This window comes from Camelina sativa, chromosome 11 (assembly GCF_030686135.1).
Source record: "Camelina sativa cultivar CO46 ecotype springtype chromosome 11, ASM3068613v1".
In the NCBI taxonomy this organism is placed as follows: Eukaryota; Viridiplantae; Streptophyta; class Magnoliopsida; order Brassicales; family Brassicaceae; genus Camelina; species Camelina sativa.
The window spans coordinates 36,504,112-36,624,196 of NC_141890.1; the positions used below are offsets into that span (position 1 = coordinate 36,504,112).

General features: G+C 37.8%; 11 protein-coding genes, 1 long non-coding RNA gene, 2 other non-coding genes and 4 pseudogenes across 28 annotated transcripts; 14 read left to right on the plus strand and 4 right to left on the minus strand.

Annotated features, from left to right (window-relative positions):
* Positions 1-14,223: 14,223 nt before the first annotated feature.
* LOC147934890 (U6 spliceosomal RNA) lies at positions 14,224-14,326 on the plus strand. The gene has a single exon (XR_015573241.1). It is a non-coding gene; the product is annotated as a U6 spliceosomal RNA (small nuclear RNA).
* Positions 14,327-14,502: 176 nt separating this feature from the next.
* On the plus strand, positions 14,503-16,000 carry LOC104725135 (putative WRKY transcription factor 49; annotated as a pseudogene). The gene is made up of 3 exons (XR_015572848.1): positions 14,503-14,841; positions 14,935-15,078; positions 15,205-16,000. The product of XR_015572848.1 is annotated as a putative WRKY transcription factor 49 (transcript).
* A 19,693-nt stretch (positions 16,001-35,693) lies between these two features.
* Positions 35,694-35,800, plus strand: LOC147934891 (small nucleolar RNA R71). The gene has a single exon (XR_015573467.1). It is a non-coding gene; the product is annotated as a small nucleolar RNA R71 (small nucleolar RNA).
* Positions 35,801-46,396: 10,596 nt separating this feature from the next.
* On the plus strand, positions 46,397-46,856 carry LOC104728631 (defensin-like protein 222). The gene is made up of 2 exons (XM_087472054.1): positions 46,397-46,445; positions 46,545-46,856. The coding sequence occupies exons 1-2, from the start codon at positions 46,397-46,399 to the stop codon at positions 46,796-46,798; spliced, it is 303 nt and encodes a 100-aa protein (XP_087328180.1). The 3' UTR covers positions 46,799-46,856.
* A 2,732-nt stretch (positions 46,857-49,588) lies between these two features.
* On the plus strand, positions 49,589-50,032 carry LOC104728636 (defensin-like protein 222). The gene is made up of 2 exons (XM_087472252.1): positions 49,589-49,637; positions 49,737-50,032. Exons 1-2 carry the CDS (start codon positions 49,589-49,591, stop codon positions 49,988-49,990), a joined length of 303 nt encoding a protein of 100 aa, XP_087328378.1. The 3' UTR covers positions 49,991-50,032.
* Positions 50,033-52,817: 2,785 nt separating this feature from the next.
* LOC104725137 (defensin-like protein 222) lies at positions 52,818-53,221 on the plus strand (annotated as a pseudogene).
* Positions 53,222-56,550: 3,329 nt separating this feature from the next.
* LOC147934892 (putative ubiquitin-like-specific protease 1B) lies at positions 56,551-59,685 on the minus strand. Of its 6 annotated transcripts, none has more exons than XR_015573033.1 (9): positions 59,028-59,685; positions 58,777-58,844; positions 58,583-58,687; positions 58,354-58,452; positions 57,998-58,087; positions 57,786-57,905; positions 57,599-57,702; positions 57,143-57,215; positions 56,551-56,935 (listed from the first exon to the last, which is right to left on the minus strand). XR_015573033.1 is itself a non-coding variant. In XM_087476313.1 (9 exons), the coding sequence occupies exons 1-9, from the start codon at positions 59,445-59,447 to the stop codon at positions 56,873-56,875; spliced, it is 1,131 nt and encodes a 376-aa protein (XP_087332439.1). In that variant the 5' UTR covers positions 59,448-59,636; the 3' UTR covers positions 56,551-56,872. The 6 variants fall into 6 exon arrangements, 4 of the variants coding, with proteins under 4 accessions (XP_087332439.1, XP_087332440.1, XP_087332441.1 ...); XM_087476313.1 differs by having other exon boundaries at positions 58,594-58,687; positions 59,028-59,636; XR_015573034.1 differs by lacking the exon at positions 57,143-57,215 and having other exon boundaries at positions 59,028-59,636.
* A 298-nt stretch (positions 59,686-59,983) lies between these two features.
* On the minus strand, positions 59,984-61,838 carry LOC147934893 (delta(3,5)-Delta(2,4)-dienoyl-CoA isomerase, peroxisomal-like). The gene is made up of 2 exons (XM_087476317.1): positions 60,800-61,838; positions 59,984-60,447 (listed from the first exon to the last, which is right to left on the minus strand). Exons 1-2 carry the CDS (start codon positions 61,422-61,424, stop codon positions 60,257-60,259), a joined length of 816 nt encoding a protein of 271 aa, XP_087332443.1. The 5' UTR covers positions 61,425-61,838; the 3' UTR covers positions 59,984-60,256.
* Positions 61,839-72,806: 10,968 nt separating this feature from the next.
* LOC147934894 (uncharacterized) lies at positions 72,807-73,896 on the plus strand. Its single transcript, XR_015570510.1, has 3 exons — positions 72,807-73,314; positions 73,434-73,537; positions 73,702-73,896. It is a non-coding gene; the product is annotated as an uncharacterized LOC147934894 (long non-coding RNA).
* Positions 73,897-74,988: 1,092 nt separating this feature from the next.
* On the plus strand, positions 74,989-80,032 carry LOC147934895 (uncharacterized; annotated as a pseudogene).
* A 1,300-nt stretch (positions 80,033-81,332) lies between these two features.
* LOC104725141 (squamosa promoter-binding-like protein 2) lies at positions 81,333-84,897 on the plus strand. Of its 8 annotated transcripts, none has more exons than XM_087476121.1 (6): positions 81,381-81,571; positions 81,667-81,722; positions 83,129-83,818; positions 83,898-84,034; positions 84,130-84,351; positions 84,438-84,897. In XM_087476121.1, exons 3-6 carry the CDS (start codon positions 83,148-83,150, stop codon positions 84,725-84,727), a joined length of 1,320 nt encoding a protein of 439 aa, XP_087332247.1. In that variant the 5' UTR covers positions 81,381-81,571; positions 81,667-81,722; positions 83,129-83,147; the 3' UTR covers positions 84,728-84,897. The 8 variants fall into 8 exon arrangements, with proteins under 8 accessions (XP_010442047.1, XP_087332247.1, XP_087332246.1 ...); XM_087476120.1 differs by lacking the exon at positions 81,667-81,722 and adding an exon at positions 82,224-82,305; XM_087476119.1 differs by lacking the exon at positions 81,667-81,722 and adding an exon at positions 82,224-82,465 and having other exon boundaries at positions 81,382-81,571.
* Positions 84,898-92,238: 7,341 nt separating this feature from the next.
* Positions 92,239-93,708, plus strand: LOC147934896 (peptidyl-prolyl cis-trans isomerase CYP59-like). 2 transcript variants are annotated; one of them, XM_087476125.1, is made up of 6 exons: positions 92,239-92,534; positions 92,614-92,707; positions 92,925-93,026; positions 93,178-93,233; positions 93,308-93,348; positions 93,464-93,708. In XM_087476125.1, the coding sequence occupies exons 2-6, from the start codon at positions 92,628-92,630 to the stop codon at positions 93,557-93,559; spliced, it is 375 nt and encodes a 124-aa protein (XP_087332251.1). In that variant the 5' UTR covers positions 92,239-92,534; positions 92,614-92,627; the 3' UTR covers positions 93,560-93,708. The 2 variants fall into 2 exon arrangements, with proteins under 2 accessions (XP_087332251.1, XP_087332250.1); XM_087476124.1 differs by having other exon boundaries at positions 92,614-92,703.
* Positions 93,709-94,989: 1,281 nt separating this feature from the next.
* On the plus strand, positions 94,990-95,578 carry LOC147934897 (uncharacterized). The gene has a single exon (XM_087473892.1). It carries the CDS (start codon positions 95,160-95,162, stop codon positions 95,460-95,462), a length of 303 nt encoding a protein of 100 aa, XP_087330018.1. The 5' UTR covers positions 94,990-95,159; the 3' UTR covers positions 95,463-95,578.
* A 1,537-nt stretch (positions 95,579-97,115) lies between these two features.
* Positions 97,116-97,843, plus strand: LOC147934898 (NCT transcriptional regulatory complex subunit A-like). Its single transcript, XM_087473893.1, has one exon. It carries the CDS (start codon positions 97,204-97,206, stop codon positions 97,603-97,605), a length of 402 nt encoding a protein of 133 aa, XP_087330019.1. The 5' UTR covers positions 97,116-97,203; the 3' UTR covers positions 97,606-97,843.
* A 1,102-nt stretch (positions 97,844-98,945) lies between these two features.
* LOC104725145 (uncharacterized) lies at positions 98,946-100,827 on the plus strand. Its single transcript, XM_010443750.3, has 3 exons — positions 98,946-99,607; positions 99,677-100,435; positions 100,511-100,827. Exons 1-3 carry the CDS (start codon positions 98,975-98,977, stop codon positions 100,715-100,717), a joined length of 1,599 nt encoding a protein of 532 aa, XP_010442052.2. The 5' UTR covers positions 98,946-98,974; the 3' UTR covers positions 100,718-100,827.
* On the minus strand, positions 100,794-104,233 carry LOC104725146 (uncharacterized). Its single transcript, XM_019232033.2, has 8 exons — positions 103,503-104,233; positions 102,680-103,353; positions 102,394-102,580; positions 102,107-102,310; positions 101,824-101,997; positions 101,540-101,737; positions 101,348-101,461; positions 100,794-101,264 (listed from the first exon to the last, which is right to left on the minus strand). Exons 1-8 carry the CDS (start codon positions 104,148-104,150, stop codon positions 100,938-100,940), a joined length of 2,526 nt encoding a protein of 841 aa, XP_019087578.2. The 5' UTR covers positions 104,151-104,233; the 3' UTR covers positions 100,794-100,937.
* A 2,032-nt stretch (positions 104,234-106,265) lies between these two features.
* LOC147934899 (uncharacterized) lies at positions 106,266-107,265 on the minus strand. The gene is made up of 2 exons (XM_087473894.1): positions 107,106-107,265; positions 106,266-106,786 (listed from the first exon to the last, which is right to left on the minus strand). Exons 1-2 carry the CDS (start codon positions 107,263-107,265, stop codon positions 106,371-106,373), a joined length of 576 nt encoding a protein of 191 aa, XP_087330020.1. The 3' UTR covers positions 106,266-106,370.
* Positions 107,266-108,734: 1,469 nt separating this feature from the next.
* Positions 108,735-110,426, plus strand: LOC147934900 (uncharacterized; annotated as a pseudogene).
* The last annotated feature ends 9,659 nt before the right edge of the window (positions 110,427-120,085 follow it).

Here is a 120,085-nt window from a genome sequence, read left to right on the forward strand (position 1 = left end):
TCCACCAAACATAGGAAATTCGGATTCAGCAAACTGACAATCCGCGTATCTGGCCTTAAATAAATCACCCGTAGTTGGCTCAAGATACTTAATAATGGTGGGAGAATCATATCCAACATATATTCCCATCTTCTTTTGAGGTCCAATCTTAATTCTCTGTGATGGTGCAATCGGTACATAAACGACACACCCGAATGTCTTTAGATGGGATATGTCTGGCTCATGACCCGTTAATAATTGGGATGGTGAATATTTATGCTCACTAGATGGTCTGATGCGTATAAGTTCTGATGCATGCAATACTGCATGTCCCCAAGCCGACACAGGAAGCTTCGGCCTTAGGAGTAATGGTCGAGCAATTAATTGAATACGTTTAATAAAGGATTCAGCTAATCCATTTTGTGTATGTACATGTGCCACGAGATGTTCCACACTTACCCCCATGGACATATAATATTCATTAAACGCTTGGGATGTAAATTCACCAGCATTGTCTAGACGTATAGTCTTAAGTGGAAAATCTCTTTAATTACGTTGACTGGTGATGGCCTTATAATGAGTTTTCCTTGTGCGCATACTACACACGTGAGATTCTTAGGAATAACTCTTCTCTCTTTTAGAGTGTGCCCATTTGAATTTATTATTAGCTTACGCATCATGTTCGAACCCGGATGGCCAAGCCGGTCATGCCATAAAGTGAATTGTTCATTGAACATTTTATTCATTGCCAAATTAGCCTCTATCATATTAATCTTAGCATGGTAAAGACCAGTGGCTAATGCGGGTATAGTCTCTAGGACCTTCTTATGGACTTGGGTGATTTCAGTAATATATAGGAACTCTTGGTTTCCTTCACCCTTAGTTTCAACATGTAGACCAGTCAAATGAATGTCTTTAAAACTCAATAAGCTTCTCTTTGAGCTGGGTGAATATAAGGCATCACTTAGTTCAAGATGTGTGCCATTTGGTATTAAAATATGTGTCTGGCCGTAGCCTTCAATTAAACTTGCTATATCCGCTATTGTGCTAATATTGGCATTTTTCAAAATGAGATTATGCAAAATATCTCTTATGTTTCAAAATTGTGTGCCTTGATCCACTATCCACCACAATTATATTCTTGTCCTCAGCCATTTCTCAGATGGACAAGAATTTTATGTTTTAAACATAAACAAATAATTTTATATTGAAGGAAATAAAATAATTGAATTTAAACCAAAATAATAATTCAATAAAATTCAAAGTCATAAAACATAGATAATTAAAATAAATCAATACAACCAATGTAAAATTTAATTATCCTCTTTTAGGCAATCAGAAGTTTCATAATCCAATTGGTCATCATTCTCATGGTCGAAATCTCCCTCACCATCAAGATGAACCAAGTTAGCTTCTGGATTCTTTTTCAAACTCTCTTGATAGAGATCAATAAGATGCTTAGATGTTCTGCATGTCTTAGCCCAATGATTTGCCATACCACATCGGTGACAAACCGATTTAGTCTTATGTTGCGGTTTGAAAATTCCGCGGCCTCTACCACGATCACGACCGAAGTCAGATCGGTTCCCATGGCCATAACCTTCATACTGGTTTCCTTGGTACTGACCACGACCACCATGTCCTCTACCACGGCCACGGCCGTGATACTTATCTCTATGGACGTAGTTGGTCTCTTTAATTTCCTTGGGCTTTTTAGGCTCTTTCTTAGTAATATCAACCTTGTGAGCCTCTGGTAAGAAGGTATATCCAGGAGGCCTCACAGCACTGTTCATAAACAATAGCTCATTGTTTTGCTAAACAAGTAGCGAACAAGAAATGAGGCTTGCATATGTCTTAAAACCCTTTTCACGATACTGTTGCTGAAGCAGTATGTTATTAGTGTGAAAGGTTGAGAATGTCTTTTCTAGCAAGTCCTCCTCAGTAACCTTCTTACCACATAACTTCAAAATCGAGACTATCTTAAATAGCTCTGAATTATACTCATCCATGGATTTAAAATCCTGGATCCTTAGGTTTTTTCAATCAAATTGAGCCTTTGGTAGGAACTCTGTCCAAAGGTCAAGAGGATCTACAATGGAAAGGTACTGGTTCAAGATGATGGCGTATATGTAATATTGTCTTATATTTACTCTTTTCAATGCAATCATTCTCATCCTCAATGCATTCACATAGGTCTTTTGATTTCAGGTTGATCTTAGTGTCCAATGCCTATTGTAAGTAATTGTCTCCAGAGACATTAAGGGCAGCATATTGGAGATTGTTTAGCTTTGCCATCTACACAATACAAGACATGCATTTGATCATTAGCATGCGGTATTTGAGACCGAACCATGCATTTATTTTAGTCTTAGGCCATGCGGTATTTGAGACCGAACCATGCCATCAATTTAAATTTTAGGTCATGCGGTATTAGAGACCGAAACATGCCTTGCCTTTATTCTTAATTTCGTAGCTTTAACATGTATGAAAATAATCCTAGACAAATTCTAGTATGGACAGGAAATATGCACATAATTTCAGGTTTTAGCAATTTTCCCTTTTCTTAGATAAAATTTCTTTTTTCTTAAAATTTCCTTTTTCTTAAAAAAGGATAATGACAAAATTTTAGGAAAATATTCTCTAGGCTTTTAGGATAATATCCAGAATTAATTTGGGAGTTCTCCTAATTTTGTTTTGATATTTCATGCAAAACATAAGACAATTCCGATTTTAAGATCTTAGATTTTAGGGTTTTGATTTTAGACAAACAATCAAAAACAATCGGATTTACAACTTAGAATAAACATCTTAATATTTCCTCTATTCGATTTTAGGATTTAAGATCTAAGGTTTTCATGCAACAAGCAAACAGACAATAACAACCAGATTTTAATCATATCATGATCAGTTCAATTGCAATCAATCTAAGCAATATTAAACCTCAAGCAACCGAATTTTAAAGTTTTAGGATTTTAGGGTTTTAGGATTTCAAAGCTTAGGGTTTTTGTTTGTTGATTGTCTACTTGTAGATTTAGGGTTCTTATAGGATTTAAGTCCAGATTTGATACATGTGTTCTTATGGGTTCGAATTTGTTTACCTTCCACCGTTTGGAGGTTGACTGGAATTGATCCGGGAGCTAAAGACCTCGGATTTAACTTTGAACTTGATCACGAACTAGCGACGAACCTCGAACTGGTCACAAACAAGCAACAATCACGAACAGTCCACGAACTTCTCCTCCGTTTTTGATCTTGAGCGTACAAGAGATTTGAGGCGGCGACTTTAGGGTTTTAGGAATTTTCTCAGTTGGAGTTTAGAACAAGTCGTGCTGATAACGTGTTATGAAAGTTAGAAAAATCGAAGGAGGTTTCTCTCTTATCTTATTATTGAATCAATCGAATGTTACACATATATAGGGCACAGACAACCCCTTAGTACACAACCGACTTAGAATAGGAAATGGGTAAAAGGCCTTCGGCCATGGGCCTTACACAATAGGACATGTAACGGGCCGGTTATGGAAGTCCACTAAATGTTTTACAACAGTAGTGTTTTGAAAGTTAGCCATTAACAAGATTTTGACATGTGTAAAAGTTAATATTTAATAGGAGAGATTTGAATTTTCAACAAAATACAAAATATTTATATTATTAATGTAAAAAGATAATTATCAAAAAATTACAAAATTACGAAAAAGTTGTTTTTAAAACAACTATAAGAAGATTATATATATATATATATATATATATATATACTAGATAAGGACCCGCCCGATGTGCGGGTTTAAAGTTTTGTAAATAAAATTAAATTTAATAAAATATATTAAAATTTATTGTACATTATTTATAAATTTGTTTTTGCTATAATACACTGATTTATACCCATATACAAATCTTTTATGTATGTTACCATTAAAAGTGTATTTTTTATGCCTAGAGATACTGTATGTTACAAATATATTATTTACCACCACCTAGAAAATGTCGTTATAAACAAATTAAGTCAACTATTATATGTCTCTTTACATTCACTTTTGCATAGTTTCTTTGATCATTAAAATTGTTGGCTCAAAACATATTTTTAATAAAAAATAATTTATATCACAATACACTTATTGGAGAACCTTGGTTCTGCCCTCCTCTTTTATGAAGAGAACTTTGCGTCCAACCTCATTCACCATGGAAAGACCCTCCGCTCCGCCTTCCTTCCTTGGGGACATAACCTTGCGTCCAACCTCTCCTACCTTCCTCCCTTAGGGAGATAACTTTGCGCCCAACCTCCTCCACCATAGAGAGAACCTCGGCTCTGCCCACATCCTGTGTGGAGAGAACATGTTCACCTCTTTTAGTTATCTCAAATTGGTTTGCTCCAACAACCAATGAAACTAAAGACTCTTTTCCAACGTCACAAAATCTTATGATAGTAACTAAGGTTAAATTTCTCAATGTATTCATGGAAGTTTCTTTGACATACCATGATGTAGCCTCTGTCTCCAAGCTCCCATGGATTTATCAACAACGATTTATGTTTTTCCAATCTGTCTATGTTTGTGGTAGGCTTGTGTTTGATTAGCCTATTTTATCCAACCATTAGGTTGATGATCATCTCCTTTTATCTCATTTTGAGATTGAATGAATTGTAACAATTATGTTTGCACAAAAAAAAAAGGTCTATGACCAACCAATTAAGGTTGAGAAATTAGAAGAAAATTAATTTGACATAATTAATGAAATAATAGAAAATTATAAGCATAGTAATATATGAATCTCAAATAATTCAAAGATGAAAATATAAATTAACTAAAACAATCTAAAACTACTAGGATAAATTTTAAAATACAGTATTAGAAAAAGAAGATGCATATATTAATTTTCCTTTTTTTTGGGTCAACATATTACTCTTACATATTCCAAACTGAAAAGGTAGAAAGTATGAGTATATTTTTGTTTAAAAAATAAGGAAAATAATGTCTTCCCATTAAAAAAGTTTGACTAATAGAACAAAGTTGAAAACAATATTTTTGAATAAATTATTTTGTTAGATTAATAATATGAGACAATCTATATTTATATTGAAGTGAGTATTTACATTTTTTAGAATTAATAATTTTCTGTATATTTTCCTTAATCCCTTTTCTATTTTATGAGAAAATTTATTCCAATGAGCTCATTGTTTTTTTTTAAAATAGCTTGTTTCCCACTCTTTTGTAAGACGTACTATCGTTCGATGATAAGAACGCTTTCTGTTTAGTTGATCTAGTGTTACATAATCTCTGTTGTTATCTTGCATATGTGTATTCATTTTTTTTTTCTGCTACATGTCCTACAAATTAATATAAATAATAATAACAACATGAGAAATTTGTTAATCCCAAAAACCTTAGTTATTATGTATAAAAAACTTTGTTAACATTTCAAAGTCAAAGAGTGCATCGTATGCATTATGAAATTGAGTAAGGAAACAAAATTCAAAGAAACGACGACAAAAACACGTGATAATATCTAGAAATCTTTTTTATATAGTTGTTTAGATTAGACAACAAACAAATTGCCTCCGAGACTTGTTCAAGAACAATGATGTGTCAAACAAAAGGTTAATAAAAAACAAAGAAATTTTTTTTACCAAGAAAAACAAAGCTAGTCAAAATTATTTTGTTTGGTGAAAAATATGTCATCATCTATTTGCTTATATAGAGGAGTGTATTTACAATTCTTTTCTTTTGGGATTAACAAAGTTTTTTTAATATAATAAGATTATAATTATCTTATGCATCGTTTTACCAAACTTGAAAACTGTGATTTCTGATCGTGAAAATTGACACGTGCACGATCTGATGAGTTACTAACTTTGATATGTGATTTCTGATCGTTAAAATTGACACGTGTTAGGATCTGATGAGTTACTAATTTGGATATATAATCATTAAAACTGACACTTGTCACGATCTAGTGAGTTACTAAGTTTAAGAACCAAGCTTTATATATAGGATATATATATGTTTCATAAAATTTGATATTATAACATTATTTACTTATTTTTAATTTTAAGTTATTAATTCTACAAAAATAATAAAAAAGAGATTACGGAAAATATTGAGTTAACTATTAATTCTAAATTTTGGAAATACTTAAAAATTCTCTCTTCTTTTTCTAATATTGTATTTTAAAATTTATTATAGTATTTAAAAAAAATATTTTATTTATATTTTCATCTTTGAATTACTTGGAATTCATATATTACCGTTGAAACAACCCGACCCATTTTTTTAATAATAATAATAATAATATATAATTAAGCATCTCATAGTATTTAATTAATCCAACCAAACCACAATATCTCATTAAACCATCAACAACCAATATACATAGCGGAAACATACCAACAATACAGAACAAACATATCATCATTACAATAATATTCCTAACCATTATATCCAACAACCTAACATAACTCTAACCAAGGTTCCAATAACATAACCAACATCACACAAACGAGACCCTAGATCATCCTCCTCCTCATCGCTGTGATTCCACGTCACATACCTGCACACCACAAACAATAATTGAGATGCGTAAGTATTATTACAAATACTTAGTGAGGCAATCCTCCCATCTACTGGGCTATACACACAAGCAACTGAGATTCCAATGTTTAACAAACAACAAACAAACACAACAAACCAGGAAACCACGCAACAACATGGTGTCGACTGACACGAGAGTGGTGTCGATCGACATTGGCTCCAACTTGGTGTCGATTGACACCCACCTGGTATCGATCGACACCGACTCCGTAGACACATTCTGCTCAAAGCCGATCATCAAACCTCCGTTTCTAATCATCTCCAATTCGTTCCAAACTCACCCAAAAGCTTCAGAAATCTATGAGAACCATAACACAACCACCACAAGCAAGAAAAACACCACAAACAACATAGAACAAGCAAAACATAAGAGATCTTAGGCTTAGATTAGCCATGGTCCTGCACTCACCTCTTTTGCAAAAAGTTCTGACCCAACAACGACGAATCCAACATCCTAGAAAGCTTCTCCTTCTTCTCTAGCACCAGATTTCTCCTCCACATGAACAGATCTCCAAAGCAAGCCAAGAATCTCCCCCAAATCTCACCAACCTCACCAACCTTCTCTTTTCTCTCTTTTCCTCTCAAACGGTGACAAAAAACTTATTTCCCAAAACCCTAAGTCGACCTCCTCCTTAAATATGTCGGTTCGGGCTTCAATTGAACCAAACCAACCCAAAATCGACAATTTAAATCAATTTGATTGAACCCAAAAAGCTGGTGTCGATCGACACTCCCCTGGTGTCGATCGACACCCATCCCCAAATCTCAAAATTTTGTTCACGGATGTTACAACCGTGCATATAATTTTCTATTATTTCTAGAGTTATATCAAATTAATGTTCTTCTTCTAATTTCCCAACCTTTATTGGTTGGTCATAGAACCTTTGTTTTAGTGCTTACATAATTATTACCATTCATTCAAATCCCAAAGGGAGATAACGAGCTGAAGCTTATCAACCTAATGGTGGATAAAATAGGTTAATCAAATACAAGCTTATAACAAACATAGACAGATAGATTGAAAATACATAAATGGTTGTTGAAAGATCCATAGGAGCTCGGAGACTATGACACTCTGCTTTGCGGAAAGGTTTAAAAGAATTGATTTGGTCACCTATGTCACCAAAGAGCACTTATCTTTTCAGTCAAGGGTCCTGAGAGAACTTCAGAGTTAAGCGTGCTTGAGTTGGAGTAGTTTCGGATTGGTGACCTTATAGCTAAAAAACGTGAGCATGTTCTCTCCACATAGGAAGAGTGCATAGCCGAAGTTCTCTCTGAAACGACCCGACCCATTTTATTTATTTATATATATCATAATTAAGCATCCTATAATACTTAATTAAACCCATCAAACCACAAACCATCAATAAATCAACAACAACCAATATGCACAGCGGAAACATACCAACAACAGGAACATTCCTAACATGCTACTAAACCAACAACCTAACATGCTACTAAACCAGGTTCCAACATTAATAAACATAACCAAGACCAACAACACATAACCGAGACCCTAGATCATCCTCCTCCTCATCGCCATGATTCCACGATCACACTTTGTCTTTACCTGTACCACAACACATATGAGATGCGTGAGTATTTTATAAACACTCAGTGATGCAATTCTCCCATCTATTGGGCTATACACACAAGCAATTGAGATATCTCTAAAAATCAAACAACAATCAATAACCAAACAACAAACCAGGACAACTGCATCGATCGACACCAACCCATGCATCGACCGACACCAACTATGGTTGCAGTGACAGACTCAAGCTTGCATCGACCGATGCAAGGTTCACCTGGATCAACCGACACAACCACTGCATCGACCGGCGCATGCTCGACATTGCAAGAAATCCCTAATTGCAACGATCAATGCCTCCATATGGCATCAACTGATGCTCCTATGTCAAACCGCGCCGTCCTCGCATTGCATCGACCGACACGCAAAGTGCATCGATCGACGCACATGCCGAGCATCTTCTTTCCTGAAGCTCCTCGTCGGATCTTTGTTCCTAAACCACCATAACATGACCCAAAGCCATAAAGAACCTTCCCAAAGCCTCAAGTGACACATAAACATTTCTAACAAGCCAAGGAATCAACCACATAACACATAAACAAGAAAGATCAGAGAATCTCAAGCTTAGATAATCCATGGTCATGGACTGACCTTTGCCAAGAAGATTCTGACCCTCAAACAAGCAGATCTACACTCCTAGCAAGCTCATACAACGACCCCATCTACAGATCTCCACAGGAACAGCCACAAAACTCACAAAACTCTCCACAACGCTTAAGAACTTCTTTCTCTCTTTCTTTTTCTCCACCAACGGCCAAACTTGGCCAAACCCTCGAGTTCCTGCTTTGATACTCAATTCCAAGGTTTTCCTAACCACAAAACGCAACGTTTAACTTACTCGTTTCTCGACCAAACCGACCTTGCATCGATCGACACAACACTTGCATCGATCAATGCACATCCCAAACCGGAATTCCGGTTCGCGGATGTTACACTCTCTATGGTGGAGGAGTTTTGTCGCAAGGTTATCTCCCTAAAAGAAGAATGTTGAGGAGGTTGGACACATGGTTATCTTTCCAAGGGAGGAAGGCGAAGCCAAGGTTCTCTCCATGGTAGATTAGGTTGGACACAAGGTTCTCTCCACAAGGGGGAAGGAGGGTGGAGCCGAAATTCTCTCCATAGTTGGTTATACACTATTATGATGATACATAATTGATTAGTATACTATATAATATATTTTTAATTGAAATTTTTTTTGACCCAACAATTTTTGTAATTAAAAATACTATGAAAAAGTGAAAATAAAAATATATATAATAGTTGGCTTAATGTGTTCATCTAGATATTTTTTTAGGTGGTGGTAAAGAATATATTTGTAACATACAATATATTTAGGTGTAAAAAATACACTTTTAATGGTAACATATATAAAAAATATGAAAATGGATGTAAAATAGTGTATTAAAGCAAAAAAAGAAAAATAACATAAAACAAATTTTAATATATTTTTATTAAATTTAATTTTATTTACAAAATTTTAAATTCGAACATCGGGCGGGTTCTTATCTAGTTAAATATAATCTAAAAATTTGTTTATATTCTGCATCATTGGAGATGTCTACGTGTTTAGTATTTTACCCCTATACCCCACCATAAAAAGAGTTATATACTAACTAAAAACTGTCACATAATCATTTTTTTCTTATTGAATTCAACCTTACTTGCTACTATTACCCTTTTTCTATGTTAATTTTTATTAATCAGATAAAAATGTCCATAAATAAAAAAAATACAATGCAAGAACTTGACATGGCCTAAGATAGGGTATGTTTGGTTATCTTCAAATTTTTGAATGATGACATGTGGATTAGGTTTGATACATATATTCTACAACCACTGCATATGAGCACCTCTAGCAGCAATCAGTTCCTAATAATAACTAATTGGTGGTCGCATCATCTACAACTCGATTTGAAGCACCAACAACGCAAATAAAAGTGCCACAAACAGCGTAAAAAAGCCTATAAAGACAAGATGAATAGGAGACTGGCGCCGATGTCACACAAACATCACAAGGATATGACGCCACTAAGACACAATGTGGCAGGGAACTTGAGAAAGAAGTCATGGTCACCCATATGATGTTATTTACTTAGTAGCCAAATTTATAATCTATCATATGGAGTCACTAAATAGCACTAAGTGACTGTCAAGAGTAATTTTTTGGGTAATTAAAATAATAGCCACATCTAACGAAAAAAATATAGGTAGTAATTGGTAATCATTTTACAAAGTGGTTTGAAATCTGCGAACAAAAAATAAAAAACTTTGTTAAGGGTGTCGACTGACATTATGACCGATACAATGAGTGGTGTTGCTCGACACCATTCGCGACCAGATGTTTGGTTCAATTTTAGGTCTCTCAATTTGATCGGTTTGGTTTGGGGAACTTAGGGTTCGTATTTAAGGAGGAAGTTCGACGTTTGGGTGGATTTTGAACCTATTTTTGCCTCCAGAGAAAGAACGTTCCCTAAAAACTACAAAGAAATCCTGGAATATGTTTCTTGAAGCTTTTGTTCCTGTTTTTTTGTGTGATTTGTTTGTGGGAGTAAAAATTCAGGGCAAGAGGCTTGTTAGAAGGTTACTGGGTGTTGTATTCGTCATTGGTTGGTTGGAATTCTAATGTTTTAGAAGTGAGTACATGACCATGAGATTTCTCTGTTACTCTGTTCTATGTGTGATTTGGTTGATTGCTTGCTTGTTTGTGGTTGATTTGTGGTTTCTATGGCCTATTGTGACTCCTAAGAGAGTGTAGGTCACAATGGAGGTGGTGGAAGGCGGAGAACAGACTCAAAGCTTCAAGAAGAACATGTTTACGGGGTCGGTGTCGATCGACACCAGGTGGGTGTCGGTCGACACCAAAGAGTTGACGGTGCAAGGACTTTGGCAGGTGTCGATCGACACTGCTAAGATTTTTGGGTAATGGTGGGGTTTCAGTCGACACCAGGAGGGCGTCAGTCAACAATAGGTGTCCATTGTCAGTCGACACTAAGAGGGTGTTGATCGACACCAACCCTTCAGCAGGTGGCTGATACTTGTTTTTCCTTGTTTGACTGTGTTGTTAGTTGATTGTTGAACATTGGATTCTCAGTTTCTTGTGTGTATAGTCCAGCAGATGGGAGGATTGCCTCAGTAAGTATTTGTTATAATACTCATGTGTCTCAATTGTTGTTTGTGATGCAAGTAATTGCAAAGTATGATCGTGGAATCAAGGTAATGAAGAGGAGGATGTTCTAGTGGCTCGTTGATGTGTTGTCTAGCTTCTGTTAGGTTGCTAGACTTGAGTCATTATACTGTTGCTAGGTTACTGATTCTATGTTTAATGATTTTTTTGGATGGTTTATTACGGTTTTATGTTGGAATGATGGTTGGTTTATGAGTTATTGGAGTATTTCTGGTTATTGTTGTTATTGTAATTCTGCTTTTGAGTTTATTGGGGTTAGAATGTTAATGAGTATAAGACCACTAGTTTTATATTATATTGTATTAAAAACAAAATACATAGCTTTAAAGTTTACTAATCACTAAAATTTTACTAAAACTTTTACTCTTACTTTTTTGTACACCTTTAATGTACCGCTTTTTTTAAAGTCAGCTTTTTTATACACCTTTCATGTACTATTTTTTTTACAGCTTTGCAATATTACATAACAGATTTTCGTTCTAGTTTACAATTTTCCTATACAGATATGTATATGTTACTAATCATTATTTTATATTCATCAGCATTCTTTGACTAAAAAAGAATATATTCATCAGCATTTTGTTTTTTCTTAGACCTTTGTAATAAGAAGATAACGTGAATATTACTATTTTCATTATATTCATTAACATGTTCTCTAGATATGTTATTTTTATCGAACAACATTAATATTATTATTTTGTTAACTTTTCAAACATCTTTTTAGTATTTATTTTGTTTAATGACTTATTTATTATCTGAGTTTGAGTTTTTAGTATTTACTTACTTTAGTCGTCGAAATAGTAATTTATCTAGCTAAATTTTCTTTATATCCTAAATTTGTTCTTGAATGAATCAAAAACATATAGTTTGATGTACGTTAAAGTAGTAAAAAATAACGTTTCATAGTAACCAATATCAAGACAAAGAAATCAAGAAACCCTCTTTAGGTATCATCTCCAAGAGATACTTTATAAAATAAAATAAAATAAAATAAATAAAAAAAAACTTTATATATAGATATGCAAATTTCAATAATTACTACTAGGGTTGTTTTCTCCAAGAATATACTTCATATATGAAGTTTTTAAAATAAGTATTTTACATTATAGTCTTTATATTATTCATAATTATTTTAAAATCATAAAACTTTTATAAATAACTTTAAAATATACATTAAAATATTACACAAAATATTAATTTATAAAATATTACATTTTTATCTAAAATTACATTAAACCACAAATTACAATTCAACTAAATTATTTCGTAATGTTCCCATACATCTCTCAAATCATACTCCAAAGACTCGTGGGAATAATGCTAAAATAACATTTCGAAAACGTTATTTGGTTTTGTTAATTTGTTACATAGTACATGTTAGTAAGTTCAATAATCTTTTTATGTCATGAGATCTCATTACTTTTGTTAAAGAAAACTCATGGCTATCAAAATACACAAAACTAAATCATGCGATCGTATAGAATGAAATTTTCTTTAAGATGAGCCTAGGCTTCCTTATACGTTAACATTAACTAATAAAGCACTAAACGTTTGACTTTGTTAATGATTTGAGGAAAGAAAAGTCCATTTCTAGCGTGGGTAAGATCCAAAACCAATTCCTCAATGAATGAATACTGTATATAAATAAAAATAAGGTATCGTGGACCACTCTACATCTGAAATTATTTTTATTTTTATTTTATTTAAATTTTACATAAATATGTTTGTATAACTGATTTCATTAAATATATATATATATATGGGTTTGATTGCAAAATTGAACATCAAATTATTTATTTATGCATTGCACAAAAGCAAATAGAAAATAAATCTTATTTCAATGTTTCATTAATAATTTAATTTGTATGTAAAATATATATATATAACCACGCACAGCGTGACTACAAACTAAAGGACCTAGTGAGACAACAAAACCTAAACCCACTAAGTCAACCCAAACTTCCTTTGTCCACTAGCTAGTCACATTATGTTTTTGTCTTTATGTTACAAAGTCAAAGCTAGATAGCAACCAAAACAAACTCGATATTATCAATGTTATGGGGCCTAAGATATAAGCTTACAAAGTTATCCACGACGGTTGATTCATGAAACATGTGGACATACTACAAAACCCCTTTAAAGACAAAAGACAATTAAGATAAGATGACCCTAAATTTAATGGTAATGTTATAGGCTGTCGCATGCTCAATACATACAAAATATCCATTATTGCCTTATCATTTTAGGAAGAAAAAATCATATGATAATAAGAACAATAGTGGTTAGTGCTAGTATTATCGATGTATCGCGGAAAAAAATGTAGACAAGTTCGGAGAATGTTCCTCTTTAAACTAAAATCCTGATAGATGGCCGATCACAATGCATCCAGATGTATGTCAAACAAGGTATAACAATTAACCAGTTTCGAAAATATATTTTCATCGTGTTTTTTTTAAACAAAACAAAAAAAACTCCAAATTAAAATAAAATTTTGATTCCTATATGACAAGATGGATATTCAAATTACCAAAAACCAATTATAATAGTGTTTTATGTTAGTTTATTCTCGGTCTTTTGGACGTGCTCCTACGGAACCACTATTTTAATAGTGTTTTCCGACACAACAACCTCGTGATAAAAAGATAAATAACTACAAAATATATGTAAAAGCTCCTTCTTTGAAAGTCTCTCCCTAACATAATAAAATGTTATGAGATTTTCTGAATGAAAGTAAAATCTCAAACACCTTATGAATAAATTATATATATAAGATTTTAATAATAAGAATCAGCAAAATCAGGTTATTAAAACACATTGTTTTTATTGCGCAGAAATTAATCTAGCGTATACATAAACACAGAAATGAGAGAATGAACATAGCTTACGTCCCTTTGGGGACATCCGATAAAATTGGAACGATACAAAGAAGATTAGCATGGCTCCTGCCCAAAAATGACACGCACAAATCGAGAAATGCTTTAACAAAAAAAACATAGCTTACAATTAATGCATCTATTCTGTTGAACAAAATCAATTAAGAATTTCATACCACTTAACCTAAATATACATAATTTATAAGAAAAAATAATGACATATTACTCAAATATAACTCCTCAGAAGAAAAAGTAGTATAAATTCAACACACGCTATTTATTTATAATTAAAACACCAAAGAAACTATATTTCTCTCTCTATCTCCCTCTCCACCGGCTCGTATAAGTTTTCTTGTTCCCATATATAGTCACTCATATGGCAGAAGAAGAACTTTCTGAGTGGACAAGAACGTATGATAACAACGCTGTTGAAGACCTTTTCGTTAATGACCCACCTCTCTTCTTTCTGCCTCAAGAACAACAGCACAGACTCATGCCAAATGAAGATTCCATCACCAACACGTTCGTTTCATTACCAGTTAACTCCGGTCCACGAATCCAAGATATGGCAAACGCTCTGGCTGTGGTTGAACCCCACACCCATCCAGTCCAAGAAATCTCAATATCAACGTAAACAATAGATAACTTTACTATTACAAGAACACGTATATGTTTGCTTTAATATTATGTACTCATTAGTCCCTTGTTTATATTCATGTATAGGGTTCAACTATTGGAAAGAAGTACTTTGAACAAAGTGGATAGGTACACTTTAAAGGTCAAGAACTATACTAATGGAATGTGTGATGATGGATACAAATGGAGAAAGTATGGCCAGAAAGCCATCAAAAATAGCCCTAACCCAAGGTACACTTTATATACATGCATGTTATAAATTCGTATATGCATATTGAAAGGCCAGACGGACAAATCGAACTTGTACTAGTTTTTTGTCACAAGCATAATGTTACTATATTTTTGATGTATGTCTAGGAGTTATTACAAGTGCACAAACCCAATATGCAATGCAAAGAAGCAAGTGGAGAGATCAATTGATGAGCCTAACACATATATTATCACCTACGAAGGTTTCCACTTCCACTACGCATACCCTTTCTTCTTCCCACCTGTTAAGACACATAGGCCTAATAAAAAAGCGAAAACACTTAAACATGATGCTCAAGATAAACTAATTAACAAAACATCTCAAACCCAAGAAGAAAGTAAAAAAGCCCATTTAATTGAGCATGCCTACAAAAATCATTCAGCCTATATAGCCCAAGAATACACACCGTTAAATTTCGAAGATGAGTTATTTTTACCGGTTGATCACTGTCGGCGGCAACAAGGGCTTTTAGAAGATGTGGTGGCTCCGGCAAAAATAACTACCCCGGCCAGGGACAGTGTTTTGGCAGCTTCTTGGTCTTCATTGTTGACGTATACTTCCTCCTCGGGCTCTTCGTCTCGAACTTGTTCCCCACCTCTTTCTCCATCGTCCTTATGCTGGTCTCCCAATGTTAACATCGGATTTAGTGATGAAATCTTGATTTAATCGGATCTTATAAGTTTTAAGCATTTATGCTTTATGGTATTATATTAAAATTGTTATAAATAAGTCTTTAATTTATGGTGGATAAAAATATAAGTAACCAAGAAAAAATTATATCCGTTGAAAGATCAGCATACTAGATTATAAAGAGAGACGAGAGTGAGATTGTTATTACTTTTTGTAATTAAAGTTGTGTTTTACTTCTTTATATAAACTTAAAAGGTAATTATGCAATTATGGTGAGCTTCACGCAAAATATTATTTATACTAGTGGTTTTATCTATGTACTTGTTGTTTTGGTTTTTTTTATTGACCTTTAAATACTACTAAACCTTGGAGACCAGTGTCATTATTTTCTTTGGCGTAATATCTTAGGTAGCTCCATTAAAGCAAAAATATAAAAACCCTAGTAGAAAAGCCCATAGTAAGATGATTTCGGCATGATTCAAAAAAGTAGGAACAAGTGTTTGCTTCTAAGAACGTCATAATATATATATATCTAGACATATATGCCTCCAATCGTAAATTGTTTGAAATTGAGTTATGTGTATAAAGAAACCGTGTATCCTGTTCCAGAAAGCATTTAACAGTCCTTCTTAGGGTATGAAAACATCGCTGTTCCGACACACATATATATACATTAACTACTAGAAATAAATTTATATTTCTAAATATAATTGATTTGTCATGCGGTTCATCATAATGAATAGTAACAGAGGTGCATACCGTCTATAACTGCCTTTGTTTTATGTTGTGGCCATTGACGAGCCAAATAGAAATGTATTGGTCAATCGTAAGCAACAAAAGGATTGAATTTGATCAAATATCACATTAGAAGATGGAGAAAACTTTGTTTTTTTTTTTTTTTTGAACAAACTGATGGAGAAAACTTTGTAAGAATCATTATAATAAAGAGATTTGTACCTTTTTAAATGAGACTAATATTTGTCTTATCCCAAAAGTTGAAAAGCCTCAACGTATAGCTCAGTTTCGACCGATTAATCTATGGAATATAAGCTATAATACTACAAGAAAACATGCATTTTGGGTCTACATTTTGTGACTACTTATTCAGTCGCAAAATATAGCAACGCTTTTTAAACTAATTTGCGACGACTAAACGACTACACAAAAATTGGAGAGAAAAACGTCGCTTATTAACGACAAAACATAAAAATCACAAAATTGTCTTAAATTACCAACTACATTAGGACTAATTTGCATCGAAACTAAATTCGTCTCATAATGGTCACAATTTTGCGACTACTCTGTGACAAACTATATAGTCGATAAAGAGAATCGCAAAAACATCGCGGATTGAGGACTTATTTGTGTCCACATTTTATACCCCTATTTAGTAACAAAGACGTCACAAATTGCAATGATATTGTGACTGATATCTGAAGAGTTTGCGACTAACACCTGATTTAGCTACTCTTTTAAGAATGTTTAGCCACTCTAAATATTTTTTATTTTGAAATTTCACATTTAAGATTCATTTAAATGTTTAGGTTGAAGTTTATGCTTTGTTTTGCTCACCTTATCAATAATAACTTTCTCAAAGTATTAAATTTCCATGACTATAAACTAAACATCCATAAGTTCAAAATTTATCTTAAGTGTTACATGTTCTTTTTATATGAGAATGTGTTGCAACGAAGAAAAATTCAAAACTAAGTGAAGTAAACATTGTTTTACTAAATATTACTATTACATGTACTTTATACTACTAATATGAGTTCTCTTTAGTGTTTTATATCAACAGTTTTGTTCATAATGTGTAGAATTCAAGATCTTTATTGTGTGACGTATATATGATAGTCTTAAAATGGTCACATATTGCGACTGATTTGCCACTATGTTACGACTATCTTTATTTGTCACTCTTTTGCTACCAATTAGAGACCTGCTTTGCAACGATATTGTGACTGATATCTGAAGACTTTGCGACTAACACCTGATTTAGCTACTCTTTTAAGACTGTTTAGCCACTCTTATTTTTTATTTTGAAATTTCACATTTGAGATTCATTTACATGTTTAGGTTGAAGTTTATGCTTTGTTTTGCTCACTTTATCAATAATAACTTTCTCAAAGTATTAAATTTCCATGACTATAAACTAAACATCCATAAGTTCAAAATTTATCTTAAGTGTTACATGTTCTATTATATGAGAATGTGTTGCAATGAAGAAAAATTCAAAACTAAGTGAAGTAAACATTGTTTTACTAAATCTTACTATTACATGTACTTTATACTACTAATATGAGTTCTCTTTAGTGTTTTATATCAACAGTTTTGTTCATAATGTGTAGAATTCAAGATTTTTATTGTGTGACGTATATATGGTAGTCTTAAAATGGTCACATATTGCGATTGATTTGCCACTATGTTACGACTATCTCTATTTGTCACTCTTTTGCTGATACTTAGAGACTGCTTTGTTACTACTTTTGCGACAGTTTTGCTACCGTGTTTTGGCGGTTTATCTTCCCACCACTTAATTAGTGGAATTTCTCTAAATTGTTTTGGCGTTTTTCCCCCTCAATTATTTTGTATGTGACTGATTTGCGACTAAAGTGCGATGGAGTTTCCTTATTAACTAGGCAAACCCATTAAACGACTTAACACTTCTTCATTTCTTTTCCGATTCGATCTAGGGTCTCTCAAAAAACCTTTCAACTCTACTTCCTCAATCCCACAAACCTTTCTTTTCTGATTTGATCTAATCTCTCCCTCTCCTTCCTCAATCCAATCTCTCAACTCTTCTTCCTCTCCTTCCTCTCCTTCCTCTCCTTCCTCTCCTTCCTCTTTTCTAAATCGATCTCTCCTCTGTTCTCGATCTAATGCCTCCTAAGGGTAAGGGTTCTTCCAGAGGTCGCGGTGCCAGAACCGCCACAGGTGTCCGAATCTTCAATGGTAATAACAGATCGTGTTCTCATTCGTTGAACCCCTCTGAACGGACACAGTCTGCGATACATTCGACAACCCATTCACACCAAAGTCGTCCTTCTCAGTTTCCGCCGAGGACAATTCCAACGAGTCCATCGCCGAGTACCCATCCACCGTCGAGGGAAGATCCTGAACCGAGTACACATCCTCCGTGGAGGACAAATCCTACACATCCACCGCGGAGGACACTTACACCGCCTTTGAATCCTCACCAACTGCCTCCTCATCAACCGGTGCAAGTTCCGAATGATCAGTTTGGTTTGCCGCAACAAAACCCTAATCATGAAGAGGAAGATAATGGTGAAGAAGGAAACCAAGAGCAACAAAACCCTGATCCAAATGTCGATTACTACCAGAGCTGTTGGATGGTTTGCTAGCTCTTCCAGGCCGAGAACGTCTACCACTCCTGTCTGAGCATCCTATCCCTGGAGTCGAAACTCTATGGTATAAAACTCTCCCCTTTGCTTTGCTTTAAGTTTCTTGAAGTGTAGAAGTGTAGTTGTTACTCGGTTGTTTTGGTGTTATGTCTATAAGTGTTCACTAGGTTGCTTACTCGGTGTCCTGTCTATAAGTGTTAACTAGGTTGCTTACCGAAAATGTCCTGTCTATAAGTGTTCACTAGGTTGCTTGCTCGGTTGCTGTGGTTGTTACTCGGTTGCTACTTGGTTGCTACTTGGTTGCTTTAATGTCTTCACTACTCATTTGTTGTTTGATATTCACTAGTGTTCACTAGGTTGCTTACTAGTTTGCGGTAATAGGTTCACTACTCATTTGTTGTTTGATATTCGTTAGTTTGTTTCAACAGTTTCAAGTCCATATTTAGTAGTAGACTTACTCAGTTTATGTAAAAGGTTTAACAGGCAGAAAGGCCAGCTGTATCGAGCGATTTCTAGAATCTTGAGGAGAAAGTTTGATGGGCCTTACTACAGTTGGAAGGTTACTCCACTGCCCATTCAAGAGCGATATTTCAGGACATTTGCGGTAAGGTTTACTCCTTATTTCTGTACTCAATATATGAATTGGTATTGTTTCTAACTAAACTTTGTGTTATTGTAGCGGAAGTACAATTGGGATATCGGCATTACTGAGCTCGTTAAAGCAGGTTTCTTGAAGATAGCCAAGAAAAGGATGAAAGGCATTGTCAGTCAAGCTAAGAGGAGTGGTGTACAACCACCATGGATTGGTGAAAAATTATGGCCTCTTATGTGCGAATATTGGAACACCCCTAATGCCATTGAGAAGAGTGAGAATGCTTCACAATGCAGAAACTCTGATCGTGGAGGTCTTGGAGTGCACAAACACTTAGCTGGTCAGAAATCATTTTAGCAAATTCATCAAGAGATGGTAAGACTTCTCTTTTGTCGAATTCAGCTCAAAGTTTTTCTGATATTTTTATGATTTAATCTGTTTCACTATCATTGTAGGAGGAAGAGTTGGGGTGTCCTATGTCACTGGTGGAAATGTTTCTTAAAACACACACTCGTCCGGATGGAACATTTGTGGATCAAAAAGCCAAACAAGTTGCTGAGACGTATGAGAGGACCATAGAAGAGAGACACGCTCAAACGGAGGAAGATGGTCCAGAGAGTTCAACACATCATAATCTTTCCCTTGATGAAAGAAATGACATCCTCCTTCAGGTAAATTCGTTTCTGTCTGTTTTTTTTAAATCTGGTTCCATTTAGTCTGTGATGATTACTGAATGTTTATCTCTTGGTTTAGTGTACTCATACAGACCACAAAGGCAACCCATTTGGACTTGGATCACTTGTGGAGACACTAAAGAAAAGGAAAAGGACAGAGAGTTATGCAGGCGCTTCTCCATCAACTCTTGAGGAGCTTCAAGATCAACTTCGGCGCAAGATTTCTGAACACGAGGCTGAGAATGCACGACGTGATCAGGAACACCGAGAGTCTCAAGCTGAGCTGAAGAGGTTTTTCCTCTTCATGAAAGAAAAAAATCCTGAGTTCGAAGCTTTTATGGTTTCTCCTCCTGAATCATCCACACCTGCAACCACCCATCCAGCTACCGCACCTGCAACCAATGCACAACCCACTGACGGAGGCACCACACCAGCCTCCAGTCCAGCTGGCAAATCCTCTTCTTCTAATACTGCTTCCAACTGAATGTGTTGCAATTCCCTGTTTTTTTTTAATGAACTTGTTTTGCTTTTGAATACTTTTTGGAGGATCTTTTTGTTTAGGATGATAAGTTTGCATGATTAGTACCTTAAATCATCATTCCTTTTGGTTAATATCATTTCAAAATCCGAAATTAATCAGATTTAGGATTGCTAAACCGTGACTAATTTGTGACCAAACCAATTCAAAAATGTAACTACTTTGTGACCAAACTAATTCAAAAAATGTGACCACTTCGTGACCAATCCAAATTACAAAAATAGTCGCTAAACACAGACTCTTACATTAGTCCCAAAACCGTCCTAATTCTATACAATCACAAAAATGTTAGGACTGTTCTATACAGTCATAAAAATGTCCCCAAATAGACTTGGTTGCAGTTTAGTCGGAAACTGCAACTACCATATACGGTCACACAAACATCGCTAATATACGACTATATTACAGAGTCCTAAATCCGTTGCAAATAAGCGACCATGTTGCGACCAACAAATTTTGCGACCGTTTTTTTAATGTCCATCGCAAATAGTTGCTAAGGAGTCGCAAAACCCTTTTTTGCGACTATTCAGCGACGATTACTGGAGTCGCAAATGGCCTGTATTATTTTGAAGATTTTTTATTTTTGGCTTGTTTCGGAGACTCACTCGGCTTTTGTTTTGGAAAAAATTAATTATGAATAAAATTATGATCACTCAGGAAATATTTCATGGTTTAAAAACTAAGACGGAGATGCGCATAACATATGATCGACTAGAATAGAATTTTCTAGAAGCATTTATTAGTCGTATGGGTTTTGATAATAAACGGATTTCATGGATTATGTATGTGTAAGCTCAATTTCTTACTAGGTCCTACTAAAAGATCAGCCTCGTGGTTTGATTCTCCCGCAACGGGGATTGCGATAAGGAGATCTCTTATCACCGTATTTGTTTATCTTTGTCTACAAAAGTATTGATTGCTTTAATATTTAAAAAAAAACAGAACGGGAGGAAAAACTACCGCGAATTAAGTTAGCTTGAGATTGCCCAATTATTTCCCATTTGTTATTTGCCGTTGATAGCCTTATTTTTTTTTTGCAAGGCACATGAGGAGGAGTGTAAGATAGTGATGGATATTATTGGTAATTACGAAAAAACCTGGAACATGAGGTAAATCTTTATAAATCTTCTATAATGTTTGGGAAGAAAGTTCCAATCCAAACTAGAAATCAGTTAAAAAATGTAATTGGCATTTCTAAAGACCGGGGGGGGGGGGGGGGGGGGGGGGGGGGAGGCCCGGATAAGTCTAGGGGTTCCTCAGGATTTGACGTTTAAATTAACGAGCGCCATCTCCAATTTTTGGTGGAGCTCTAATGAGAAGGAGCGTAAATTACATTGGGTGGCTTGGCATAAGTTGTGTAAGGAAAAAAGAGATGGAGGATTGGGCTTTCGCGATCTGGGTACTTTTAATGATGCAGTGCTAGCTAAGCAATATTGGCGTTTAATTCAGTTCCAAAATTCTTTATTAGCACGTGTGTTGAGGGTTCGGTATATTATGAATACACATCCTTTGTTGGCAAAAAAACCGCATTCCCCTTCCTTTGGTTGGAGAAGCATTTTCTCAAGCAAGAGCTTAGTGGAACAAGGTGCACGGTTGACGGTGGGTTTGGGGTGTAATATTTCAGTTTGGCGAGATCTTTGGTTACCTGATCACCATCCCCGACCAGCAAATGGGAGGGGCAGTTTTTTGCACCCAAATTTAATGGTTAACCATCTAATCACCCCCAACTACTGAGGAGTGGGATTTGCCTATTATTCAGGAGTTTATGGTTCCCAAAGATATTCAGATTATCAGGAGTCTGGCTGTAAGTATGGCACTAAACCAAATCGGTTATTATGGCACTAAACCAAATCCAGTATATACTCCGTTTAATCCAGCGATAGGCTTGAACAGGAACTTGTGGATGATGTAGAGTTTGGACCATCCTATACAGCACAACGAGTTAATGCATGGAAACTTCGTGTCGCACCAAAAATTAAGCACTTTTTTTGGGAAATTGCTTTTGGCTCTCTTCCGGTGACAGATCGTTTAGCTCATCGTGGCATACAATGTGATACTCAGTGTAAAAGGTGTGATTCTGCGATAGAGACAACAAGCCATGCTTTATTTGAGTGCCCATGTTCGCGTCAAATTTGGAATTTTTATCCGGTTCAAGTATTATCTGGGGGTTTTCCCTATGATTCAATATTTTAATTTGGACTTCATTTTTTGGAGGGGGCTCCCTCAAGCGGAGATCGAGATAAGTATCTCCATTTACCCTGGATCTTGTGGTCGCTATTGAAAGATAGGAATAAAAAAATTTTCCAACGAACGCAAGTTATGGGAGTTGAGATCATTAATCAGGCTATGTGTGACAAAGTATTGTGGGGGGTGGCACAGTCCTTCAAAAAAGTTTTCCCGGCTCAATCAGACACCATGGGGCCGTCAGATTTGTTGGTAGTCCATGGTCTGTCAGCTAGCTGTCAGATTGATGGCTTGTGGAAGGCAACAAACGATAATACAGGTTTGGACTGATGGTGTTATAACAACGACGAGGAGACTGTTCTTTTGGGAGAAAAGTGTCTTCGGAAGCTTTGCTTTGGGCCATGAAAAGTATCCTATCAAGTGGTCTGGATTGTTAGAGCTTTGAAACAGATTCTGCAAAATTAGTCGTGATGGTGCAGATCCCTGAAGATTGGGTATTGTTTTCCAACCTTCTCGAGGAATTTTACTTGCTCTGGGATTCATTCCTACTTTTTTATCTTTCGAAGATCCCTCGTTCGTCTAATTTGAAGGCAGTCTGTCTTGCTCGTTCTTCACGAACGCTTTTTCTGAAATTTCCTTTATAAACACCTTTCCTTCAGTTTGGACTATCAATCTTGGAGTTTTATTCTAATTAATGTTCAGTTGTCAAAAAAACAAAAAAAATTACCAGTAATGTCTTTCACCAGTTTTCTCGTAATGTACATGAACTAAACACCGTCATGGTCACTTATAGGATTAACACAATGCAATTTGCAATGTAGAAACTAGTCATAAATGATTTTTCTTACTGACCGACATGTTTGTAGTAACTTGGAAGCATTCTTAGAAATGCCAAAATAAAGAAGACAAACTTTAACCTCTGATGTCCTTAGCGAATCACATTGGGAAGAGTTTGTGAGAAATTGATGTAAACGCACAAAAAGTAACCAATTAAACTTAAGTTTATCTATTGCCAATCAATCAGTTTTACATCTTTCAATCTTTCATTTTGACATATATTTAGCATGTAAGCAATTACACCCAAGACCTCTTATAGATATTTTACTATTCATTATGAGGTCCTCTACCATCAAAATTTCCCAAAAAACACATTACAGTTTGTTAGATTCTCTCGAGCTTGATGGGATAGAAACAGAATTGTGAAAATATCTTCATTCAAGTGTAAATTGTGATACAAGATTAAGGTTTAATACTAAGAGAGAACCAAAACTATACACAATATAGATAACCGAAACTAAACAAATTCTATATACACTAATACTCCCCCTTAAGATGGAAGTATTCTGTTGGGGGTTGGTTTGTACCCCCTCCCAGATGGAGCCCGTCCCATGGTCTATTTCAAGGCCCAAGTAGAAATCTGAAGGGAAGGGTTACACTTCGGTTATTTCAGTGGACAAACCGCCATAGTACCCTATAGGGAAAGGGAAAGGGCCATTTCATACCCGTACACCCCGCCCTCCCCCCCCCCCCCAAAAGTGTGAATTCCTTCCTGTACAAACAAGGAGTGCTAATTTAGACCTTTACCCCAATAAATTTCAAATTCTATACATGTACTTATAAAATTGAGCCAATTTCAAAGTCAACGTTAACGGATTTAAGTCAACCGTTAGAGATGCTGACTCAGAATCCACATGTGTATTGACGTGCCATCGAAATCACAAAACAGTGTTATTTTGTTTTCTTTTCTTTTAAAAAATTTGTCGAAAATCCACACTCTCGAACCTGCGATCTCACACTCGTTTAGCATATGACGTAACCAGTTGATCCCACAACAAAAATCAATAGTATCATACACATTTATTGTTATAAACCTAAAAATATCTAAGTCCCAATTAAATGAAACGTCGTCGTTTTGAATTAGGGGGAAAATTAAAAATCCTAGGGTTCTTCTCAAATCGCGATTTGTGTTTCTTCCTTCTACTTCTCTGGATTCGGTGATGATATAACCGACAAAGATGGATGAAGAAGGTGATCAATTCGTTCGGAGAGAGGAAAGAGTGGGACGAAACGAATTGATAAGGTAAATCAAAGTAGATATCAATGTCTGATTTCAATTGAGGTTTTATTTTCAGGTTTTTTCATGATGTCGTAGTGATACCAAAGTAAAATTCAATATCTACAATGGTGGATACTGGGCAAAGGATTATAAAGGTGACGTTGTTTATCTCAGAGGTGCAGAATCGATATCTATAACATGTAATCCGAAGAGTTCTTTGTTAAGGTGTCGAATGAGTTTAGAGGGGAAGGAATTTCCGGGCAGATGTTATGGTATAAGTTTCCATTTGAGGAACATAAGAAGCGGAAAAGGCTGTGTACTTCAGCTATGAATTTTACAAGGATGTGTGATGCGGCCAGATAGGTTGGAGTCGTTGATGTATTTATGGTTAAGTCATCAGAGCATCCTCATGATGTGGAGATTACTGAGCCCTGTGATGAAGAGATCTGAGTTGAGAGGAATGTTGCCTCTTTGTTGATGAAGACCCGAATTATGACTACCATGACATACCTCCAAACTCTGATTATTAAGGTGGTGGAGAGAAGTTTGTAAGATTCAAAAAAGGTAGTGGTCAGCTGCAGTCCAAACAAGTGTTTGACACTCTAGAAGATTTCAAAGAGTGTTTGTTAGATTATGCCCTGAAGGGAGGATACAACATTAAGCTTGATAGATGGGGGGGAAAAGAAAAAAGTGGAGTTGTTTGTTCAATGGATTGTTGTCATTGGAGGTGTTACTGTTCGTTTCATAACCCTATTGGGAAGTGGGTTGTGAAGACATATGAAGATGATCACAATTGCACTTCTGATGGGTATTGTAGGGTACTAAAGTCGGTTGTGGTTGCAAAGATGTTTATGGATGAGATAAGGACTAATCATGATTATATATTCACCGAAGGCTATACAATATGAGGTCCAAAAGAGGTTCAATATTATGCTCACCCTTGATGTATGCAAGAAGGCAAAGAAAAAAGTAATAGAGATGATTCATCGTGACCATTTAGAGCAGTTCTCTAGGCTTAGAGATTACAAAGATGCAATCCTTGCGTAAGTAACTTTTTTTAATGATTGTTTCCACATTCTAACACATTTTTATGATTGTTTCCATTTTCTAACACATTTTTATTTTTTTTAGGACTAATCCTAACTCCACTGTGGAGTTAGACACTATCATTGGTGATGATGGATCAAAACTATTCCGAAGGTTCTATGTATGTTTTGATGTTATTTGCAGGTTATGGTCAATGCGGTGTCGAGCCATATTTGGTATAGATGGCTATTTTCTCAAGTGTACATTTAAAGGGCAACTGTTAGCTGTTGTTTGAAGGGACGCCAATAATGGCTTGTACCCCATTGCTTGGGCTGTCGTTGATATTGAGGATGAGGAGAACTGGACATGGTTCATAAATAAGCTAAAAGATGATTTTCATCTGCAAGAGGGTCAAGGATTCACAGTTATTAGTATGTTATTGTTCTAATTTCCTTTACATTTTATTGTCTTTTGATATTTGAATCTGATCTAATCTGTTACTTTTCATTTGTAGGGATTGTCAAATGCAGTAGACAAGGTGTTGCCTCATATTGAACATAGGATGTGTGCTAGGCACATCTATGGTAACTTGAAGAAGGTTTTTCCTAATCAAAATGAAGTGAAGACTCTGTTTTGGCAAGTGGCAGAAAGCTACATAGTGGCTGAATATGAAGAAAATTGGGTAAATGCACGGAACTATGATATCTGATTATATGATGCCATTATGCAGAGAAATCCGAAGAATTGCCGAGCTGAATGCCAGAATGATGGGAGTAAACTGGGAAGGTCCACACCAGGTGTCAAAGGTTGTCGACCCCGGCATGTAAGCGTTCACACACACCCGGATAGGCAAAATGAATTCTCCTATATGCATCATACGACCTCGCCCTCAAGAGATTTGAAATCAAGTTTTTAATCCTGGATAACAACTTGACTCAACTCGACTTTGAGTTCGGACATCGTAGTATCTACCCTCTCCACGACCTTGTCGACCAAGAAAGCAATTTGACTATCATTGACAAGTGTTTGGAACAGCTGGACATTTCCCACGGCTTGGTTATACTCGAGAAACTTCTACCGAGAGGCTGCCACTGCATCAAAATGGTCCTTGTGCTTCGACAAGACCTTCTGCGCACACTTAGCCATCCTCTGGAAGGCCTTGATCCTTTAGAAGTAGCCGAACTTGTCTCAACTATCCCTTAGCTTTCTGGTCTCAGAATTACATGTGAGTTTCTGCCAGTTGCTTGAAGTTTCCGGCTGCATAAGTTTGTTAAGAAGTCCTCTCAGCAATTAGACCAATGTGATGGTAGTCGAGTTTGGTTGGTGAGACGCCTCCAGGTGTGGAGTGGGACGCCTCCAAGTCTTGAATACGACGTTTGTTGCGCAGAGTCAAGTGGTTGGTGAGTGCACTTTTTACCTTGGTAACGGCCTCCCCTTCTTTCATTCGGTTGACCCCAGAAAGACGACCTGACCCATAATGGATTTTGCAAAAGAATTTCGTGCAAGAAACTCGGTCGTCGGGAAGAGAAAGAGCGGTGGTAGATGATGTCTCTTTATTTTACACATTTTTAGGGATATTTTTAGTCATGTTTTGCATTGTGAATTGTCTAACCTTAGCATTTTTAGGTATTTAACCTTAAATATTTTCATTTAGGTTGTTTAGGGTCTTGCATTATTGCATTGTTGCAATTTGGATGAAAACATGTGTTTTGGGGCTTAAAAAGAGCAAGAATGAGGAGTCACCCGAGCATGTACCTGAAGGTGTGATCGTGCAAGAAGAACAACTCGAGGCTTTAACCAAAACAAGTGAATCGGATCTAAGCTCAAAAGGAACCAAAGCCCAACTCAAGGAGGTGCTCGACCCTAGCCTTGTGTAGGACTTCAGATGATGGTTGTGCGGCTAGGTAAAAAGGTTTCCATATATAAGCCATTTCCTATTTTCTCGAAACAGTTAACGCCACACACAACATAGAGAAAACTGATTTTTACATTCTCTTTGAGCGATTTTTAGAACTTAGCATTTTCTTTTTAGCTTTTGTTATTTTTTCAACTTGAATTATGTTTACATTTTGTCATTGCTTCTTTCTAATAAAACGTTTTTTTTTCATATTTTTGATTATGCAATTCTTATTTATATATGGGTTTATGTTCTATGCCATGAGATCTGAGTAGTTAACTAAAGTTTCTAGGGATGGGATAGGCTAGTAAGTGTTCTTAATCGATTAGGATGTTTTAGATTGATAGTTTTTATGAAATTTCCCTTCTGGATTGGTGTCATTAATGCTAGTTTCAGACCGAGAGGATGAGATTAGATTCTAGGCATTTCTGCACCGAGAGGTGTTGGATGAAATGCCTGAATCAACTAATGCTAGAGATTTATTCACTTAGCCTAAAAGATTAGATAAGTAAGGAGTTTATTGACAAAAGTGAATTGGATTTTAATGTATGCTTAGTCATGTTTCTCCAACGAGAGTTTATTAGGAATACTTATGAACTGATTATCCCACCTTTAGGAGCTTTCATATATTAACTGTTTAAGCTTTAATCATTAACTCGACCACCAACCCGACCTGGTAATCGATCATTAGCATCGTGTGGTGCCTCAAGTTGTTCATGATTTTGTTCTCATTTTTTGTCACCCGACCACCTACTCGATATGGTACTCGATCATCAGGATTGTGTACCTCGGTCGAGTAGTTCTTTGTTTTATTGTTTTTACTTATGCTCATTGTAGGTTGTTAGATAAAACTACTTTTGTGATTCGCTTGACTTGCATTGCTTTGAGTACATTCTATCTGTTAAGAACAACCATTTTGGATTGATAACTCTTTGTACTACAATTGCATAGGGAATTAATAGCCTAGGTGAAAATCCTGTTATCAGTTTGGCGTTGTTTCAAGTACAACCGGATAAGTCACCCGATCACCTGGATCGAGTTGACCATCTAGTACCTGCTCGGATACTTGTTTGTGCATGCAAACACGATTTAAGGGTATCCAGCACCTTAGTCCATTCATTGAAAACATTGATAGACCTCGGCTACTTGAGACATCAGCAAGTACAGGAACCAGTTCAACCACAACCTGAGGTGGAAATGAATCAGCAAAACGGTCCAGCTGCCCCTCAAGAGAGGACCAACATTGGAGCTGGAGATGCTCCGTCAACTCATATTCAGAGGCATGGTATTGTGCCTCCCTATGTTTAGAATAGCAATTTTGAGATCAAGAGTAGTCTCATCCAGATGATCCAGAGCAACAAGTTTTATGGATTGCCAATGGAGGACCTATTGAATCATCTCAATGAGTTTGATAAGCTCTGCAGCGTAACAAAAATCAATGGATTCAGTGATGATGGATTCAAGGAGTCTATCACCAGATGGTCAGGGGATGAAGATGGGAAGTATAAAAGGGATATGAAGGCCCTTAACGACAAGTTGGACAAGATACTCCTCAGCCAGCAGCACAACATCAGCTTTGTTTCTGAATAAAAGTCGCTTCAGCAACAGAATGGGGAGAATGTTTAGATTGAGGATGTAAACTACATCTACAAGCAGGGAGGATACAATAAGGGCTACAACCAATTCAAGCCAAACCCAAATCTCTCTTACCGAAACCCCAATGTTGCTAATCCTCAAAATCAGGTCTACCCTTCAGCAGCTCATAGCAACCAGGCCCCCCATAAGCTTTTTGTCTAGTACAATCAAAGCTATGCTCCCAAGCAGCAGTACTCTGGAGGATATCACCAGCCAATGGCTCCAGATTGTTTTGAGTAACATAAGGCATCACAATTTCCACCTCTAGAGGCTGACTTATGTGGAGATATTCAGCAACTCATTCATGGCCAAGCAAACACGGCCAAGGACACCGCCAAACGGTTTGGAGAGATGAGCAACAAAATCGACTCTGGGTACAATGACCTCAATGCTAAGTACGTTTTATTGAACAACAAGTTGCGGTAACTAGAAGGACAAGCTATGGCACCACCTGCTGCTAAGTCAGGCAAGGTCCCGGGCAAATCCGTTTAGAACCCAAAGGATTATGCATCCGCTTATGCAATTTGGGACCAGAAAGTTAGTCCACTCTTCATTGAGGAAAGTGACGTTCAGGATGGAGAGGATGTGGATTAGAAGCATATCCTAGAGCAACACAACAACCTACCCGAGCATCAACCTGATCAGTCACCCGATCACTTGGATTATGTTGACCATCGAGTACAGGCTCGGGTAACAAGCTAGTAACAGGAGATGTTCATGATCGTTACACCACCCAATGAAAAACCCAAAGCTTCACTCGATCAGCTGGATCGAGTAGACCATCGAGTGGATGCTCGAATGGCAGAGCAACGTCAGCCTCTTGCAACCGAGGAAGGGGAATTGGATGAGAGATTTAGGACTGCCCTTGATCTTCAATTAGAAGTACTTCTAGAATGTATCTCAACCCGAAAAGCTCTTACTCCTAAACTCTTACCCCTGAATGCCCTCAGGGGAGAAATAAGCCGACAAACCGCTCAATGGGAGGAAGCAGCGAAGACAGCTGTTAGAGAAATTACGAATGCGATTCTACTGAGTGGTGTATGTTTAGAGGCATAACTAAGAATCCAAGAGAAATTGGAGGACCCTGGTTCCTTCACGCTTCCATGCTCAGTGGGTGTTTGAGTTTTTACCAACTGTTTGTGTGATTTAGGAGCTTCGGTCAGCATCATGCGTCTCTCTATTGCTATTAAGCTAGGATTCAGTGATTCCAAGCCTTCTAGCCTCTACTTGATCCTAGATGACAGGACTACTAGGAATCCCCATGGTGTTCTAGAGAATTTGCCTCTTAGAGTTGGAAAAGTGGATGAGGAGCCTGGGAAGACTATTCCTAGCAACGGGGTGTGTTGTGATTGATGTGAAGAAGGGACAAATCAATATTGAGCATGGAGAGCATTTCTATATGAGATTCGACATGAATAAAGGAATCAAGAGGCAAACTATCAATGGTCAGATCTTCTCCAAGGACCACCAAACTATGCCAGGAGGGTATGAGAGCAAGCTCAATGGATCCTATGAAGAAGGAAGAGAAGTATGATGCCTTTGCTGAAGAACAAGAAGCATGGAAAGTCTCTGAAAAAGTCCAGTGCACTAGAAAAGGGTCTCAAAACCTCTCTATAACCAACACAATGCTTGACAAACATGAACAGTCAAGCTTAGTAAGTTTAAACAAGCTCACTTGAGAGGAAGTCCAAAGGTATCTTTTGATTTTTATTCAAATTTAAAACCTTTCTATATTTTAATCTTTTTTTAAGACGCTTTTGGATTTTTAGGAATTTATTCATCTCTAAAAAAAATTCAAAGCAACCTGAGGTGAGATTTGATGGCGTACTCAACGCGTCAGATCGGGTACATCCTCGGGTGGCGAGTGAAATCCGGTTTTTCCAAACCCTTATCTCACTCTCACTTGAAATCCTAGCCCCTACCTTCCCTATTTAAAGAGCAACCCGAGTTCCTCTTCTCCACCATCAAAATTAGCCAAGTTTCTTCTCTTTTCCATTAAACTTTTATATTTTCTAAAGCTTTTCTTGCAAGCTCGAGTTCTTTTTGAAATATCTGGGTACCATACTAATATCGAGTTTTAGTTCTTATATCTCAGTCTCAAGGTTTTTCCATGGCTCCCAAAATCAAGACATACAAGAAGAAGGACTCCAATTCTGCCTCCACCGCGCCTCAAACCAGAGGAGGAGGAAGCCATGTTTGAGAAATCAAGGAAAAAGGAGTCCCCTTGCATCTCCCACCATCAAGTGGATGTTTCCAATCCCCAACCCGGAGCACTACCTGATCAGCAAGACAAGACCCTGCTCTAGTACCCCATTAGGTGTAAGTTTGAGAACAAGAAGAAGAAGATCAAGTATGTGTTAGCGAGAGAGAGAGTGTAAGCAAGTGTATTAGTTCCTAGTTACAATCTAAATATAGACACATGTGACACAAGGAATATCCTATAAAAGATTCTATAGACAATTAAGACTATGAAAGCGACATGTCTTCTCTTAACACAACATGTGACTTTGCCTTGAGCTCCCACTTGCTTTCTCATTTCTAACGGCTACTTGGGAAGGTTCTAGAGAACTTTGTGACTGATGGAGATGCTTCATACACGAGCTGGGATTTGTTATACATGAGGCTGTACGGACGACCCATTCATATGTTGTACGGACGGTGTGGTACGGACGATGTGCGAAGTGAGGTTTCATATTAGGTAGCTGATTGGGTACGCTCACTGAGCCTAGATGCGGATGCTGTTCGTCAATATCCAAGGCATAGGGACCCCATGGAGATCGACTTAGATGCAGGAGGAGGCCAAACCAAAGAGGACTAATCCGCCTATTCAAGAAATAGGGCATCGGTCGCAAAGGGGAAGAGACCAGCTTCTGAAAAAGTCGACGAAGTGGCTGAGGGAGTGGTGGAAGAGGAGGAGGAGCACACCGATGGTGCGAGCCCCGAAAAAGAGGAAGAGCAGCTTGAGAGGACCATGAAAGCTTCAAGGAGGCTGAAGAGAAAGGAAGAAGAGTCTTCGGCAAAGCTGCTCAAGATTCTCCGAAGGATGAGCTTTGAGGGAATTCGTTATCCCCACCGCGAGACGATGAAAAAGCTGGGAATCGCAAGAGATGTTGAGTTCCTCTTTCACATGTGCCACCTGGGCCAGTTAATGAGGACCAACTTGGAGGTGTACGAAGAGGAGACAGATCATTTCCTCGCCAAGCTAAGGCTGTACTACTATAAGTACCACTCGAGGCTCAAACCCGATGGGGGGATCAGGTTCATAACTTTTTCAGTACGCAACAAGGAATATCGGCTCACCTTCAAGGAGATGGAGACATTGTTCGGCTTCAGAACTGGTCCCAGCAAAGCTATGGAAGTTGACAAGGAGAATATGAAGTCCCTATAGCAGAAAATAGGAGACAAACTTCCATAACAATCCACCAGCTCTAAATCTGCTCAAATCCTTGGATGTTAGCACTACTAAGAATCACTCAAACACAAGATTAAACGCAACATTATAGATAGAAGTTCATAATTCAATACAAATTCAAATTGACTCAATTTAAGTGGAAACCTATGAGTGGCAGGCAACCTATGAGTGGATTGCCTCCCACTAAGCGCTTGTTTTCAGTCATTAGCTTGACTGTGTCGGATCTCAGGCATCCGGTGGATCGTAACATGGCAATGAATGCTTCTGAGAGAATGTCCTTTGCATCCAAGGGGGTGTGTAGGCAGTAGGTACATGAGATCTGCCAAGGATGGGAGGAACCGGACCAGGGCGGGACTGAGGTATGGGTGGCTTTCTTTTATGTCCTGCAAAATCATCAACAGAAGAAACAAGCGCTCTACGATAATCTCGTGGTTTTGTTAACTGCAAAACAGTTTTTGTACCTTTGAAATTCTTATTGATGATAGGAGAAGGTTTGGTTGAAGAAGATGCATACCTTGTCTTTACCTGTGGATTCTGGACTTTGGAATGGTGAGATTTCAGCGTTACAACTGGTCTAGGACTTGCAACTAAGGAATCAACTCGAGAATCTTTGGTTTTGGACAAGCCCGGAAGTTCTCGTGGAGGTGTGTCGATCGATGCAACAGCTGAATCGATCAATGATGTGCCTGCAACTCGTGTCTCGTCAACGATTCTGCAACTTTCCTCAGCAATCCGTGTTTCCATTACAAAAACATCATCTACCAGCAACTTGTCATGGATCAGAACCTCATCATCTACCAGCAAGCTTAATAGCTTGCTTACTCACTTTCTCAACAGGTTCCAACTCCTTGACATACTCAGCAGTAATGTCTCCATGAAGTTCTATGATTAGATCATCATCAGAAACAACCTCCACAGAAAATGTCTCACCATCAATAGTGGGAACCCTTCTCAGCTTGTCCATCTCAATGTTCATAACCAAATCTTCTACATTCAAGGCTATGTGTCCCTTCTTAACATCAATGATGGCACCAGCTGTAGCCAAGAAAGAGTGTCCTAAGATGAGAGGATCACTAGGCTCTTTTTCATATTTCAGCACCACAAAGTCGATGGGAATCATGCAATCTCCAATCTTGATTGGAATATCCTCTAAGACACCTTCAGAAATCCTTCTGGATCGATCAGCTAAGATAAGAGAGATCTTGGTTGGCTTGAAATCTATCATCCCAAGTCTCACAGCAACAGAATGTGGCATCAAATTGATACTAGAACCGAGATCACAAAGAGAGTGAGGAAACCTTCCTGTGGAGATGGAGCAATCTAACACAAAACTTCCAGGATTTGGTAACTTCTCTGCAATCCTACTGTGAATCACTGCACTTACTTCCTCTAAGACAACCAACTCCTGCTTCTTATCCTTCTTCCTCTGTGGAGGTTGCTTCAACAGAATTGAGCTGACATCCTTTTTAGTGCTCCTTCCTCAGGACTCAAACCATTGGTGACCATCCTCTTCACATACCGCTTAATACCAGGAGAAAACCTGACTGCATGAATCAAAGGCATTTCTATCATCACCTTATCCATCATAGCTTTGCATCTAGCTTCTTCAATCTCCTACTTGGACCTCCTAGGTTTAGGAAAAGGGACCTTAGGCTTGTAAGCTTTTTCAGAATCGATAGGTGGAACTGGATGAGAAACCCGAGCTGTGCGTGGGGGGAGTCGATCGATGTTGATGTTGTGTCGATCTACGCTTGATTGAGTTTGCATCGATCGATGCTCTTGTGTAGTGTCGATCGATGTTGGCTCAACAAACGGATCTTCCTCTCCTTCCTTCACCAAAATCGCATTACAGGCATGTTTGGGGTTCAACTCTGTTCTTCTAGAAAGAAGTTCCTCTTGTCTTTTAACAGACCCAGCAGACTGAATCACTTGATTCTCCAGCTTCTTGACAAGAGTTTTTAATGCATCAAACTTCCCAGTCAGCTCACTGTATACAGAATCTATCTTCCCATTGAAGTCGACAGTTAACTTCTGTTGACCTTCCAAAATCTGTCCAATCATTGATTCCATCTTGCTCTTTGAATTGGGTGGAGGGAGGGGTTGGTAAGAAGAAGAACCATAAGTCCTTGTAAAGCCTATGTTCTTTTGTTGCTCCTGGTAATCCGACTTTGGAGTGTAGCCTGAAAAGTTCCCACTATAAGGCCTGCTGCCTTGCTGATTGCTAAATTTCTATGTCTGATACCCAGCTCCATACACATAGTTGACATCTTCTTCTATAGTCTCTGGCTTTGGCTCAAAAGTCTCAACATCTTCAGCAAAATGAACAGACTTCTTTCCCACAAGAAGATTGTGGACTGTATCCAACTTAGCATTCACCGCAGCAAACTGATTTGAACCATTGCCTTCATGTGCTCTTTTCCGCTCTAAGTCTGCAATCTTGGTACTGTTGCTTGAGGCTAGCCTTTCAATCAATTGTTCCGCTTCATCTGGGTACCTTGTCTTGAAGTTCCCATCACTAGCAGCATCCAAAGCCATCTAATACCTCCAATCAATACCACTGAAGAAGATACTGATCAACTGCACCTCTGAGAACCCATGATGCGGACAGTCTCTCTGGTATGCTTTGAACCTCACCCAAGCAGCTTTGTAAGATTCAGCTGGGCCTTGTCTAAAGGTGGAAAGCTTAATCCTCAGCTCATCTGACATCGCATCATCATAGAAGTAGTTCAAAAATGCCACCTTGATGTCATGCCAGGTCTTTAGAGATCCTGGTTTTAGTTGCCTTAGCCAATGAGAAGCTTCCCCAGCAAGAGAGTAGGTAAAAAGCTTTCAGTAGAGATAGTCCTCTGTGACTCCATTAGCCTTGATGCTGGTGATGATATCCTCAAAATGCTCAATGTGGTCTAGAGGCTTCTCATGCGGCAAGTTCTGGAATGGCCTTTGTCCAACAAGAGCAAAGTAGGCAGGCTTCAACTCAAAATCATTCCTTGGGAATGGAGGAGGGACAATTGCAGAGCGGTACTCATAGAATAAGTCTGGTCTGTTGAAGTCCGCAAGATTCTTGACAAGCTCTCCATTGTTGTCCCGTCTAGCCTGAAGGTTCTGCTGGTAGTGACCTTCCACGACTCTGGCATTGTGTCGATCGATGCCAATGTTGCGTCGGTTGATGCCGTCTTGGTTGTGTCGATCGATGCCATCGTTGCGTCGCTCGACGCCACGTGCATTATCCTCAACCACGACGAGTTCTTCTTGAATAACTCGTCCTTCAGCATCAAGTTTCTGGCCTTGTTCGTTGCGCAGATTGCCCTCTTGATCACTCAGAACTCCAGCCTCATCAGGTCTCAATATGAGTATTTTGACCATCTTCACTAGCTTGGCTGCTTTTGTGTTTTCACGCTCTAGTTGTCCTAACTCTTGGTTTGTAAGCTTCACAACTGGACCAGTAGGATTTTTCCGGGTGCTAGGCTTAGGCATGTACCTGAAATACACAAGGAGAAAAGAAACAAAAGCGTGTGAGTAATATAAGAAAACAAAAATTTAGATAAAACTAAAGACTTTAATTTAATGGTGAATCAAAAGAGTCCCCGACAACGGCGCCAAAATTTGATATGCTCAAATTTACCCTAGAGCTACTCTCTCAAATTAAGAGATCAATTGTAGTACTTAGAGATCGAATCCACAAAGACTCTAGATTCACACAATAGATTTAACAATATTTTAATTATGCTAAACCAAAATTATAATTTAAATAGCAATGCAAAAACAGAAAATAAAAGAGATGTAAAATTCAGAAGGATTAAACGCTAGGCCTAGGGAAATTCTCAGGAAATCATGAAAAAACAGATCAATTAATTAAGCAAGCAGGATTCAACAATTAAGCACCGTTTTTGAACTCTAAACAAAATTGTAAAATAAATCAGTTCTCACTGCAAATATTATCTAAGTTTTAAAACCCGAAAATCCAAATCTCTTTGCAAAATTCAAGTTAAAAACCAGCAATAAAATCAAGTTTAGAGAAGTTCACAAAATCACTAATTCAAATCTCTTTGCAAAAAGTAATTTTCCTCACCAAAGGTTTTTGTCAGGAAAATCAATTATATTCTCATATCTATCAATAATCCTAAGATCTAAATCCAGATGACTAATCAAAGATCTAGCATTAAGAACAAACTATGGTGAAGAACAAGAAAGATAATGAATCCAAACAATTAATCAATCTAACAATCTATGAAATCCCTAATGAGAAACCCTAAACCAAACAAACAGATATACTCAGACATAATTGTAAGAACACAAATCATATTCTGAATAAATTGCATTAAGAAATTAATAGAAGTAGAAAAGGAGTTCTGAATCTTCTCTGGAAAGAGTCTTGATTCTTCTCTCCCAAAAACTCTCTAAAATATCTCAGGATTTTCTCTCTCAAAAGTTGCAGGGAAAAAATAAAGCTTAGGTCTAAACAATGACCATAAAAGCACGTCCAGGGACTAATGATGCAAATATGGAAAACTTTGGGGGCAGCTTTGTAAATCTTCAAAACTTGTGAGTAAACCTCCGATTTCGTATTTGGCTCTGTGTCGATCGATGCCATCAGTTGCATCGATCGATGCTTACTTCTGAATTCGTCTCTCAACTTCGTAGCTCAGCCTCAATGCTTGATTAAGCTCCAAATCTTCCTATTTAGCTCCATTATGCTCTCATCTATGCTAAATCCTATAAAGACTCAAAAGACTCTAAAAATACCAAAAACACTCTATAAATAAAACTTATATCATGGCTAAAAACACCTAAAAACCATGATATATCATGAGGTATTTCCACAAATCCCTAGCTTGTACTGTATTTGCTAGGAATGAATCAGGGAATGTGAATGATCATGAGTTGCAGTTGTTAGACGTAGCCCTGTGTGGAGTATTGGATTGTATTAGGGACGGTAGATAGCTAGTTGATGATGTAGCGAACACTAGCATGGTATTCGTTTTGCTTGATCAGTTCCTACACTTGAAGACTTGGGCTATGAATACCGAGAGAAGGGGAGGATCAAGAGAGATCTCCATAAGTGGTCTAGTCACACCGATCCTAGTAGTTTGTGATGTCCTTTTGAAGGGAGTTGTGCATGGCCCGAGGTGGGTTGATATAGAGTACATTAGATTGGCTCGATTGTTGGCTTATGAGAAGCCAAATGAGATGTTGTTATTCAAGTTCATTCATCCTACAACAGGAGCGGCTCAGATGATCCTACCTAATGTCGCTACCACAAAGATCCGGATTGAGGCGCTACCACAAAGATCCGGATTGAGGCGCTACCACAAAGATCTGGCTTCTCAACTCCGCTGGAGGCGCTGTACAACCCTGAAGAGGAATTAGAGGGTGATGAAGGAGAAGCAGGAGGACAAGGGCAGGGAGAAGAGCCAGAGGAGTTTGACTTTGAGGAGTATGTTAGCTCCCAGAAGAAGCCAATAAGGGTTAGAGAGACCCACAAGAGGATTGGATGGTTGAAGACAATGAACGTTCATCAAGGACAAGACAAGCTGTGCCTCTGCTCCAGCTCCAGCCTATGCACACACCTGGATGGGGAGGAACGGACCAGTTAGGGGAGCATGCGGCCTAGCCGCACCTACGGAACCTCATAGGGCTTCCTCATATGAGCTACGAGCAGAGGAGGATAGCACCAAACCTGACAGATCATGCATGAGTCACTTGGATGCCTACCCAGCTCATCACCCGATGGGGTACTCGATGCGTTCTCCGATTCCCCATCTGAGCACCTACTCGGGTGACCATTCGGGTCATTACCCCTAACCTTATCTGATGACTTATCTGATGACCTATATGATGCCACCTCCGAGCGACTACTCGGGTCCCTTCCCCCAGCCATATCCATTACACTACCCGATACCATACCCGGTGAGCTACGCAATGTCGTACTCGTCCCACGACTCGGATGGTTGTCCGAGCTAGTTGTTCGTATACATTACCGAGCAATCTGATGAGCTAACCCCGACACCCACTAAAGCATGTGACGACCCTAGATACATGTTGACGAGCATGGAGGCGTCTACAACCTTTTTCTTCACCAATCAGTGAGGTATCATTTTTATCCAACCATTGTAAATATCGTTGCATTGTAATTTGCTTTCTAGGATTCTTTTTTAGACTTTTATTTACACAAGGGACTATAATGTAAGTTTGGGAGGGTCAGAGAATGTAATGAACATTGTTTTTATTTTCTTATTTCAAAATTTTGCATGATAGTTTTATTATTTGAGTCTGCATCTATTTGCATAGAAAACCCCAAAAAAAATTGAAAAATTTTAGAAAAAAAAAAGAGTGTTCATGTAGTTGCATTTACATAATATGATTGAGTCTAGATTGTTTGCATTTGCATTGGGGATTATGATGACTATAGCCTTGTGATATAGCATGGTTTTTAAGTGTTTTTAGCCATGATATAAGTCTTATTTATATAGTCTTTTTGGTGTTGTGCAACTTAGGATGAGTTGGAGCAAAATAGGAGGATTTGGAGTCTATTCAAGCATTGAGGCTGAGCTGTGAACTTGGGAGACAAATTCAGAAGAATGCATTGACCGATGCAGTGTCCACAAGACAAATCAGAAGTTTTCCCAAAAGTTTTGAAGATTTATAAAGCTGTCCCAAAGTTTTTCATATTTGATCATTAGTTCCTGAAAGTGTTTTAGGAATATAAATAGGATTTGTAGTTCATTGTTTTAGACCTAAATTTTATTTTTCCCTGCAACTTTTGAGAGAGAGATTTTGGAGAGAATAATCAAGACTCCTTCGGAGAAGATTCAGAACTCCTTTACTACTTCTTTTAATTTCTTAATGCAATTTATTCAGAATATGATTTGTGTTTCATTAATTATGTCTACGTAGATCTGCTTGTTAGATTTAGGGTTCTAATTAGGGATTTCATGGTTTATTAGATTGATTGATTATTTGGATTCATTATCTTTCTTGTTCTTCACCATAGGTTTTTCTTAAAGCTAGATCTTTGATTAGTCATATGGATTTAGATCTAAGGATTATTGATTGATATGAGAATGTAATTAATTTTCCTGATAAAAACCTTTGGTGAGCAAAATTAATTTTTGCAAAGAGATTTGAATTAGTGATTTTGTGAACAAATCTAAACTTGATTTTATTGCTTGTTTTTAACTTGGATTTTGCAAAGAGATTTGTTAAACCCAATCTATTGCCCTGTGCCTTTAAACCCCAGCCTTTTCTTTCAAGCCTTGTTTTGATTTGTTGAGTGAGGCCTCATTGTTGATAATGCTATAGTTTATGGAATCTTTAGAGTATTGAGAACGACAAAGAACTAGCTCTTGTTTTAGCTAGGTTTTTAATTATTATAAGACTGGTTTTGAAAGAAATAGGTGGTTAGAATGTTGACATGGGTTCAGGTTTGGGAACAAGAAAGAATAAAAGAGAAACAAAGGTTTACTTGGTCAAAAGAAAAGTAAAGAAAGGTCTCTAATGTTAAGTTGGTTAAAAGCTCTAGGTCTCAAAGAAAACGAATAGAAAGTCTTGTTATAGTCTCCTAGAATCAAAAAGAAAAAAAAGTAAAGAAAAGTCAAATAAGATTAGGAGTATAGCAAAGAAAGAATAAGAAAGAAAGGGAGCTAGTGTTTAAACTAAAAAGTAGCCTTAGAGATTTACAAAAAGTAGTAAGACCAGAAGTTACAAAGGGAGTTTAAGAGTTTAAAGTCTAGTTTTTGGGTTGAAAAGAAAGAAAAGAGGAATGACGATAGGGTAGAAAAGCTTCTAGGTGGGTAGAACATCAAGAGCTAAGATTTGTATGCCCAAATTTTTCTCAGACTTAGATTGGTTTCACAACTGTCTTTAATAAAAAGCCTTTCCTTTGAACCGATTAAGCTTAATTCATTTTCCATTTGCAAAATCACACCAAATACTTTAATGAATGTGAAAGATATGTTCAATAGGATTGCAAGTCTTTACCAATAGTTAGAAGGCGAACTAGAGTGGGACATTGTGATAAGCTTCGAAAAAATATTTGTAAGCCCTTTGATTGATTTTTAGCACCATTGAAAAAATAACTAGAGTGAGGCATTTAAGGACTGTGGTTTGAATCCTTTGTTTATACTCTTTGGATCTGAATCCCACTTTCAAAACTCTCTTTCTTACTTGCTTACTTTGTTCTTGCTTGAGGACTAGCAAGAAGTAAGTTTGGGGAGTTGATATATTGTGTTTTTTTCAGATTTAAAGCTTCATTTCTATTAGTTTTTCATCAATTTGCATTCATGATTAGGTCCTTAGGTGCATATTTGCATTGTTTTTTGTCCCTTATAGGTTCATGGAGTGGATCATTGCGTTTTGGAGTCAAATGGAGCAAAAAGGATCTAAAATAAGGAGAATGGAGCAATGGAGATATAAAAGAGATGTAGGAGAGGTCAAAAAATCATGAGAAGAATGACCAAAGAAAGATGAAGGGAAAGAAGAGAAAGGAAGATTCAGAACCAGTCAAACTCGTCTCAAAGATCGACTCGGATAAATATCTTTAATTGAGATTTAGCTTCAAGCCTCTCATAAAAGTTATAGGAAGTTGAGTTATCTTTCCAATGGTGATTAGTTCAAGCGAATCCGAGCTACTATGCAAGAGTTATGGCGGTTGTAGTGGATGTAAGTCATTCTGGCGCTGAAAAGGGCAAGAAGTGAAGGAGGAGTTTTTCCAGATGCACTAAACGGGCAACTCCTTTTGGCCAAAGGGTGTTCATGGCTCTCCTTTGGCCAAAAAACTTCCGGCAAAGCACAACCGTAGCTTCCCTTCGGCCAAACGATGACCGAAGCACCCTATCCGAGTCCAATTCCATATGAGTTAAACGGCTTCCCGCATCGCCCAAAGAACGATCGTAGCTCCCCATTCACCACCACCTATGGCCAAAGCACAATCGAAGCCACTTGTCCACACTTGAATCCATTTTGCAACCCAGGTTTGACCCGGTTTGTCCTAGTTGACCCGGTTCCCTTCTTTTTCTCAATAAATACACTAAACCTATTAGAGAGACAGCTTATCTTTTGTTTAGCAATTTTAGGGTTATTAAGCTTGTTTATTCTAAGTTTGTTGGATCCTTTGTTTATTTTCAAGTTATTAATATTGATCTTTGTTTTATATCTTTTATTCTACAATCTCTAATTATGATTTCACAAAGATCAAACCTCTATCTTTGTGTGATCATAAGCATGAGTGAGTAGTCTTTTTAGAGTCTTTGGGTTTCGGTAGATTAGGATGATTTAGAGTTGGATTATAGAGTTTATGGTTATATTGCTTTAGATCCTTGCTTATTGGTTGCTAATGAAGCTAGATCAGCCTTGATCATGTTGATTCTAGACTTAAGGAATTTCATACCCATAATGTGTTTGATGAAATTCCTGAACCAAAACATTCAATTGCTTTCCATTTTTTACCTTTGAAAATTGTTGACTAGGGTGCTTAAAGGCTAGATAGACCTGATTGTAATGCTTATTTATCATTTAATTGCCTTTGGAAAAAGTTGATGATTGACTGATTAGTAAAGGGATTAATTGCATGGAAATGTGTTAGTCTTGTTATTGTTCTGTTGCCTAGGGATCATGCTTAGTTTAAGTTGTTTGATGCTCCATAATCCATCTCTTATTTCACTCCTAATCAATCACATTAATCCTGAAATTCTCCTTTAGTTATTGTTGAGTTGATTTTCTATTTTCTTCTTGGTTTAATTGTTTGAGCTTCTTATGATTTGTTTGTTTTTCTTAAAAGATTGTTCCAAAAACCATTCTCTTGTTTAAGATTAGATTAAGCAGCATTGTGCATTCCTAGTGTGTTGATATTGCAAACTGAGGTTCGATAATTTAATTGACAGAAATATACTGCATTAAAAGCTTGAGAAGATAATGGGTCGGTTCTTCGCATGGTCATTTAGAACCTGTTCATATAAAAGATTGAGATTGTTGATCGCTATAAGAACAAATAGGTGAACAATACGTCTTTTACCTTCATGATGTTGTCAAGAGTTAGACGTAACTCTTTTTCTCCATACACTGTATTGAATCCTACTAACTGATTAACGTTTACAAATGCATTTCAAGGGTACACAAAGTATCATCTTTTTCGACTTTCCATTTAAGAATTCTACCATCTTTTGTTGTCCATATGAAAGAAATTTATGTAAAGCCATTTTTGTTACTCTATTTCCAGTAATCACTCCCTGAAAAGAATATTTTTGTATGGTTATGTATACTTAGACTTATTAATCAGCAATAATATTGTGCAAGATTTAACTTCAAAGAGCCGTGTTATCTGTTGCTTGAGCATACCGGAAGATCTGTTGCAGGTTAGGCTGGACATCAGAGAGGAATCAAAGATTGAATTTGGATGCTTCTGTCATTGGTCCTGATCTAGTGTCTCTGGCCCGTTTGACATCTCTAGTGGCAGCTAATGTGCTATCACGAGTAACCAAAAGTCCAGTGTTAAATTTTATCTTTGTACATCACACTTCTTTGTGGGACGACATATGTGAGTTAGCTAAAACGGATGAGTATATAAAACGGGTGGGGCGCTTGGCAAGTTCGAGCCCTGAAGAACCATACTCTTGGCGGGACAGATTTTTATGCTACAAAAACTGGGTGGTGATTTCGCTTAATTCTCTGTTGGTGCTCCAACTCCTTCGTGAGCATCATCACACACCTATGGGTGGCCACTCAGAGGTATTGCAAACTTGAAAACGCATCACTCGACAGTTTTATTGGTCGGCTTTGCATCGCGGCTTGAAACAATACGCGGCGGAGTGTGAAGTATGTCAGCAAGCCAATTCCACTTCTCTCACTCCGACAGGGTTACTCCAACCATAACCAAATCCGGAAAAGGTGTGGGAGGAAATGTCAATGGACTTTGTTAATGGGATGCCACGCTCGGATCATCTACGACTATTATGGTTGTTCTCAACAGGCTGACCAAGACGGCTCACCTAGTTCCACTGTCACATCCATATATGGCTAAGAAGGTAGCTGCAAAGTTTGTGGAAGAAGCTGTGAAGATGCATGACCTGCCACGGTCAATCGCCATTGACCGAGACCCCATGTTTGTTAGCTTGTTTTGGCAAGAATTTTAGAAATTGGCCTAAACGAAGCTACGCATGTCGTCGGCATATCACCCTCAGTCGGATGGACAAACTGAGGTCGTAAACTGTTGCATTGAACAGTTCGTGTAGTGCTTTGTTCAAAACCAGCCTACACAATGGAGCTCACTTTTCTCGTGGGCTCAACTTTTGTGTAACACGACCTATCACTGTTCGACGGGATGAATCTGTTTTAAACTCTCTATGGTTGCACCCTACCAACGATTCCATCGTATGAAGTGGGTTCATCGACTTTTGCGGAGGTCGATGAGCAGCTTGCGTCTCGTGATAAGCTATTGGTAAAGCTCAAACACCAACTCCATAAGGCTAACAATAGGTCCAAGCAGCTTCTAGATACCAAGCGGAGGGAAATTCATTTTGAGTGTGGTAGTTGGGTCTACCTCTGTCTCCAACCTTACCGACAGCGTTCTTTCCTTCGCCGCTCATCTCAGAAGCTCGCACATAAGTTATATGGTCCATTTCATTTTGAAGAGCAAGTAGGGGCCGTGGCGTATCGGCTCAAGTTTCCGCTAGGGTCGCGAATTCACTCTGGTTTCACGTATCTCTTTTAAAGCCGCATGTTGGCATGACGGTACCGGCGCAAGGAGAGCTACCGCCACTATGGGGAAAGGCTACTTATACTTACAACCAGAGAGAGCGTTTCATCGTCAACAAGTACAGCTTGGGGGTAAGTCACATGTCGAACTGTTGATTAAATGGAAGGGTCTCACTAATGAAGATGCCACCTAGGAGAGTTAGCAACAACTGGCAGATAGCTTCCTGGACTAATCACCGAACCTTGAGGACAAGGTTAGTGTTAGAGGGGAGGGAATTGATGGGCACGACCATGACAAGCGGCATGTACCAGTTACGAGGCCTAATCCACGATACAATGATTAGGCGGTGGAGGAGCCTGGCTGACTTGGTGTTTTGTGTTTTGGTTTTTAAGTTGTTTTAGATAATTCTCGTTGTTGTATTGGAGTTATCTCTTGTTGTTTTCCTTATCTTTTTGGGACTCAATAGCCCACTTCCATATAAAAGTAAAAAAAAAAATAGAAAAGTGGTAGTTTAAACTACCCATTAAAACACTTTTGTGTCTTGTGTTCTTGAAACTCTTATTGGGACTACCTATCAGCTTTGTAAAATATTTGCACCAAAAGGGAACCAAATGCTAAGAAACAGCCATTGAGAGTCTCAAAAATCAAGTTACACAGATAATGGTTTGTATCCGTGAATTGTTTACCAATCCAACTTTAACCATCAAAACACAAACTAAACTGTAATTAAACCGATTACAACTAAACTGAATTTAATTTTCAGGTTCTTCAAAAGCTTTACAACTCTTCAACAAAATTTAATAATGTGTTCAATGAAGATAATTTTTTTTCTTATGAACATAGAAGAAGATTATATATTTATTAATATTTTATAGCTTATTTATATTTGATGCAAAATGAGTAAAGTTGTAAGCCATAAGTTATTAATATCATAAATAAAGAGATAATTAATATTTATAATTAATCACTTTTATGAGTAAGCTCAAATGAAACTTAAATTTTAAATTGAATGGTCGTTTTAACCTTCATTTATAACAAAAACGTTGATTAACTCATAGGTAACATAAGTGAAATTGTATATAAACATACTATTATCCACTAAGAATTACCCACAACGAAAACTTAAACCATTGGCAAAATTTTCAAAATTTTAAATTAAACCGGTTTCACTCCAATTCCCGACATACACACAAATCTTCTATTTTTTTCGGGACACGGGCGTTACAGTGTTCAATAAAGATGTTTTCTTTTCTTTTGAACATAAAAGAAGATGATATCTTTATTAGAATTTATATCATATTTGATACAAAATGAGTAAAGTTGTAAGCCATAAGTTATTTGTATCATAAATAAGAAGATAATTAATATTTATAATAAATCATTTTTATGAATACGTTTAAATGAAACTAACAATTTAAATTGAGTAGTCGTTTTAACCTTCATTTATAAAAAAAATGTTGATTAACTCGTTTGTAACATAAGTAAAATCGTATATAAACATACTATTATCCACTAAGAATTACCCACAACGAAAACTTAAACCATTGGCAAAAGAAATTCAATTTTTTTTTTTTTTGAAATAGTATTGAACTCTCTAAAATAGAATGAAGACAATTGTCATTGTTTTAACTCTTCTATTTCTTGTTTTATCATGTAAGTTTAACCTTTGTTAGTGACGATACTATGTAGATTTTTTTAATTCTCTTGAAATATTAATTTTATAAAATAATATATATTTTATAAATAATATAGGTGCGCCAAATATCAAGGCAAAAGCTTATTTGGAAGAGAACACTCATTCTTTCAATTCAGCAACAAACCCTCAAATTAACTTTAAAATAGATGAACTTCCACCAGATGAACATCTTGGAGTTTCGGCAGCTAAAAACATACTTGGTTTCTGTCAAAAATGTGCACATCATTGTTTGAGAAGAAAACGGATTATTGGTGAATGTAGAAGATTTGTTTGTCATTGCTCCAGACAAGAAATTGGTGTTGGATTGTAAGATTTTTTTCTAAATACCTACATATAAAATAAAGCAAAAGTAAAATTTTTGGTCAAAATTATCTCTTTTTATTAATTTTATACTACATATTATTTTAATCAACCAAATGTTATATCATCTTTTTTTTGGAAAGTGGTAAGTAACTTTAATAAATCATAACTTGTTATTGCGTGAATATGATATGGAAAGTTGCAGGACATCCATTTCATGTTATGCAATTTGTGCAGATCTTACCAAAACAGTCAAGAAAAGCCTAAAACTCTTAAGAACACACTTTCAAACTTTTCTCCTTTTTCTCAAACTCTCGGGAACGGCAAACTCTGAAACTCCACGACCTAGGCCGATTTTTCCTCTTAAATAACTTGGTTTTCTTTAAACTAAACCGAACCAAAACGACAATTAAAACAATTTGGTCAAATCGGAGATTAGTGGTGTCGAACGACACCTCGCGGATGTTACAATTCTCCTCCACCAACAAAGATTCATCCTCAAATCTCGCAGCACCGTCCGTCCGTCAAGGACCTCTGTGCCACCGTCAACACGGTCCGCACGTCCTCCGACCAGACTGAACACCGTCAGCCAAGGTTTCATTTGCAACTTTCGCAACAGCCCGAACACCTTCGACTGAACCCTCGAGGTCTTCCTCTAGCCAATATACTCACATCCTAGACGTTATTTGCTCACAACTCAGTGCTTCCCCCGTCCGCGGTCGCAACCAACGAATCATACCAGCTCGTTATCAGGCTAACCGCCTTAAGCTACGACATCCAGGAAGTCACTCTCATCCACTCCCCCTGCTCTCAGGTTGCAGCCCTCGAGACATAATGGCTCACTGCCGAGCCGCGGCTCACAAAAGCGCGCTCACTGATCATCATCCAAAATAAACATACCACTCCCACTCTCTGGCCACAAAGTCCATCGAGCTATTGGTATCCCACAAGGCCTTGAGCAAACAAGTATGATGCCATCATCGAGTATCTCCCGGTTAGATCTACCTCAATAATTTTCATTTCTAGAAACTTCCATTTTTGAAAAACTTCTATTTTTAGAAACTTTCCACTATTAGCATTGCACTTCACGGAAACGCATATCCCCAACACCACCTCATCTTGGTACTTAGTCGCACAACCAACCACCCCTAAGCGACCAAGTATCAAGAGATATGGGCTGGAATACTCCATTCTCGCTCCAGCCATGGACTACAACTAGGACCAGGCTAGACAAGCTCAATTCGCGGTCTGTTTCTTGAACCACTTCTTGAACCTTGCCTTCATCCTCGCCTCTGGCTCCCAAGTCTGTTCCTCTACTCCATCACTCTCATAGGAATCTCATCAAAAGAATCTTTTCCCATTGAAGTTCCTTGACTCTCCTCTCGAGCAGCCTCAACGGACTCGCCTCCAAAGTCATGTGGGGCTGAAGATCCTCAGGAATCTTAGCCAACAACTGATCATCCTCTTGGAGACACTTCCTCAGTATCGACAAATGAAACACTTTGTGGAACGCACGCATGACCTCATGCAACTCAAGCTTGTATGTCACTAGTCCCACTTGCTCAACTACTATGAACGGACCCATGTACCTCGGACTCAAATTAGTCTCTGTCCAAATCACCACATGATCTGTCCTTGTGTTTTGTCCTCACTCACACAGTTCCGACAGTCACTTCTCGGAAGGTCACCCATCCTGAGACTACTCCAGCTCAAGCATGCTTAACTCTGGAGTTCTCTCAGGACCTTTGACCGAAAAGATTAGTGAACTTTGGTGATATTGGTGGCCAAATCAATTCTTTTAAACCTCTCTGAAAGTCTCTGAAACCAGGGTGTCATAGTTCCAGACGTGTTTTTAGGAATATATATATATATAGGATTTTTAGGTTATTATTTAGACCTAAGCTTTATTTTTCCCTGAAACTTTTGAGAGGGAGATATTTAGAGAGATTTTGGAGAGAAGAATCAAGATCCTTCATAGAAGATTTAGAACTTCTTTACTTCTTATTTTAATTTCTTAATGCAATTTATTCAGAATATGATTTGTCTTTCATTGATTATGTATGAGTAGATCTGCTTGTTAGGTTTAGAGTTTCTCATTAGGGATTTCATGGATTGTTATATTGATTGATTGTTTAGATTCATTATCTTACGACCTCTCTCCCCTTTCATCTCTATCATCATGACAACCCTCCACCGTCGTGAAGATAAGACAAAAGGCGTAGAGTATTTTTAAAGGGAACGATAGAGTTTTCCTTGGTTTAATTCGATTAAACAAGAATTAGCTAAACCAAGAATTAATTAAACCAGTCCTCATTTAATTAATAACTCGACCAACTTAATAAACCAACTAAAATTAAACCGGTTTCACTCCAATTCCCGACATACACACAAATCTTCTATTTTTTTCGGGACACGGGCGTTACAGTGTTCAATAAAGACGTTTTCTTTTCTTTTGAACATAAAAGAAGATGATATCTTTATTAGAATTTATATCATATTTGATACAAAATGAGTAAAGTTGTAAGCCATAAGTTATTTGTATCATAAATAAGAAGATAATTAATATTTATAATAAATCACTTTTATGAATACGTTTAAATGAAACTAACAATTTAAATTGAGTAGTCGTTTTAACCTTCATTTATAAAAAAACGTTGATTAACTCGTTTGTAACATAAGTAAAATCGTATATAAACATACTATTATCCACTAAGAATTACCCACAACGAAAACTTAAACCATTGGCAAAAGAAATTCATTTTTTTTTTTTTTGAAATAGTATTGAACTCTCTAAAATAGAATGAAGACAATTGTCATTGTTTTAACTCTTCTATTTCTTGTTTTATCATGTAAATTTAACCTTTGTTAGTAACGATACTATGTAGATTTTTTTAATTCTCTTGAAATATTAATTTTATAAAATAATATATATTTTATAAATAATATAGGTGCGCCAAATATCAAGGCAAAAGCTTATTTGGAAGAGAACACTCATTCTTTCAATTCAGCAACAAACCCTCAAATTAACTTTAAAATAGATGAACTTCCACCAGATGAACATCTTGGAGTTTCCGCAGCTAAAAACATACTTGGTTTCTGTCAAGAATGTGCACATCATTGTTTGAGAAGAAAACGGATTATTGGTGAATGTAGAAGATTTGTTTGTCATTGCTCCAGACAAGAAATTGGTGTTGGATTGTAAGATTTTTTTCTAAATACCTACATATAAAATAAATTTTATATAGCAAAAGTAAAACTTTTGGTCAAAATTATCTCTTTTTATTAATTTTATACTACATATTATTTTAATCAACCAAATGTTATATCATCTTTTTTTTGGAAAGTGGTAAGTAACTTTAATAAATCATAAGTTGTTATTGCGTGAATATGATATCATGGAAAGTTGCAGGACATCCATTTCATGTTATCCACAAATTGCAGATCTCACCAAAACAGTCAAGAAAAGCCTAAAAACTCTTAAGAACACACTCTCAAACTTTTCTCCTTTTTTTCAAACTCTCGGGAACGACAAACTCTGAAACTCCACGACCTAGGCCGATTTTTCCTCTTAAATAACTTGGTTTTCTTTAAACTAAACCGAACCAAAACGACAATTAAAACAATTTGGTCAAATCGGAGATTAGTGGTGTCGAACGACACCTCGCGGATGTTACAATTCTCCTCCACCAACAAAGATTCATCCTCAAATCTCGCAGCACCGTCCGTCCGTCAAGGACCTCTGTGCCACCGTCAACATGGCCCGCACGTCCTCCGACCAGACTGAACACCGTCAGCCAAAGTTTCATGTGCAACTTTCGCAACAGCCCAAACACCTTCGACTGAACCCTCGAGGTCTTCCTCTAGCCAATATACTCACATCCTAGACGTTATTTGCTCACAACTCAGTGCTTCCCCCGTCCGCGGTCGCAACCAACGAATCATACCGGCTCGTTATCAGGCTAACCGCCTTAAGCTACGACATCCAGGAAGTCACTCTCATCCACTCCCCCTGCTCTCAGGTTGCAGCCCTCGAGACATAATGGCTCACTGCCGAGCCGCGGCTCACAAAAGCGCGCTCACTGATCATCATCCAAAACAAACATACCACTCCCACTCTCTGGCCACAAAGTCCATCGAGCTATTGGTATCCCACAAGGCCTTGAGCAAACAAGTATGATGCCATCATCGAGTATCTCCCGGCTAGATCTACCTCAATAATTTCCATTTCTAGAAACTTCCATTTCTGAAAAACTTCTATTTTTAGAAACTTTCCACTATTAGCATTGCACTTCACGGAAACGCATATCCCCAACACCACCTCATCTTGGTACTTAGTCGCACAACCAACCACCCCTAAGCGACCAAGTATCAAGAGATATGGGCTGGAATACTCCATTCTCGCTCCAGCCATGGACTACAACTAGGACCAGGCTAGACAAGCTCAATTCGCGGTCTGTTTCTCGAACCACTTCTTGAACCTTGCCTTCATCCTCGCCTCTGGCTCCCAAGTCTGTTCCTCTACTCCATCACTCTCATAGGAATCTCATCAAAAGAATCTTTTCCCATTGAAGTTCCTTGACTCTCCTCTCGAGCAGCCTCAACGGACTCGCCTCCAAAATCATGTGGGGCTGAAGATCCTCAGGAATCTTAGCCAACAACTGATCATCCTCTTGGAGACACTTCCTCAGTATCGACAAATGAAACACTTTGTGGAACGCACGCATGACCACATGCAACTCAAGCTTGTATGTCACTAGTCCCACTTGCTCAACTACTATGAACGGACCCATGTACCTCGGACTCAAATTAGTCTCTGTCCAAATCACCACATGATCTGTCCTTGTGTTTTGTCCTCACTCACACAGTTCCGACAGTCACTTCTCGGAAGGTCACCCATCCTGAGACTACTCCAGCTCAAGCACGCTTAACTCTGGAGTTCTCTCAGGACCTTTGACCGAAAAGATTAGTGAACTTTGGTGATATTGGTGGCCAAATCTATTCTTTTAAACCTCTCTGAAAGTCTCTGAAACCGGGGTGTCATAGTTCCCGACGTGTTTTTAGGAATATATATATATATATATATATATATATATATATATAGGATTTTTAGGTTATTATTTAGACCTAAGCTTTATTTTTCCCTGAAACTTTTGAGAGGGAGATATTTAGAGAGATTTTGGAGAGAAGAATCAAGATCCTTCATAGAAGATTTAGAACTTCTTTACTTCTTATTTTAATTTCTTAATGCAATTTATTCAGAATATGATTTGTCTTTCATTGATTATGTCTGAGTAGATCTGCTTGTTAGGTTTAGAGTTTCTCATTAGGGATTTCATGGATTGTTATATTGATTGATTGTTTAGATTCATTATCTTACGACCTCTCTCCCCTTTCATCTCTATCATCATGACAACCCTCCACCGTCGTGAAGATAAGACAAAAGGCGTAGAGTATTTTTAAAGGGAACGATAGAGTTTTCCTTGGTTTAATTCGATTAAACAAGAATTAGCTAAACCAAGAATTAATTAAACCAGTCCTCATTTAATTAATAACTCGACCAACTTAATAAACCAACTAAAATTAAACCGGTTTCACTCCAATTCCCGACATACACACAAATCTTCTATTTTTTTTCGGGACACGGGCGTTACAGTGTTCAATAAAGACGTTTTCTTTTCTTTTGAACATAAAAGAAGATGATATCTTTATTAGAATTTATATCATATTTGATACAAAATGAGTAAAGTTGTAAGCCATAAGTTATTTGTATCATAAATAAGAAGATAATTAATATTTATAATAAATCACTTTTATGAATACGTTTAAATGAAACTAACAATTTAAATTGAGTAGTCGTTTTAACCTTCATTTATAAAAAAAACGTTGATTAACTCGTTTGTAACATAAGTAAAATCGTATATAAACATACTATTATCCACTAAGAATTACCCACAACGAAAACTTAAACCATTGGCAAAAGAAATTCAATTTTTTTTTTTTTGAAATAGTATTGAACTCTCTAAAATAGAATGAAGACAATTGTCATTGTTTTAACTCTTCTATTTCTTGTTTTATCATGTAAGTTTAACCTTTGTTAGTGACGATACTATGTAGATTTTTTTAATTCTCTTGAAATATTAATTTTATAAAATAATATATATTTTATAAATAATATAAGTGCGCCAAATATCAAGGCAAAAGCTTATTTGGAAGAGAACACTCATTCTTTCAATTCAGCAACAAGCCCTCAAATTAACTTTAAAATAGATGAACTTCTACCAGATGAACATCTTGGAGTTTCAGCAGCTAAAAACATAATTGGTTTCTGTCAAGAATGTGCACATCATTGTTTTTGAGAAGAAAACGAATTATTGATGAATGTCAAAGATTTGGTTGTCATTGCTCCAGACAAAAAATTGGTGTTGGATTGTAAGATTTTTTTTCCAAATACTTATATATAAAATAAAACAAAAGTAAAATTTTTGGTCAAAATTATCTCTTCTTATTCATCTTATACTACATATTATTTTAATCAACCAAATGTTATATCCTTTTTTTGTTTTTGGAAAGTGGTAAGTATTAATAAATAGTTATAATGACCAGAAATTTTGATAAAATTAGAAAAAATTGTTGATGGAATTCTAGTTTCAATTTTTTCGTTAAATCGTTACTACTTCATATCAATTCCTTTCTCACAATTTCGGGAGACTAGATTATCATGTGCAGTTGATTAGTAATATATACAAATAATTATGCACCATATCGTAACGGCCTAAGTAAGTAATCAATTTTTTACAAGTACGCAGAAGTAATGAAGTGAAATTTTTATTGTTGAAGCAGTTTTGGAACAAACTTAGTTTTTTTTTTTTTTTTTGGTCAAAGAACAAACTTAGATGTTGATTGGTTCTCCCGCTACCTCCCACAAACGATGTGTTTGCGGGTGGTAACGGTTGATAGTGTTTGGTACTAATCACACAAATCACTCTCAATCACTCCAAATCGCTTCCAACCGCTTCAAACCACTGAATTCCAAAAGCTGTTTCCCGCAAGCATTTGCGGTTGCGGGTGATTGTGTTTGGATTTTTTTTTTTTAATCTAAACTTGAAACAAATCAATGATAATGAAATATTATATATATATATATATATATATATATCTTTTACCTAACTATTTTATTCATTAAGGATGAGAGAAAATGAAGTACGGATACAATTGAAAAATATTAAAAAATAAAAAAATTAGAAGAAAATAAGATTTCAATTAATAATAACCCGGAAAACTTGATGTAAATTTAATGGCACATGGCACGTAAGTTCAAAATAATTTAAATAAATATAACATTTCATCAGATATTTAAGAAAATAAGATTATTTGTGAAAAATATAAAAACAAATCACGAGTGACTCTTCTCAACTCTCGTTTGATCATTACTACCGATACAAATACTGCCCCACATAACTTATTGAGTGTGTGAGATTTAAGAAAGAAGATCTACGATCTAAAACATATGTTTTGTCATTTATCAAATTACTTGATTAAAGTTTTGTAAAAAACCAAATGCATAAAGTAATAAGTATTTCAATATGAAATTTATTTGTTTTTTTAATTATTATTTTAGTATTTTTAATAAATTTTAATTATAAATTAAGTTTAATAAAAAATTTGGTATTTTTCAACATATATATAATTATATATTATATTTATTATGTTTTAACCGCTATTACACGCGGTGGTCAACCAGTCGTAAACTCCCGCAAACGCACCCATTTTAAAACGGTAAACCAGTACGCTTAATAACGCTTGAAACCACAACCACCCGCTTCCGCAATCTCCCGTAACCGCAACCGCAAACACTGCGGTTGAACCAGTCAGGCCCTTAGTTAAGAAATTGATTTCATCCTTAGAAATTTTCACCTTTTTCTTCTCCTCTCCAAACATCTTTTGTCTATCGTCGTCTTCACAATCTTCCTCATTCCTAACTTTAATATTGGCGATGGCTTCATAGATGTCCTTAACCATATCAACAATGACACCTTCCACGCCCATAAGATATTGCAAGTAAGTCACCTCAACAACATTGCTGAAAATAATAAAAGGTCGGTTGTCTCAAAGGAAAAAAAAAATAGAGGAGGCGGGCGAGAAAGGATACCATAACGATATGAAACTGATGAGAGGATTTTACTTGAGCTGGCCATAAGATAGAAGAGAAAGTCTTGAATCTCTGACTCGTGTGATTGCGTTAATATGGCCTTAACCTCAGGCACAATCCCTTGCAAACCGCTGTCTTTGCAAAGCTTGATGGCCTCGTCTAATGAGTTTCTTCTCACGTCCTTATAGATTTTCACATCCTCCATTTGTTAAGAAGAATACCTAAGAACATAAACAGACATTTCTAAGTACACAAACTTTGTTATAACTGAAAATGGGAACCAAAGTAGCAATTTTACTGGATAACTCGTCTGCAAATTCCTAATGAGTCGAGCCGCATCAGGATGAAAGCTCGAGAAGATAATGGGTCGGTCCTTTGCATGGTCATTTAGAACCTGTTCATTTAAAAGATTGAGATTGTTAATCGCCATAAGAACAGATATATGTGAGTTTCTCTTTCCTTTCATTGGTGTTTACTCCAATATTGATATCTGATCAATACTTTTAAAAGCCAACAATATGTAAAAGACGTATTGTTCACATATATGCGTACACTTTTTTTTTTCACACTTACAATTTACAAAACAATTTGATTGAAAAAAAACTAAATTGTGGTTTCGAGATAAGTTAACTTGACGATAAGAAAATTTATACAAGACTTGATATCCACTATTTATTTTAGCAAAAAAAAAAAAAAAAAAAAATACACATACAGATAACGGTCTTGCCAATTAAGGCGGTGAAACCGTGGTAGGACTAAACCTTTAAGCATTGAATAGAGACACTAATAATGCTGAATTCAAAGAACGTTTTTCTAAAAATTATATTATACACTAATCACAATTCTTTTTATTAATTTGCGCTTTTTACAAAAAAAAAAATACTTTTCGCGGTTTTCAAAATAATATTTTACTCATGGACAACAGTTATTTGTTTAATTATCTACTTCACAGCATTTTTTTGAATAACACATTAACAAAACAAATTCTTTTAATATTTAATAAAAAAAGCTAAATAATCAACACATTTTTATATAAATGACTTTTTTTAATTTAAAATATTAAATCCGTTGTTACAATTGTGACCTTTAATCTCATAATCAGAGCAAATACTTGAAAGGAGTTTCTTTCGATTACGACTGACATGACTGACCCTAAGTTTCTTTCGATGGTGCTAATTTGGGTACAAAACCTTGTGATTTCGAGAGAAGTTGTAATGTTTTCTAGGTTAATGCAAAGTTAATGTTGAGCCTAGGAAAACGAAAAAAAACATGCTCTTTCTTGACAGTTTTGCCACCACGTGTTCTTTTCCAATAGAAACAAAAATTATCAGATTCTACGGGTAAAAAAGGACAAACCTGGACATCAAACTCAATAAAGTCAATGGGGAAATCTGCAGCAACGTTAAAAGAAAGAATAGAATACTACTCTTTGATAAATTTCATTTTCTCGTCAGGAGATTGAAGCATGTTCATCTCAAATCCTCTGTGACTCATCAAAACAAATTTAGGGAAAACAAATGCCTCTTGCTTCTTATCATCTTCAACAACACCTTTAAAATCAACACAGAAAAAAAAGAAAAAGGAAAAACCCAATTCATATAAGCAATAAGAACTCCAAAAAAAAAAAAAGTAATTATTTGAGACCATGAGATTCTCAGCGAGTCATACACAGTGAAAGAAAATTATCTATTGATCTGAGGCTTCTAAGATAACATTGTTGGCTTTTAAAAGTATTCATTGTAATAACCTATAAACTTCAATTCTGTTAGCCAAAAAAAAAAAAAATGACTCAAGTTTTCCAAGAAGCAGCCATGGCCATGATATCCATGATATCTAGCAACACCCACCGCCAAAGCAAAATCGATTTTACGATGAGAAGTATTAACATTATTGGCCTTGTAAAATAGTAAGCTGGTGTCACCAAAAAGGGGCTAATTATTGGGCTCGCAGTCTCAGTATCTCCTTTGCTGTTCTTAACCTGAAGTATGGCATGTCCTTCTGCAAAAGATAGAGGTAAGACAAAGCATTTTTTCTATCAGTCTACACATGTTTCTCATGTCTCATCTGCTCTAAAAGGAATGCTAATCAATCGTGCTACTTCAAGTTTGACCCAGATAAGATATGTTGACTGAATATTTCTCTCGATTCAAATGTAGCATTGATATGGATCCAGAAACAAATGCAGACCCTGATGTCTTTTATTACCTGGCTAAATTGTAGCCTCAGTCCTCTACTGTAAAAATCTATGTATTTAAGCATAAACATCCCACAGTCGTACCTTGGAAATTGCAAAAGAGGAGTGTCAGCCTAAATAACATAAAGTGACATATAACAGGGCGGTTGCATTTAGTTGCGGTTGATCATAAATAACAAGGACCCAAAGAAGCTTGTAACTGAGTATCATAATACAAATTGAAGAAGATGGTATCACAGAAGTTATCTAGGTAGCAAACTATGAGACACATTTGGTTTCTTTTATTGTGAACGCTTTCGTAAGATTGTCCTTTGTAGAACATGTATTATTGTTTATCTGAAAACAACTCATATCACGATATAAACCGCATCTACCTCTGACTCACATAGCCAAAGGAGGGTTTGCTAATAGTTAAGATAAATTCCCGTCCACTTGATCAAAAACATAGCAAAAAGGGAGTTACGTACCCATTCTGTTGCCGGGGAAGGTCTTTAACGTATTCAATGTCCCATGAACTAACGTCAATATTTTGTCCACTCTTGTCCTTTACTTCATCCACCAAGTACTTTGCCTAAAACAAATACATGTTCCATAATCATAAAGTTGCATCTCCAAAACGCAAATGAGCAGAATTTTGTAATAAAAAAACTATACCAAATCATTCAAAACTGTAGGATTAACTCCAGTTAATGAATCAAGATATTGGAACTTGCATTCCCTTTTGTTAATTACCGCCAGAGTCCAATGTAGACATCCGTGGATTGGAACAAAAATCTGCACAGGTTTATCATCAAACAAAATCAGATTATTATATTCGTAGAGTTTACAAAAGGATACCAAAAATTTATGTTCTGAAAAAAGCTCACTATGTCACAATCAATAAGATCATATCCCAGCTTTCTCTTGGTAGTCCATCTCCTGACAGCTTGGTAATTGTAACAGGACCCGCTTACTAGCTGAACAAATGTAATTAGAGAGAAAATACATAAGCCTGTGAACATTCATAAACATTTATAATCGACACAAGCATTCATAGGACACAAGCCTGAGGTAAAAGAATTTGATAGTTGCAGCAAAATAAAATACATTGAAATTGGAGAAAAAACTGAAATTTAGCACTAAACATATCTATCGAAGCAAGTCCTGGCACAATGAATGATCGGACACGAGAAAACATAGACCTGAATGTTTAGAAGCATGAGGACTAAAACAGAAAGCAAACCTTAATGTAGAAAAAGGTATTGAAAAAATGACACTTGAAGTACTTTTGGGGATCCCTAGCTTCTCTCTCTTTAAGCAATTCAAGATAGAGATTGATAACCTATAAAACAGACAGCATACAACAATGCAAAAACAGAGAAAAGCAACATAAAGGAGTTCAAAACACAAAATACAAATTAAAAAAAAAAAAAAAAAAAAGGATGTGGATTTAGAGCGGTTAACGATCATACCAAAGAAGTACCTCGTCGTTAAGCCATCTAGTCGGCATTAGACACTGTAAAGTTTCTCCACAGATATCAATATTGGAGTTTCTATGCGAAACCAAGAGCTTCATTCTAAAACAACAACAACAACAACAAAACTAGTTAAAATTCCTAAAATAAGTCAATCACATGACATGCTAGAGCTTCCCAAAGAAAATTACCTATTTCTCCCAGAGAAGGCAGTTTTGACTTCAGCTAACTCCTCCTCTTTGAGCGGTATAAAAGGTTCCTAACAAATCAATAAAACACACACATGAGTTCAAGCTCCTAAACAATGAGCTTCGTCAACAAAACTCGTCATGGTGTACAAGAAGCTCATAACTCAAAAGAACTCTGATTCGTACAAGCAATATAAAACTATATAATCAAACAACCATAAGCAGCAAGAAAGAAGGGTATACATAAATATTACCTCAATGGAGCGGAGCAATGATGCTTTCAAGTTGTTGTAACAATTCCTAACACCCCAAGTAGAAGAGTCTTTTTCAACCAAAATTTTGCAATCATCTCGATCAAATCTCAATGCGGCTTTACTGCGACCAAATAAATTGCTTGCTTCGCGATTAATCTCTTCATTATTGCCACAACAATCTCTTGGTTTTGGTTTCCTTTTAGAAACTGAAGCACGAACTAATAACTTGAATCTAAGGGATCCTCTGCAACGGGTGTGATATTCTCGTCCGATGGAGACTTTTCTCGCCGCCGAATGTCTCGAGATTGTACTACTATCATTATTACAAGACGAAACTGGCTTGTCCGAGGATCGGCGTTTGCGTTTCTCCACAGCCTGCAAATTGGTGTTTTTGCGATTGGTCGCTACAGCAGCCATCATCGGAGATCGAATCCGGGAAGAAGAAAATAAACAGCACAGAGTTGAAGACAGATTAAAACTTTAGGGTTAGCTCGCCTCTTCTACTTCAGCCATTTTTGAATTTCATAGTATTATTATTATTCATGTTGTTTGAGTGAAACGAAGCAATTTTTTACCCATTTCTCTCATCTGATCGGAAAGAGAGAGTCCGAGTATAATTTGTGTGAGCTTTTCTATTAGGGTTAGGCAAACCGAAGCCAAAAATCTCGAATCTGAACCGAACTACTATAAGATAACCGGAATTAAATTTTATGAAAATTTTGGCTTCACAACATCATTCAAATGGGCTAATATAGCCTCAACTCAATATAACTGAACCTTTTTAGATTTTCCAATTGTTACCGCTTTAGATCAGAAGGTACAAAAGTGGTTAAATCGTGAACAAGGGAGTCAAGTGAAGATTACTGTACCTTCTATGTGATCTGAGTCTGAGACGATTCTTTGTTCTGTTTCAATTGATCACGACCTTTAATTTCTAGATATCATGTAAAAAAGAATGCAGAGAAGACACAGATACTAAATAAACATATTGATGAATCCTGTTACAACAACAAACCGATAGTAGAAGTATAGCATTTACCAAATAGGACTTATGTGCACTAAGTAGAGTCAATAAGACCATGTGAATAAGACCATTTATCTATAGATTTTATTTGATAACTAAGGAACTATCAATAGCTACACTTCTTTGACGAATGAACTTATTACTTTGTTACCGGAAGAACGATAATACTGTCTTTGAAAGACAAGAAGGAACAGAGACTGTAGGATCACAGTTTAGCAAAACGAGGTTTTCTTTTCTTCATCTGAGCAGAAACAGCTTCATTGAGGTCGTCTGATATAAGCATAGCCGAGTTCCAAGTTGCTACGTAGTCTAGACCTTGTTCTACACTCACCTCTCTGCTTCTTAATAACACTGCCTTTGTCCCTGTCACAGCTAGTGGAGACTTGGCTGCTATTCCTGAAAATATCGATACACAAATTCTCATAACTTCAAATACCAATCATCTCAGAATCAAACATAGAATCAGCAGCTTTAAGCAACTTAGTGGATCAAAAAAAAATGAACAAAATTGCAAGAATGATTAGATACAAAAACTTAATTATCTCATTCCCTAAATCATCTCAGAATCAAATTCGAACACAATTGAGCATTGGGATCAGCAGATTTAAGCAACAAATTGAACCAAAACTGTATAAAATTGCAAGAAAACATGATTCTCATTCACTAAATCATCTCAGAATCAAATTTGAAACAAATCGACGATTCAGCAGATTTAAGCATTTAATCCGGAGAAAATTAGATTAATTACCTTCAGCGATAAGATCCGATTTAGATCCAAAAACCCGAGAAACCAAACCAAGCTCCTGCGCTTCACCACCTGAGAATCTCCGAGCCGTTAACGCCAATTCCATGGCGTTCGCATACCCAACGATACTCGGCAACCTCTGAAGCGTGCCAAGATCCGCGACAATCGCTAGATCAACCTCCTTAATCGAGAAAAAAGCATCCTCAGAGCAATACCTAATATCACAAGCCGTAACGAGATCAACGCCACCTCCGATACACGCGCCGTGTATAGCGGCGATCACAGGTTTCCGGCAGAGCTCGACGGCCGTGATCGCAGCTTGCATCGACTTGATCTTACGGCGTAGGAGCTCGCTCGAGCGTCCTCTATCGTTTTTACCTGACGAGGATTGGGCCTTGATTAAAGAGAGGGAACTGAGGTCGATGCCGGAGCAGAAGTGTTTCCCGGCGCCGGAAATGATGATGACGGAGACATCTGGGTTTTGGTCGAGAGATGAGAGAGCTTTGGGGAACTCGACGAAGAAATCGAGGGATAAGGCGTTGAGCTGTGATGGTCTGTTGAGGATGAGGTGAAATACAGAGGAATCAGTGTTCTTGCGTTCGATTTCTAGGGTTCTGTATGACTCCATAGCTTCAATTTTTGAAATTAAAGTGATGGTGATGATAACTTGATAAGGTGAAGACTGAAGAGATAGAGCTTATACCAAGGTTTGAAATGAAGCTTTCGAATCACAAAGGGCACAAATGTACTTTGACCGGGATCATCCTTTTCAAATCAGTATCTTGGTGTTCAGTTTAATATTCCTTCGTTGATCTTATGTGGCTCATCTCTAGTTGATTTAAAGGGTTTTTTTCCTTAATCGTAGTGTATCTTGTTCTCTTCGTCTTACTAGTGAAGTTTGATAGTAATTGTATTTGTGTTTCTGGTATTGGTGGAGTTCTTGCTTTCTTCCTTGTGGATTTGCTATTGTTTTGATATTGGTGTAGGTCTATCATGTTTTTTTGGTGCTTGATGAAAGTTTTTCATTCTTTTTTTTTTCAACAACAACATAAGATTAAGTCAAACCTATGTTTTAAAAATCGCTAGGCGTTAGTCGGGCGGTGAGGGAGGGCCTAGCGATTAATCGGCAAATCGGATTTAAATTGGGGATTAATCGTAGACTAGTTTTAGGGGTTTTATCCATATATAAGTATAATATATTAAGGGAAAATGACACCCACACCCACTTTCTCCTAAAGTATTGTCACAAAAACCCACTTTCCACTCATGGTATACTTTCCCAAGTTTTTTCCTTATGTGTCCACTTTCTTTTTACATTTTTGCCCTTACTAACAACTTACCTCTCTTTCTCTCCTTCTTTTCTCTCTTTTTCTCTTCTTTTTTGTTGTTAACACTTTAACAAAGTAAAATATATTTATTTGTTATCATAAAACAAATTTTCTATTTATTTATATAAAATATGTTATGATTATATATTTTTTACATTTTAAGATACATATTGCTATATTTTTTATGAATTTTTAGATTATACAGTATCCATCAGTCGTTGAACATTTGTTCAATTATAAGTGGATAATCAATTGCAGTATTGTTAATAGATAGTTACTTGTGTTTATTCATACAAAATATACATACATAAATTTGGTTAGATCTTTATCCATAGCATATTATCCATAACACAACATAGACCAAATAAGTACAAAACCCTTTAATTCTAAATTTTAAATCCTAGAACATAAACCCTTGAACCTAAAACCAAAACTATTCACTTTAAAAAAAAAAACAAAGTTTAGTGGATAGAAAAACTGTGGATAGGTCTCCATGGATTTACAAAGCATATCTAGACATTAAGCTGAAGAATAGCAGTTGAATGGTGGCTATGGATGTGATCATGTGGATATTTTTTTGTGGATACCAATGTAGACAGACCAAAGAATCATCATACAACATCCACACAATTAAATCCATAGACACCATGAGCTCCTTGCTTCATATTTTGTGTTGGTCCAGAAACATATACACTCATAAGTGGTTAATAAACAAAATAAAAATTAACAACATTGATTTATTTAGAATATTGAATATCAATCATGTGGATTAGTAGTTATGGATACTTATCTTATAATATCTTGCTCATTCTTTACATGAGCAGAAATTTGTCCAAGATAAATTAGGCACATAGATTTCTTTTAGCTAAATGTATTTGTACTATTTTTCAGCTAGAAGGATTTCTTTTAGGGTTTAGGGTTTAGGGTTTAAGGTTTAGGGTTTAGGGTTTAGGGTTTAGGGTTTAGGGTTTAGGGTTTAGGGTTTAGGGTTTATACCCTAAATATTAAATCCTAACACCACATAGACACTAAATCCATATAAGCCCAAAAACGTAAACCTTATACCCTAAATCTTAAATCCTAAACCCTAAACCATACACCTTGAACCCTAAATCCTAAACCATGAATTAAAAATATAGACACATCATCCACATACCTAAACCTAAACTTTTAACTTTAACCCCTAAATCCTACACCTTGAACCTTAGACAATACAACTTGAACTCAAAACATAGACATTGAATCTATATACCATCTAAAGTCTAAACCCTAAACTATGGTGATGTTTGAACATGCAACAAACTTGTCAATAAATTTCATCTGGATTGCTTGTCCACGTGGTCAGAGTTTGGTGGATAGGCTTAGAGATTAATAATGACCATGTTTGTTGTGTAGTATGCTTCTAGTGACACTTCTAAGTTCTAATATCTCTAATTCTAGCTTAAAAATAGTACAAAAACATTTGGCTAAAAGACATCTAAGTGGCTAAACTATAGTGATGTTTGAACATGCAACAAACTTGTCAATAAATTTCATCTGGATTTCTTGTCCACGTGGTCAGAATTTGGTGGATAGGCTTTGAGATTAATAATGACCATGTTTATTGTGTAGTATGCTTCTAGTGACACTTCTAAGTTCTAATATACCTACTTCTAGCTGAAAAATAGTACAAAAACATTTAGCTAAAAGAAATCTATGTGGCTAATTTATCTTGGACAAATTTCTGCTCATGTAAAGAATGAGCAAGATATTATAAGATAAGTATCCATAACTACTAATCCACATGATTGATATTCAATGTTCTAAATAAATCAATGTTGTTAATTTTTATTTTGTTTATTAACCACTTATGAGTGTATATGTTTCTGGACCAACACAAATATGAAGCAAGGAGCTCATGGTGTCTATGGATTTGATTGTGTGGATGTTGTATGATGATTATTTGGTCTGTCTACATTGGTATCCACAAAAAAATACCCACATGATCACATCCATAGCCACCATTCAACTGCTATTCTTCAGCTTAATGTCTAGATATGCTTTGTAAATCCATGGAGACCTATCCACAGTTTTTCTATCCACTAAACTTTGTTTTTTTTTTTAAAAGTGAATAGTTTTGGTTTTAGGTTCAAGGGTTTATGTTCTAGGATTTAAAATTTAGAATTAAAGGGTTTTGTACTTATTTGGTCTATGTTGTGTTATGGATAATATGCTATGGATAAAGATCTAACCAAATTTATGTATGTATATTTTGTATGAATAAACACAAGTAACTATCTATTAACAATACTGCAATTGATTATCCACTTATAATTGAACAAATGTTCAACGATTGATGGATACTGTATAATCTAAAAATTCATAAAAAATATAGCAATATGTATCTTAAAATGTAAAAAATATATAATCATAACATATTTTATATAAATAAATAGAAAATTTGTTTTATGATAACAAATAAATATATTTTACTTTGTTAAAGTGTTAACAACAAAAAAGAAGAGAAAAAGAGAGAAAAGAAGGAGAGAAAGAGAGGTAAGTTGTTAGTAAGGGCAAAAATGTAAAAGGAAAGTAGATACATAAGCAAAAAACTTGGGAAAGTATACCATGAGTGGAAAGTGGGTTTTTGTGACAGAACTCACACCCAAAGTGGGTTTTCATGACATTTTCCCATATATTAAATCTGTAATATATAGTAAATAGTTAAGGCTGGTCCAGCGGTTTTCTTATGGGCTTTGAAGCCCACTGGTAATCATGTTTTACGCTTTTTCTTATTTTTTATTAATAAATACAAAATGATCAATATATCCTCGTCTTCTTCCTTAGTCTCGATCTGTAAAACCTAATCTAAAGCTGCGTGTTTATTTCTTTTACAACTGTTTGTCGTTTTACCTTCTTATTCTTATAGTTTCAATCCTAATATGGCAGATCTATGAAAGGAAATCATAGTTAGATATTTAAAAGTTCACAATTTTTTTTTTCATAATCTGATTTATTGGCCGCCAATGGTGAAATCGCGGCGGTAAGAAGCCGTCGAGCGTATAACCGGTGATTATACGGCCGCCTAGGCCAATTTTTAAAACAGGGGGTCAAACGAACAATGCGAAAGAACATTGTTTACTAGGTAATTAAGCGTGATTTAGAACAAACAAGTTGTGCCAAATTGTCCATTTTACCATTTTGGGAACGAGGAATAAGACCAATGAAAAAAATGTGAATTGTGCATCTCTTCCAAATAAGGCGTGAACGTTGGCCACTTGGAAGGTGAAGACACCATTTTCACCAAGTCAGAGCAGTCGGTAAGGAAAACGATTTTCTGATTATCTGCCCCAATCATACACCTCATCATCCAAACTAGGGCTTCAATCTCCGCACGAAGAAGTGTGAGACTTCTTCGAAGGTTGGCTGCCCCATAGTGGGAACCTCCCCCATCGGTGTAGAACAATGTCATCCTCTACCTCCATATTGATCAGTCGCTTTCCAATAACCATCTACAAAACATAAATAACTCATGTTATGCATATCGATCACAACACCACCCCCTCGTCCATGGATTGCCCTTGGGACACCATGTGTGGGTTCACCCATATCGATACATGGCTCGGACGAGGTGTAAGTGGAAAGCTGGAGGTGAATCAAATTGGCCTTCGCTCTCCTTCGATTAACTGGTCGATGGGAAATGAGTGATTCGAAGAACACAAGTCACAAAGAGTATGGGGCTCTTTGTTACAGATCTGTAACTCACACAAGGGTTCAAGAGGAAACCACTCAAGAACTACTCGTGTTAAGGCTCGTTTCTCTCAAACGGCGCAAGAGAAAAAAATGTAAATTTATTGAACTAGGGCAAAAAATTGTGACTAGAAGGGCTGTGTATGGGACCTTATTAATAGTCCTTCAACTTTGACATTCAAGGATCGAGATAATTTCAAGTTCTAAAGAATTAAAATACAAACAAAAATAAAAGAAAAAGACAAGAAAGGAAACGTGTTCACAAAAGTGAGACCCTCTCCACAAGTCGGAGATTTTGATCTCAACTCTCTAGGACTCTAGACTCAAAAACAAAGACCAATATTGTTGCGATTTTCGGCAAAACAAATTAAGAAAAAACAAAAACAATGAAAAACGCACTTACCTTGTTCAAGGGGATTAGAGGCCACGTTGGAGTCGTGGGTTCGATCACTCCTTTTTCTTCATGTTTCTTGTTTGGCGGGTCTTCCTTAGTTGGTAGCAAGTCTTTTTGAGATTCTTACTCATCCCCGTTGTCGTCGGAATCATCAGCTCGCTTGTCTCCCCATCTGTGTTGTTGGCTACCATGATTGTCTAGCTGTTCAGTTTGAAAATCATCAACGAATGCTCATGTTGTTGGTTATGGCTGTTGGGCCATTGATGGTGCTAAGCAGTGACTCAACGCAGTGCCGGCCCGACATTAACAAGTGCCCTACGCAAAAAAATTAAAAAATGTCTTTTTTTTGTGCTTTAGTTGCTTTAAATTTTTAAGTTTTCTATAGAAGGCCACAATTTTAAAGGCTTTTCACATATCTAACAAAAACAAAAGGCCTTTTACATATAAGTATTTAGCTCTTATACATATCTCATCCACAAAAAAAGGCCTTATTGTTTAAAAGATTTATATGTCAAAAAGCCTTCAAAATTAGAGGCCTGAATCCTTGGCTTCAGTGGCTTCCCCTGTGGGTCGGGCCTGACTCAACGGCTTCATTGAACGTCTCCCTAAGCTTTCTCATGTGAGATCGTGTCATAGGTCTGTTAACTATTGTACATATCTCTAAAGCAAGGTCATCCGGTTCGGGGATGACTTCGTCGTTTGGTTCAATGACCACATCATCCCCTCCCTCTTAAGAAGGTTTTGGCCTCAGAACTGTGTATCCTACATCAAAAGGCGATAAATCAGTGACATTAAAACTCTTAGAAATGTGGAACTCACCTGGTAGATCGAGCTGGTAGGTGTTATTGTTGATACGCTCCAACACTTTAAATGGTTGTCTCCGCGAGGTGAAAGTTTTGAAATCGTTTCGTTCTCATGTGTAGCCACACCCACTCTTTGGGCTTAAAGATGACCTCCTTCCGGTTTTTATCCACCTTTTCGTTTTATTTTCAGTTTTCTTCTCTACGTTTTTCTTGATGACTTAGTGTAACTGCTTCACCAGTTCAGCTTTGCATGCCCCATTTTGATCGAAATGCGATCAAGGCAATAAAGGCGTTAAGTCTAGTAGGGTGAGTGGTTTAAACCCGTAAACAACCTCAAAGGGAAAAAACTTAAAAGCAAAATGAGTAGCACAATTGTAAGCAAATTTGATATTAAGATTCAAGCCAACTCCTAAGTGACTCTTACTAACGTAGACAGAGCACGGTTTACAACCTCAATTTAACCGTCAGTTTGAGGGTGGTAATTAGTGAAGAAGAGACGCTTAGTTCCTAATTTCCGCCATAATGTTTTTCAAAAATGGCTCATGAACTTCTTGCCCCTATCGGATACAATGGTTCGGGGGACACCAAGTAAGCGTACCACCTCCTTAAAAAATAGATCAACAATTTGTGTGGCATCATTCGTCTTATCGCAAGGAATAAAATGAGTCATTTTTGAGAAGCGATACACCACTACGAAGATGGAGTCCTTGTGCTTAATCTTGGGTAAACCTAAAACAAAATCCATCGAAATATCCTCCCAATGAGTGCTAGGCCAAAGTCGGGGTCCTCCCAATAGGCTGTCTTGACATGCTTGAAACCTAACACTTTGGCGTCCATGGTGGCAATGAGAACATGGCGTCACAATAAGGCGTCGACTAGTATGTTCTCCTTACCCTTCTTGTATTTGATGACATACATAAAAGTATCCACAAACTCAAGCCACTTGGCATGGATCCTCTTGAGCGTGGTCTACCCACATAGGTGTTTCAAAGTCTCATGGTCTATGTGGATTACGAATTCCTTGGCAAGCAAATAATGCTGCCAAACCTATAGCGATTGTACTAGTGCGTATAGTTCTTTGTTGTATGTCGGGTAGTTGAGGGTAGCTCCGCTCAGCTTCTCACTAAAGTAGGCTATAGGGCGTCCTCCTTACGTGAGCACGACTCTAATCCCTAAACCTGAAGCATCACATTCAACCTCAAACATTTTGTCAAAGTTAGGTAACGCCAAAATAGGGGCTTGGGTGAGGCAGTTCTTAAGCTCCCAAAAAGCTTTGTCCTAGGCATCTCCTCATGAAAAGTTTATATGCTTCTTGATTACGGTCGTAAGTGGTGCAGCGACGGTGTTAATATCCTTTACAAACTGCCGATAAAAATGGCCAAACCGTGAAAACTTCTAACATGGTTGATTGTCGTCAGCGTAGGACACTCTTCTATAGCCTTAATCATTTCTTGATCAACTTGTATATCCTGCAAACTTATAACAAATCCTAGAAAAACAAGTTGATTATTACAAAAGACGCACTTCTTAAGGTTCGCATAGAGCCCTTCCTTTTGGAGACACTCGAGAACTTGTTCAAGGTGTAATAAGTGGTCGGATAAATTATTGTGGTAAATAAGGATATCACTGAAATAGACAACCACAAACTTACAAATATAAGGGCTCAAAGTGTTGGTGAGACCAAAAGTCATGACTAACCACTCATATAGATCTTGCTTTGTCTTACATGTAGTCTTCCACTCGTCTCCCTCCCTTATACAGACTTGGTGGTATCCACTTTTCAGATCTACCTTCGAAAAGATGGTGGCTCTATCTAGTTCATCAAGCATATCATCTAGGCGGGGTATGGGGTGTCAGTATTTGATAGTGATGTTGTTGATGGCTTACTAGTCGACGCACATCCTCCACATGCCATCTTTCTTTGGCACAAACAGTACAGGGATGGTTGAAGGGCTTAGACTCTTGCAGATATATCCTTAGGACATTAAATTTTGCACTTTCGTTTCTAATTCCTTAGCCTCGGTGGGGTTCATCTTGTACACTGGTCGGTTTGGTAATGCGGATCCGGGGACAAGGTCAATTTGATGTTTAATCCCTCAGACGGGTGGCAGTCTGGGTGGAATGTCCTCCAGAAACACATCCTCGAACTGTTTGAGTAACATTGTCACCTCTGCTGGTAGTTCTAAACATTCTAACCCTGAGAACAAGCTCTCTTTAAATACCACTAGTAGCACAATGTGTTTGGAATTTAAAACCTTACTAATCGGAGGTTGGTTTTACTTATCTGGACGTCCTTTTTGATCTTAAGATGTACATCATGGACCTCGGATGAAGTAAGCGGAGCCAACGTGACCTTACGTTTGTTGTGGGTGAAAGAATAATAGTTGGTACGACCATCTTGCTTGGTCTCTCGGTCGTACTGCCATGGTTTACCAAGTAGTAGAAGTTCGGCTTGCACGGGCAATACATCACATAAAACTTGATCTTGGATACAAACACTTAACTAAAACACAAACCAACCATTTGTTTCACAAACCCACCGTTGGATACGGAGCATGTAGCACCAGGAAGCTCCCTACCAAATTTCCGTCAAATCAGACTGTTTCATCCTCCAAACGTTGTTTCGAAGTAGCCATCTCGAACGCAGTCCATCTGTAGGTGTTGGTGTCGACCGACACCACAATGGTGTCGAATGAGACCAACCCAAAAATTACGATATGAGCCTCCCTACAAGCTCCTTCTCGTCGCGAAACCCTAATCTTTCACATCCATCTTTTTCTTAATCGATTAAACATCAAACAACACGACTTATCTGGATAACAACCATAAGAAAGCCTCCTTGACTCTCCTAATTAACCACCAAGTAATCACATCCTTCCCCACACACATATAGATGATGGATTTCACTTCTCCTTCTCTTACCCCTCCTCAAGACTCCCTTCCTACATATCATCACACAAAACCAGTCATACAACTTAATCGCTCAGATATGCTCATGGTCACGCACTCACCTTATCAAACTGATTCTAACAACAAATACAACGAGGAGAGACTCTCCTTGCATCTGCAACAGTCCAGCCACGCCCAACCACAAGCCACACAGACAAAAAACAATCTTGAACAAACTAGACAGAAACATCAGAAAAGAACAGTCTACGAAACCCTAAAATAAAAACCAATTGTTAACTATCAAATTCCTATGGTGATAAGCTACCGCTAGATGTCACAAATTTTCCTACAAAATATTGTACCGATCATAAACCAGAAGAGACTACGATCTCATTTACAATCCCTGATGGTCCCAATTCGATTCTGAGAAAATGTGTCTCACGAAACTGCCAATAATTCATCAAGTTTAAATCCAAATCCATTTCTTTAAAAATGAGAATGACGATGAAAGGTTTGGGAATAACTCTACCAAATTTCGTTACCTTTGACGATGATTTGGTATGTCGAAAACGTTTCCTCCCAAACCCTAATGATTCTGCTCCTTTGCCTAACACACCAAAATCGAACCTCCCCTTCCTCACACCTCTTCTCCACAAACAAGCTCTCTTTTTTTTCTCTACAGGAACGATCAAACCCACCAAAAGAGAGTAGAGAGGCGTGAGTTATAGAGAAATCTAGGATTCCTTAGTTTAATTAAATTAAACCAGCATTTATCTAAACCGATATTAAACCGATTCCACCCAATTTTTGATATAAACTCCATTATTTCATTATTTTCCGGGACATGGGTGTTACAAAAAGGTATTGCTTCACAATCTTGAGCTCAGCGGAGTCGTTAAGCCACCGTAGGCGGTAGGGTTTCTGGTGCTTTGTGGTTGTTAATCCTAGCTTATCAAACAATAGCTTGCTGGCCATGTTAGTGCAAGAACCACCATCTATAATGAGACTACATACCTTGTTGTTCACAGTACAGCGTGCTTGACATATGTTCTCGCGTTGGGTTGTTTCTTCAGGGTTGATCATCACGCTGAGCACTCGCTAAGTAATCAACAGCTCTCCAACGTCGGGATACTCGATGTTGCCATCAGAATCGTGTAATTCTTCCTCCTGTTCGTTTTGGGACTTGTATCTACTAGAAGTGATGATCATGACTCGTTGATTTGGACACTCCCTCGCCATGGGGCCTCTACCCTAGCACTTAAAATAGCCAATATTATGGGAACGAATGGGTTGACTTACCTTACTAAGCTCGGGTCGAGCTGGGGACTTGGAGGATTCCACCGTATTATTTTTAAACCGCGACTCCACTTCTATCGCCTTCCTTTTGTCTTGTGGCTTGGACGTAGTTGGAACCCATAAATTATTTTTGAGGCGGTTGGTAAAGAAGGTTTGCAAGATCGCATTACCCACAAGGTGGAGAGACAACCGTACCATGACCTACAAAACGTGGTGCACTTTTCCATCTTACACTTAATATGTTGCTCCGCTTGTATGGCCAAGTGCACCAAGTCTTGAAGGTCATGGTACGGTTGTCTCTCCACCTTGTAGGTAATGTGATATTGCAAACCTTCAATGAATTGAGCCATGAGTGTTTCTTCGGACTCCTTGGCCTCCAAGCGGTCCATGAGTTGTTCAAACTCCTCGTAATACTCCTCTACCATCTTGGAAACTTGTACCAACTTTTGAAAACGCTTTTGTAAGTCTCTATTGAAGTAGGGAGCCGCATACTTCTTTTTCAAACTGAACTTCATTCCATTCCAAGTGTATATGGGGTCATAGTGATGCCGCCTACGCTCAGCCACGTCTCTATCCCACCAGGACAAGGCGTTATGGGTGAATTGTGCAACAGCAAGCATCACCTTCTTTTGATCATTGTAGTTGTAACATTAGAATATATTCTTCATCCACTTCTCTGATTCTAAATAAGCAAAGGTAGGGGCCGCCAGTTTTGGAATGACCGGATGTTGTGGTTGCACATCTTCCCTCTCTTCCTCTATGAATAGGATCTCTCCATCGAGGACTTGTCCTTCCTCTTGTTGTGTCCGAGGGGAAGGAGGAGGGTTCCGAACAACGTTCACAATCTGTGGTTGCTCTAGCCGATCCATGCGGTCTCCAAAGGTTTGGAGAGTGGCCTGAATGGCTGCTAAGGTCGCAGCTAGGGGTTCATTTGGTAGTTCGGCGTTGTTCTCCATGGATTAAGCACTGAAATATCAAACAAAGAGATGACAAATATCAAACACAACTATTAGTCATACACTGAAGTTAACATCACTCTTAAACTATTTTTTTTATAATACTAGTAAGCAAGCTAACGAGGTTTGTAATGAAAATGAATTAAGATGTTGTTTAAAAAGAAAGAAAAAAATAAGAAAAATTGCAATCACGCAAACAATCTTTATAACGAGAGAAAGAAGAACCTTTTAAAAAAAAAATTAAAAAAAAAAACAGAAAAACTGATCATGAAATTCACTACAAGAATATTGAATTTTAATAGCATTATAATATAGCAGTTTATGTGTTAATGCAATGCTTGACTTACCGGTAACTTATTTATAGCGTTTCTATATTGGGAAACGCTATTATATATTACTGTCTTTAAAAGATTGTGCTTCCCCTTGGTATTTATTGTTTTTTTACTCTAGATATTTTTTGTATTTGTCGTTTTAAAAATTTAGAAAATAAATTTTTTTTTGAAGTGTCGCCCCTCAAACATTTGACCTAAACACACTCAAATCTCAGATCTTTTAGTCTTTTCCACTTCCTCTCACTTCTCTTTATTGTTTCTTCGTCTCTTTTCTCCCCTTCTTAACACATTTTCTCTACCACGGATACACATTCAACCGACACCACCAATGTCTTTATCTTCGTCGACCCTCCCTATCACCAACCATTCAGCCACTAAATCTCAACATCAATTCTCATGCCTTTCACTCAAGCCTCCCTCTTCTGAATCCTCTCCCCGTGACAAGCATGTATCAACGCCGTCTATAGATGGAGCTCTTAGATCTGAGTTCCTTCGCTAGATCTGACCCTCTCTCCCATTTCTATTCCCAAATCTATAAGAAATCTAAAATTTGATGCCTTGATCTATGATTTTTTTTTAGTATTTTAAATGATTGTGTTTGGATTCATATTCTTCTTGAACCTTCAAGGAAATCTGAAGAGATTTTAAAGGTGGGTGGTATTGGTTCTGGAGTTGATGAAACAGCGGCGGAAGCTTCGGCCCAGATGAAGCGTCTCTTGTTCTTAAGAGACTAAAAGCAAGAACTAACAAGACTGCTAAAGATTATGCTTGGAGGTGTGAATTTTAATGAGGTGATATTTTTTTCACAAAAAGTTTGTGTTTTTAAACTTCAATTGTTTTATTTGTTGTTTAGCTCAAATTATTGTTTAATTTTTTCTCTATGTAATGACGTTGTTGTTTTATTTGATAGGTCTGATAAAAAATGAAGAATTTGTATATAGAGAAAAATCCGGTTGTATCCTATTTTCAGGAAGGATCTTATTTAACAGTGACAACAATAACTTTGATGAACATGTAAGTAGCACACAGTCTTTTTTTGTCAATTCTTTTTTATGATATAAAAACTTGATTTGTCACTTACCAAAAACATGAAAACACAAGCGAAAGTGATGTTTGTCTCATCAAGATATGCTTTGGCGAAGTTATTTCTGACCACAAATGTGAAAATTTTGATGAAGTAAGAAGCCATGTGTTGAGTGAAGATGGAGAATTTGAAGTAAGAAGACATGTGTTGAGTGAATTCCAAGAATTTGAAGTGATTACAAGTCAAGGTGAAGATGGAATCATGTAAACTTTGTAAAAAATTGTTACTTGCGTTTATTTGAACTTATGTTTGTATCTTTGTGACAATTAATGAATTATTTTGATATTGATATACCATCTTTAAATCCAGAATCTTATTATATATCGAATCAAATTAGTATAAAATAATATTTAAAAAACAATTACATTTATATAAACGCTATTATATAATATTTAATTGTGAACGAATAAACGCTATTGTATAAAACAATACAATAGCAAAACAAAAAAAACGCTATCTAAAGTGCTTGACCTAAGATGACGGGCGCAGATACAGCGTTTGTCAAAACGCTATCATATTGATAGATAGCGTTATTCCGATATTATTAAAACTCAATATTCTTGTAGTGAAAGTAAGAGTTGGATGGATACAACCTGTGGGTTAGAACCTTTCGGCTCTGATACCAGATAATACACGGCTTGAACAAGGTGTAAGTGGAAAGGTGGAGGTGAATCGAATTGGTCTTTGCCGTCGATTAAACGGTCAATGAAAATGAGTGATGAGAAGAACACAAGTCACATATATTATGGGGCTCTTTGTCACAGCTCTATAACTCACACAAGGGTTCAAGGGGAAATCACTCAAGAACTACTTGTGCTACTCTTTTCTTGCAAACGGCGCAAGAGAAGAAACTGTAGCTTTATTGAACTAGGGGAAAAAATTGTGACTACAAGGGCTGCGTATAAGACGTTATTAGTAGTCGCTCAGCCTTGACCTTCAAGGGTCGAGATTTAATCTAAAGTTCTAAAGAATTAAGATACAAAAAATAAAAAATAAAGATAAAAAAGGAAACTCGCGTGTTCGCTCAAGTGAGACCCGCTACACAAGTCAGAGGTTTTAATCTCAACTCTCTAGGACTCTAGACTCAAAAACAAAGACAAATGTCGTGGAGAGTTACTACAACAAATTAAGAGAAAATGGAAACAATGAAAACCGAACTTACCTTGTTCAAGGGGATTAGAGGCCACGTTGAAGTCGTGTGTTTGCTCGCTTCTTTTTCTTCGTGTTTCTTGTTTGGCGTGTGTTCCTTAGTTGGTAGCAAGTCTTAGTGATATTCTTGCTCATCCTCGTTGTCGGAATCATCAGCTCGCTTGTCTCCCTCTCCGTGTTGTTGGCCACCATGATTGTCTAGTTGTTCAGTTATAAAATCATCACTTCCTTGATGATTTTTTATGCTCATGTTGTTGGTTATGGCTGTTGGTTCGTTGATGGTGCTAAGAAGTGTCTCAATGGCTTCATTGAACGTTTGTGGGAGTCTAAGTTTGATTTTGAAGTTTCTGTGGTTGATGGCAAATCCCTGGTGGCTGTGCCAGAAGCTATTCAGAATGATTCAACACCTCTGTGGGAGGATTTTCTCATTGGGCTGTTTCCTTCGGACGCGCCCCATGTGGCCAAGATCCATGTCATTGTGAACAAGATATGGAACTTGGGTGACAAGAACATTAAGATTGATGTCTATAAAGTGAATGATTCCACTGTCAAACTCTGGATTCGCAATACCTCTGCTAGGCTGCGTGTGCTGCGACGAGGTATGTGGAACATATGTGTTTTGCCAATGATCGTTTCTAAGTGGACCCCAATATTGGAGGACGCTCAACCAGATATCAGAACGATGCCGTTGTGGGTTACTATTAAACATGTTTCTCACTCGCTGTTCTCGTGGGGTGGCCTAAGCTTTCTAGTGGGTCCGGTGGGGGAACCTAAGAGGTTGCGTCCGGATACAGAGCTTGTTACTAGCTTTGAGGATGCAAAATTTTTTGTGGAGGTAGATTTGATGCAGGAACTTCCAAAAACTTATTTCTTTAAGATTCGTGATGAAGAAGTTTGTGTAGAGTATGAGTACCCTTGGCTGCCTCAACGATGTGGATTATGTCGCAAGTGGGGGCATTCTGATGATGGTTGTTTGGCGAAGTTAGCAAATCCTGCTACTTCTCCGGCTAGGATGAAGGCTGTTGAGGCTACTGGCCAGTCTCCTCCTTTGGGTTCGGAGCTAGGACAGCGGAACTCGATGAACACTGATTCGCATCTGGCAGTAGTTGAGCCTTCTAATGGGGCTGTTGTGGGGACGGGAGATGCTGCTCTGGTAGAGTCCTCTGGTTTGTTGGATGAGACTCAAAATGTTGCTCCATCGGAAGGGGATTGGACTCAAGTTACCACCTCTAGGGGTAAGAGTTCGCAAAATCTTAAGAAGCAACTGTTGTTTGGTCAGGTTCGCATCGCTTCTTCAACACGTTTTGATGCTTTGCGGGATGCAAAGGATGGTGAGATTATCCCAGATACAAGCAGAGTTAAGGTTGAGAAGTTTGCTCTTCCTCCGGTTTCTGATTCTGCAAAAGAGACGGTTCTTTCAACAGTCCGCAAACCGCGTGCTTCTAAGAACCCACCAGCTTCTAAGGACCCTGTTGTTGTGCGTGTGCAACAGCCTCAGAATTCCAAGAATGCGCATAAGTTTCTGGCAGACTCCTCTCAAAAAGCTAAAGACGTCGTGTCGTCTCTAGCAACCTCAACAAGCGGAACCCTCATAAAAACCATTAATGTCGGGTTTCTTCTGGAACATTAGAGGATTAAACAAATCAAATAAGCATGATGTTGTCCGTCAATGGATTCGGAAGAATGATTTTCAGTTTGGTTGCCTTTTAGAAACAAAGGTAAAGGAGCACAATGTGGCTATGGTGCTGCGGAATACTTTTGGAAATTGGACTTTGGCTTCTAACTATGGGTATAGTCTCCTTGGGAGAGTTTGGGTTCTTTGGAATCAAAAAACCAAGCTGCAAGTTGTGTTCAATAGTGGGCAGCTCATTACTTGTTCTGTTAAACTCGGAGACACTTGTGAGGAGTTCTGGTGTTCTTTTATTTATGCACGTAACACTGCTGAAGAAAGGAAAGAGTTATGGTCTCATCTTAAGCTTCAACATGATCTTGCTTCGTTTCAGGGTAAGCCATGGATGTTATTCAGGGATTTTAACGAAACAATTGATATTGAGGAGCACTCTAATTCTGCTATTGCTCCTTTTGTTACATCGGGAATGTGTGACTTCCAAGAAACTTTACGGCATTGTGCTCTTTCGGATATGAAGGCCACAGGTCCGCTGTTCACTTCGTCCAACAATCAAGAGAATGGTCCACTCTGCCAAAAACTGGATCGCGTCCTGTTCAATGTGGACTGGCCGCAGGTTTTCCCTAATTCTTACTATGTGATGGAGGAGGGGGGGGAGGGGGGGGCTGTTCTGATCATCTTTGTGGCAGGATTTGTCTTGGCTCGGAAATGCAGCGGAATAAAGGTCCCTTTAAATTCACAAATGTCATGGCTTCTCAGCCTGATTTTATGTCGACTATAGAAGATTACTGGGGAGATTCTCCTGCTTTATACCACTCCACCTCCTCGCTCTTTAGGTTGAGTAAGAAACTGAAGCACTTAAAGCCTCTATTAAGGACTCTCAGCCGTAACAAATTAGCTGATATCTCTCGTCGAGTTTCAGTCGCCTATGAGGATCTATGTGCTAAACAACTGGCTGGTTTATCGAGTGCTTCGTCTCAAGATATTGCAGATGAAGTTCTTGCACATGATAGATGGGAGAGAGTTTCAGGTTTGGAGGAGAGTTCTTTGAAGCAGAGATCCAAGTTGCATTGGTTAAATGTTGGGGATCAGAATAACAGAGCATTTTATTCTGCAATCAAGGAGCGTCACACTCTCAACTATATCCATGAGATCACTGATCCTAGTGGTTGTTGTCTTATGAATCTTTTTGATACTAAGGCTGAAGGTGTGTGTTTCTTCTCGCATTTACTCACCTCTACGCCTCCTGAGTTCACGGGCATCTCTGTTGCTGATTTGTAGTCTTTATTGTCTTTTCGGTGTTCTCTGCACCAACAAGATTTCCTCAATAGGGATGTCTCGGCTGCAGAGGTCAAGAAGGTGCTCTTTTCAATGCCTTTGAATAAATCGTCAGGTCCTGATGGCTATACGGTGGAATTTTTCAAGGGTGCTTGGCGTGTTCTAGGCTCTGATCTAACTATGGCTGTCCAATCTTTCTTTGAGTTTGGCTTTCTTCTGAAGGGTGTCAATGCAACGATCCTGGCTCTTATCCCAAAAACGCCTTCTGCTTGTGAAATGAAGGACTATCGTCCGATATCCTATTGTAATGTATTGTATAAGATCATCTCGAAGCTTTTAGCAACTCGTCTCAAAACCATCTTGCCAGATTTCATTGCACCAAATCAGTCAGCTTTTGTCGAAGGCCGGCTTCTGATGGAGAATCTGCTTCTCGCCACTGAGCTTGTGAAAGACTATCATAAGGAGGATGTGTCTTCAAGAAGTGCTATGAAAATTGATATTTCTAAAGCATTTGATTCGGTGTAGTGGTATTTCTTACTGAATGTGCTCACAACGCTTAATCTCCCTCCCACATTTATTCATTGGATCAATTTGTGTGTGTCTACTGCCTCCTTCTCGGTTCAGATCAATGGGGAGTTAGCAGGGTTTTTCAAAGCGAGCGAGGTATGCGTCAAGGCTGCTCTCTCTCTCCATATCTTTTTGTGATCTGTATGAATGTTTTATCCTCCATGCTTGACCGACCAGCTACGGTTCGACAGTTTGGCTATCACCCTCGTTGTCGTGGTATGAGTCTCACCCATCTCTGTTTTGCGGATGACATAATGGTTTTCACAGATGGCAAGGTTTCTTCTTTGGAAGGGGTTTTGGAGGTATTTAAGGACTTTGCTGCATATTCAGGTTTAAGTATCAGCTTGGAGAAATCAACTTTGTTCTTAGCAGGGGTTTCTGGTCGTGACCGTGAAGTGATTTCAGGTCAGTTCCCTTTTGCGTCAGGTTCCTTACCTGTTCGCTATTTGGGGTTGCCGCTGCTCACTAAGCGAATGACGCTACATGACTGCCTTCCGCTTATTGAGAAGATCCGATCACGCTTTGCCTCATGGAAGCATCATGCTCTTTCTTTTGCAGGGAGGTTGCAGCTTCTCAGCTCTGTTATTGCAGTCTCACTAATTTTTGGGTCTCTGCGTTTCGTCTCCCCAGTGTGTGTGTCAAGGAGATTGTACGTATTTGTGCAGCTTTTCTCTGGTCTGGACCAGAGCTTAATGCAAATAAGAACAAGCTTGCTTGGGCTGATGTGTGTATGCCTAAACAGAAAAGAGGACTTGGCTTGAAGTCGCTACTGGCGGTGAACAAAGTAAGTTGTTTTAAACTAATATGGCGTTTCACTTCGGCAACTAATTCTCTATGGGTTAACTGGATCAAACGTGAGTTACTGCGTTCGGCATCCTTTTGGTCGGTTAAAGACTCCACCACCAAGGGATCCTAGATGTGGAAAAAGCTCCTCAAATATAGATTGCAGGCTCGGGAATTTCACATAATGGAGGTTGCGAATGGTATTTCGGTATCCTTTTGGTATGATCACTGGTCCTCGCTTGGGCGGTTACATGACCTTCTTGGGGAGCGTGGGTTTATTGATATGGGTATTCCGGCTAATGGATCTGTTTTTATGGTTTTGCAAACGCATACAACACACCACCATCGTTCGGTTCTGCTGAATCGGCTGGAAACAGAGATCACTCATTTGCGTGTCCGACGAGATAGTGCAGTTGAGGACAAGGCTCTTTGGCGACGTTCGGATACCATGTTCTTGCCTAGTTTCTCTACTTCCAAGACTTGGCAGCAGCTTCGAGTTGCAGGCTTACGAGTCAGTTGGTATAAGGGGGTCTGGTTTTCTAACTCGATCCCAAAACATGCTTTTATACTCTGGCTTGCTGATCGGAGTCGACTTACCACGGGAGATCAACTGTTAGCTTGGAACAGGGGAGTGAACCCTGGTTGTGTGTTCTGCACGGTTCCTTTGGAAACACTATCGCACCTGTTTTTTGGCTGCCTTTACATTGCTCTGATCTGGCAGGCTCTTTCCCGTCTGCTTCTGTCTCGACATTATACCGGTTGTTTTACTCATATTCTGACTTTGCTCTCTGGTCCCACACTTAAAAGCACTACCAGCTTCCTCCTGCGTCTTCTCTTCCAGGTTGTGGTTCACACAATTTGGATGGCGAGGAATCGGCGGCGGCACGGTGATATGTCCATCACGCCTGAGCATCTAATCCGGTATCTCGACCATTTGATTCGTAATAAACTCCTCACCCTACAGAAACGGACATCTAATTTTGGAGATGGCCTCCAGCTTTGGTTGTCAACACGCATTTAACGTTTTATGTATCTCATTTTAATCTTTCAGCTGTGTTTGGTATAAGGATGCATTTCATGTAAAAAAAGAACGTTTTTTTTTTGTTTGAATATATTTTCACGTTCATTCAAAAAAAATAAAATAAAAATAAAATAAAGAACACCTAATTTATTTCTTTATATATTTAACAAAAATAACACCTAATAAAGTTCTAGTTTTAGTTCTCATATTACTGAATGTATATATTATATATATATATATATATATATATATATATATATATATATATTTTTTCATATTTGATATGAACTATGCACAAAGGTTTGTAATCCTGTAGCGTCTATTGATTTTTATAGAAATACTTGATATGAACTATGCATTGATCGGTCTGTTTACGCCACATCAAATTTGGTTGTCAAAATTAGATTGTTCGAGATTCGTTTTTGATATGCTACGAAATTAGATTGTACACTTTATTTTTTCAATATTATCGACGCGAGTTGACTGGTTAATGATACGTGTTTCTAAAAACGTTAAACTTCAAGAGAATCAATGCACTTTTGTAAAATTCAAAGATGTTCTATGATGACAACAAATATGCCCATGTATGGTTTTTTGCCATGTATCAAGACATTCTTAGTCAACGTTTTTCTTTATGTAAAAGATAATTTTTATCTTTCAACATTTTTATTTGCTTCCCAAAATGGAAATTGACAAGCAAATATCGTTTATAACAGTAGATTCTCAAAAATGAATCAAAATTTTAAGAAATTAAAGGGAAATAATATTTTAAGAAATTAAGAGAAAAAAAATATGTATTGGAAGAAAAAATATATGTAAAAGAATGTCATAGTTGTGTATATTATATAATATATAGAAGATCATGGACCAAATAAAACATATGACCACACTCTTAATAAACAAAGTTTATATTTCCCATTGGATCTAATTTTCTTATAATATAATTGAGCCATACCTGCTGAACGGTTGTCCTCCAGCACAATGATAACTCCAACCAACTTTTATTTTCTGTGATAAAATAGTTTAAAAATAACAACTTATGATGTAAATCAATTAAAAAAACTTTAACTCCTGAACTAAAGAGTGTCAATTGAATCAGAAAAAAAAAACAATATTAATATAACAACAATAAGCATGGGCTGTCTTGATTTTGACGCTCTTTGATCTGTGAAAATCACACGTCAATTTTTTAACCCTCCCATATGACATTTTGCTTATTTTTCTATTTCTTTGGTTATTGTGTTATACTATAAAGTTTTCTTATAAATAATAAATATTTTGCTTTTTTCCTCGATAGTGAAATGAATCGTCCAAAAAATAAAAAGTTGAAGCTGATGAAAGTAGTTTGACCCCTCCACATCTTCCAACTTGGTACTTAGCTTTGCTCACACCACATGCTCCCTCTCTGTCTCTTCTCTCTCTTCTCTCTCTCTTCTCTTTTCATTTTCTCTATCTCTCTAGTTCTTCTCTCTCTCTCATGTTAAGGCAACAAATGGAAGCTTTACTCTATTGACGACGAGATCCTTCTCTAATTGTCAGGTACCCATCTTTTATTTTTGTATAATTTGAATTATGCTTTTGGTTTCTTGCAAATCTTATAGACCCTAAAGTAGATATTTTTGGTATTTACTTAGCTTGAGAAGATGAAAAAAAAAAGGCTGTGAAAGAAATGATAATATTACCATAAATGGTGAGACATCCATTGTATCATTTGCGGCTGAGATTTTGCTACTTTATTATTTTTCTCCCTATCTCCATTTCCATTTTTATTTTCACTACCTACAAAATAGCATCACAATCATTCATGGAAAGTAAAAAAGTGATATCTATTGATGAAATCTAAAACCCTAATATCCCTTTTTTTTTTGTTTTGCAAAAAATCCAACTTTTTATTCTCTACAAGGTTTAAAAACAAATGTTGCTCTTTCCCATTAGTCCTATGGATCTCATTCCCAAAATAAATTGTGTAAATAAGGTTATATAGCCAAAAAAAGAAAATAAACTTTACTGGGTTTGGTTCATGATCTCTTAGGTTTTTGTAAATTACTGATTTGGTTAGATGTGTTGGTGAAAAAGTAGATACCTTTTGGTAAGTTTGAAGTATATAGTATACCAAAAATGTTACGGAATGTAATATATATTAAAGGGATGATTTTGACAGTGAGTAGTTAAATTCCGCATCTGTAAACAGCTTTTGATAATGAAATGGTGAAAGAGGGGTCCTACATCTTGAAGGGTTTTTGCCCCCACAATCCAATGAATGTGAATTATTGGTGAGCAAAATAAGGTTGTGATGATAAAATGATGCTATCTTGTCTTGTTTGCTGTTGTTATAAATGTGGATGATAATTGTGTTGGTGGTACTCAAAACTTAAAAAAGAAAATAACAGAACATTTCTCTGCTTCTTCTTGGGATTCCATAAGTCTTTTGAGGTATGTTTTATGGTGTCTGATATGTTGATTCTGTGTCCTTTTATCTCTGTAAATAAACAGAGAAGATAAATGAGGAAGTTCTCCTACGTTTAAAGTTTGTTTTGATTTGCTTTTAGACTAAGTATGGTTCTATAGTATAAAATAGTGGAAGACTTAGGAGCTTGTTAGAGATTTTTCTTTTCTTTTTTTTGTGTGTGGTGATTCTCCTTAAAATCATATGGTTATTAATCAGAAAGCAAATCTCTCATTTATTTCTCAAGAAAAGGATGAAAGAGTATAGATATTTGGCATGAACAACCAGAAGGTTTTGTGATAGAGAACCCATGAGACTTTCACTGAGACATCTCAATCTGTAACCTTACTTATCTATTCATGCCAAAATGATTTGCTCTGCAAGACTTATCACAGTTTTAGCTCTTTACTTAAGAAATATGTTCTGTTGGTTTCATTTTTTCTTCAATTGTTTTGGTTTAAGTTGGACTTGAGTTATATCACCTTTTAGTTTCTAGCAGAGTGAAGAAATAGACTCAAGTATTCTGTTCTAGAATTGTCATATTCTCTTTCATATATAAGTAGGCTCTAAAAAGAATTCATTTTGGTTCTCTGTTATATTTTTCCTGCATTTTCTGGTTAGTTTCTTATAAACTTTTTGGATTCTTTCAGATTTGGTGGTCAGTGTCTGATGGAGTGTAATGCAAAGCCACCGTTGCAATGGGAATGGGAAAATTTAATATCTTTTGGTGCTTCATCAGCTGAAACTCCTAGAAAGATTAAACCAATGGAGTGGGAACTTGATGGGTTTGATTGCACCTCTCTGTACTCTTCAAGCTTTGCTGCGGTAGCTTATGGAGGTAGTTCAGGTTCTGACATAGCTCATGCTTTCTCCAAAAGCTCAAAGTCAGCTTCCATTAGCTCTTCATCAGCTGAAGTGAGAACATACAATTTTACATCAGAAGCTGGTGAAAGTCTTCCAGGAGAATTAGGCAGCAGTGAAGAGTTTGCCAAGGGAATCAATACTTCTCCAAGTCTTGAACTATCCTTTGGCTCTGGTGATCCGGTTCTCGGTTTAAAGCTTGGTAAGCGAACATACTTTGAAGACTTTTGGGAAGTGGAAAATGCGAAAGGTTTAGGACTTCCAGTGAGCCTCGCGTCATCTTCTGTTTCTCCGGTGAAGAAAGCAAAACCCATTTCTCAGAGGTTACAAACCCCTCACTGTCAAGTTGAAGGTTGTAATATTGATCTCTCATCAGCTAAAGACTATCACCGTAAACACCGGATTTGTGAAAACCATTCCAAGTTCCCTAAAGTTGTCGTGAGTGGCGTTGAGCGTCGGTTCTGCCAACAATGTAGCAGGTAAAAGCTATAGTATATCTCTAGAGAAGAAGTGGTTTAATCAGTAGCAAAGCGTTTATGATTTTTTTGGTGTATAAAGGTTCCACTGTCTCTCTGAGTTTGATGAGAAGAAACGTAGCTGTCGCCGGCGTCTCTCAGATCACAATGCAAGACGTCGCAAGCCAAATCCTGGGAGGACATATGGTATATACAACAACCACTTATTAGCTTCTCCTTGTATGAACTCTGAAATTGGCTATAGTTTAGTTATATAGCATTAGTTATTTTCTTTTTGGCGAGTTGGAGATGGTTTTGTCATTATGTGTATGCAGATGGGAAAGCACAAGTGGATTTTGTATGGAACAGATTTGCACTTATCCATCCAAGAAGTGAGGAAAATTTTCTATGGCCAAGTTCGAAGCCCGTACCATCAAGAGGGTTAATGCAGCAACCTACAAAGACCGAAACTTCCAATAAGCCATTCACCCAGCACTGTGGATTTGGATTGTTGGACCACAAAACCAAAACCGCAAGAGCTGAGTTACTCAGTAAAGGTTTGTGATCTCTTGAGAGTTTCGAATACATGGTTCATCTTGTATTTGTAATCTTGATGATTCTTTTGTGTTATGTTGGTCTTCAGAAAAGGTCACAATCTCTTCACACATGGGTGCTTCTCAAGATCTTGATGGTGCTCTCTCTCTTCTGTCAAATTCAACAACATCATGGGACCAACCGAGACGTTTTTCCCTTGATCACCATCCTACAAGCAACCTCCAATCCGTGGCTCACCGGTCTGTGACTCAACTCAATTCAGTGTCCAGCTATTGGCAGCCGGATCCACCGGCAGTTGATGGCCCAACCACTCAGCATAGAAATGGGATAGGCCACTTTAATGAGAACTACTTCAGCTTGAACCAGTTCTATAACTAAATATGTATGAATGCCTTCAAATCCTAATAAGATATTTTATGTTAAGGATTAGGCAAAGCCAGTGTTAAGTTAAGATTGGAGCTGTGAAACTTGTAAGACACCAAATCCTCTCTTCTTCTGTTTTGTTCAAGTATTTTGCATGGGTTAGAGAGCTTTGACAATTGTTTTAATCTTGATGATGTAGCAACTACTACTAAATTGATTAAACGCATGATATAACATGTTAGTTATATAGGATATAAGGATTATAGCAAAATTTTACTTGCTGAGATCATATGCCTAGAATTAGATGTATTATTGTTCGTAGTCCTCTTACAACTACAAGTATTATATTTGAGGTTTGATTAGCGTTTTTAGTTTCGTAGTTCCAGAGTTGACAAGTGTTAAAAGATTTTTTTTTTGGTTCAATTATTTGATCATAACTTAACTTAGGTGCGTAACAAACAATTTGATAGTGCAGTATTGTACATGCAGGACAAACGTATTTGCGGGAAAAGTGCAGTTAATGCAAATTAAACAGTACAAAATAATATTTGATTGGTAAAAAACTAGTTGCAGTGCGGATTTCATATTATTTTATTAATAACTAGTATAATTATATATTATAAATAAATATTAAAAACAGATATATTCTATTAATATACTTATAAATGAAAGTTTTTTTTAGATTGTTAGTAAGATAGTATTTTCATTTATTATTTATGAACTTAAAACCCCAAAATTTATTTTGAATTAATTTTGTACATTTTGTTCATTAAAATAATAAAATAGTGAAAAGATACATTTTAAAAGTAAATGATTTATAAATAATTTTAACAATTTAAATTGAAAACATTTTTAACAGTAAGCTACATGGAATCGCGAGCGGGTACGTGGAAGCGGAAATGTTTGGAAGCGGAGAAGCAAAATTTTTAAAAAAAATAGAAAGCCGGTATGTGTTGAAAGCATATATACATATATATATAAGAGTATATATACTAGATAACTATGGTTTTGAAAAGAAATGATAAACTAACTATGACCCATACCTCTTTGTCGGTCATGCCTATTAAAATTACATAGTTCTCCTTCTTCCATTTTTCTATTTTTCTCTCCTCTTTTTCTTTTCCTTTATCTTTCTTTTTCACGTTTTTATAAAATCACGTCCATCTTCTCTCCTCCATATCCACCTCCCTCACGCCAGCGGCCAACCACCACCACCATATCAATAATCTCTTCAATTCTTTATAATTTTTCTATTGCTACCACCCTTAGTTTTAATTTCTTTTTTTTTCTTTTTTCCCTTATATCCCTTTCATCAGATTTTATACAACCAATTTTTTTTTTCTCTCTGCAAATCTATCATTCTCTCATCCTGGTCCATTCTCTGTCTCCTCCTCTTGTCGGATTTCTCTGCAACTCACTGACGTAGCATCTAAAATTAGATCTAATATTCAAAACACATATAAAAATTGCATGTTATGAAACATAATGACATAATTTTTTTGTCCATATATCATCCTATTTCACATAATCACATGAGTTTTAACAATTCTACACAACCAACCTACATATTTTGTCCATTTATCATGTTATTTCACAGAATCACATGAGTTTTAACAATTCTACACACCAACACATATATTTTGTCCATATATTATGTTATATCACATAAACACATGAATTTTAATAATTTTACACAACCATCACATGTATTGTATCAATATATCATGTTATTTTTGTAGAATCATATGAGTTTATAACACCAAATCTGGTAAGTGATAAGTGTTCCATTTTGTAAATACAAAATCATATAGGGATATTTTAGTATTTTTTCCACTCCATAAAATGTTATTTACCAATGAGTATCATCTACCAAAGTTGCTCTATAAACAAAATACCAAACACAAAACATATTAGTTATGAAAACATAATCATATTAATCAAATGTTGAGACATACTTAGATGTTGTTATATTTTTGTAAAACAAGTTTTATTAGCTTCTAAATATCACACTAACAACAAACACAGTCGATAGAAAAGAGAAAGAAAAAAAAAGAAAAAAAAAACGAAGGACAACAATTAAAGCACAATTGTAGTAGAAAACGACTTCTCACTTTCTCAACTTTTCATCTCCTTTGTTTATTTACTAATTATTAGGTTTTATTTTTTACGTTTGTAAAATAAATTAAGTTGGGCCAGAATTAAAAGCCCAAATCAACTTCTGAGTTTTTTTTTATCTTCTCCGATCTCACACCACCACGTTTCAACTCTGAAACGTGCGATTCCGTCATGTTTCCAAACATCATATTTTGGAAATTGCGATTTCAAAATGAATCCAAGCGATTCCCGGTGCTTCCGCTTCCGCTTCCGGTTCTAGAGCGAAAAACGCATCATCTCTCACGCTTCCTTGCTTCGTAGGTTTAACATAGAAACATTTGTTAAAATATAATATATTGATTATTATTCTTTTTGTTAACCATAAATAAAATAAATAAAAACATATAAAAAAACGTTGTTGTACTTGGTGCATTTTTTGAAACAATCCGTTGGGTATTTGGTAATATGATAAAAAAAGACGGTCCATTGAGTATTACCATGGTTCAAAAAACACAAATGAGTTATTTTTTCACTTTTTGGAAAAACTCAAACTATTGAAAAGATAATATGATTGGTAACATTAAGTACTGTTTTGCTTTTAAATCTTGAAATACACATTTTATCATGCTTCCAATCAGGGCCTTAGTTTACATATGAAGGGAGAACGAAAATTTTGTAGCATCCAAAACTACAAATATCTAATTTATGTTAGTCCTACTCCTAGGTATTGATCGCTTACCAAAATATTTAGATAAACAGTAGCATATGAGAAAGTATATGAAGATAAAAAGTAATTGTTTAAAATGCAATTTGAATATATTTAAAACGTAATTTGATATGTATTAAATTGTTATTGAGAAAAATGTAAATATACATTTTCAAATGGTATCTTACCAATGGATATAGATTTTTCAGTTTGAGTTTGTAATAATTGTTGGATACTTTACAAGAAATGGGATGTCCCTTATTTATATGTTTCTCTAGATTATAGAATATAGCTACTTTCCTAATGGATCAAACCAAGATTAGGAAAGTTTCTTCTTCCTTGTTAGGTCGGCCGTCGGGCGATCTAGGTAGTCGGGCTCATTGAGGCAGTTGAGTGACTTCGTTCGGCTTCTTGCTTATAGGCCCGTTTAGCTGTCCCAAAAGACGGGGCTCCTCGGTTTAGTTGATGTGCAGAGTAACTCGGTTTACCTTCGGTTTAGATCGGTATGTCGTGGGTGCTAAATCCCGCACCAACAATTAGTCCCCCCCAGTTCGGTAAATTCGATTATCCATTAGAGTTTCCGAACTATAGGAAAAATATCCGATCTAAACTTTAGGAAAACTGAATTCCGAGCACGCGAACTGATGTGAGCGCAGGTCGCGATCGTTTACGTAATCGCTCGGGAAGGATCTAGAAAAGAACCATGTCATTGGCTTCAAAATGCGACGTTGTGCGTCAGGACTCGTCGCCTCGTTAAAACCCTCTCCAGTAAACCTCATGGGAAAAATCCGAAATAAGGAAAAAGAGTACGAGTCATGATTCTAACGTCTTTGGCTCCCTCGTCTTTGGATAAGGACGAAGGCCGTACGGACGGTCTCGCCGATGGTTGCCTTGTCTGAGTCGATCTCTCGGTTTTCTTGGATGAATGCTTGGACGAAGTGGTTGATCTTGTGTCTTGCAGTCCTGGATGAGCTTTTAGTCCGAGTTGTACCGCGGGTGATATGAGTGTCCGAGAGGTGTTCGGGTCCGGCTCAAGCGCTCCTTGACGCGTGTCCGATCCCATGCTCACATCACTCACCGTTGCAGTTGCTAATCCAAGTTGAGACGTGCCGTAGATCATAATGACTTTTTGTAAGTTGGTTGCTCTCTTCATTGCTGACCAGCTAGCTCGCAATTCCAGACTGGAATCTTGGAGGTCGGAAGAGGATGCTCAATCTTCGCAGGCCACTAAGGTTGTGATCTCTGAAATGACTGATGATTCAGATCGGGATGATAATTGAAACTGGATGACCTCAAGATGCAATTGTTGAAGATACTACACTTTCGTGCAATGATTTCAGTTTGGATTCCCGATAATTATTATATTCGGAACTTTACAAGCTGCGAGACGTCTCTCGGCTTACATCAAGTAATCCTACATTTAGTAATAATTTGGAGATAACTCTGGACTCCGTAGGTGGGTGGTATTGTCCCAAGCAATGTGTGCTTTTGCGGGGAGCGAGATACTAGGCTCGGCTTACCCCCTTTTATCTAGTCTGGAGATGGAGTGTGAAAATGAAATTTTGGTTTGGCTTATGTTTTCGTCCAAACTAAATCTCGAGTGCGGAGATGAACTATAAAGTTGTCTGAAGGACGAACTGAGAAGTTTTCCGAAGACGAACTGAGAAGTTGTCGAAAGGAAGAACTGAAAAATTTTCCGAAGACGAACTGAGAAGTTGTCTGTAGACGAACTGAAAAGTTTACCGAAGACGAACTGAGAAGTTGTCTGAAGGAAGAACTGAAAAGTTTTCCGAAAAAGAACTGAGAAGTTGTCTGTAGACGAACTGAAAAGTTTGTCTGAAGACGAACTGGAAAAAGTTGTCTGAAGACGAACTGAAAAAGTTGTCACATTTGGACAGGTTGTGTTTGAAAAAAAATAAATTTTTAACTCTATTCGAAATTTTACACGAGGCGGGACGTCTCCTGGCTTACATCGAGTAATCCTTATTGGGTAATTTAACCCAAGCGTACATGCGCTTTGGCGGAGGGCAAAGTACGAGACTTCGACTTACCTCCTTTGTTCCAGTTTGTAAGTCGGACGGCGAAATTTAAAACTCTGGGTGAGGATTACATATCCGTCCGAACTGGAACTTGCAAAACAATTCAAAAAAGAATTATCTGGGTTCGGCTTATCTCTCGTCAGAGAGTTTGAGGTGCGAAATAAAAACTCTGGGTTCGGCTTATTCCTCATTAAAAGTTTGAGAGGAGCGAGATATTGGGCTCGGCTTATTCCCCTTTTAAAAGTTTGAGGGGAGCGAGATATTGGGCTCGGCTTATTCCCCTTTTAAAAGTTTGAAGGGAGCGAGATATTGGGCTTGGCTTATTCCCCTTTTGTGGTTTGACGCAAGTCGAGCATCTGGCCAGGATGTCGAAAGATTCACAAAGAATCATAAAGATTTAGTTAGAACAAAAACTGAAGCTATTTGAAGTTAAACTGAAGTCGAAGCTGTCTGCAATCGAAATGAAACTGGAGTTGTCTGAACACAAACTGAATATGAGGTTGTCTGAGGACGAACTGAAACTGAAGCTGTCTGAACACAAACTGAATCTGAAGTTGTTTGAGAATGAACTGAAACTGAAGTTGTCTGAACACAAACTGAATCTGAAGTTGTCTGAGGATGAACTGAAACTGAAGTTGTCTGAACACAAACTGAATCTGAAGTTGTCTGAGGATGAACTGAAACTGAAGCTATCTGAAGACGAACTGAATCTAAGGTATCTGAAGACGAGCTGAAAGTGAGGTGTGTGAGAATGACCTAACACTGAGGAGTTGTCCGAAGACGATTTGAGACGTTGTCTGAAGGACGAACTGAGAAGTTGTCCAAAAGACGAACTGAGACTCAAGTTGCCCGAAGAACGAACTAAGAAGTTGTCCAAAGACGAACTGAAAAGTTGTCTGAAGGATGAACTAAGAAGTTTTCTGAAGGACGAACTAAAAAGTTGTCCAAAGACGAACTGAGAAGTTGTCCAACGACGAACTGAAAAGTTGTCTAAAGGACGAACTGAGACTCAAGTTGCCCGAAGGACAAACTAAGAAGCTATCCAAAGGAAGAACTGAAAAGTTTTCCGTAGACGAGCTGAAAAAGTTGTCTCAAGACGAACTTGATAGACATTTGTGTATACGTAGTAATTTTTTTTTTTTTTTATGCGAGGCATGGCTCGGCATTTTTTTTTTATTTATGCGAGGCATGGCTCGGCATTTTTTTTTAAGTAAAGATGCTTGCCCTCACAATGTGAGACGATCTGACAATTGCGGACAGGCCGCATCTGCTCAAGCAAATTGGTCGTAAGTTGAGATTCAGAGCACCGATTGAGGCGTGGTCGATCTTGTTAGAAATCTAAGTCTCGGAGCTTCAAGCTTATATGTATATCGATTCTTGGTTCCTTCTAGATCGGTGGCGACCTTCTCTTAAAGTCGAGACGGCGAGCTGATAGCTAGGGTTCCGAACAGGATGTGTCAGTTCGGAAATATGGTGATATCTTCCGATATACACTGCCTATTGAGCTGAGATCAGTTTTCCTGGGAAGATAAACCTCTGAGCTTCAGAATGATGTGTATACCGACTCTAGGTTCCATCTAGATCGGTGGCAAACTGCTCTCCAAGTTTCGAACGAACAGGATGTGTTATGAATTGAGATCGGATTAAAGTTAATATAGGTTATCCACGGTGATAACTTTTGGTAGATAATTCGGATTGAATTGAGATTGCCTTCTCCGGAAATTTGACTCTAAGGGCTATCCGTGGATAGGTTATGTGTAATCTGGGTCATAGTACTTTGTCGGGAAATTGATCCCGAAGCTGACTGGTGCGTTAAAGACAGATCTGCGTTTTAACAGATTGTGTATGCTGCAGAGAAACAGTCATATCTCTCTGTAGACAAGTCAGATCGACATGAAACCAGATTCTATGGAAAGCTTATTTTCTGGTGAATCCATAGGTAGGTTATGCATAACCTATTTCGGCGGAGTCGGCTGGTAAATCGTCCCCGAGGTTGACTGGTGGGGATCCGACAGATCTATATTAATTTCGACAGATAGAATATGTTGCAGTGAGAAGGCGATATCTCTATGAAGAAAACTGCGATTGAAACGAAATTGAGTTCTATGGAGAGCTTATTTTCAGGTAAATCCATAGATTGGTTATGCATGATCTGATTCGTTGTACTCATCCGGGAAATCGATCCCGAGGCTGGCTGGTCGAAAACAAACGGATCTTTATTTGAAGGATAGAGTATGTTGCAAAGAAACTGTGATACCTCTCAGAAGAGAGCTCGGATTGAAACGAAATTGGGTTCCACGGAAAGCTACTGTTCGGAGAAATTCGTAGATAGGCTACTCTTCTTCCGATTCATCGGGAGCTGCCGGGAATTTGCCTTGCAAGTGACGGTTCGGATAGTTGAACTTGATCTTCTGTTTTTTTTTTAGTTTTGGTGGTAGAGAGAACAAACGTAGACCTTTTGGGTAAGGAGATGTCCCTTATTTATATGGCCGCCGGGCGATCTAGGTAGTCGGGCTCATTGAGGCGGTTGAGTGACTTCGTTGGGCTTCTTGCTTATAGGCCCGTTTAGCTGTTCCAAAAGACGGGGCTCTTCGGTTTAGTTGATGTGCAGAGTAACTCGGTTTACCTTCGGTTTAGATCGGTATGTCGTGGGTGGTAAATCCCGCACCAACAAGAGATAACAACGTGAGAGATTGTATTTTTTCATTGAGATTGATTCAGAGATATTTTGTTGCAACCAGGATTGAATGTTGTAAAACTTGGAATAGAGCAATTCAACATAATTTTTTCTGTTTTTATGTTTTCTTTCTCTTTGTAAAAGCTGAATTTTCCCAAGGTAGAGTCTATTTGGTATTATAAGATTTCAGTTTAGTTTAAGTAGCCTACTTCTGCTCAATTTTTTTGGTTTCAGGGTTCTGCAAGAAGTAAACATGTCAGTTCTTATTATGACGAGCCTTGGGGATATAGTAATTGACCTTTGCAAGTAAGTGTCTCTTTTGCATTTCTACTTATGGTACTCACTATGTCTCCACAGGGTTTTAACTTTCTTTATTTGGTTTTAGGATCAAATACTACAATGGGGTGCAAAAGGATTTCACAGCACAGACGGGTGATCCAACTGGCACAGGGGCTGGTGGGGAATCAATCTACAAGTAAGTAAGATGCTCTTACTTTACCTTTTTCATAAATATCTGTGGACTTTGTATATTTTGATCATTCAGTTTTGCCTTTTGAGAATCATTTAATCAGTTTTGCCTTCTGTGTTGCTTTCCCACCCTCCTTGTTTGTGTGTTTCTCCAGTGAATGTTTTGGACTTTTCTTAACCATCTTGTGCTTGCTATGTTGGATTTATAGATTTCTTTATCGTGAGCAGGCTCGTTTTTTTTGGCGATGAGATTCATCTTTATTTAAAACATTCAAAAGACCGGCACTGTTGCAATGGCCACTGGTGGAGAAAAATCTCAATGCTTCCCAGGCTAGCTCAATCATTTTCATTGAATTACTAAACGTTTATGGTCTTATGTATATATATTCCAGTATAATTATCCGTGTGCTGTTCATCAATATGTCCTCATGTGAACTTATTTGCTGATATTGTATTGATATTCATGTCTTAAAAATGGCAGGGCTGATGTAATCCGGGATTTCAAGACAGGTGACAGTGTGTGCTATTCTTTTATAGGTGAGTTATGTTCCGAAATTCTTGATTCTTCTGTATAATTTTTGTGCTAACTGACAGTTTTGTCTCTGTTCTAGAGTTTGAAAACAAGGAGGCATGCGAACAGGCGTATTTTAAGGTAAACGTCAACTGGCTGACAAATTTGTATAGAAGAAGTTGTGAAACAACCAACTTGTTGATTTTCGGATGGACAATGCTCTGATCGATGGTAGACGAATACATGTGGATTTCAGTCAGAGTGTGTCCAAACTTTGGTCACAGTTCCGGCAGAAAGACTGCAGAAAGACTCCCAAAAGGGTAAAGGTAGTTTTTTTTCTTCATTCCTGTAGGATACTTGGCAAACATAAATTAAGGAATGGATGTTTTAAATGCGGCTCGACGGATCATGTTGCTAAGGACTGTGTGGGTGGTAATCAGTCTTCAAAGTACATTCGTAAAAGATCAAAACAAACAGCACGGAGGAGGTGAAGGCTATGATATGGTATTTGAGGGTGATGTACCTGAAATGCCCAAGAGAGAGCATAATAGTCATGAGAGGGATGAGAGGGAGAAGATTCATAAGAAAAGTGCTCATGGTAATGCGGAAGGCAAAAGACGCCACAGAAATGAAGGTGATGGATGGTAGAAGACAGCATGGCCAGGAAGAGGTAAGAGAAAAGGAGAGGAAACACACAGAGAGAGAAGAAAGAGACAGTAGGGAAGATGAAGAAGAAGACGCCGTGAAGAGATGAGAGATAGAGATAGGCGTGAGGAGAGTCGAAGATACAGAGACGATGATCATCAAAGTCATAAAGAGAGGAGAAGAGAGAGAGAGACAATGGACATGAAACACATGGGCTTGGCGGTATTACATTCAACAAGTTTCAAACTATGTAACTTGAATAACACACACAGTAACACATCAACCGGACCTATCAATTAACGAAAGTTTTGGTCACCTAATCTTTTTGAATATAACGATGAAATTATTTCAAAGGGATAATAAAAAAAAAGGTACGCCGTATGTCTTGGCTAAAGAAAAGACGACAGCACATCTGTCGTAATTAGTTTAATCACATTTTTAACAGAAGATTAATTTAACTTTTAAAATAAATTTTTTAAATATTTCAGAACGATGCGGCAATAGCTGAGAACCTTCATGAATAGGCCATACCAAATACCCAATGTGAAAACCCAATAATGGTAGTAAGGATAAAGACGTGTGGTTAAGAGAATTGTTTCTTCTTCCATCATGTATAGGCCACATGTAAGGCTGCATTCTACGCGTGGCTTGTTAGTGGAGGAGAGTGCAGCGCCCACAACAAAAACGTGAAAGAAAGAAAATTAACCAAAACAAAAATGAAGGTAGCTAATTGCAATTGTATTGTATCCCTTGCAAGGTGTGGTACAATGTTAGTTGCACTAGAAAGAACCTCACACACAAAAAAAAAAAAAAAAAAAAAAAAAATTGCATTCCTATAAGATTAGTGTAATATGATGAGTTTCAATTCTCATTGCAAGACAAGTCATTTCCTTATAATCATTTGAACTAAGACCGGAATAGAAACCAAATCGAACCGAGATTTTTGTTGTACAAGATATTTACCCTCGTCGGCCCAATGGAAAAACCCAAATCCAAAACTGGACTATCCCACCACCCCACGGCTGGCTCATTCATCTCCTCACACAACAACTTAACCCTCACTAGCCCACGTGTGTACTTTCTCAACCATTCCCTTATCCTCAAAATTGTATTTACTTCAGAAAATAAACCGAACCGTATCAAATTAAAATAAGGGAAGACCACACTTTTGTCTGAACGAACACACAAAATAAAAAATCTTTACTTTGACATCTCTCTCTTCTTCTTCAATTTCTTCACGGTTCTTGCTTTTGCGTTATCCCCAAAATTGGCAACCAAACCTCTCTCTCTCTCTCTTGAAACCCACAATGAGTCCGATCGTCATAACCCAGTTAGCCACAGGTATCAGCGTTTTAGCCGGTGCGGTCTTTATCAAATCGGTCATGGACCAAAAGCCTATGGCTGGTGGTGGTCAGTTCCCTCGTTGCCCGACTTGTAACGGTACAGGACGAGTCGCTTGTTTCTGTTCTCGATGGTCTGATGGTGACGTTGGATGTCGTAGGTGTTCTGGTTCGGGTCGTGCGGCTTGTAGCAATTGTGGTGGTTCTGGAACAGGTAGACCTTTACCGGCTCAGCTTACGGTTCAGCCACCACCGAACCGTCCTTATTGATTGTCAAACAAAAATTTGTATACTTTGTAAATGATTCTTCTCTCTTGAACTCGATTACTCCTCTGTCTTGTAAGTTGATTATATATATACACATAGGTGAGAACAGATTCATAGCTTTTATGATTGCTTCTTTTTCTTTGTGTTGGGTTGGTACTGTTCATAGTCAAATTGTCATCTATGGTGGCTTAAATCTTTAGAATCCAAAGATTCATAAAGTTAGCTTCTTTTTGTGTAATAGTTTAGGGTATTGTTATGGATGATGATTCAGTAACATGGACTTTGTTTGATGTGTTGGGTTCATCTCTAGTTACTTAATCTGTTACTCAATTTGTTGCAAAATGGTATGAGAGTACATTTATACAAGAACCTCAAAAAGTTGTAAGAGGGTGGTGATGTGAATCATGTGATGGTTCTTGTGGCCAGTCTGGTCTGTTTTGGTTCTGATTTTAAAATTGGACATTGGTTCTGTTTCTAAAAAGCTTCAAAGATAAAAAGAGAAAACGGATTAAATATGGCTGTTGTTACGGTTGCAAACTGATTCAAAAAGACATTGTTGAAACAGCTTCAGTTAGTCCGTTTTACAATTTGATGATTCGGAAAAGCGAAAACGATATAGTTTTTGTATAAAGTCATCTATAACACACAAACAGAGCAATGAAATGAGACAGAGTTAACTAAAGAGCTACGATTGCAGTAGATGGTGTCTTTCAAGATTATTTTAGGCTTCCTACAGCCACATAGAAGTATAATATCAAATCATTAACCACACTTATCTCTAAAGCTCATCTGTTATATGAGGGTGATTTGAGTTCGATATGCCACTCCTTAAATCCCTTCAGGCCGACTTTTGAAAATGGTAAGAATCTGGCATAGGTGTGCTTAATTGGATGGATTGTGTTCAGTTTGGTTAGCTTGGAGATTGTACAAACTTGTAGCTTTCGAGCATTACTGTTATAATAACCACTATTTACTTTTGTAGAATTTGGATTGTTTGTCATACATTGTTATTTGCACATTGACTACCTCGAGAGTCCAGCTGATGGCCAGTGTGACTAAGGGAAAAGATCGGTTAAACAATTTCAAATTAATGAACCAGAAAAGTAATAATGTGACCTGAGGAAAATGGTACAATTTAGCGACAAAAGAAATGATATGAAAATGTTAAGAGTAACTCTTTCGAAAACATTTTCTAATATCGTTTTTGAGTTTTTGTTATTGCTAGAACCCAAGTAACCAAACCAACCGAACCGAGATTTTGTCTATTCGGTTTCGGTTAAAGGTTCTTAACTAATCCACAAAATTTGAAATTTACTTCGATTAATCGAGAATTGCGGTTTGGTTTGATTCTCGGCAAACCAATATAATATTTATTTTCAATATCCAAGTTATACCAGTTTTTCATCAATAAAATTATCCAAATTTAACCTAAAACCTAAAATTTTAAATTAACTGAGAGTCACTGAAATTAACTGAGAGTCAAATTTTATTTCGGTTAGTTTGACAATATTTTCAAAATCAAAAAATTAACCAAAACTAAATGGAACCGAAGAACCAAAGTCCCGGTTATCAATCAAAACCGTGCACGTTTCTCTTAGCTCTCACATTTTCACTTTCCCGCGGTGACAGAGCGCGTAATTAAACCCCAAAAAAATAACCCTAAAAATGTAAAATACTCCACTTTACGAGAGAGAGAGAGAGAGAGAGAGAGAGATCTCTACCACAAAACCAAAAATCAAAATCCATGGCGGAAGACCAAGAATCACCAATCCGACCGGAGTTTCCAATCGGAAGAGTGAAAAAGATAATGAAACTCGACAAAGACATCAACAAAATCAACTCAGAAGCTCTTCACCTAATCACCTACTCAACCGAGCTCTTCCTCCACTTCCTCGCCGAGAAATCAGCTGTCGTAGCGGTGGAGAAGAAGCGTAAGACTGTTAGTCTCGATCATTTGAGAACCGCCGTGAAACGACACCAACCTACTTCCGATTTCTTACTCGATTCGCTTCCTTTACCGTCTCAGCCTGTTCGACATACCAAAACTGCTTCCGACAAGAAAGCTCCTCCGCCGCCGCCTGTTGGGACTCGTCGTATTGATGACTTTTTCAGTAAAGGGAAGGCCAAGGTTGCTGATTCAGCCTAGAAATTTTATCACTTTTGTAAGATTTTGAATTGAAAACTTTACTCTTTGCTCAAATCAGTCTTTTCTTTGTTAAATTGGTAGTTAAAATCTCTGCATTGCTCTAGCTTTGGTGTGTAGAGAGGGAAAGAGAGAATTATTTGGGTTGTGTATTGTTCTTCTAGCTATTCTAATATGTATACTACTTGAGAGTTTCTAGCACTGTTCAATGTTCTGCAACAAAGTGTTCTTTCTGCGGTTTCTTGGATTGTGTCTCCATCGGTTAGTCTTATGCTGTATGTTCTTGAAGCAATATGAAAGCTTTTGCGACAAATGTATGTTTCAACTTTCTCTAGTCTTTGATTCGACCAGTCTGATGGGTAAAGCTAGAAACTTTAACAGAGCAATGTGCTATTTCTCAAGATCATTATCCATGCTCGCATTTGTGGATAATTACTCCACGTTCGTTTTTGCTGCCAACTCTGTCTAAAAACAGTCTGCTCTCTGTCTCAAACTTCATGTGCATAGAAGCACTGACCATGCTCTATTGATCATTAATCATGTAGAAGAAGAGAAACTAGAGCATAAAGATGCAAGGAGCTTCTTATATTCATCAACTCTCAGGGAGAACTATCTTTTCCTCTGAGCCTCTGATGCTGGATAAGCTGAAATAGCTTTGCTGAGACTGAATTAGGTGTTTCTTGTGTTGTGTTTAGTTTTGAAAACAACTAGGCAGGGTGAAATCTGATATATTAGGTAAAGACTTCACAGTTTTGGCTTTGCCAACACAGATAATGTAGTGTATGTGGGATCCAATATAAGCTTGTGTGGATGTGGGATCTAGAGAGGTGATTGCACGAAACTAAGCTGAATGAGTACTTCTTTGTTGAAATATTTTGTAATTAATGTTTTGTATAGTAAAGTCATTACGTCGAATTCTGGAAAGTAAAAGTGATTATATCAACATATCAAATCCACGGAATCTACTAAAACATCCTCTTTTTATACTTTGAACTTGAACGGTTATAGTTAAACTTCTTTTAAACCTTTTGGAATTACTACTTCATTACTCGTTCCCCCTTCTATTCCCAAAAACTTTAATTATGCCTTTAACCACGACTTCTCTAAACTCTTCCTCTTCCTCCACTTTTATATAAACCCCAAGTCCTTTCAAGAGATTGATTGCCTGATTCACTTTCAAGGTAAAAGTCTTTAGTAGCATTTTCTTCTGTTTTTGTTAGTCTATATTCTTCTGTGGTTTCATTGCGAACAGAATCCACTTTGTTCAAGTGTTACCTTTTTTTTACTTCTGCAGATATTTTCTCAAACATGGCTGTGTACTAACGTGACTTGTTTATTTTTCATTGTATCAATGCAGATTTTGTATTAAGACATGTCAGATACTTTGGAGAATCCGGTGATTAACTTGGAGCTACTCATAGATGAAGAGAAAAACAAGATTGTATTCGTTGAGGCGGGTAAAGATTTTGTCGATATACTCTTTAGCTTTTTGACATTGCCAATGGGAACGATTGTTAGATTGATAGAGATGCATCAGAAGTCACAATCACCAGGAATAGGCTGTTTCAACAATATCTATGCAAGTGTTGTGAGTATGTCCATTAAGCATTTCAGGACAGAAGCTTGTAAGCAAATGCTTTTGTATCCTGGAAGTTTGAATCATGAGAAATGTCAAAATCTTAAGATGATGATAGATGATTCTGAGCCTATAAAGTGTTTCATGTGCCCTATGTTTGTGCGAAGCGGGCAATGTGGTAAGAGGTATAGCAATTTTAATACCTCGAGATGTAGCTGTGGGAATTTGATGGATGAAGTGTTACAGTTTCAAGGAGATGGAAGTGGAGCTGGTGTAGGAAATAGTGATGGCCATGCTTCATTCATAATCACTGATGATTTGAAAGTGGAAGTTACCTCTGTTGGGTTAACACTTACTGTTCTTAAAGATATTGGCTACACAGATTGCAATAAGTTGGTTGAGAGGATTCACGACTTCAATTTCCAAGAGGTAATCCTTTTATTCAACTAGACTTTTTTACCTTCATGTTCTTATGCTAGTTCCTCTTAATTTTCATAGGTAGCTACTTTGCTGGAGTGCTTATTCACATCGGATACGCCACTGACCGATACATTTCTGAATAAGAAAAGCTCATATGGTATGAAGAGGATTCATAAAATGCTGAGTCCTGCCTTCCGTGAAGATAGAGAGGAATCAAAAGCTGATAAAATTGTTACATTAAATGCATATGTTAGGAAGAAGGAAGGGAACATTTTGTTTGTTGAATGTGGAGACGACTTTGTTGATCTTCTCTTCACCTTTCTTGCTATACCTCTCGAATCTGTATGGGGAATAGCCAGCAATGGAACCATTCTTGGATGCATTGGAAACTTGTGCAGAAGCTTTAAGGAGTTGAGTGTTGTTGATTCAGGAAGAGAAGCTAAATGTGTACTTCCTCATTACTACAAGTGTCAGAAGCAGCTGCTCGATGTTGTCACTACACATAAGCCACCAACTTACTACAGTTATGTTTCCTTCTCTGTGGATCATTTTAGAGAGTACAGTCTGTCTGAAAACTCTGATAAGCCAGTTGTTTACGAGTGGGATAAACTCGTGCCCGTGATTTCGATGGATCCAAAATGTGAAGGTGATAGTAACACTACTGATGAGTCAACAACACCTAGTGGTGGATTTATGAAGAGAGGGAAAAAGTTTATGGTAACTGATGATTTGATCATCACACCTTCGAATTCAACCTCAACCATTGAATTGCTAAAAGAAAAACAGATCCGATTAGACGCTGTTGAGGTTCAAGTTATCATCATTAGAAAAGAAGAGGTAAATGCTTGATAACATTCCTTCTTTGGTTTCGACCTATATCATTGCCTATTAACATTTTGATGCATGCTGCAGGCCATTAGGTTATTAGAAGCTTCATTAGTGACATTTTCTGCCTTGAGCACTAGTCTTCTAGCCATGGAACCAGCTTCAACAAGTGTACCTCAAAGCCGACTTTTCAAAAAGCCAAGATTGAGACTTAAGGAGTATCTTCAACCCACACCTGAGTTTTTGCTAAATTTGATTGCTAGTAAATATTTTGATAGCTCAGTTTTTCATTAGTTTCTTGGACATCTACTTTGTTCAATCTTTGTTTTTAGCTACTTCTCATTTGCTCTTTATTCGTGAGACATTGAACTTTAGGATAAGCAAGTTTAAATTTATCTTATAAACCGATTTGTTTCTATGGCCATAAGTATCCTTCATACATATAATATAACCAAGAAACGTTGAAAATGTTTTCATCAAACATAGGACTTAGGAGAGACAAAAAGGAGAAGAGTCATTGTAATCCATCTTCCTTCCATATTTCTCTAAGGAGCTGATATCTTACAGTCTTTCTGCGTCCATATCCTTTCGGCATCCACTCTGACGAATTGGTTGTTCCAGGAGCAGATAATATAGAGTTAATAGATGTATCCAAGTCATCAAGCTCATCGTCACTTGTGTATTGTTTCTTGAATACCGATGATCCGGATTCAGATAAAGACGGATTGTTCAACTCTCCTATGAAGCGTTTTATGGAATCTGTAGACGGCATTAAGTAGACCGTGGGGGATGCAGCGCAAGGGAAGATTGTGATGCATCCATTGTCTTCTTCTGTTGAAGCCTGAGTGGAAGACAAAAGGGTCAAGAAGAACACACACGATGATTATTGTGGCCAAAATGTGAAGACGGTTTACTAATACTAACCTCGGAATTCAGAACATCGAATAGTCTTCTTGGGATTCTGTGCGGGTTGAACTCATCTGGGACAAAGTTTCGAAGAACTCTCTTTATAATTGGTGGACCAAGTGTTGGACAAACCTTCAGACAGGAACAAGAGGAAGTAAAGACAAGTTCTTTTGGAACAAGAAGAATGAGTTACTCTTAAGGTTAAATTACCTCTTTTCTTGTGGATTTGTCTGCAAGCATTTTGAATGGCAGCATCATTAAATCGCCTAACGAGTTGAGTAAATGGAACAGTCTGAAATTTTCACTTTCTGGCTTCTCATTATTATTGCTATCTTCATCTTTGTTCCTACCAGATTTGTCCTCCCTTGGTTCAAATTGATCCTCAAGCCATCTGGACCAAGTTCCAATCTACAAAAGGCAATAATACTACTATTACATACCAAAAGGAATGTTATTGTTGGGTGACAACACTTTGTTCATGTGAGCTTAAGTACCGCGTTTTTTAGCTGTGCGCCTGCTCCAAAACTTGCTTTTCCTGCTGGAATTGGAAGAACATTTATGTCACTGATTGGATCAGAGACAGGATCTGTCGGCATTTCAGCCGCTGACTCACGGAGTATCGCATTGAACATTGCTACATCAAGTCTACTGATTAACTGTTCCATCACCTGAAATGAAATAGAATATTGAGTAGGTATAACAAGATATATCACCATGCAGTTCTGATTATGGCTGTCCTAAGTGTCTTTCAGGAACTTAAAGTTAACTATCTTTTACCAGTTTAGCAAGCATAGGTAGACAACCACACTCTTGTCTTGAACCTCTTAGTGGACAAAGTCTTTCACAGGCAGCTCTAAAGGCATTCTTCCATAGCTCTATAGCATAGAGTCCCTGGTTCCTATGACCTAACCGTCTTTTACCCGAAACTTTCCTCGAGATAGATCCTTTAACCGCTGCAGATTGCATATGTGGTGTCATACTCTGCAATGTGATTCATTTCACATATAGTGTTAGATGAAAAAGCTTTTACGTACCTATATGGAAAAATTGTTCTTTTTGATTACCTGCCACCAAACTGACTTAACAACTCTGGAAAATATCCAAGACTCGAACTTCTCCAAAGCCGCTAGAAATGCTCGAGGATCTTCCCATTCATCTGAACTGGATTTTTCAGGGACAATCTTCATTTTCTCCATACCACGGCTTAACATTGCTCTAAGCACAATCGAGTTTGATAGCCAAAATGTTAACCTGTGGATATATTTATAGAAACAAACAACATTAGAAGAACCGTACTGAACAAAACCAAATGCATTGCCCACCATATATGTTGATATGGTTTAATAATACCTTGGAACATCATTTCCACATGCTTTAGAAACCAATATCATTCCAGAAACCGCGGCTCTAGCTGCACTGGCTCTCTTAGAATGATCTGTTCCTCTGCAAGCATGAAGATAAAACCTAGCAAGACGACGAGCTGGAGCATGAACTTTACTCATGGAGCTACTGTGCTCAGCGACCACAGAGTAAACAGCTGCTTCAAGAGCTGCAGATTCCTTCAGCTCATCTTCAAGCGTCTCTGTTCTAGGCTCCTGCGAAGTTAAACCTACCTTGTTGCTCACTCCACTCGCCTTTTTGTGACTTTCATCTTTGGTTCCGTCAAAATGCAACTGAATAGACTTAAGCTGTTTAAGTCTTGGAATACCTTCCATTCCTAGAGTCTTTCTTCCTAAGGCAAGAGTATTTGTCCGAAGTTTCATCTGTTTTCGCGCTGCATCGGGAGGTAACGCCAAAGGACCAGATTTGATCTCAGAGAACTGTTTCTTGAGGTGAAAGGCATTTGTATCATCCTTTTGTTTTTGATCAATCTCAACGACCACTTGATTGCTCTGTCTCTTTCTCTCTTCTTCTCTCAGTAGATTCTCAATCTCGGAGACGAGTGCTGCTTCATTGTTGCTGTGCTTTAGCGTTACATGTTTCCAGCCTTTCTTCTCATCTCCGTTCATTACCGCCTCTGTGTTCTGCTTTAGATTCAACGTGTCAAAATATGTAAGTCTTACCACATGCCAACAACATACACGTGCGTACCTTAGATCCAATTCGAATAATCAAAAGAGTCAAAATAGATAAAATAAAATGAAATGTGTTACGTCAATATGAAAATGCGTACCGTGGAATTAGCATCACACATAGCTGAGAAAGAAACTCGCCGTGTTGAAGAAGACACTGACGAAGCATCATCATCGTCGTCCGTCAACGACGCCAAACTAAACTCACTACCTTCTCCGGATCTTCTCGAGAAGCTCATCTTCGGCTGCGACGAACAGCTACTCCGATATCCTTCATCGTAATCCTCCTCTCCAGCCGGCTCAACAGTTAGGTAAATCTCGGAGCTAGCATCATTCCTTGAGCTTTTCTTGAAAGTAAACGGAGCTCCGACGGGGACCGAGTTGGTCAACACGCCGAAATCAGCGAGGTTGACCGAGGCCGTGCCAAGAAGCTTGTTCTTGACGCCCTTGTCTTTCTTTTTCGCGTCGTAGACATGGAGTTCAAGAAGATTCTTGTGGAACTTGTTGTCGGTTCCAACTTTGGGTTCTAACGTTAAGGTTAGCCTAAAGGACTCGTTGAACATGATCGTGTCTTTGCCCACGACAGCGATGAAAGAGCCTGAGTTGTTTTCGCCATTTTCCCATTTGAGAAGGACGCATTGTGCAGGGACTTGGCTTGTTGGCCATGGTTTTAGCTCCTTGATTGAGACTAGATACTCAACGAACACTCCATTGTCTTTACGACTCTTTGTTCGAAGACCCAACACCATTTCCTTTTTGTTTTGTGTGGAAAAAAAGTGATTTGTTGATTGTGAGTTATTAAAGGAGGGTTTTGATATGGGTTATAATGGAGTTCATGTTTTGGAGGGGGTAATAAACAAAACCACCGGCCTAAGACGGACGTGGGTTGCACCATTGTCTTTTTTTTTTTTTTTTTGGTTTCTTATTATACAAGGAGCATATTAATGCTCTCATATACCCTGGGATATTTTTATATTTCACAGGAACTAGTTTATAATGGATTTAAAAATTATGTTGAATAAAAATTTTTGATTATACTTTTTGTTGTGATTTTGAATCAAAAGGTATTAAATTGGATCAAAACTTCGACAGATTGAAAAGTTTATTTTATGTGGCAAAATCTCTCGGGCATTACGGCAGATTGAAAAGTTAGTTTATACTTTATAGGCATGTTGGGCCGCATAGGTGGTGTCCTAGATGTGGAACTTATGAAGAAACCATTAACCAGACTCCTAAGTCACAAAACCCGAACCCCAAACACAATTACCAATCCCTCAAAGATGTAAACGTGGTGCAGACTACAAGGATGATACTTGATATATCCATTCAGTCAAATTACAAAATGATGGAAGGGGAAAGGCCACTATAGAAGTTAGAACTTCCCTTATAAGCCAGCCAAAGCGTCAGGACAACAAAAAGGTAAGTGAAAACTAGTTACTTTGGATCTGAAACACTATTAATGTTGGGTGTCGAACACAGACTACTCTCATTACCACAATTTCTAACAACCAATATACAGTTCTCAATCTTATTTCTTAAAGATGTGTGTCTATACTTTGTTTTTCTATATAAACTGAAAGTCAAAGAAAAATGAATCAACCAATCTTGATTACAGTTGCTTTGAATTTGGTTTTATCATCCTTTACAACAGCTGTAAAAATCAACGTTCATGGGTTTGTGCAATGCAGTTTACAAACAATGAAACAAGTAAAACCCAAATGCTAGTTACACTCTTTTCTCTACTGTCATCAAGTCCTATCATAAATATTCATTACATAAGTAAACTCAGGGGCTGCACAGAACATCGGTGATTCCGCTGATTAATTAAGTTAGTTGTTGGTTGGTTTACCTGGTTAAATTTTCCAATCAGTTTCAAGATGGCTGCATTCAAGTGATTCCTCAACTTTATCCAGTGCTCTCCTCCGGTGTAGAAGCAAAGCATCACTCTGACTCATCTCCTCGTCTTTCTTTCTCCGCGGTAACTTTCTCGAGAAGATCTTCCATTTCGATTCAAACGAGGCAGCTAAAGTATTAAACAAGGAAAACTCTCATCATCCATAAGACCATAACCATACATACATGACAAGGCAATGTTCAATTCAAAGAGATGAATAAAGATGGTAACCTTGAATTAAACAAGTGAATGCAGTGATGATACAAGCACAAAGCCATGGTCTTCCAGCACTTGAAGCTTTTGCACCACCTCTGATTTCACCATTGTGCTGCTTTAATCTGCAACCAACAAAAACCACTTTGCTTTCATAGTGCTTGAAACCTATGAATCCAAAGCTCATTTTTTTTCAAAGCAGAACCCAAATGGGTAATCAACAAGCACTTTGCTTTATAGATTCCTTGAAAACTATGAATCTAAAGCTCGCGCCTTTAGAAACAGAACCTTAATAACTAATCAACAAGCACTTTGCTTTTTAGATTTCTTGAACTCTATGAACCGAAAGCTGAAGCCTTTAGATGCAAAACCTAAATGGGTAATCAACAAGCACATTGCTTTTTAAATTCCTTGACATGTATGAATCTAAAGCTCAAGCCTTTCGAAAGCAGAACCTAAAATGGTGATCTAACAAAATCTAGTCATCTCAAATTCAAAAGAGTGTGAAGGGAGAAGAGAAAGATGACGAACCGGCGAGCAAAATCTGTGGTGATGCCAACATATGTTTTGATGGGTTCGTTTGTGGAGAGAATGAGATAAACGGACCAGGATTTGGGATTGGGGATTTTTGAATTCTCTTGCGATTGTTGCGAAGAAGATGGTGAAATCAAGACTTGGGTTTGTTGATTTTTCAAAATTTTGAATTCGGAAGCTTTCGGGTTGGTCTCGCGGAGCTTCACGGACGGGAACGTAATTCTTTCTAAAATCAAATTCTTGCGATATGAAAATTCATTCAGACCTTCTTTCTTTCTTTTTTTTTTTTTTTCGGCCATCAGAAAAATGTACAACAGTTTTACATCCTTTAGTACACCCAAGAGATAACCATCCGAGAATCCTTAATTCTAGCCTCTTTTGCTAATGTGTAAGCCATTACATTATGATTTCTACCAATGAATTTAAACTGGTGATGACTGTTAGCCAATGATAGAATATTATCCAGGTAGCCTTGAATTTCTGCAATGTCTTCAGGTGGATGACCTTGCTTTTGAGCTTTCTCCAAGTAGTTGTATTTGATCTTAGAATCTCCGCAGAAGACTACTGGATAGTAGTTAAGGCGCTTAAGAGTGAGCAGGGCCTTTCTGATCGCGATGGCTTCTGCTTCAAGAGCTGAGATTATGGAATCAATCGATGAGGATCCCTTTAGAAAGCATTTGTCTTGAGAGTTGTAGAGAGCCCATTCAATTCCAGCTTTGCTATTGCTATTAAGCCATGATGCATCTGTGCAACAATAAAAAGAATTATAATGCTTTAGGATATTGTTCTGACTTGCATTGTCTCTCCTTCTAGTTCCCTGGCAATCCTTTATAGAGTTTGTGTGATCTCTATTCGCATCCCACCATAGCCTATGATCCATAATGGCTTGGTTTATGATGTCTGGAATAGCCCATTTTTTGCTATTGAAAAGGAGGTCATTGCGAGCTTTCCAAATACGCCATCCAATAAAAAAGGAAAATATATTTTTTTGGAGAGACTGCATTGTCTATAGAGAGCAGTGTCTGAATGATGTCGGAGAGGGAGCTAATGCGAGTGAACTGACCTGAATTTATGCGTAGTGGTGATAGCTCCCAAACTTCTTTCGCTGTTCTACAGTGGAAGAGGAGGTGGAGTATGGATTCCTGTGCTTCACCGCATAGAACACATTCATTTGAAATATTTATGTTTCGGCGAGATAAGGTTTCAGCTACAGGCAGAGGCATTATGAAGGACCCTCCACCATAAATGCTATATTTTTAGTGGTACTTTTAGAGACCAAACAGAATTCCAAATTTTATTTACCGTTGGGAGAGTGTCTGATCTTTCTTTTGTGAGTTGATGGTAACCCGATTTGACGGAGTATTTCCCATTCATGGTGAATATCCATGTGGGAGTGTCAGAAGCTTCAGTAATTTGTGGTCTGATTTTCCTAATATGGCTGATATCTTCAGGATGGATCAGCTGTCGGGTTTTCTCATTGCACCACTGAGAAGTGTGAGGCTCTATAAGTTCTGCAACTTTAAGTGAGTCTTGGTTTTGTTGGCTTACACTTCTGGCCGGACGAGGAGGGTTGTCAATCCAGTGATCACGCCATAATCTGACTGTGCTCCCATTCCCAATTCTCCATTTTAGGCCTTGTTTGATCAGTTTTATACCCTGGAAAATACTGCACCATGCATGACTAGGGTGGTGTCCCAGATTTGCATCCAACAACTCCGTTTTTGAGAAATATTTTGCTTGGAGAACGCGTCTGAGAAGAGATTGTGGTTCTTTTAGCATCCTCCAGACCTGTTTTGCCAACAAGGCAATGTTGAATTTATGGAGATCCTTAAAGCCCATTCTTCCATACTGCTTCAGTTTGGTCATCTTATCCCATGCAATACAGGGGATCTTATGCTGATCTTTTGCATTAGACCACCAGAATTTCCTTATTTGTCTTGTTACACGATCAATGATTCGTTTATGAAGCATAAAACAGGACATTGTGTAAGTAGGAAGGGCAATAGCTACCACTTTAATCATCACTTCTTTGCCCCCTAGAGATAAAAACTTAGTATACCAACTCACCAACTTATGTTGTATCCTCTGAGATATATAAGCGAAAACATCACTCTTGTTTCTCCCTACTGCTTCAGGTAATCCCAAATATTTTCCAAAGTTTTCAGTTTTGGTAATTCCAGTGGATCTTATGATGCTTTGCTGGATATGGGGTTGAACAGTCTTACCAAAAAGGATGGCTGACTTCTGGAAATTAATGTGCTGGCCTGAAGTTGAGGCGTATATCCTTAAAAGATGCAAGATTCTCTAACATTCTTCTTCATCCGCTTTACAAAAAAGGAGTGAATCATCAGCAAAAAGCATATGAGAAATGGAAGGCCCATTTCTACTTGCTTTGAAGCCACGGATATGGTTTGCCCTTACTGCTTCAGAAAGAAGGGATGAAAGTCCCTCAGTACATAGTAAGTAAAGATAGGGAGACAGAGGATTACCTTGGCGAAAGCCTCTTTGTGGTATGATTTTCTTCGAAGGGGTACCATTGAGAAGAACAGAGTAAGATAATGTTGTGATGCATTGCATAACCCAGTGGCACCATATATCTGCAAAACCCAAACGATTCAGACCATTTAGTTGAGATAAGGGAATCAATTTTGTTTTTAGTAAAAGTTTTGTCATGTAAACTATAAAAATAGAAATGATACTACATTCAAGAAAGCTTCCAGGCACTAATATCAAAGCTTCTTTCCCTTTTATGATTTTCGGCACCGGTGGAGCTATGGCTCACTGGCGTCGGGAAACTTCCATTGTCCTTTTAATTTTCCATTACTCTATTCTTTTTGCTCTCTCTCCTTTATTGTTTATTTTGTTTCCCTTTTTGAAACCTTTCAAACCTTACCTATCCTAAGGACTTTGGTGAGATCTACAACAATCAACAATACAAAGAGAAGATGGTGTCCGGGGATCTCCATTCTTCATCTCCAACTTGTATCACCTCTGCCCAAATCATCTATGGTGGAACCAATAAACTCTTAGATCTGAGGTATTGTTCAGCCTCTGGTTCTTCTCTTATGCCTTTGGCGGGTTACACCGCCAAACGCCGATCCTACCTCCATTGGAGATGTTTGCTTCACCACTAAATCCTCTTCCATCTCCGTACGACGGCTGCTGCTCCTCAAGCAACCTTTTGCCAGCCAAAAGAAACCTAGTATCCCAACTGGTGGGCCTATTCTCTTGTGGCCCGTTAAGCTTCCAGAAGTCCTGTCCGAAAAAGGTGATCCAAACTGTTTTATTCTAAAGCCCAGGTCTGTATTTAGTTTTCCCTTGTCCATCCTTAGCCAATCTAGGTATCGTTTACTATTCTTTGTTCGAAAACTGCAAACAGAAGAAAATGCCCCTTTGTTGCTATGGTTGTCCAAAGTTTCTCTGAGAACCCTGCCATTAGATTTACCTAGGATATCTGAACATGAGAGGTTAAGCTTTACAAAACAAAAGGTTTTATGTCCCCATCTCCCAATAATCTGAGAACCTTGCCTTTAGAATCATCTAGGATTACTTCTCATGTTTCTAGAAGGATGAAGAAGAACAGCATTATCATCCCCTCTTCAAGGAGAGGTGGTTACCGAAGTTTCTTCAGGCCTTATTATCCTTACCCCCTGATTAACGCAAACACACATATGCAAATCTATTATTTCATGAAAGACCCTCATACACCTAAAAACTTAAAACCCAAGTCTGGTTTATTTTTTCTGCTGCAAACCAGCTACAAACTTTGTGTGGAACTTCTTAATCTCCATGGCCGCCGAGGACTTCATGCGAGAAAGAATCCACCTATTATGTTACGGTCCTGCACTTATCCATTCCGAATCCAAGTTATAATAGCTTCACCTAGGTCTTGAGCTTGTCCAATGTATCATCTCCTTCATGCTTTCATGACGAGTGCAAGCAACATGCCCTCATCACCACTTCCACACGCTATGATTTGTCTAAGCTCAACTCTCAATCCTCGACAACTCTAGCAATCAACCTCAACCAATGGAGCAACATCACCTTTGCTCAAACCCTTGTCAAAGCACTACCTCGTGTAGTTCTTTTTATGCTGGCGAGAAGCGCGCCTTTGGCCCCTTCACCAACGCCATTTCGTCTTTTGACTTTGGCTAATCAGTCCTCCTTTGACTCGCTCTTGGAAGACTTGTTGATAATCCTTGATCTCACATGTATCCAAAAGCTTCATAGCTTTTGGTTCAAAGCTCTCAAGAAACCATTATCGACTAACCGTTTCTATCACTTTATCTCTTTTCTGTTGGCATTGGGGAGTGCCTTTTTTTGTTGTATTTCAAACTTTGGAATCTCAGATTCCTCTTATCTTTGTACTTGGTTTCTATTCTGATGAATGAAAACAACGTTGTATTTCAAAAAAAAAAAAATGATACTACATTCAATTATAATTCGAATTTGTTAACAGTTTTTCATGTTTTGATTTAAGAAAATGGGTCAAAATTATCAAAAGAAATTCAGATCCAGTTGATGTTGTTGTAAAATATATAATTCCTAGATATGAAAGTTGTTGTCCAAGCCAAGAACTTTCATTGTAATGAAACTGATTGACTAATATCTAAAGTAATTAAGTAAATGTTGAATGAAAGGGCTAGAGACTACTCAATAAAACAAGGTGAGATATTTGAGAGTTGTTTAACTTGAGTTACCAAAATATTAATGTATCTGATTGGTAACAGCTTTACAAAACTTTATAAATATACAGTTTTAAAATTTACCAATCACAAAAACTTTACTAAAAGTTTTACCAAAAATTCTATTCTCAGATTTTTTTTATACATTATCATGTAAAGCTATTTCTTACAGCTTTGCACTATTCTGTAATAGCTTATAGCTCCAGCTTACAACTTTGTGTACGTTACTAATCGAACCCAATGTTATGAATGTTATTTATGAAAAAAAATATTTAGGTTAGGTGTTTTAATACTAGCTAAATAATTTTATTTTTTGATGAATCTATTTAATATATGAATCTTATATTGAGAGTTAAAGGGTACAGTTCTACTTATTGATTTTTTTCCCTCGAGCCGATGCCAAAATCTCTTATACGTTTTTTTCTTCTTTTTTGACTCAACATCGACTCTTTATTAACCAAAATGAATTATTACACACAATCTTGTTGCACTAAGTTCTTAATCCACATAGGCTCGATAGGGTACAACTTGGGACCTCAATTTGGTATAGAAATAGATTTCCGCGCTACTCTATCCGCCACTCGATTACCATCTCTTGGAGTAAACCTAAACTTCACCTCTTCAAAGTTTTGAAGTAACAATCTGATATCCTGTAACACCCCTATAAAGGGGATATAACATTGATCGTTTATAAAAGATACTACGTGTTGGGAATCCAGCTCAAATATAATATTTTTATAGTTGAATCGAGCTAAATTAAGTACTGCCCAACGGATTGCTTCTAACTCCACTTCCACTACTGATCTTGCTCGTGGTATCGATCTCATTCCCAACCAAAGTACCTTGATTGCCTCATCTCGAACCTGTAACAACCCATCCCGTGGACCCCAAGCTGGCCCTATAGGGCATAGATCATAATCCCTCACCGTGGAAAGAAACTCACACATATCAATTGGTGACAGCTTGTCCTGTGGGAAGGTTGTTAAAGGGTGAGGACCAGGGTTCGAGGAACGCCTGGCGCACCAATAACCTACTGGTGGATTTGGATATCCACGGTGAGGGGTTAGGATCGATGTCCTGCAGGGCCAGCTTGGGGTCCATGGGGGCGGCTAGCGGGTAGGCTAGTGGGGTCCACGGGACGGGTTGTTACAGAACCCAACATGTCCCACAAGTTTGGGATGCCTCCGACCATGTCCCATTTGTATTGCATTTAACTTATCCTTCTGGTGGAGGTGTCCACTTCTGCCTCTGTTGCACAGATACCGACTGCAGTCTCTGCGGGAGTTGAACTTTCTTCAAACAACCACATCCGGATTCCCAGTCCTCACACAGGATCCACGGGAAACGATCTCACCTGAACCCCATAATTCCGACGAGACAACTGGAATAGAAATCGTTCTTACAAAAACTCCCACAAGTACACCAAACCCCAGCTCATCTAGTTACTGAGTCGCACAAAAACCCACCCCTAGCGACCAAGTAACAAGAGAGGTGGGCTGGAGTATTTAATTCCTTCCAGCCACGGACAACACTTCCCCAAGAATTCTCCGATTCACTATCAACTCCTCCATTGTCGATCGACACCTCCATCTGGTGTTGATCGACACCCAACGCACTACTTGTGAACCAACACACATTTTGTCGATTGACACCCTCCTAGTGTCGGTCGACACTGACGCCCACGACATCACTTCCGTCGATCCGTCCTTGTCTAAACCTAACACCAGCTGTTCTCCTATGATCCAAAGCACAATAACATGCTGGTGTCGACCGACCCTACTACGGTGTTGCTCGACACCCCAACCTTACCAAATAACCGTCTATGCCAGACCACAATAAAAACATTTTATTAAATCACAAACCAACCGTCCATTTCATAAACCCACTGTTGGATATAAAGATTATAGCACCACGAAGCTCCCCACTAAATTTCAGCCAAATCAGACTCCGGTTCATCCTCTAAACTAGCCCTAGACATATAATCTGAAACCGAACAAAACGAACCAAACCGATCTGATCCGAAAAACCGATTTGGATCGGTTTCGGGTTCTCTGTTAAAACTGATCGATTTTTACATTAATTGTGATTTGGATTTCGGTTTTAAACCGATCCGAACCGAAATCCGATCAGTTATCCGCAAAACCGAATACACAATTAATTTCTATACAATTGGGTTTAGACATTGATATTATTTTTAGGCCTCTGTTGGGAGCCCATTAGCTATAAACGTGAAACAACCTGATCTGTTTGCTTTAATAATAATATTAATATATAATTAAGCATCCCATACTACTTAATGACACCAACCAAACTACAATTCAACATTAAACCAGGAAAAACCAATACGCACAACGGTAAAATACCAATAATACAAAACCAACATGTCATCAATATAATAAAATTCCTAACCATACTATTGAACAACCTAGCATAACTCTATCCGACGTTCCAACATCAATAACATAACCATAACACAATAACCGAGACCCTATATCATACTTCTCCTCATCGCCATGATTCCACGTCACATACCTGCACACCACAAACAACAATTGAGATGCACAATCCTCCCATCTACTGGGTTATACACACAAGCAACTGAGATTCAAATGTTAAGCAACACAAACAACACAACAAACCAGGAAACACAAGTTGGTGTCGACCAACACTGGTACCCACTTGGTGTCGACCGACACCCACCTGGTGTCGATCAACACCGACTCCGCAGACATGTTCTGCTCGAAGCCGATCATCGAATCTCCGATTCTAACCACCTACAATCCATCCCAAAACTCGCCCAAAGGCCACATGAAACTAAAGGAACCCAATAGCATCCAACACAAACAAGAAAAACACCACAACAACACAAAATAAGCAAACAAAAGAGATCTCAAGCTTAGATCAGCCATGGTCATACAATCACCTCTTTTGCAGAAAGTTTTGACCCAACAACGACAAATCCAACCCTTAGAAGCCTTCTCCTTTTTTCCTAGCACAAGATCTCCACTCCACAAAAACAGATCCTTTTAACAAGCCCAGAATCCCCACAATCTCTCAAGAAGTCTCTTCTCACTTTTTCTCTCTGAAAGCGGCGACAAACAACCCACCCTCGACTTAGGTCGATTTCTTTCCCTTAAATACCCGGTTTGGAGATTCCACTTAAACCAAACCAAACCAACCCAAATCGACAAAACAAATCAATCTGGTCAAACCAGAAATTGCTGGTGTCAATCGACACTACCCTTGGTGTTGATCGACACCCATCCCCAAAATCCCCAATTTGGTTCACGTATGTTACACAATGGATCTCTTATAAAAATTTAAGTTGTAATCGCTGGAAGGGGGGATCGAACCTCATACCATAAAGCCATACACTAAATCCACATGCTCAACCTCATAAACGGATATGTTAAGAGTCACACGCTAAAGCCATCTGAGAGTCACACGCTAAAGCCATCTTAGCTATTTGATTATGATTTCTGAGTGATATATATAAGGTTCGGTTTAAGTTCACATTTTTTAAAAAAATTGAAAACCGATCCAAATCCGAATGAATCCAAACCAATCCGATCTGAAAAAAGTCAGATTATAAATGGATTCTATACATCCCAATCCGAAAAATCCGTTCTGATCCGAACCGAAAATCCGAACACCCAGGACTACTCCAAACGTTGCTGTGAAGTAGTTATCTCGGATCAGTGTGCGCAGTCCATCTGCTGGTGTTGGTGTTGACCGACACCACAATGATATCGACCGACACCACCCCAGAATTCACGATCTGAGCCTCTCTTCAAGCTCCTTCTCGCCGCAAATCCCTAATCCGCCAAAACTATCGATTCTCTAATCGATCTAACACTAAAACAACACAACTTACATTGATTACAACCATGAGAAAGCCTCCTTGTGTCTCCCAATCCACCACCAATCTCCCATCCTTCCCCTCACACATGAAGAAGATGAATTTTCCTTCTTTTTCTCTTATGTTACAAAACCATCTTCTTTCTCATCTCTTCCAAGAGAGAACCCACAACTCTCTCCTCTTCTTCTAAGGAATGACATGGTTGGAGCAGGAACCCTTCAACAGAACGAGGCGTCTTCTCTTTTATAGGGAATTTAAGGGTTTCTCCAAAACCACTAAACCGCACAAAACCAGAGATGAACCTAACCGATAACCTTAAAACTATATGGTTTCGAGCGACACCCCTTTGGTGTCGTTCGACACCAACCTCCAAAACTGGAACTCGGTTCACGGGCATTACATTCCTTCATGGTTCTCCAGTCCTCATCATCATTCAGAGCTTTATTAACCACCTCTACGGCTGAATATTCACGCCCATTAGAAACCCACTCATTCCTGTTTTTCCATAGTCTCCATAGCAACCAAGGGACTCCTGCTCTGTTAACCTCTACTTTTGGATGAATTTCTTTATAGTTCAGCACATGGTATAGGTTTTGGAACAAGGAATCTGACCAGTCACTTTCAGGGGGAGTTGGGAATGGAGAGATCGCCCATGTAAGTCGAGCAAAAGAGCATGTGAAAAGAAGGTGGTTAACAGTTTCTTCCACAAAGGGACCTCGACTGCATGCTTTGTCTCGCGACAAATATCAGTGGACTAGGTTCCCTGCTACTGATAGACAATTAGTCATTCATTTCCGTAGGAAATAATGGATATTTGGTGTCGTGTCAAGTTTCCACAACTTTTGGAAGATAGGATAAAAGTTTTGACAGCTCACTTCCTGGGGGGTTCCTCTTTTATTGATGATCTCTCTACTCACCAAATAACCTGATTTGACTTTAACACCTCTAATGGGATTATTGGGGTTTGATCCCAACCATTGATGCTAACAAATATTGATTGACTCACCGTAACCAATCACTACTCTCGTTCCTTGTTTCAGAATTACCTAAGCCTCATGAATGCTTCTCCATGCATATGATGGTCTAGAGCCTGAGGGAGCATTCAATGTATCTAATTTGCTGAAGTATTTACTTTTGTAGACTCTTGCCATGAGACAGCCATGCTTAGTGAACATCCTCCACAGTTGTTTGCAAATGAGTGCTATATTGAAGGATTCAATATCTATAAAACCAAGGCCGCCCACTGCCTTTAGTTTGCTCAACTGATCCCAAGCTTTCCAATGCATTCCACGTCTTTCTTTTTTGTTCCTCCACCAAAACCCTGACATCACCGAGGTGATCTGTTAGCCCATTGCCTTTGGGAGTTTGAAAGAAGTCATGATGAAGGTGGGTAGAGCTTGCCACTGCTTTAAGAAGCACTTCCTTCCCCGCCTGTGAGAGAAAATTTGTTTACCATCCAGAAGTTTTCTGCCACAACCTCTCCTTAAGTAGCTCAGAGTGGCCACTATGGATCATTCAAAGGATTCAGGAATTCCCAGATAGTTCCCATCACCACCCTCTAGATCAATGCCCAATCTTTTTTTAACTTATGTTCTTCTATCCTCATGGATATGTTTGCAAAAGTGGATACACGACTTCTGGTAATTAAAATTTTGTCCAGAAACAAGGCTTTACTCCCCAATGATTCTAATAATTTATGTCACCTGCTCATCTTCTGCTTTACAGTAAAACATGTTGTCATCTGCGAAAAGGAGGTGAGTAATGGCTGGAGCACCTCTTGCCACTTTAAGTCCAGTAATATGCTTCCTCCCCTCTGCCTCCAAGTAGCATTCTTACTAACATCTCCGTGCAGATAACGAAGAGGTAGAGAGACAGAGGGTCATCCTGTCTTAGTCCTCTTGTGGGCATTATTGCTCCAAATGGTTCACCATTAATCAGGACTTGGTAACGGACAGACCAGACAGACTCCATTATCAGATCAATCCATTCCTCTGCAAACCCAACACTCTCATTTCCTTTGCTAGGAATGACCACTCCACTCTATCATACGTCTTGGAGATATCAGTTTTAATGGCAATAAATTCTTCAGAGCATTTGTTATTGGAGCTTATAGCATGTAGTAGTTCATGGGCTATCAAAATGTTATCGCTTATAACCCTGCCCTCCACAAAATCATATTGAGTTTCCGAAATAAGCTCAGGAAGGTATTTCTTCAATCTGTTGGCCAACACCTTCCCAATAATTTTGTAGATGACATTGCAGAGGCTAATGGGTCTGAAATTCACCATTTTACATGCATTCAACTTCTTTGGGATTAAACATATGTTTGTGTCATTCATACCTTTCTCCATAGAGGTCGAGCTGAAGAAATTTTGGACCATCATTGTGATTTGATCTCCCATCTGATCCTAAAATTGTTGATACATGAATCCATTTATCCCATCTGGACCTTGGCATTTGTGGAGATTGATAATGAAAATTGCTTCCTTTACCTCCTATGAGGTGACATGAGCTTGAAGATTTGCGTTCATCCTTTCCTTTACTGGAGGTGTTGTTTGCTCTAGTTATCCAATCTGATAACCCACGTCTTCTGAGGAGAAAAGTTTTTTAAAATAGGCTTATGCTACTTTGCCTAAAGCCACATCAGAGCTCCACTTCTTTCCTTCCTCATCCACCAGTTTCTGAATTCTGTTCTGGGCTCTTTTATATTTTTGGTTGCAACATGAAAATATTTTGTATTTCTGTCCCCAAAATTCATCTAGGACACTCTGCTTTTTTCACGCTAGTATATCACCTCCTGAATGTATTATTTGTTCAGCTTTGTTTTGAGGCACTTCAGCTTCTGACCATTGAAGGGAGTCGTCCTTTTAGCTTCATCTCATCAAGATTAAATTGCAATTCTTGAAGTCTGTATGCTAAACTGGCTTGATTACTCTCTTCCATTTGGAAATTTCCTTTCTGCAACAAGCTATTTTCCCCATCATCTTCTCTTCAGAGCATCCCTTATTGTTTAACCAAAGGCTTCCCACTAGATCCGTAAAACCCTCTTGGTGGATCCATCTTTGATCATACTTAAAACTAGCCCACATTTTCCATTTATCTCCCATGAGATTGTTGATCAAAGGGCTACGGTCTGAGAAAGCCTTTTTTAAGTACATTGCTTGCGCTTGAGGGAACATCTCCATCCAAGCTTGGTTTGCCACCGTTCTATCAAGCCTACATTGTACCAGTACGTCATTTCTATTAACATATCAAGAGTACTGATATCCTTTGTGATTCACCTCCCATAAGCCATATGAGCTCAGCATTTGTCTGAATTCCACGCAGGAGGTATCCTTCCTCTCTGGACCCCCTAACTTCTCCTTAAGATCCACCAATTCGTTAAAATATCCGGTTAACATCCAAGGATCACTTCTGGTGATCCCTAATCTGGTTAGTCTTTCCCAGAAGTAGCCTCTTTCGCTTTGAACTAGCTCCCTATAGATACAAGTCAAGTAAAACTCCTTATCTTGCCAGGTTATGTGGGCATCTATCATTTTTTTATCTGCTTCGAGGATCCTCACACCAACAACCTCTTTCCACATTAGTGCTAATCCCCCAGTTCTCCCTACTAGCTACACTGTATGTATATCAAAATATCTAAGATGACCTAACATATTTTTTAGATATTCCCTTTGTTTTTTGGTCTCACAGAGGATATTCTCTGGAAAATACATACCACATATTTCCCTCATATGATGAACTGTCGGGGTATTCCCCACCCCTGACAATTCCAGCTCAGGATCCTCATTACACCATAAGAAAGGTTGCATTGTGTTGCCACTGAGAAAGCAGAATGACATAATGGAAGCGATGCCATATGAGCATAATGACTGATTTTTCAGAACTCTCTCTCAGACATGGACTGGATGAAGAGGTCTAAGATCCTAGCCTTTGAAATACAGAAGAAGAATGTTTAGCTTCCTCATTTGATCCCTTCCTTTTGGCACTCCTCGACTTTTCCCCGCTTGATCCAAGTCTCTCAAAAATAGAGGGTGAGTATCTCTTCTTCTCTTCTGAACCCACTCTAGCTTTCTTACTAGCTCTCTCTCCATTATTACTCAGCTTTCTCCTCTTGCTTAGAGACAATAGAGGTTCCTCAGGCTTCTTTGTGACCTCCTCTTCTTGTCCTTCCTGATTTTCCCTTGCTTTTGGTCTCAAAACCTTCTGGGATGTCACTCCTTTTCTTCCTTCTACTTGTCCTTCCCACTGGAGGCGCTCCTAACCGTTTTTGCTTTTGTACCTGGGACTTGAGAACCAACATGGCTATTTTGCTTCAGAATACATCATGAAAATCAAGATTTGGATGCAACTCTTCTTCATGTTGGACCTCTTTCTCCTTGCCTTTAAACCTTTGGGGTTCTCCAATTCTGCTTTGTCTACTTCATTTACTTAATGGCTGTTCTTGAATTTGGAATGGGAAACTGCTTTTTCATGTGTGAGCCTTTTGCAGAGGAAGCACACTTTGAGTAGTTTCTCATATACCAATTCCACTCTGTATGTCTCTCCAGATGAGACTCTAGCAATTTTTAGGAATTGGAGAGGTTCGTCTGCATTTTTCCATGCTCTAGCCCGCACATATTCCAGGGATGGAGAATTTTTTGCATAGAGCTCAACCGCATCCACTTTGCATAAGGTTCTAGACTAGCTTCCACCGCTTGCCTCTTAAGAAGGTGAATTGGTAGTCCCTTGAGCCGGATCCAAAAAAAAATCTTTGTCAGAAATTCGGGTCCCAGGTTTGGTTTCCATTGGTCAAGAGTGACTATCGATCCGTTCACAAACCATTGTTCTCGATAGAGAACATGGTAAAGGTCACCTTCACTCTCAAAAATGAACGAAACTCTATCCTCGCCTACTACCCTTCCCTTAACCTTTTCCTCCATACCCCAAATCGGGGGAAGAGCCTTCACCAGACCTCCTACCTTGTGAGCTGCAGGATTAAGACATCAAACGATTACACTCATAGAATTTTCCTCTATGAGATCCTTATTTTCCAGATCTGGTACATCAACTGTCACTCTTTCCCCAAGCAGATCCATCTCCTTAAGTTCCTCCAAAATAGAGATCTCCATTTTCTTCCTTGGTCGGTTCATCATCCTTCTCAAATCTGTAAATTCCTCCGAAAGAATTTCGGACCCAACGCTTGAAACCAGAAAAAATAAAGCCACATAGGCCTAAAGAAAGCAGCGAGAAGGGATTAAACGATTCGTTGATTGTACTTGCTAATTTCATAGAGAGATCTAAAAATCGCCTAAAAATCGCCATGCAAGCGCCACTAAAGTTTTTCCCGTGGTACTAGTTTTGTAATTTTGTTGGTTGGTCCATTAGATTTTAGTGAAAACCAGATTTAGAAGCTTTATCCATCCTTTCTTTGAACCAAAAAAAAAACCCCTAAGAGATAAAATCTTAGATCTAAACTCTTGTCTCGGTTGTTGTCTCTCCACAGCTAGTCTCTCCATC

Bases quoted from the DNA above. Each gene is read 5' to 3' on its own strand.
- LOC147934898 (XM_087473893.1), top strand. From the start codon at position 97,204: ATGGCGGAAGACCAAGAATCACCAATCCGACCGGAGTTTCCAATCGGA.
- LOC147934896 (XM_087476124.1), top strand. From the start codon at position 92,482: ATGTCAGTTCTTATTATGACGAGCCTTGGGGATATAGTAATTGACCTT. The intron at 92,535-92,613 runs GTAAGTGTCTCT...ATTTGGTTTTAG, and splicing joins ATAGTAATTGACCTTTGCAA to GATCAAATACTACAATGGGG. The intron at 93,027-93,177 runs GCTAGCTCAATC...TAAAAATGGCAG, and splicing joins AAAATCTCAATGCTTCCCAG to GGCTGATGTAATCCGGGATT.
- LOC104728631 (XM_087472054.1), top strand. From the start codon at position 46,397: ATGAAGACAATTGTCATTGTTTTAACTCTTCTATTTCTTGTTTTATCA. The intron at 46,446-46,544 runs GTAAGTTTAACC...TAAATAATATAG, and splicing joins TCTATTTCTTGTTTTATCAT to GTGCGCCAAATATCAAGGCA.
- LOC147934892 (XM_087476313.1), bottom strand. From the start codon at position 59,447: ATGATGGCTGCTGTAGCGACCAATCGCAAAAACACCAATTTGCAGGCT. The intron at 58,453-58,593 runs GTACTTCTTTGG...TCTGTTTTATAG, and splicing joins CTAGATGGCTTAACGACGAG to GTTATCAATCTCTATCTTGA. The intron at 57,906-57,997 runs GTGAGCTTTTTT...AAACCTGTGCAG, and splicing joins ATCTTATTGATTGTGACATA to ATTTTTGTTCCAATCCACGG.
- LOC104725145 (XM_010443750.3), top strand. From the start codon at position 98,975: ATGTCAGATACTTTGGAGAATCCGGTGATTAACTTGGAGCTACTCATA. The intron at 99,608-99,676 runs GTAATCCTTTTA...TAATTTTCATAG, and splicing joins ACGACTTCAATTTCCAAGAG to GTAGCTACTTTGCTGGAGTG. The intron at 100,436-100,510 runs GTAAATGCTTGA...TGCATGCTGCAG, and splicing joins TCATCATTAGAAAAGAAGAG to GCCATTAGGTTATTAGAAGC.
- LOC147934893 (XM_087476317.1), bottom strand. From the start codon at position 61,424: ATGGAGTCATACAGAACCCTAGAAATCGAACGCAAGAACACTGATTCC. The intron at 60,448-60,799 runs GTAATTAATCTA...CGATATTTTCAG, and splicing joins ATCGGATCTTATCGCTGAAG to GAATAGCAGCCAAGTCTCCA.
- LOC147934897 (XM_087473892.1), top strand. From the start codon at position 95,160: ATGAGTCCGATCGTCATAACCCAGTTAGCCACAGGTATCAGCGTTTTA.
- LOC104728636 (XM_087472252.1), top strand. From the start codon at position 49,589: ATGAAGACAATTGTCATTGTTTTAACTCTTCTATTTCTTGTTTTATCA. The intron at 49,638-49,736 runs GTAAATTTAACC...TAAATAATATAG, and splicing joins TCTATTTCTTGTTTTATCAT to GTGCGCCAAATATCAAGGCA.
- LOC104725146 (XM_019232033.2), bottom strand. From the start codon at position 104,150: ATGGTGTTGGGTCTTCGAACAAAGAGTCGTAAAGACAATGGAGTGTTC. The intron at 101,738-101,823 runs GTACTTAAGCTC...TGCCTTTTGTAG, and splicing joins GCGCACAGCTAAAAAACGCG to ATTGGAACTTGGTCCAGATG. The intron at 101,265-101,347 runs GTTAGTATTAGT...TCTTCCACTCAG, and splicing joins TCGATGTTCTGAATTCCGAG to GCTTCAACAGAAGAAGACAA.
- LOC104725141 (XM_087476121.1), top strand. From the start codon at position 83,148: ATGGAGTGTAATGCAAAGCCACCGTTGCAATGGGAATGGGAAAATTTA. The intron at 84,035-84,129 runs GTATGAACTCTG...ATGTGTATGCAG, and splicing joins CCACTTATTAGCTTCTCCTT to ATGGGAAAGCACAAGTGGAT. The intron at 84,352-84,437 runs GTTTGTGATCTC...GTTGGTCTTCAG, and splicing joins AGCTGAGTTACTCAGTAAAG to AAAAGGTCACAATCTCTTCA.
- LOC147934899 (XM_087473894.1), bottom strand. From the start codon at position 107,265: ATGCCTCTGCCTGTAGCTGAAACCTTATCTCGCCGAAACATAAATATT. The intron at 106,787-107,105 runs GTCAGTTCACTC...ATTGTTGCACAG, and splicing joins ACCACTACGCATAAATTCAG to ATGCATCATGGCTTAATAGC.